General features: G+C 41.0%; 11 protein-coding genes across 21 annotated transcripts in view; 4 read left to right on the top strand and 7 right to left on the bottom strand.

The window, feature by feature from the left end:
• Positions 1–36,046: 36,046 nt before the first annotated feature.
• prox2 (prospero homeobox 2) lies at positions 36,047–45,106 on the bottom strand. The gene is made up of 5 exons (XM_028566572.1): positions 45,074–45,106; positions 42,017–43,639; positions 40,105–40,212; positions 38,426–38,620; positions 36,047–36,816 (listed from the first exon to the last, which is right to left on the bottom strand). The coding sequence occupies exons 2-5, from the start codon at positions 43,568–43,570 to the stop codon at positions 36,649–36,651; spliced, it is 2,025 nt and encodes a 674-aa protein (XP_028422373.1). The 5' UTR covers positions 43,571–43,639; positions 45,074–45,106; the 3' UTR covers positions 36,047–36,648.
• A 451-nt stretch (positions 45,107–45,557) lies between these two features.
• dlst (dihydrolipoamide S-succinyltransferase) lies at positions 45,558–52,963 on the top strand. The gene is made up of 15 exons (XM_028566795.1): positions 45,558–45,716; positions 46,680–46,713; positions 46,823–46,862; positions 47,206–47,267; positions 47,375–47,449; positions 47,616–47,671; positions 48,104–48,212; positions 48,308–48,481; positions 48,983–49,068; positions 49,207–49,304; positions 50,913–51,043; positions 51,450–51,523; positions 51,628–51,711; positions 51,866–52,033; positions 52,302–52,963. The coding sequence occupies exons 1-15, from the start codon at positions 45,654–45,656 to the stop codon at positions 52,434–52,436; spliced, it is 1,389 nt and encodes a 462-aa protein (XP_028422596.1). The 5' UTR covers positions 45,558–45,653; the 3' UTR covers positions 52,437–52,963.
• Positions 52,964–53,487: 524 nt separating this feature from the next.
• Positions 53,488–59,186, bottom strand: rps6kl1 (ribosomal protein S6 kinase-like 1). 3 transcript variants are annotated; one of them, XM_028566113.1, is made up of 12 exons: positions 59,144–59,186; positions 58,237–58,353; positions 57,883–58,058; positions 57,433–57,557; positions 57,007–57,099; positions 56,868–56,915; positions 56,302–56,434; positions 54,736–56,193; positions 54,563–54,652; positions 54,276–54,358; positions 54,044–54,139; positions 53,488–53,938 (listed from the first exon to the last, which is right to left on the bottom strand). In XM_028566113.1, the coding sequence occupies exons 2-12, from the start codon at positions 58,269–58,271 to the stop codon at positions 53,828–53,830; spliced, it is 2,448 nt and encodes an 815-aa protein (XP_028421914.1). In that variant the 5' UTR covers positions 58,272–58,353; positions 59,144–59,186; the 3' UTR covers positions 53,488–53,827. The 3 variants fall into 3 exon arrangements, with proteins under 3 accessions (XP_028421914.1, XP_028421915.1, XP_028421916.1); XM_028566114.1 differs by lacking the exon at positions 59,144–59,186 and having other exon boundaries at positions 58,237–58,502; XM_028566115.1 differs by lacking the exons at positions 57,883–58,058; positions 58,237–58,353; positions 59,144–59,186 and adding an exon at positions 57,724–57,749.
• Positions 59,187–62,290: 3,104 nt separating this feature from the next.
• On the bottom strand, positions 62,291–64,035 carry olfm4.2 (olfactomedin 4, tandem duplicate 2). The gene is made up of 5 exons (XM_028566339.1): positions 63,982–64,035; positions 63,717–63,884; positions 63,389–63,601; positions 63,165–63,306; positions 62,291–63,084 (listed from the first exon to the last, which is right to left on the bottom strand). The coding sequence occupies exons 1-5, from the start codon at positions 64,033–64,035 to the stop codon at positions 62,291–62,293; spliced, it is 1,371 nt and encodes a 456-aa protein (XP_028422140.1).
• A 2,918-nt stretch (positions 64,036–66,953) lies between these two features.
• olfm4.1 (olfactomedin 4, tandem duplicate 1) lies at positions 66,954–68,449 on the bottom strand. Its single transcript, XM_028566338.1, is given in 5 exon segments — positions 66,954–67,658; positions 67,661–67,788; positions 67,921–68,068; positions 68,140–68,352; positions 68,441–68,449. Coding segments are annotated over 5 exon segments (1,203 nt in total).
• Positions 68,450–69,201: 752 nt separating this feature from the next.
• lrrc74a (leucine rich repeat containing 74A) lies at positions 69,202–73,073 on the bottom strand. Its single transcript, XM_028566337.1, has 12 exons — positions 72,965–73,073; positions 72,530–72,705; positions 72,340–72,447; positions 72,178–72,228; positions 71,688–71,769; positions 71,483–71,568; positions 71,216–71,410; positions 71,039–71,134; positions 70,716–70,859; positions 70,400–70,504; positions 70,070–70,155; positions 69,202–69,805 (listed from the first exon to the last, which is right to left on the bottom strand). Exons 1-12 carry the CDS (start codon positions 73,071–73,073, stop codon positions 69,202–69,204), a joined length of 1,842 nt encoding a protein of 613 aa, XP_028422138.1.
• Positions 73,074–73,527: 454 nt separating this feature from the next.
• On the top strand, positions 73,528–79,098 carry angel1 (angel homolog 1 (Drosophila)). Its single transcript, XM_028565893.1, has 10 exons — positions 73,528–73,642; positions 74,152–75,096; positions 75,259–75,482; positions 75,617–75,686; positions 75,781–76,223; positions 76,368–76,509; positions 77,677–77,787; positions 77,878–77,911; positions 78,288–78,451; positions 78,539–79,098. Exons 1-10 carry the CDS (start codon positions 73,576–73,578, stop codon positions 78,694–78,696), a joined length of 2,358 nt encoding a protein of 785 aa, XP_028421694.1. The 5' UTR covers positions 73,528–73,575; the 3' UTR covers positions 78,697–79,098.
• Positions 79,099–80,733: 1,635 nt separating this feature from the next.
• vash1 (vasohibin 1) lies at positions 80,734–86,138 on the bottom strand. Its single transcript, XM_028566208.1, has 7 exons — positions 85,201–86,138; positions 84,674–84,762; positions 84,210–84,266; positions 83,920–83,994; positions 82,955–83,336; positions 82,294–82,403; positions 80,734–82,086 (listed from the first exon to the last, which is right to left on the bottom strand). Exons 1-7 carry the CDS (start codon positions 85,420–85,422, stop codon positions 82,014–82,016), a joined length of 1,008 nt encoding a protein of 335 aa, XP_028422009.1. The 5' UTR covers positions 85,423–86,138; the 3' UTR covers positions 80,734–82,013.
• A 623-nt stretch (positions 86,139–86,761) lies between these two features.
• On the bottom strand, positions 86,762–89,699 carry fcf1 (FCF1 rRNA-processing protein). Its single transcript, XM_028565819.1, has 8 exons — positions 89,517–89,699; positions 88,816–88,880; positions 88,594–88,665; positions 88,355–88,503; positions 87,724–87,796; positions 87,531–87,618; positions 87,177–87,271; positions 86,762–87,011 (listed from the first exon to the last, which is right to left on the bottom strand). Exons 1-8 carry the CDS (start codon positions 89,517–89,519, stop codon positions 86,963–86,965), a joined length of 594 nt encoding a protein of 197 aa, XP_028421620.1. The 5' UTR covers positions 89,520–89,699; the 3' UTR covers positions 86,762–86,962.
• arel1 (apoptosis resistant E3 ubiquitin protein ligase 1) lies at positions 89,358–103,156 on the top strand. 8 transcript variants are annotated; one of them, XM_028565814.1, is made up of 22 exons: positions 89,358–90,012; positions 90,526–90,753; positions 91,408–91,576; positions 93,483–93,703; positions 93,984–94,055; positions 94,254–94,480; positions 94,670–94,907; positions 94,998–95,167; positions 96,317–96,497; positions 96,604–96,845; positions 97,660–97,737; positions 97,828–97,969; positions 98,095–98,216; positions 98,328–98,403; positions 99,057–99,166; positions 99,281–99,460; positions 99,801–99,926; positions 100,524–100,653; positions 100,762–100,820; positions 100,911–101,000; positions 101,094–101,269; positions 102,943–103,156. In XM_028565814.1, the coding sequence occupies exons 2-22, from the start codon at positions 90,606–90,608 to the stop codon at positions 103,043–103,045; spliced, it is 3,060 nt and encodes a 1,019-aa protein (XP_028421615.1). In that variant the 5' UTR covers positions 89,358–90,012; positions 90,526–90,605; the 3' UTR covers positions 103,046–103,156. The 8 variants fall into 8 exon arrangements, with proteins under 8 accessions (XP_028421615.1, XP_028421616.1, XP_028421612.1 ...); XM_028565815.1 differs by having other exon boundaries at positions 89,358–90,032; positions 93,534–93,703; XM_028565811.1 differs by having other exon boundaries at positions 89,358–90,032.
• Positions 103,157–122,679: 19,523 nt separating this feature from the next.
• Positions 122,680–142,498, top strand: part of LOC114546651 (latent-transforming growth factor beta-binding protein 2) — a 95,836-nt gene continuing 76,017 nt past the window's right edge. For both annotated transcript variants that reach the window (XM_028565599.1, XM_028565598.1), the window contains exons 1-3: positions 122,680–123,630; positions 126,369–126,442; positions 140,762–141,023. In XM_028565599.1, coding sequence (XP_028421400.1) covers positions 123,161–123,630; positions 126,369–126,442; positions 140,762–141,023 — 806 coding nt within the window. In that variant the 5' untranslated portion in view covers positions 122,680–123,160. The remainder of the gene's footprint in view (positions 123,631–126,368; positions 126,443–140,761; positions 141,024–142,498) is intronic.

Genomic DNA, 142,498 nt, shown 5'->3' with positions numbered 1-142,498 from the left:
CGTTCTTATGGGCTTTTCCAATTTAACCACTGGTTTGGAAATAATGAAGGGAGATAAGGAACATTGATAAGCATGGATACGTCCATCAAATAGAGAAAAACTCACACAGGGTTTTGTATGTGCTCACTTCACAGGCGTTTAACACAATTACCCTGTTAATACTGAGGGTCAGGCCTGCATTTTGAATTAAATGAAGACATTTGTTTCATATGAGTGTACAGGTGTGGTTATTCAAATATTCTGGACATGTTTGGAAATATTAAAACTGAAAATAAATATTAGAATTGTTTATATTCATAGGTTCATTTTCCTTTTTTTCTACCAAATATACATATTGGTTTTAGTTTTCTTATTAATCCTACATTTATTACATGGCAGAATATCCCAACCATGACTTCAAAATTAGTGAGCTGTGATTTAGGCAAAAAGACACATTTTGTCATACGTCATTTGCCAATCTGTGCTATCTTGTTGGTACCGTGGATCCCAGGATTTCCTGGGAGTCCAAGGGAGCAGCAAGGAAATGGTCAGGCGCAACTCCTGAGGGAAGCCACGGATGGGCCTGACCTTTTCGGCATGTCAAGCAAAGGTTAGAAATCTCCACTGGCCTTAAAGCAAATGCACTTGTTTGCCATAATGGAGGAGGCCCCTGCCTTTTTCAGCCAGAGACCAGGTCTGGTCCCGAGAGAGTTCCCTTTGATGGAATTCTCTCTGCACACACACACACACACACACACACACACACACACACACACACACACACGCAGACACACGCAGACACACATGCGCGCGCGCACACACACACACATACTGTCTCTATCGCTGCCTGCTTGGCTGTATAATTAAGTTCAAGTAGGTGTCAGGCTTTCTTGTATCAAAACAACCAAACTCCAACATGTTTATAACAATAAATTACATGAAGAATTTCAGGTCATAAAATGCACTGCATCATCTTCTTTATTGTGATCATCCTTGTTTCTATTTTCATGCTATTTGCATTTCAGAAAAAATAAAGGAGTTCAGTCAAGAGCATGACAAGACCGCACGTGACGTGAAAAATAGATCCGTGATCAACCACCTAAGACCCCAGCAAGGAAATCGCCCATCTCTTATCCTCTTACGAGATAGACTGTAGAAATCTCATAAATATTGGCAAGACACTCTGTCTGGGGCCTATAGACATATTGTACATCGTATAACACATATGACTGCTCGTAATTCACACATTTATATTCATAAACGTGATTTTGTATTTAAAATATTACTCATAAAGCATGATATATGGAAATTGACAGATCATATGTGATTCCTGAATTAAATATCATATAGATCACATGTTTTATGTCCTTTTCTCTCCTCTCTCCTCGCCTGAGAAAGGAGCCTTGACCATGCAGGTAATTTACAATGTTATGGGATGAGTGCAAAACATGCTGTAAATAAATAAGAGTCGACCCATTTAATTTTAGGACGGGGGGTTGTTATACCCCACCCCGCTACCCCTTTGAAACGGTGATGTCCCATCACTGGGTGCATCTGTATATCACCCTGAGAAGAGGGGAAAGCAAATGGGGCAGCAAGCGACACTATGCAGTCCATTTGCTAATTTCAATATGGTGTCCGTCTGTGTGGGTATGGCCTTGGGCACAGTAGCAACCCCCCTCTTAGTTCACCACCGCTCCCCCCCCTTGTCTCTCTCCTGTGTGTCCTTTTGACCTTGCACTCAATCACAAACACACATACACACGTATTGACTCCATAAGAAACTATACACAAATCACATCTGCTTTCCAGCCCTTGATATGCCTCTGTTTTTAGCCCACACACAGAGAACTCTTAGATAAATTTGATCTCACACAATCGTACAAATGTATTCATTTCAGTGTCCAGTCATCTTCCTTTGTAGTGTCACTCGTGCAAAATGCAGTCACCCAAAGTGCCTCTCACATTGTCAGTCCACACCAGACACAAAGGTTGCCTCTGTCAATGCCTGACAAGCATCAATACCTTCAGTGTACAGCTGCAGACCTCTTCCTATTGTCTTTGTGCAGTAAAAGCTCACATATCGGCAGGCATTTTAGGACACTTTTCAGTGGAATTAACACTGTCAATAAGCACAGTCAGAGGATGGATTATTTTAGAAATCCCAATAACGACACCCAAGGTGTGTGTGTGTGTGTGTGTGTGTGTGCGTGCGTGCGTGCGTGCGTGCGTGCGTGCGTGCGTGCGTGCGTGTGTGTGAGTGAGTGAGTGTGTGTGTTCCATTGCTTGTCTCTTGGCCCCAGCAGCACTGAGATACACTGCATATGACCACGTTTGTATATATTATCCTTTGAAAAAAACAAAGAAGCAAGCAACTTTATTTCCTCCCCATGCTGCACTCTTTGATCATATAACGCTGTCATTGTTTTGTCCTCACTGCCCAGCAGGTCTGACTGGCTGCTGTTTAAAGGTTTACTGGCCCATGAATCGTGATTAAAACATCTCTCGTGAAAATGTTTTACGGATGCCTATCCCCAACCCTCTAACACGTGTGTGTATGTCTCATCTCACCCTCCCGACTCATTTAATCTGTGTGTGTGTGTGTGTGTGTGTGTGTGTGTGTGTGTGTGTGTGTGTGTGTGTGGGCGTGCCTGCGTGCGTGTGTGTGAGAGAGAGAGGGATAGGTGTTAGAGCAGAAACAGAGGGAATATTACACAATCCTCTGTGCATTATTGTAATTAGATTTCCCAGGATAGCTCAATTAAGTCATACTGCTCCGGGGACCCGTGGTTTGTGGTTTGACATTCACTCACAAGGGGTCCAGTGTGTTAAGTAAGGCAGAGAAACACAACTGTTAAAATGGTCACTTTATCTTTTGAAGACACAGTTAGATATATTTCAACATTTCTTCCTCAACAAGGCAGCATGTTTGTTTTCCAGCAGCCTTGTTTTCTGCTTACACAGAGGGCAGGTAAAGGTAAAGCCCTTACTGCAGCTCAGCTCTGTTGCTGTAGAAGAATGAAGGACAGCTCACAGTTACCCGAGGACAGCCTTGTAATGTAATGTATATTCTAATGAGAAGAGCTCCATCTATGGACCACCTGTTGAACTGCATTCATGATTAAAAAAAAAGCTTTAAATCCAGCTGAGAAGAAGATTTCCAGTATGTTAAAGATAATGCTTGTGGGTGGTAAATAATATCTATTTTTAGTAGCAACAGGATAAATCTGATGGACACTCAGTATTACTGTAGAGGTCAGCTTTAAAAGACTGTCCTGGCTTCCTGTGATTATTTATTTGTATGAATGGCAACAAAATGTGAATATGTTTGGAGGAATTGCATGTCATGTGTGGTGACAAAGGGAGATTCAGCACTTTTGATGATATGTGGTCACATTACTGGTCTCAAGGCTGGCACCGAGTTTGAATGCTCCAGTAACATTTCCTTTTATTTATATCCGCAGACCTTGGCTGAAATAAATGAGTTGAGACAAGTGTGAGGGGCCGATGTTACGAACAATTTCTTCCTGACGTCGGGAAACGAGTATGCGCAAGACATTCAACTCTTTCACTGCCAGTGGCTGACAGGCCGTCCCGGCACGGCAGCAGGAGGCCTCTTAAAAAGATTCAATGTCGGCATCAACGTGAAAGTCGTTGTGTCATTATCTTAAATCTTAACTATCCAGCAGAATGAAAGTGTGAGAGACAACCATATCTGTCAAGGGTCGGCAGGGGATGTTTTATTCTCTGTGTACAGTGAGTGCCCCTCTCATACGCTGAGATTGGAAGTCCCAACCGAGGAAGTCACTCTACAAGGGTCATTCTGCAGCCTGCCTTCAATTTACTGCCAGTTTTAATATTCTGTCATAGTTAAACATTTTATTGCCTTCTTTTATGACCATATCCTTATGTCCCGTGCTTATGAACTTTTCTATGCAAATCACTCACTTGAATCAAAAATGGAGTCCTGTTCTCTTTGTTTTCAGGCAGCTGAGACGTCAAGAAAATCAGCTGCCTGCTTCTGCATTTCTTGTCATCAAACACTTCTGCTGCATTGTTGCTACTGCAAAGTGTGTGTGTGTGTGTGTGTGTGTGTGTGTGCGTGCGTGCGTGTGTGCGTGTATGTGTGTGTGTGGTCCGGTGGATGGAAGGGCACAGCTGTCCAGAAAAAACAAGTCTCAGATATTTGGAATTCAAAATGACGTCAACTTACCACTGTGAGAATTCACCAAAAATATTCAGAACAGACAAAGTTTCTTAATGTATGTTAGAAAAGTGGGTGAGTCTGCTGTGAGAACAAACAGTAAATCCTGAGCTGAATGTAATGATTCTGTCTCGTTTCTTTCTTCTTTTTTGTAGTGCTGCACATGGACTCACAGGGGACTAGTTTCTCTGAGCTTAACATTACTTGCTTCACCCCTCGCTGTATTTTCACACTCTTTCTCCTCCCTGACGACTGCCCCGTTCTTGTTTTCTCTTCCTCTGAGGCTTGACAGGCCAGCGGGCGTTGGCGGGGAAGGAAAGAGAGGAGCGGAGGATGAGCTGGAGATTTACGACTGTATGGACCTGCCACTTTGAGGATGAAGTTTATGAATACATTTAGATTTTGTCCTCTGACGCTGCTGTCCTGTGCGCTATAGGTTACAGAGCTCTATGCAAAGACAGAGAGAGAGCCATGCCTTTTTATCTGCTGCAGTATGGATCATCCAGCCAGCCAAGTGGGGGAGGTGAAGCTGCTGGGAGACTGACCAGTGGCCAGCAGGACTGGACTATTGTCCTGGTGCCATGGTGACTGGGACCAATCAATATTACATTAGTATGATTGCAGTATATACAACTGGCTAGGTGACTGTGTCTCTGCCACACACACAGACAAATGTGCTTTTAATGATAGTTATTTGATTGGGAAAGGTGCATCGAAGAGAGGGCAGACCTGACCGGGGTGATGTGTGGATGTGCAGGGGGCCTCTAAGTGCTCATGAATGGCCCTAATGAGGGTAGAAAATGGAGACATAAAGAGGGAATGGGTACACTTTTCACTTTAGTCTGACATACCGTTGCTGCCCCCCTGAGCCCTTGAGGGGGCATTTGGAGAGGGTGCGACCATGCTTCAAATCCTCCTCCTCTTCGGACTAATTGTTCAGGATATTGACCTTGGGAAGGAGGAAAGAACGATGGAGGTTGGGTGAGGGGTTGAGGTGGCTCACAGTTCATGCTGGTTGTTTGACCTACAGTACTTCCTCAAAGCGACACACACACACACACACACACACACACACACACACACACATTACCATACCTTATGCTGGATGTTGTGGCCATTTTGGAAGTAAGAAGGATCGAAAGGAGAGTGGTGCAAATCAAAAGGCATCAATGAACGTGGCATCATAACTGCTGGAATCAATCACTCCAATTTCAGGCCTAGTTTTCACCCCATGTCATTGATTTGGAGCACACGCAGCAGTATTGGATCCATGTGGGAGAAAGCGGGGGTCTCACACATACACTCACACACACATACACACACACACACACACACACACACACACACACACACACACACACACACACACACACACACACAAAAACAAACACCCCCATCCCCTCTCCCTTGCCCTGACCCTGATCTGTGTTAGACAAGTTCACCATCCTGTTCTTCCTCAAGTCCCAGTCAATTGGTGTCAATATGCTGGACGACAGGGGCTAGAAGGGGAGTCGATGAGGGGCTGATAAGCAGCGAGAGGCTGCTTTGTTTTCGTAATGACGGCTTAAACGAACGCCCACCGGCCCTTCCGTTAACCCACAGCATCACCTCAAACAACAAGCTTTCATCAATAAAGCGACAGGCACAAACTATGGACCCTCACTAAGCTGCATCCCCACATGTCCCACAGCTCTGAGTTTCAGGAAAACTATTTCAAATGTTTATGACGCTTGGTTTAGAATGCATGGAATTTGTTTTATGCACTTTGAGTATTTGCTCTGGCTGTTGTCAACAACTTCATAAGATCCTTACAGAAAAATCTGCATGGTTTTGTTGTCAGTATTGCGAAGAAATTAGAAATCTATAGGTTTTTGGAGCAGTAAAACTTCCTTTTTTATTTTTCAAGCTGATTAATTGCCAGTTTAATGGCATTTTATAATGTTACATTAACACTTTAACGATGTAATACTCTTGGTTCTGCGATGTAATATCCCAAAGTTCATTAGAAGTAAATCATATCATTACTGATGGCGCTGTGGTTATTGAAATTGTAATTCTGATTTATATCTCATCAAGATATGTAGTATCGTGGAAAATCAGGGATGCACCAAATGTTTTATCTGAGGCAAGAACCCATGAGGCTTTGGTGTCCAAAGTCATTGATTCAGTCTCACTGCTCTGCATGCTTTCTTTTCTTTAACCAATAGTTTACAGGTTTCTCAGTCTGAGATCTCTGCTATAATACATCTGGTTTCATCTTACGCCACTCTCCTATAACTGCAGTTGATTCTTCAAATGTTAATGTTAAGACATTACTGGCACTCCAATGTCATATCACAGGACCTGCATTGTCATTTTACTCATTTAATTGACTCATATACTCCTGCTCACAGTGTTAATTTTACAATATGTAGACAGGGTTTACAGACATAACAAAACACTAAGATAATGTAAATCACCACAGTATAAAATGATGATGTGATGTATTTATTACAGTATGTGAGGTGGTAGAAAATAAAAGAGTCATGTTTTCAATGGATCATTGCCCCTGTTAACATTTAGCATAAAGGCTGTTCCACCATTGCTGACCACTTGCTGTAGTGTATGACTGCAAACAATAGCCTTTTTTACTAGAAAGCCCTCCTCCTCTCCTATGACAGGCTTTTATGGCGTGACAGTTGCACTATACCTCCACAATTACTTTTCAATTAGTGCGATGAACATTTCCAACACTGCGGCGCAATTATTTTATAGCCCAGTGTCTTAGCCCATTAATGGTGCTACCAACAGCACGGGAAGTGATAAACCATCTGGCCAGGCTCCCAAAGAGATAGAGCACACTTAATGGAGTGAAAAAGTAAAAGCAATTAATGTCACATTAATATAATGATAATAATGCCTTCCCTTACAGCTCTGGAAGGCAGAGCAGGGGACTGGGACTGGGCTTTCATAAGCACAGCTAAGCTGAGAAGAGGAAGTCTGCTGGGACTCTGCACAGGCCTCCAAATAGCCTGCAGGATGCGGAAAACAAGCTCCCTGCTCCTGCAGCTGTAATGTGAATGGAAACATTATTCCAGCAGGGAGAAAAAGTCTGAATGAGTCGGATATGGGAGCATGTAATCGATACTGTCAGACAACTACTGTGTGTGCATCTGGATTCTGGGTGGTGGGTTTAAATACTGATTCATAACAGCTTTTTAAGCTCTCTTTGAATATTCCTGCTATCAATTTTACTGTTTATATCTGTCAAAGATAGCATTACCTTGTAGTTTACTGTAATTCTGACATATGACAAATACTCAGAAACATTGTTGTGTGTTTCATTTTATTTGAGCCTGTGTGTGTGTGTGTGTGTGTGTGTGTGTGTGTGTGTGTGTGTGTGTGTGTGTGTGTGTGTGTGGCAGCGCCTGTCTCAGGAGTAGCTCCCCTGTCCTATCTCCTGACCCCTCTGTGTTCCCGCCGCCCTGCTCTGTTTGTGTTAATTCCTCTACATCTCCAGGGTGGCTTACATTAGAATATCTTAACCACTGGGTTGCATTAGCATAGCGTGATGGATGCCGCTGAATCTCCATGCCAGATAATGTCCACATTTTGCATTTTAAACTAAGCTACGCTATGGACGTGCTATCCATTTTCACAGGGGGAAATTAGGTCCTGGTGGGAGAGCGCCTGGCACTCTGTCATCGCAAGCAAAGCTCCCTGCCCAGGTTTTATGACACCTCTGGGGCACCATACAGAGACAGGTTGAGGGTCATTGCCTAGCACTGGTCAGCTGTGATGTCACAGACACTTAGTAAACTTGGGTGTCAGTTTACTTGTTTGTTAAAAGCTTGCCAAAGTTGGGGATGGAATGCTCGTGCACTTTCCTCTTGCAATATTCATGCCTTTCTGTATGTCCACCTGTCTGTCTTTCTGCAATACACCTTGTATTTCTTCTCATGGAGTTACTTTCAAGTGAAGCGTGATAAATCGTGCATAATTTCCATTTTAATCTGTATAGTCCAGCAGACGACTTGTGTGCATATGTCTCAGTGCAGCCAGACTGCCTTGGCTGTGAGGGAGTGTTGATCTCCGTTACAAGGCTGTCGTGGCCCCCAGCAGTTGATCAATAGGAATAAATCAGTGGCCTTCTTTATGTGACATGAGATAGTTGTACATTTATAAGCCTCTTTATGAGATAAGATCTCACACACACTTACATGCAGAGAGCCAGGTCCTGGATGCTTATTAAGCAACAGAATTACAGCATGTCTGTATACTTAGCCTGAGGTGAGATGTTCCTCAATAAATATCCACATACAGGTTATTGTGTGAAAGCATTCACAGTATTGTTATCTGATTCTTCCGTACTATTTTCGGTCGCCTACTACTTCTATATACTTTCAGCTACAAAAACCATTCAAATATCAAAAATGTTCAGCTATTTAGGGACATTTGTGCTTGTATTAAATTTTTATTAAAGTTTCTCCAATATAAGCTTTTTTCTTTTTACATTGTAAGTAAACAATATTTACATCCTCTTCAGGCTTCTTCCACTTCTAAATGCTACTCCTCACACCTACTTTCACCTACAGATGTAATTCAAACTTTAAACTATTCACAAAACCTTCAGCTATTAGAAAATGTTTCAGCTCACAAATATGACTTTTTTAGACAAACTATACCATGTCTTTTTCATCACTTTTCCAACATACTATACTATGACTACTTTAGACGTACTATACTATGTATTTTTTTTTCTCACTTTTTTCGACATACTATACACCATCACTTTTTTGATACACTATACTATAACTATTTTTGACATATTCTATGACTTTTTTCAATATACTATGACTTTTTTATCACATTTTTCGACATACTATACTATGACTTTTTTCAACATAATATACTATGACTTTTGGATCACTTTTTTCAACATACTGTACTATGACTATTTTTGACATACTATTCTATGACTTTTTTTTATCACTTTTTCCGACATACTTTACCATGGCCTTTTTATCACTTTTTCGACATACCATTCCATGACTTTTTCATGACCCTTTCAACATAGTATACTATGACTATTTTTGACATAGTATACTATGACTTTTTAATTTCTTTTTTCAACATACTATTCTATGACTGTTTTCAACATACTTGATTTGGTGGCACAGTGGCTTAGAGGTTTTCACTGCTCCAACAAGTAAACACTGCAGACCCTGACCCAGGTTTGAGTCCCAGTCTGTGCTGGCCCTTTATTTGTGGAATTTGCATGTTCTTCCAGACTTTCTTTGATATACTATACTATGACTTTTTCATCACTTTTTTGAAATACTGTACTATGTCGTTTTATCACTTTTTTCAACATACTATACCATCACTATTTCGACATACTATACTGTGATTTTTTTCGACATGCAATACTATGACTTTTTGACTTTTTTCAACATACTATGTATTTTTCATAATTTTTGACATACACTTTTCAACACTTTTTTGATTTACACACCATGACTTTTTTATCACTTTTTTTGACATACTATAGCATTACCTTTTCATTGCTTTTTCGACATACTATACTATGATTTTTTTCACTTTTTTCAACATACTATACAATGATTTTTTTCGACATACTAAAAATGTGACTGTTTTATGGCTTTTTTGACGCACTACTATGACTTTTTCATCACTTTTTTGAAATACTATACTATGTTGTTTTTATTACTTTTTTCAACATACTATACATCACTATTTCGAAATACTATACTGTGATTTTTTTCGACATGCAATACTATGACTTTTTGACTCTTTTCAACATACGAGACTATGTATTTTTCATAATTTTTGACATACTATGACTTTTTCAACAGTTTTTTGACTTACTAGACCATCACTTTTTTATCACTTTTTTGCATGACCTTTTCATCGCTTTTTCGACATACTATACTGTGATCTTTTTCGACATACTAAAAATTGAGTTTTATGGCTTTTTTGACACACTACTATGACTTTTTATCACTTTTTTTGCAATAATATGCTATGACTTTTTTCTAATTTTTTTCGACATACTATACTATGACTTTTTTATCACTTTTTTTGACATACTTTACAACGACTTTTTTATCACTTTTTTCAACATACTATACTAGGACCAGGAACGGGCACAGACATTTGGAGGGGCTATTGCTCTGATCTGAAAAAAAAAGGCAAACAGTACAGTACAGCTCAAAGTGTCAAAGCCTCCTGTTGTAGGACCATATCAAACGTGTATGGTATCTTTCTCCTCATTTACTCTCTCTGACTCCTCAATTCCTGTCTCTATGTCCTCATTTCTTGATTCTGTCCGTGTCCTTTCTTCTTTCTCAGAATCTGCATTGCTGTGGGGCACACAATTAAGATAATGTCTAAGAGCTCTTTTAAGGCATTGTTAAGTGGTCAAATAATGAAAGCATTGTTATTGTTATGATCAAGGTACAATCTTTCACCTTATCACACTATAAAGGTATGTGCAAGCTTAGCAGAGACTTCGAAGATAGAGCTGTTTCCAAATGAAACATTATAATATAATTCTGAATAAGTTCAATAACCTTTTAATTAAGAATACTGTCCACAGCATCTGTCTTTCTCCTTAACACACTTTTACTGACTTTGGACCTTTTAAAGTAACTCTCTAACACTCACCACCCTCATTATGTACCTGTCTAATTTGTTGCGTGATGCTCCACATACTGTCCCTAACTCTCTGGTCTAAAGCGTTGTGGTAGAACATCACTTAAATAGAATTATTTGAATCAGAATTAAGTAACTTTTACAGTATACTGTATTTTTCACTGCTAAACAACACACTAACACAATTGAACACTGTATTGCAGCCAGATCGTTACCTTACCTCCTGCTTTGCTTCTGTCATAACTACTCTGCCACTAGAGGAGCCACCACAAACGTTAATATAGGTTGTAATTGCTGATTGAACGACCTCTGGGAGTGTTTCTTGGTCTCTTTAATAAGCACCTCTCTTTCTGTTTTGAAGGTCACATGACACAAAGTGTGGTTACATGTGATGTTCTTTTATATATGTTAAGGGGTTTTACTCTTTAAATACTTTAATAATTTCAGCTTAACAGCCTAGAGACAAAAAAAAAAGTAAGTTGAATTTTATGTTGGAGATTTGGAAATTTGTAAGTTGAAATTGTTGTTGGAAATTCATAAGTTGAAATCAACACAAATGAAACCACATCCATTCTTCACCAACACTCTTGTGTGGGATAACTGAGGAAGGGTTTGAACCCACGTCTCCTAATTGTTGGTCTGTGTCCTTCCCCACTGGACCATCTCCAGGGATGATAAACACAAAGATCCAAAGAGAAAGAAACTGAATTTTCACCTTTATCAATCTTGTCTTTTTTACTTTTATTGCCCCTTAAAAATTCTTAAACATGCAGATAATCCATTAAAACATCTTAAATGGGCAAATAATCCTTGAAAAAACCCTTGATACTTTCCAAGATATAAGTGATAACCAATCAAACCCTTTTATATAGTATAATGCATTTATCTATCCATGAAATAACCTAAAACCTGCTTCACAGAAGTGAAGCAACTCTGTGAAGTTGAAGCTTAGTTGAAATATTGAGATGACTTTGCAGAGTCTTCAGAGCTCAACCACTAAAGAAACTGCTCTACAGTTGGAAGGTCGTGAGTTCAAATCCCACCTTTGCCGTTAGTGGTTGTCTGTTTCATAAAGGAGTGTCTTATGGATAACAGTCTGTACCTGAACTAGCATCTCTCCAGTACATTTGTCCATAAGGTGACTTGAACCAAAAGTTCCAAAATCAATTCCCTATGGACTGAGCTACTGCCACCCTAACTTTTTTTAATGAAATGCATACTAATTTAAACTTCACCTTCTTCTTACACAGTTATGCCAGCAATCCAGTTTAACTTTATCAATTAAGTTTTTCAGCATTCACTAGCATTTTCTACAGGGAATTCATTTTCTAGTTTTTTTTAAACCTTAATGGCAGTACAAGCAGAACTCAGATTGGGTATTACCAAGTGCAAACCTTTAAATCTGATTGTATACTAAAGAAACAAATGAAAATGACAATGATATTGTATATGTAAGCACTATATTGTGTTACACTAAAATAACTGGAAGGTTTGCAGTGTATAAACACTATCCTTATCCTTCAAATTTTTAGCTCATTGATTTGTCTTCTCCTTGCTTTCTCTTCATACAAGCATGAAAGGCATTGCTGTGCAGCCTAGTAATTCTGTAATGTTCTGCTAATTACGTTTGACTAATTATGATTCTTTTATGTGGCAATATAAGCTGGGAGTTTCCCCCCTTATTACAATATAGGTCCTCGCTCTGCTTCATTGATCATGATTTGATACTGAGGCCTCCGTTTTGTGTTTATTTTCTAATTAAATATTAGCTTTAACCACTTTGGGTGGAGATAATTAAACTATAACACCCCCCCACACACACACACACACACACACAAAAACACACACCCCATTGACCGCTCCAGAATGTGATCAAGTGAGACTCAAGCTTTAATTAGATGCTTGGACATTAGTGGGCTTTTTTTCAGGTTAGGAAAACCAGGCAGGATGCTTTCAACACCAAGCACATTGACTGAGCTCAAATTACATCCGCCTTTAAGTAGCGGATTGATTGGTGAAGGGAAGGCTGTATTTACGAGCTAAGTGTTTCTGAATAGAGCTGCAGCACATACCTCCTCTTCTGTCCTTTCACGTGCCCCATAAAAAGAGCTCCCTTGGAATGGAGTGTGGAGTATGTGAAAAACAGGAGGGATAATTTAACAACACACGTGTAGATGAAAAGGAGGGGGCCGGGCGCACTGTGGCAAAGACAGGATGTCTCAACAGAGAGAAAAAGAGAGGAGTGTGCAGGGAAAGGTGTGTGTGTGCGAGGGGGTTGGGGGTGGAGGTAGAAAGCAGTGCCACTGCGCTCTCTTTCTCCACACATGATGGATAGCAACAGTGGGGAGAACAAAACCAAGCATTCCTCATGCTGTCACCACAATGAAACAGGGACATAACAGGATTTGGTCACAATGCGAGCGGAGCACTTCAGAGAGATGCCAGGCCATCATGCCACTTCTACTGGAAGTCAAAGACTCCATCCATCACGTATAACGTCCCCTTAGCATTTGACTGGGGCTAGCGATGCTGTCTTCCCTGGGACTTCCCGGTCTAACACACAAGTCTGTGTGATGAATTCATTGCACTGGCCATTGTTTTGCTGTTGTTATTCCGTTGAGGAGAGGGTTGGGAGTGGTGGTGTGGATCATTTAAAATCATGTCTGTATTTAGAAAGAAAGCCTATTTGTTTTTTTTCCTTAAGATTGTTTTAAGAAATAGTTTGACATTTTGGAAAATACGTTTATTCGCTTTCTGGCTGAGAGTCAATACCACACTACTACTCGTCATATTTGTCCGTTAAATATGTAGATTGAGCCAGGAGCCGGTTAGTTTAGCATAAAAATGTAAACAGGGATCGCGAAACAGCTTGCCCAGCTCTGTCCAAAGGTAAAAACAAATTCACCTACCAGCACCTCTAAAGCTCACTAATTAAAAGGAAAGTTATGCATTTTTCAACCAGGACCCTGTTTCCCCATGTTTTTGTATCTAAGTGACTAATGGGGACAACCTTTTTTTGAATTGGTCCAGTATTGGGCACTGCAGCCGTCTGCAATGTAATCCTACAAGACAATTATGCACTGTTAATGTCCACTAAACAAGTCCACTAAAAGTGCTTGTTTATGCCAATGAGATTGTTGATATTGTTACAATAAGTGACAATAAGTGTCTGACAACATTATGGAAAGGACCCTACAAAAAAATAAAATATTTTTCTTTACCTTTCGCTTGATCCAGTTTGCCAATTGCCTCAAAGGGTTACATCGCATCCGGCTGCAAGGCTTAATACAGGACCAATTTAAAAGATTGTTGTCCCCATTAGTCACTTGGACACAAGAACATGGGACAATTGGGTCATGGTTGAAAAAGAAAAAGTTTCCCATTGTTGTATCCTGTTTGTTTAATCTTTACAAAAACCGAAGTGTGGAAAAGTAAATTTGCTGTTTTACAGGGGATTATGTGTCTTCTTGGCTAATAGCAGTGACAAGAAAAAGTCATATTGTAATGTTTTGGCCCTACTTGTCAGTTTTTGCACAAAACAAGATTTAGTAACACATACAGTACCAGTCAAAAGTGTCCCTATTTTTGACTGGTACTGTATGAATTTGTGACCTTTAGGCTACGGTCAGACTGCAGGCAAAAGCGGCCCAAATCTAGCCCAGATCTGATTTTTTCAAATGAGATTCAGGCCACTTCCATATGTGGTCCTGAATCAGACCCAGGTCTGTGAACAACCAAGGCGGATTTAATGCGACTTTTACGTCAATAACCCTCGCGCATTACTAATCCCACTATGGCCACGCCAAGACCCGCCCTACGAAGCAGCTTGATTGGTTGGGGTTAGGCATTTGACCTTGAGTGGTTAAGGTTAGGATAGCTGATTGGTCAGGGGATAGGACCTGAACAAAAGTGCTTATGTTACCTTGCGTAAGCATGGACGCTAAATGCTATTGAAGGGCGGGTCTTGGCGTGGCTATAGTGGGATTCGTAATATCGCTGGAGCCCCTCTGCTTCTGGTGCAGCTGTCAACCTGTACTGACTGTCCTCAGTGCAGCCCAACCGCGTTGCGTCGCCAAGATCCGCCCTACGAAGCAGCTTGATTGGTTGGGGTTAGGCATTTGACCTCGAGTGGTTAGGGGATTGGTCAGGGGATAGGACCTGTACATGTAAGCATGGACATTTGGCCAATAGTAGTGTGTGAATGCTATTGAAGGGCGGGTCTTGGCTTGGCCATAGTGGGAAAACAAATATCGCCGCAATGGCAGGGATCGGCTCACGTAAAAGGCGTCAGGGGTCTGCGGCAATGTCAGCAACCCACCCGACCCATCTTGAAACACGAACCAAGAAGTCTACGCGTGTGCGAGTCAAAGGGTCGCCCCGTGGCGCAATGAAAGTGAGGGCCGGCGTGCGCCTGCTGAGGTGGGATCCTGGTCCCTCGTCAGGGAGGTAGCATGAGCGAGTGCGTCAGACAGAGCCAGGCTAGCTGTTTCCCTCTGTTTCCAGTCTTTAAGCTAAGCTAAGCTAAGCTATCAGGCTGCTCAGGATAGCTAGAGTGGAATTGACCTTCTCATCTTAATCTCCGCCATAAAGCAAAAAAACATATTTCCCTAAATGTCAAAATCAGACATCAGACAACAAAAAGTTGCACATTTATTTAGAATTTTGTAAGTGTATAAAATTCGGTGAATTCTTCCTTAATACTTTTTTATTGATCTTCAAAAAAAAAAACTGTGATGTTAAAAACAGCCCCTCGCTGTTCAGTACATCTTATTTTATTTGTTTTATCAGTCCCTTCTATTGATGGGTCTAGTCTACATTCAGGGAGTGCAGTGCTAGCAGGTGTCCCCCCTGTGTCCAGAGCTAAAAGATCAGCTCTATCTATAGTGGTGGGCTGTGCTCCTGTCTGTAACGTGAAGCCCCCCAGTCACACCACACAAAACGGACTAAGGGGGAGGACAGCATTTACAATCAGGCTCTTGAATGGCTGAACCAGGTGATAAACATGATTGTGTCATGCTCCTATATGTGATAATGTGAATGTGAGGAGCTGCAGGAGTCGGGTGGCTGGGGGAGGGGGGTGGGGGGTGGGGGTTTACTAGAAAATGAGGGATTGGTGGAGGGGGGTGTTGAAGGGGGAGTTGCATTCTCAAAATTAAAAGTTGTAGCCTATTAGTCTGTGTTTGGTAGCTGAGCACGCGCCCATGCCTAACACGGCTGCTAATAGGAAAAGATGTGTGGAAGTGTATGATTTATGGTTGCACGCAGGCAGGGGTGGAATAATTTGGTGCAGAACGGGTACTTACTGAATGGCAACAACTCGGCTACTTATCTGTACTTTCTGGTGATAAATTAGCTCTTGTTTAAAGTAGCCCGAGACCCATTTTTCATTTTGATTACTACACTTGATATCTCTTTCTTTCTTACTCTCTCTTTGTCAGCAGTGGTTCTTAGCATTTTTTGTGTATGGTTTGGTATATGTGTTTGTGTGTAATTCAGCCCTGCTGCTGGTCCAGCCTTAACCCCTCAGTGACTGGACACTACAGCACCCTTCCATGTAAAACAAGGTAACGTTGTTAATTGTGAGGAGACCCAATATGGCCAGAGTGACATGGCTTTTCTCATTGACCGTGAGCTGTCCTGCTGCCAGCTGGATGCAGGGCTCCTGTCAATCAGTGGCCGACCCCTGCCAGGACCTTCCACTGCTCAGACAAGGTTCCCATTGATCCCTCCGTCGCCCCTCTGACAGGAAGCAGCCTCAGTGGGGGAAATAAGCAGGTGAAATATTAAGTTATAAGTCAGCTTCCAATCAATAAACAGAGCCAGGAGCGGGAAGGGGCAGGGCCAAGTCCCCACAGCGGGAGCCCCACAAGCCGGGGGGTAATGCGATTGAGGTCTGTGAATCACCCCAAAGACCTGCAGGCAGAGCAGAAACCATCTCTCCGATCCCTGACTGGGACCATTGCACCGATTCCACTGCCAAGTCTTGCAGCGCTAACTGGCACCCGCTCTTATTGTCCTCTGTTTGGCACTGGCATCCATGCCAGTGCCCAGGCAGACCTGGACACTCTACAGACGGCATAAATAAAACATATGAGAGCTGTAATGAGAAAAGAGCTGCAGGGCCAACAGAGCCAGAGAGCAGCTCTCATTGATGTACACAGGCAGCTCCAAAAGGAGTCCAGTACATTTACAGTTGTAACAGAGGGGTGTAGAGCCAACAGCTCCACCCTTAGTTCTCACCGAGAGCTGCAGTGTGACATTGATCACACGTCTGCATGTGTCTCAAGTCCATTGTCCTGAGTAGATTGTTTGAATCGGTGCGTCTCTGGCCCTGGGGTTGGATAGCTTGGCAGGTGTCAGCAGTTATCTTGGCCTGTCTTCTGTGGACAGGACAACTGAGGAGGGGGTGCCGAGCCCCTGTCAGCCCCCTCCCTGTTAGGCCTGGAGGGGGCAGGGGCATGGGGGCAGCAGGGCAACTGGGAGAAAGCCCTTTTTCCTGCAGGGCTGCATCTCCGGAGCCTGCTCCTCCAGCCCCCTCTCTACTCCCCTCAATGCTCGTGCTGCTGACTGACAGCTATCTTCCAGCTGCGGGACATGCACACCACCAACCCACCGCTGATAAAATGTTAATGTAATTAACAGATAATGGCTGTTGTTTTTAGCTGTCAATACTCGGACTGGAAAGGGATAAAGGATTGGAGCTGCACAAAGTCACATTCAGATATCTGCCAGCCATTGTAGAATTCAATTATTTCGGCAACACTACCCCCACCTGTCTTCAGCTACTAACCTCCACGCCACCATCACAGGCCCCATCTACCTGCCTTTATTGCATAGAAGCACACATATGATTGTCTTCATGGGATATTGACAGCATTTCCTCTGGCCCCACTGTTCGAGCCGGCTGTGGAGGGAAGGCAGGCTTGCTCTTTGGCCAGCCATGGTGAACTTTTTCATATTCAGCCATGTCTTCCTGCTTGCTACTTTAAGATCATAAATCATGTGACTGAGGCAGGCAGCCACAGGGCTCCTCTCACCTCAGACAGCACGTCGGACACAGACGCACCCAGCCATCCAGCCAGCCCGCCACAAGACAAATGTATTTATATTTGGTCAGAGCTGCTTTTGGACATCGACTGCCTTACTATTCTGGTATTTTAATAAGTATCAAGCCCAAACAAGATTAGGCGCTTCCAGTTTACAAAATGTCAGTGAAGGCAGCGCTATCACTCATAATAAATGGGCTTATGCAAACACTGGGGTTTTTGCCATGCATAAGAGCTTGTTTGGTGTGCACCACGGTGATGCTGTATGCTGATATGCAATTATTCTAAAGAGTATCAAAGTTCAGGTGTGAGTCTACCATCTTGTTGTAGCAGTAGGGGGATGCTCTGAGCAGCTACAGATTACCACAGGAATATGCCATGAATAAAGAGGAAAAAACTTGGTATGATAAGGGGGAGCCTGAGAGTATGATAAAATACATTCCATAATGGATGGTTCTCTGTGTATTCATATTTTGTTTTGGGTCTGGCTCTGTAGCTGATATAAGTGATTATTCTGCGGCCCTACCCTCAGCTGGATTTAGGCTGACAGACTGGAACTTTGATCAGTCCATTTCAAGTGTTTGTGCTCCTGCTCCCTAATTAACCCAGTTTGTATGTGCTAATGACACCTAATTATCATTTGTGTAACAAGATTGCTCTCATTGCCATAATGAGAAAAACTCCTTCAAATGTTGCACCGCTTACAAGCAGGTTTCTGCTGTTATTAGCAGAGTGTTTATGCAATCACATCTAATTGAAGTGTTAATTAAATCAGGAATACCATTTTGCTAAACAAAGACGCTAAGTAGTGGGAGTTGTGCTAAAAGCTTAAACACCCCTTTCCCCACCAACCATCACTGTAGGTACCCTTCAAACCACAATGCCCTCACCCCACCTGCCCCCCACCTGCCCCCAGCAGCATCCACACCAGAGGAAGAAGAGCCAATCAGAGTTGATTGGCGCTTTGACTGGCTGGTGAAATCAGGCCCCTCCCTCCCACTGCTTCAATGTTAATTGCCATGTACGAGAAGGTGGGAGGGCTGCTGGCTCTTGACCTTGTCCACCCGTCAATATTCAACTCTGTACAAGGGTGATCTCAAGTGACCAGATAAACACAGGACAAAGGGAATTATCAGTAGTCAGCAGGCAGAGAGACAAAACACATTATAAGATGTTTAGTTTGTGTGTGGTTGATTGACAGATTTGGATTTTTTTCTTGGATTATGATATATATTATGTCTTCCTTGCTCTGAAAAGGCGTGACACACCTGTTTTTGTAAGCTGAGCGGGAACTTTACTCTCCCTTTATTTTCAGTGTTGGGATCCTCAGGTTAGAACACTGATGCCTGCTTTTTTTCTATAATTGCTTAAGTCAGACTTAGGCAGAGTATGGGTTAAGAATTTATGTTATATATTATCATAATATAAATAATATGAGTCATTGTAAAAGCCTTTTCTTACTGAATAGCGGCTAAAGATAAAATTATCTGTGTTTTTAAAACACTGACTATTTGCAACCTTCATCCAAAGGAAGAATTTAAGTATTTGTAGCATAAGAGAGACATAGTATGTCAGTATGTAAGTAGAGGGATTGCAGTAATTGCAAAAAAACTATTATCAGCTAAATGTCAGTAGCACTAAAACACAAACAGAAATCATACATATACAGATTTGTCAATAACATATTTAAAGAGCAAAAGTGCAAACTTTGTTTCAATTCAATTGTCTTTTCAAATAACAGCTCAGTCTTGGGTTAAAGGAAAAAACTACTGTATGTAAATCTTAATTTTGTTTACAAAATATTAACCCAAAATGAACACTGTCATGTCAGCTGAATTATTAAATTAGCAGTTTGACTGGTGTGCTCAGTGGGTACACACAGTACATTTAACACACAAATGCTGGTGCTCTGAGAGGAAAAAAGGTTGAAACATATGCAACAGAGCAAACTTCCCACAACTTCAGGCACCTATACATAGAGAAGTCCATAGTGCATAGGCAGTACAGTAGTAGTACTGTATATATTATTTATGGTTATGTTTCTGTAGCCTATTGTATAATGTAGTAGTAGTAATAGTAGTATATTCAAGACACTATATGTGTTGGCTTTCTCTATACTGTACTGGGGGGCAGAATCTGAACCAAAAAAATTATAGAATAGTAAATTGTATTTCAACTTTTTGATAAGTGTGCCCAACTAAATGACCTAATCACATCTGAAATGTTGTTGAAAATGGGCATGATTAACAAAACTGGTTAAATGCAAAAGAAATCTATCCGAATAAACCTAAAAAATTAAGTTTTTAAATTAAATACTGACATTATTGATGAATGCCTTTTTTTCAAATATAAACATATAAACATCAGATAATTCTCCCTTTCCTACACGTGTCTCTCTTTTTACAGAAAATTGATGTGTGTTTTATCTGCATTATTTGTTTTTTGTTCCTGCAAAAAACATAAAAAATTAAATGAATAGGTCATATGTTCCCTATATCATCACTCTGTATGTCCAGACAATATTTTAAAGCAGAATGAACCGAGTAATTCAGTAAGTGTTGGAGCTACATCCATCGCCCAGGTTGCATACTCATTCCCGGCTCTGCTCTCACCTTTCTCTGCCTCAGTAGGATGATCCATTTCTCTCCTCTGTCTTTGCGTTCCTTTCCTCCTTCTCTCAATCTCATTTCATACCCCAGTCATTATGTCTCTCCCCCTTCTCCCATCCTGCTCCTGAACAGGACCCATTGGCCCTGATTAATCTGCTGCATTTGACTTAATGAGAGGTCATTCACATACCTGATCACAATGGCTACAGGAATCAATGATAGATGGCCACTTGGCAGAAATACTGAGGTGCTGAAAAAAAACCAACTGAATCTGTTAGGACCTTATTAGATAGTCCTCCTCTGCACTGTGTACCTGGATGTGTTGTATTACCGTGTGTAAAATATTTCTTTCCAACCTTCAAAAAGCACTGTGATTGCTTCTTTTCATTTCTGTGGTATTATAGTCACTGCCTGCAACTCAACTGTGCTATTTGGATTCTCAGTTCAACACACCGGAGTTGGATAAGGTGAGTGTTGTGACTAAAATGTATGTTTGTGTGTGTTAAGACGGGATACACGATAGGTCATTCAATAAGATAGCATTGTGATACACACATCTAGAAAGAGAGAGATATAGCAGATGTGCACGCACACAGAAAAACCTTCAGTTAGGAGATTATGAATTGATTTCTTCCGCCCTATAAAGCCCATGTCTTCCTCACTGAATGCAGTAATGTGTCCACTTGACCTTTCTTGGGCTCCTTTCTGGTGAATTGACTTCTAAGTGTTTGGCCCTGGCCTTTTCAGCACCATGGGTGTCCTCCATCTGCAGTGTGGCCCGGCTGGCAGACATCAGCAGCCTGTCAGCACATCACACTCACTGTACAAATGCGAATGCACTCTCTATCTTGCACGCAAACACAAGTGAGCTGAACTGCTGAGACTTGACAGAGAAGTCCTCAATGCAGAACAGTGTGTCCATCTATCGCTATGACAATGCATGCAGCGGCATTTTGTTCAGCCTTGCAGGGTAGGCAGATGGAATACAAGATGTTGCATGAGAGCACCTCATGACATTTTACTTTGTTGACCTACAGCATCAATGTTACTCTATTAAACTCTACTGTAGATATAGTTCTACACAGCAGACTAGGCTGTCAGTGATCCATTCCACTACATTATGCAGAGTAAGACACGTGTATAGAGTATTTGCTGCCATTGAATATCCTGGTCTTTGTCCAAGTGCCATCTCAGGTCCATGGAGTGTGGTGGCAATGAGACTGGTCAGTGACACAGAGGTCCCGGGCATCTGAACTAGCATCTGTTGCAGACGGGAGCAGCACAGCGGCCGCCCTGTCCTCGCTGTTGGCCCGACACCATCCTGCACTATCCACTGACTGTCACACCCGGCGCCCTGCAAAGTTAATTGTGAACTGGCGCGTTGGGGCCCTCTCGCTAAGCAGCCCCTAATGACAGGCAGAGAGACAGCTACACATGTTCACTGGCTCTCCCTCTGGAGGAGGCTACAGATAGCGCTCCGGCACAGACACTGACCTGTCACAAAGCTGTCAGCAGCCAGCCTGTCAGCCATGCAGCCCAGCACGCAGCCCAGCTATCCCAGGTGCTCGGCTGACAATCTCCACACCCTGTTCTGTCGGCTGCTCTGCCAAGCCTGCTGCCGCTAAGATTCATTAAGGCTTTATTCAAAGCAGCCTTGGGCACTTCATTAAGAAAACACCTAAGAGTGTGTGGGACACAAATAAACAGCACTTTTCATGCTTTGAATTGCTGTCCAGAGTCTTCCAGAGTCGATGTTGTTCAGTCATCTTGTACTTTGGCGTAACATTTCCAGAAAACTCTCACTACCCTGTTTCAATGGGTCTCCCTTGTTAAGATGACTCCTGAGGTGTGTGTTTTGTGTTTATGAAGGATTCTCCTGGTAGTGTAATGGAGCTCAGCACAGACGTATGGAACACATGTGCTAATATCTCCTCATAGGAGCCCAAATGAGCCATTACAGGAGCTAATCTGACAGGCATACTGCATATAGTTCCCCATCTGCCAGCCGCGGTGCTGAGAGCCAGAGTGTGTTCCTCCTGAGTGCAGAGCTGGGATGGATGGGCCAGATGGAAAATACCCTACTTTAGAAGCAAGCCACTGACCATGGATGCAGAGAGAAGCAGGGAGGAAGAGGACAACTGAGAGCATGGCCACACCAATGATGAATCTCCCAGTGAGAGCATGAAGTTTGGGAGAATCAACATCCAATTCAGCATTTTAGTTGTTATATTAAATCCTTTTTCAGAAAGCTGTGGTACCGTATATCCTTGGGTATGTTGGCCCTGCGCCTCTTCCCCTTCCATACAGTTTCTCGGTTTCTTCCACACTCTTAACCCATGGAGAGCAAGAGGGGAAATGTGGAGGGAACAAAGGGGCAATATAGGCTGCCGCCTACCTCTTGGGGAAGAAGACATATAACATTAATGGTATCCGTTAACATCTCCTTAACCCCAATCCCCCTTGCTTGCCGAGCACCTCCCATCCCCTTCTTTTCCCCCTGCAGCCAACCGCAACTCACTCACAACCCCACCACGATCCCCTCTACCTCCACCCCCCTCAGGCTCTGCTCCCTGGGGGCCTGTTTGTGTCCCTGCCAGGGGCACAGGCGGCGGAGCACTGATGAGGTGCTCAGGCCACCGTGAAATGCGCCATAACCTGCCAGCACAGGGGCCTGGTGAGATTGCCGTATTTACTTTTTAATCTGGCCGCCTTAATACATGCGATAAAAACTTTGTCACATTAGATGGTGACAGATGGGCCTGGAGATGTTATTACTGGTCGGGGAGGCAGAGGGGAGAGGGTGTTGGGAGGAGTGGGTGTGGGCTGGGGAGCACAGGGCGGCGAGGTGGATGAGAGGGAGAGAGGCAATGCCCCCAATCACGATAATTTTTCATCACCCCAATTACATTGTTGAGTGCGTCTCGGCGGTGGCATGTGCACACCCAGTCCTGCTGCTGGGTAAAGAGCGAGGCAGAGAGACATAAATAAAGATAAAATGAGGTGCCCCTAGGTCTTCTATCCCGGTGACTACTCCTCTGCCATCCCTCCAAACTGATGGAGGCCCCGTTTAAATGAAGGGTAAATCTTATTTAGATAAGAGAACTGAACTGCTGCCCGGGAACAAGAGCATCATTGTTTGTTACTGATGGCTGGAGAGGTGGAGAGGAGGATGAGGAGGAGGAGGAGGGGGGATGAGGGGAAAGCGGCTGGTCTTTGCATGTTCTTATGCTATAAGAGAGATTGAATGTTGTTTTTGTGTTTGTAGGAGCGCAGGTGTATAGACCACATGCAGAGAATATCTGTCAATATACAGATAGACAGGTATGGTTTGTGTTTTCTAAGTGTGCATTTGTGAACTGAGTCCCCTGGTAATAAAATCTCATTGTAGTATATCCATCCTAATGTTGTTTCCTATCTCGGAGCTCTTTGGATGTGTATCGCATGGAATACAATATCAAAATATAGCTTTTCTTTATGGCTTTGCTTTATAGCTGTATTTATGTGTGTGCGTGCATGTGTGCGTGTGTGTGTGTGTGTGTATGTGTGTTTGTTGCACAAAAATTTTGTTTGAGCCATTGAACACAGCACCCAGATGCATCAGGCAGCACAAGTTTAGCAATTGTTTTCCTTTTTTAATTGTTGTGAAATTAAATAAGAGTGTTTGTGACATGAGTGTTGCAGGTAATGAGAGCCTGAGAGCAGCTGGGAGGCTATGGGCCTGCGTGCGCATCATTAGGAGCTCAGAGGCTCCCAGGCTCCACGCTAGCGTAAGCCACTAATGAAAAGAATGTAGTCACAGATCTCATTTTTCAGGCAATTCTTGTGTAAACTGGAGATTTTCCAGTGTATGCACAGTGGAACAGGGGCCCCACATAAATCACACAGGCTGACTGCCTCCAGTGAAAGAAAGAGGGGGTTTTGAGCACATGCTAACCACACAGACATATGCTGCAGGAAACTGGAAATCTGCAGTGGCACAGCTAGGGAGAAAGCCACTCACAGCACCTACACCTGTCTACACCCCCACCCACTTCTCCCCATTTCTTCTAGCTCTCTATCCATCTCCAATGTGGTGTCCAACAGCCCAACCCCCATCCTCCCCCCTCTCTAACATCCCCTCCTACCCGCAGGCAAACCAACCAGCAACGCCTGCATGCAAGCCATTGAAATGGGTCATTTTTTAATTAAATACAATATTAATTACTGCGAGCATCATTACCGATATGTGAGATTTGACTAATTAGTGTAATAGTTTTGGAGTCACGCTCATTAAATATGAAAATTACAGCAGTAGAAAAGATTGGTTCCGTGATCAATCTTGTATGGACAGAGAGGAAATGATTTAGAGAATAGCTTTTATTGTACAATTAACTCCATTACGACCTGCCAGACAAGAATAAAGAGAGCAGGGAATTTGGTCGGTGTTAAGACTTTCACACAAGTGCTGCCTTCGGCTGCTGGCTCTCCCTCACTTCAAATGCAATCTTTTGCCTGTAACTAGATGAGACACTTGCCAAAGCATACAATACCCTCCAGAGGAGCTGTAGCCTCATCACCCACTCAATTAGGACAGCTGCTAAATGGAAGACTTGTTGATCTCTTCTATTTGACACCCTCAGAGTTCATTGTACTTGAGTTCAAAACTCAGATAAAAAAGTAGGTCATTGTGAGTTGATGGGGCAAAATTGTTCTAGCAAGCTGCAACTAGAGCTTCATCTGAGCATCTTGACCCTCTAAGCACTAATCTTTTACCCTATCAAACATCATAAGAGAAGAGCACTGACATGAGAAAGAGGATTTAGTTCTCACATTGAGTTTGGAAAAGGCAAACGGGGGAATTTAATTATTCAAACAGACATTATTGTACAAAATGAAAATGTCCTCATGCTAGAAATAGAGTATGGATGGTCTCCAAGGTGGCCAGTGGGCACTGAGCTTCACTATTGTTTGTGTGTACTAGGGTCTCTCTCCACTGCTCTGGTAAACACATTGCATAGGACCACAGCCAGTGCATAAGAGCTGAACAGAGCTCCTCTATGTCCTCACCATGTGTATGACTAAACACTGAGCAACAGAAATTGGCCCCTTTGCTGGAGTGGATTGTGTGTGTTTAGCATATCAAAGCTGTGAAAATAACCATGTTTGCATTGCCTCTTCTCTTTCCAGGTGGTCTATCATATCTGGGCCCTCAGACCGGATGGCACGCATTGTGTGTGTTGATCACTATGGCATCTGGGTAAGGGGAACACCCCTGGCTGGCACTGCAAGTGTGTTCGTTTCAATACAAGTGATGGCAGCAATGGCAAAGCAAACAAGATGCAAACCTCATTCAAATGAGGCTCCTTTTTACACAAATGTGAAAATGGGGATAGACAAATGCCATCAGGTACAGCGCTGAGCATGCCCTTGTAATTATTATTTCATAAATGATTAATAAACCAGATTAATTACTATTTCTATTAATTATTCAAATGATTTATGTAATGTATTGATCTCTCTTCACTGATGCCACTTAAATTGTAAATGGATCATCATTTATAATCACCCTTTACAGGAATGTAAATATTCATATTGTCAAGTGTTTAAACATTTGTAACAGTTTTGCTCTTTATTTGCATCACTTCATATCCACCCTGCAGTGAATCTCTCCATTGCTTATGACCTTGTGCCTTGAATGTCTTTGTGAACCTCTGCTTGTATACGTATGTACCATAAACATTTTCCCCTCTTTGAATATATGCAATAATCCTATCTCCAGCCACATGAATACTGGCCCTCCATATTATTGTAATGTTAACCTCCAGACTGCATGCCTGATAGCCAATACTTTATCACAGCTTTGCCTTTTTTATGGGTCTGGTGTCTCTTTAAAATGATTGCCCCTGTTTTGATCTGATTAATTTTGTGTGAGCACAAACAATTACTTTTCATCTTTATCTGCTCAAGGAATCACCCCTTTTTATGGGTATCATTTATTACAGGTGGACAGCTACTTGTTTATTAGAATTTCAAGCAGCCTATCGCAGCTGAGATCTCCTGTGGTCTATATTTACATTTCAACTTCAGCTAAACAGACATGACAAACACATAGCAAAGGCCCAGCCATGGCCACACTTCATTTTCATATTGCCTCCTCGCAGGCCAGACGGACTGGACTTAATGCAAAAGTTCCTGACATGGTGGCAGAAGGTGCTGAGCAGGAGGGAGAAGAGAAACAGAGAGATGCAGGGAAACTGAAAGAGAGAGACAGACAGAGAGAGAAGTGGAAGGTGGTGGGATGGTGAGAGAGCAGGTTGACTAAGTATGTATTTGAGCTTTCAGGTGAGTGTCTATCATTCAGGGAAAGAGGATGGGTTCATGGCCTCTGAAATCCATCCATGGCAAGGGGGTCTTCACAGTGAATATAAATATATGTGTGTGTGCCATGGCCAGGGCCACTCTTGACAAGCCAACAGCTGTTAATTATGAATTGGCCTGCAGAGAGGGAGACAGGCTGGTGAATATGCAGAGCTGAAGAAGCGCGCAGAGCCCGTGCAACACAAGTGTCAGACCCCCACTGCATCCGGAGTGGCAGGGGTTGACCTGGGTGTCAATCAATAGTACCGGCCAAGCAACAGGACAGGGATTGCTTGGAATTGACCCAAAAAACTGCAGTTTGACTCACATTAAAATTTACTTTTTTATTTGATGGTAGCACAAGAAAGTTAGGTATCATCTCCTCCTGACAAATAAAGGCTCAAAAGTTTGTTACAAGGCAAGATAGGAACCACTTTACAATCTCCAATGTCCTACATTTTCAAGGTAATTTAGAGGGTTTAGTTTTTTATTACCCTTGGTTACTTGATGCGGTAACCTGACAATCACAATGTATGACTACCTGAAGGGAGGTTAATCATGGCACACATGGTACACAAGTGTACTTGGGCACACCGGTACTTTGAGCTAAATGCTGACGTCAGTGTGCTAACATTCTAACATTCTGCTGTTTAGCAGGTCTAATGTTTACCATGTTCACAATCTTAATTTAGTTTGTTAAGCATGCTAACTTATCCTTATCAGAACTTAACACTAAGTACAGCTGAGGCGGATGTGAATGTCATTAGTTTTGCAGGTATTTAGTCATAAACCAAATTACTGGACATATTTACATCTTGACTTAATGATAGCGCTAGTTGAACATGTTAAGGGATCACTTAAGTTATTACAATTCTTCCTGAGACGGACACCAACATTTCATGAAAATCCATCCAATAGTTGTGGAGACATTTCATTCACTATACAGTATGCTTTACCAATATAGGCTGATATATGATATACCTATTACATTAAAATAGACATTTAAGCAACAAAATAACATTTCAAAGTATACACATCACACCACAGAGCCCTTATGTCCAAACCAATATGTTTATTTTATTTTCCCTGCTGTCTTTGCAGTTGCCTTTCCCAGTGTAGCCTTACTAGAAAGGAGACAAAACTCACACAATTAAACAAAACTGACCGAAAATAAATAAATAGCCTATGGACACTGTGGCGGGTGCAACAAGCAATTAAGCCATATAAATAAAATAACTGGACACCTCTTATAGAATACACAGTAGAATAAAACATTACAGAGGCAGATAACACAGAGATGTATAAACAAAATAAACTCCACAGCATCTGCAGCCAGAAACACACATATTATGCAAAGGAGGGAATGCACAGACTTTACATACTGCTTAGCAACATTGACATTGTCCTCTGCAGATAATTACTACCATAGAAATAGGTTGTCTATAACTATCACAGTGCACTTTTTGCACTCACCTGTCATCTGTGAGTCTTGTGCACCTTGTGTCCTTCTCAATCTGCTTCAGGTTCTCTGCTTGTTTGTTTTCAAAGCACGATATATCCAGTTAACTCAGCCTCTCCGTCCCACTATAACCAGTCTCAGCCTCTCTGTCCCACTTTTTTCAAACATTTTCAATGAGTCTCTGCAGTAACAACTGTGGGAGAGCAGGCACAAACCACAGAAAGGCCTCATTAGCAATTAGCATGTTAGCCAGACCAAGCACGCACCTGTTGGGTGTGTTTGATTTGGATAACTTAGCCTGCTGGGCGCTAAATGGGTGATTAATTAAGGTATACGCAACCTTTTTTTCACCACCTATGCCAAGGTACAATAGGCCTAATGTTAACCTTAAGCCATAATGACATAGATATTTATTATATTCCATCTTTTTACTGTACTTTTCACAAACTGCTAGCCCCAGCCAAGGTGCGACCAAACCCCCCACACCCACTGACACTTCCAGCAAGGGTATACATTAAACATGCATCTTTTCCAGAGTGTCACCAGAGCTCTGCCCTCCTGCGGCTGTCGACACACCAGCAGTTTAATCTCTGCTGCAGCTGCTGATTTTCATCTGTTCCATTTTGACACGTTTATCACTTTTTTTTATGTAGCTTTTGTTTTTACTCTGAACTCATTAATAGCCTATTTAAAAAGCCTATTGATATGATAAATATGATATGATATGACATGATATGATTTGAGACGATATGATTTGAGACAATATGATATGATTGTTCTCTAATGCAGGCATGTGCTGAATTGTATTCTAAATGTGATTGGGATCTATAGTGTAAAGAAATAATGTAAGGGAAAACCTGAACAAATACAAAGAGTTCCAGCACTGAACCCCTAATAACCTCAGTTAAGGGAAGCTTATCTGTCATCCCTAAAAACCCATATATCGCCCTCCAGTCACTGTGGAGAGCCCCTGTGTGTACACACTAGCCATTCACAGTAGGATCAGGGTTAACAGGGCCTGTGCCTTTAATGATAGGAATATCTCCAGGAATTGTAATTAATTTTCCACTCTTAGCAGCTGAATCTGCGTTAATTTCCCCGTCAAGGACTTTTATAAATTTCATCATTAATAAAATCAGACATTCAATTAGTCCCAAAATCCAGATTGCCAACTGTTTCATAACAGTCCTGGTCTGATTTTCCCTTTTTTATTAGGTTGGGTAAAAAAAAGTTAAAACTAATTTCATTAATCTAATTGTCATAACTTCAAACCATCTCTTAATTAGTTCAAATTAATATGATTAATCACAATAATGACAAAAACTCATTCAATTACAGGTTTTCAATGGCAAGTGGATGTGTTGGGGGTGATAGGGGCATAAAGGATGAGGGCGGGAAGCAGAGCTGGCTGCGAGAGACGGGATTGGTCGTGATTATTCCGATGACTGACAGGTTATCAATCATGCCACACTTTTAATAAAGGCTGCTTGAACTTCAGTGGAAGGCCTGGCTCAGTTGTCTTCTTTCTTGTTTTATTTCTTCAAAATCCTTTGGAACTCTCCTTATTCCTCTATGAAATATGATCCTCCTTTGAATGACTTGAGCTGCACATTTTAATGAAGAGAGTGGTGTGCATAAAAACTAAAATGGACTCATCCATATGTAAATAAAATGATGGCAGTGCACATGCTCATCTCCAATACCCCATTATTGCAGAAAATTGCATACGTTTATGCGCTGGAATGATATCACTTTATTTTCATTTGTCTGAGCATTCGCTAAAGCTGCAGATGAGTCTGCCCCCTCTGTCGTTCCTTTCCCTCTGTCTTTTTGCAGACATATGGATCTGAGAGATGCCTGCTGCCTTGCTTTCAATCAGGGCCACCGATCTAACAAAGCAGGGGAGCAGAAGCATGTCACCATTTGTCACATGCCACTGGGGCACAAGCTGAGCAGCAGGCACACCCTTGGGTGTGTTAGGCCAGGAGGGAGTGCTGCAGCTGCCAGTCTCCGGCAGGTTCCCTCTTGTCCCATGCTGTCCCCCTGGGACCAGCCACCCAAATGTCCCCAGTCAGTTGTCTGGGACGATTCGACCTGTGATCCACCCATCTGGATGGATGGCTGCATGCAATGACAGGGCTGCTTAGCTTCCATCGCCCTGAGGAAGGAGTCTGATTATGAGGAGGCCCATCTGGGGATAGAGATCCCCCCCTTGTGAGTCCGAACCTTGGAGTCCTAAATACGCCCCTTTACTGTACCACTCTTGGCTTTTCATACCTGCTCATTCTCTACACTACTTCAAACACTGCTGCTTTGATCCTCTCACTCCTGAGCTATGGCAATGGGCAGGGGAATTCACCTGCCACCCCAGGTAAAGTCAACCAAAGCCTGCTGGAGCGTTAAGCAAAGCATAGCATAGATACATATGTTATGTCTCTGTGACAGTGCTTATCATGCAGCTCAAGGGCTGCCATCCTTTACCCAATGGTTATATCTCACACAGCATTGGATCCATGTCCGATGCATATCTTGGCTGACAGCATAGTTGAAAGCCTGGAGCATGACAGACATGTAAAAGTATACATTGTATACCCAAGTGTGCTGAGCATTGTATGCTGCAGCCTTTAAAGTTCCTGTACTCTGCTGTGGCATGTGTTCACCAGTGCATTGTTTGTAGAGCCCGGTGATTAGAGGCTATTGGAAGTGATGCAGAACCAGACAGTGAGCAGTGCCATACTTTCAGGATGCTGTGACCACATGGGGCAGCATATGGAGCTATTTCCTCTTCTCTCTCCAGGACTTTTTAGACATGTCAGTTGGGCCTTAATCATGCATTTTTCTGCATGAGGGGAGAACTGGAGTATCTGTGCCGAGCTGGCTTCTGTGCCCTGTGGTTCTCCACAAACACAGTCAATCAATAGTGCCCAGCACCACTGTACACAACACACATGCATACAAACATGCACACAATGGCAGATATACACAAAGAGTTTACCTCAGTTCCATTTAGGAGCCTGTGCTTATTCTGTCCATTATTCAGGCCAACATGCTTTAGACCATTTCCTTATTGTCATCATGCTTTTTAATTAGAGGAGAGTGGGAACTGGTGGATGGGGGACCATACCTCAATAGTTCAGCCTTCCAGAGACTCAGGGACAAAAGAGGCATTTTTCAAGGTCTAAACCCACCCCCCCTCATATACACAGCCATCTCTAAGTCCCCAGCCACCCTTGAGAGGGAAGCACAGCCTTCCATGTGCATAAAGTTGAAATAAACTGCAGTCTGTATTTTCATTGGGGAAAGTGAACCCAATTTACACGCTGCTCCATTGGAGATGAGCACTCTAGCGTACCCTAGCTGGTAATCTTGCCCAGATTCCCCCTTTGTGTCCTGCATTATTGTTGAAATAAATAACCTTTCACTGCAATCAGTGTGGGGATCTTCACTTAAATTATCGCCCCACAGATAGCTCACTCATGATCTGCTTCTATATCCATTAACTATCCAGGAAAGTGATTTATTGGTGAAGGGTAAGAAAAAAGGAATGAGGAGGAAGGCGAAGGAATCAGTTTGGTTAGACAATAGTGCCCTCTACTGTTTGCAAAGTGGATCGCTTCGACGGAGTGGAAACTGGCACTGATAACATCTTCAACGCTAATGTGCTGATGAAGTTTTGTGGCAGTTTATGTGAGCCTTTAAATATGGTCGTCTTTAATTACAATGACTAAACTAAATATGGGACTTTTCAGACACATGCAGTTTAAAAGAATTAAAGGGGCAATTCAAGAAATAATAAAAAAAAACAAATCCAGACAGAATAAAGCATCAGAAATATACAACCACAAAAGTCACCAAAAACACAGAGCTTCAACACAGTTCCAATGGAAGTATATGGGCATGGACATTATGCCCCCTCTTAGTAGCAATTCAAGCCAGGGCTCCAGTACCTAACCCCTCTCTTCATCCCTCCATCCCTCCAACCCCTTCTCTGCAGTCCCTCTTTCCCCACACTCCTTTGATGTGTCGTTACACGCTCGGCTGGCTCCTCTTCCATGACAGACTGTTACTTCCTGGAGCGGAAACACATTTGATTGTTAACATCTGGGCCATTACAATTGCAAACTAGGGCTCTGTACATCAATCAGGAAGTGATTTCAAAACAAAGAGACCGTCCTCCAATCAATCTATTGGGAAGCGGGGGCATTACATGCTCCTGTAATCCCGGCTAATTAGCGGGATAATGGGAATGAGATTTATGAATCTGCTGAGGAGAGTGGAGGTGCGAGGGCACACTCAAATTAGCAGGGATGCACGCCAGCCAGAACTGAAATAAGGAGGATGTGCTGTTGGTTTTTATCAACTTCTTGCTGCTGGGCCACCTTTAGCTCAGTGTCACTGTGTAGGGAGCATCACGGGCTAGTGTGCGGGCACTATGCGAGGCACTGTTACTGTGCAGCAAATCTTTTTAAAAAAGGAGTTCAACTATGTGTTAACATCCACCAGAGGAGCATTTTCAGTTAATCAATGCTTCGTTTAAACATCTGGTATTTCACAAAAAAAAAATTGTAAATCATTACAAAATAAAAGTAGAGCATTAGACCCATTAAATATATTTTGTATTTGTGGATGTTCAACTTTGGCTGGTTTGCTTAACAACAGTGGCTCCCAATCTTTTTCAAACCATGGAACCCCTTCATAGGAATTTCTTTTTTATGGCACCTCCTTTTTCCCACCACACCCACCAACACATGCACCCTTTACACCTAAAATGACAAAGCATCTGTTGTAGAAATTATTTTAACAAACTAATAAAACTAATTGATTCCTTGTCTTGTATTTCAGCTCACACAGATATGAGGACGGGAACAGCAACAGATTGTGAAAGTTGTATATGGATATGTGTCCCACAAGTGGCCAAAATCTATGATATTAAAATGTGAAACAAATGAAAATTAAAAAAAATCTTTCGGCACCCTTGGCACTACTGCTATAGCTGTCAGTCAGTGTTGAGCTGCAGATATGATATCTGGCGTGCAGCATCCTGCTGACTTGGTTGTCTGCAGAGCAATTTGTGTGATTGAACCATATTGAGAGTCTGAGTTACTTCATCCTCATCTGTTTCCCCTAAACTTTCCCATCTTTATCCAAAATAGACAAGGCAAAAGAGCAAAAACAGAGGACACTTCTGCATTCTTCACAATCCCAGAATTATTTATTAGAGTGAATGAGGGAGAGTGTATGTACAACACTGACTGTGTGGCAGTGTGTGTGAGGCAGTGTTTCCCTGGAGGTGGCTGCCTCGGTGCCACCCTGAAGCCTCTTCCTCCCCAGCGGCCCCAGGCCTGACCTTGCCCGCTGGCGGGGGACATCTCCCATTAAAGCAGCGCATTGTGATAAGCCCATTTCTTTTCCTTCAGCATCCCTTTAATGTCATCCCTGAAATATGAAGTCATTAAGCGATATTAAAACAGTGCTGACAAACTAATTAACAGAAGACATTATACGGGATGGGCTCGATTAATCCGCTTTAATTGCTCTTTTAAATGGGGGCTCCAATTAAAATTAATAAAGATTTACTGGTGATCACACCAAACTACACCAAGAAGTGGTTGTCTGAAGGGCAGCCTAAAGTCAGCGGCCTCCATTCTCAAGTTGCACTCGCTATTGCTCCCTGCACCCTGAGCCTGCCATAAAGCCTGTATCTATGAGCAGGAGATTAAACAGAGGGACTGTCCCAATGCCCCCGGTCCCACAGCTGCTTTTGTCTCCAGCTCAGGGGTGTTTGATCCTGCCTTTGTCTTTCCAGGACCCTGCTGAGGAGACACTGGCTCATTTTCCCATTAATATCACACCACACACATACATTGACTTTTGCTTTTTTAACCCACAAATGTATAATACAATGTTGACAATTATAAAAGATTTCACAGTGTCCGCTTCCCTGAAGTCCTTGCTGGTTGAAACAATTGATCAGTGTTGAAGAATCCCAGCAGTTCATTTTCTACACAGTGACAAGTGCACCCCTGTGTGGAGACTTTTGTACACAGCAGAATCCGATGCTGCATATTCAACGGATTAAAACTGATTCATAGAGTAGATTTAATTTTAAAAGAATACTAGTGATCGGCTAAAATGTAAAAAGCTATTCATATACGCTAAAGATTATCCTACTTGCACTGCAATCAATTGCAGTCAATTGAGTTTGAGGCGAGCTCAGCTGCGTGTACTACAGCAGAGATTCACTAGATGATGCTGTTACTCTTTTCTGTTCATCTCTAAGAACTAAGCGATTAATTCAAATTTGGTCTTCATTTTTTCTCTTTCAGTGTGCGATTGAGAAAACTACAGCTTCATTAAAATCCTTATTTGTTTTTTTCTTTCATAAATGTACCTTTCTATGAGGTTAAAAGCATAACACAAATCAGAACGGATTTGTTTTTGTTTACATTTTATGACGGCCTGTTGCCTTTTACTTTTCATTTCATCTTCATTACAAAGCATGCTATGTTTTATCTGAGACTCTCTAATACAGAACATAATTTCCTATCGCGCTGCCGCTGTTCAAGTTGAAGCCTTGTCAGCCAGAGGCAGTCAAACAAACTGAAGGCATTTTCTTTGTTTTCTTTCATTATATCAGAGGTTACCAAGTCTTGTTCAGAAAATGTTACACAACAAATTAATTTGAGCAAAGCACTTTGGTTCGACCAGAGGCATTTAATTGAGCTGAGAATGTAAATCAATTTACTGAAGAAGACAGATCTAATTGAAAAGAAATATCTATTAAAAGATTAGTGAGGTTTATTGTCTCCAGTCTTTGTCATCATCCAATTCAACTAATGTTTTAATTTCCTTAATGTTATCATTTCTGATGTAATTGGTGCTTTGGTGCCTAATTGGTTTTCCTATTAAATGTTTGGTTTTGCGCATAGACAATGTAATCTCACACAGTGATAAGAAACAGTTTATAAAAGTGGTCCATGATGTTGTGCACTCCTGTCTTTATTCTCTTATTTTAAAGGCACCTTGTTGCCTTTTTGTTCAAGTTTAAGGGATACAATTACCTGTGGACATACAAGTATTGCTGTGCTAAATACAACAGAGTGAAATAAACAATTGGCGCTGCTGTGATTTTCTGGTTTATATTAAGCCCAAGGCATCCAACAAAGCTCATCTGTGATTTTTGTGACATCACTATACTTGCGTGTGCATGTGCTTGTGTGTTTGTGATCAGCGTGCTTTGAGTGGGTGCCTGGAAGAAAGAGTCAACGGGTTTGTGGAATTTTGCTTTGGTGGCACAACTGTGATATGAGGTCACCTCGGGCATTAGTCATTTGGAGGGAATGCATTGTGGCTGTTTTTAAGACATGGCAGTTGTCCGCATCCGCACCGGCCACACAATGAATGCAGGCCTTAGAAAGTTGACTTGAATTGGCTTCGGTGAACAATGTGAACGGCATAGTTTGGGGGACATTTAACAGCTGGCTGGTGCACGTGGATTAGAGGCACCTTAGGGGCTCGGCAGTGGCTCACAGTATTTTCATAGGGAGAGTAAAACATTTACAACCAAATACAAAGCATATACCTGGTGTGTGTCTTCTTCAAATTTTAAAATATGTTCATGTATTGCCAAAGAACAGCATAACACACAAGTTATATAGTATATTATAATTTAGTGCATCTTTAATTTTAATAATCATCCAGTACAATTTCTGTGAATGAAATATCGGAAAATGATTGTACTTTACATGACCTTTATACATGATAATAAAACCCATAACAGTCACTTGCATTATTTTCACATGCATATTCTGTCAAGCTAAAAGTTTACAACATAATTAAAGAACATTATGCAATATACAACAACAGCGTATGTACGTTTACACAACACACAGCTATCAAATTGAATTAAAAGCATACTAATACTGACGGTAATTGCCAAAAAAAAACTCTTCCAGTTCAGCTAAATCAGGCTACACTATAGTTTCACAATATCAAAAAGAATGATTACACTTTGTAAACATTTTGACACACCTACAAACTCAGTAACTCTCTAAATGTGTTGAGGCAGATTATACAAGTAAACACTAAACAATAGAATAAACCACAAGAGCATGAATACTTATGAATGATTGCTTGTTTGTAAAAGTAGAACATACAGCATTTTAGACTATAGATAGCTTATCAATATTTAAAAGAATATGTCTGTGTGTGATTTCACAGATCTACAACATGATTAATTATCCAACATCTACATTTCACCTCACTAAAATGCACTACAAGAAAGGATGAAATAATACTGTCAAGTGACTAATTCACTAGTTATACACAAGTTCCTTCACGGTTATAATTCCCCAGTTCAGTCTATAAATAGGAAGATGTCTTGAACTCATCTGGAACGTCGCTGTCCAGTTTACAGATCACCTTGTATATGGCCTTTTTCCAAGAGGGGTCTGAATCTTTGGCTGCAGAAATGGCACTGTAAAACTCGTGCAAGGTGATCTCAGAAACCTCCAGGAATCTGTCTGGCACCTGTAAAAGAGAACAAGTGGAAACGTATAACATGAATCAATAAATCATATTCTAATAATGAAAAAGTACTTCATGTTATGCTGTGTTACAAGCATACTAAACAATCTGTCTTCAGTTTTCTCAAAGTCAAAAACATATGAAATGAAGACCTGTAGCGCAATTCTTCAAACACTCAAACTGATGAAAGGGAGCTCATCTCTTTGTTCTCTGCACACATACAATGAATGCTATGCTGTGATCATTAGCTTTCATTTAGAGGCCTCTTTGATTAGCTAGTCTTGTTTTCTTGAACGTTAACTAACTACTGGTGAGCTTTCTTCCCACGGATTCCACCCAGCGCTGACAGGGCCAGTCAACAAAGCACGGTTCTTAATACCACAAGGAATATGGCAAGAAGATTAAAATTATTTGATATAGGTTAGGTTTAGGTATGAACTTAGAAATAATTGTGGTTAAGTAAGGATTTGATGCGGTTAATGTTGGGCTAAGTATCCCATAACTACAGCAGGATTAAAACGCATCAACAAATGAAGTCTTGATGCAAGGGATACTGGTAGAAACCCGCCCTGCAGCCCTTGTTTCCCATCCACTGACCAGTTAATACAACAGTTGTTGGCATACGTTATTTTTCTTTCCCCTCATCTCCTGACACAAAAGCATCCCTGGGAAAGGAATGTCTTGGTCCCAAGGTAAAGAAAACGGTCCCGTCCCTTTCCCACCAAACGGCCTTCTCCCTCGGAATCCACAGCGTCTTTCTCAGCATTCCGCATCAGTAGCAATCTCAGTCTCGCTCAGGCGTACTGGTCCTCTAATCCTGAGTTGTTTTAGTAGGATTTTGCGGCTTCCTCTTCCCACAGTTTGATAAAGCATCACTCTGGAGTTTAGATAATGGCTGTAAAGGCTGGCCAGCCACAGGTGCAGTGTGACACACAGGTCATAGCACGACATACGTGGCCATGGCTACATGCTGACAGGAGGGCATACTTCAGCAGGTTAGTAACTGCTGTGATGAATGTGTCAACTCCAATGCTTTAAAGGAATAGTTTGGCATTTTGGGAAATATGCTTATTCACTATCTGGCAGACATAGATCCAAAGATTGATACCACTCTCATGTCTGTCTGTTAAATATCAAGCAACAGCCAGCAGCCAGTTATCTTAGCTTAGCATAATAAAAACAAGATGAAACAGCTAGTCTGGCTCTGTCCTAAGGTAACAAAATCCACCTGCCAGCACCTCCAGAGCCCGCTAATTAAAAACAAAGAGGAAAAAAAAGAATTCAACAATTTATGGTTGCTGGGCAACTGCTGATAATTAAAAAAACAAGATATTACATGTTAATTAGTGAGCTTTAGAGGTGCTGGTTGGTGGATTCTGTTACCTTCAGAGAGAGCCAGGCTACCTGTTTCCCCGTTTCCAGTCTTTATGCTAAGCTAAGCTAAACGGCTGCCATTAAACAAATAACCTTGTTCATCTGTCACACAGTGTACAGAATGAGAGCAGTACCTCTTTAGGCAAAACCTCATGAGCAAAAATTCTGATAGAATCATCTCTACACAAACAGTACAAATGGCAACATAAAAGAGGAATGACTAATGAGTGACACTTACGTGGAAGTCATTGGCTTTATTGTAGTGCATGTTCAGTGCCCGGAACAGCTCTGAGTCCCTGCTAACTGTCATGTCTTTGACATCACTGATGCCGTCAACGATAGCCTGGCGGGCAAACTTCTCCATCTGGATGTAGTAGAACTCCCTGAAGTTACTGAACCACTTGATCAGCTGAGAGGTGATGCAGCGGTTGAACTGGAAATGGAAAAGAAAACTTCACTTTATACCATTCATAAGCTTACAGCCGAGGATTCAAGGGTCATGCATTGACAATAATCTGTCCAGCTAAGTGTCCTTGAGCAAAACAATGAATCCCTAGCAGCTCCAGAAGTGCTTTTTGAACCTTTGATCTCTGAGTGAAGAAGGCAAAGGAAAGCAGAGACCATCCTTTTCAGGATTAATGAACTATGTCATTTCAGAATTTATTTTAGACTTCAATGAGAGCATACAAAAATTAAAAAGAATATTAATCTCCCTGCTTTTCAATTAAAAATCGAATGGCCGACTGATGCTTTGGTATTAGTCACCCTTTCCATAATTGACTGAAAGCCTGCATTTGGTACCTGTAAGGCAAAATGCCACCAAATAGTCTGTCACTCTACGCGACATTAATTGCTCTGAGCTTTTCCCACCAATGTCCGGGGTGAAAAAACATCTGTCAGGGCTCTGTATTTCTAAACTCAGTCTTGACATTAGTCTTGTTATTCTATCTCCTCATCCAGAAAGACAGAAAAAAATGCCTAAGGGCTGGGCAGGCATCAAAGACGCTTCTTCTCTCTGGTGTGGTGGGTGAGAAAGCGGCAGCATAAGGACAGAAGGAAGCTTCCCTCTCATTGACTCGGGCTGATAGGATGGAATCAGACACTGGGATTAGGTGCTCTTTTGTTCAGTGCCACTTCCCACCACAGAATTGTAAGCAAGGAGGAGACGTTCGCAGGGCTGCAGCAACAGCATCCTCCCCCCTGACCCCAGGGGTCAGAGCAGATTGAGAGGCAGGGGCCCGCACTGGCTCAAAGATCCAGGGCCACGGTGGAAGGAGAAAAGATAGGAGAGGAGATGGAAGAGAAACTCGAGAGAAAATTAGAAGGTAGGCAAGAGAGCAGGTAAAAGTGGGAGCTCATAAGCGGGAAGCATGTACTGTTCCTACTGGAAAAAAGATAAAAGAGAAGAAAGCAGAGATAAATAGGATGAATGGGAAGAACAAACAACACCAGACAGATAAGGAGACAAGAGAGAAGACAAAAGAAGGAGATAGAAGAGGAGGCATGACACGAGCCCAAGGCCAAAATACACAGGATGTTGTGTTTAGGGCCAGCTCATCGCCGCCTGGTTGCTGCCGCACAAGTCTCTAATACCAACTCTCTGTTGACACTCAATAGCAATGCCTTGCCTACAGAGTCCTTTGTCACTCCATTTGCTGACTGGAGTGGCTTTTTTAAAGAGAGAATGCCCCTGTATCTCCCTCTGCCCCCAGGACATACTAGCAGCTCAGTGGCTTTGTTATTTAAACCCTCTGCGTTTTTGTTTCTCTCCTCCGACACACTGCTGATTTTTTTGTCCCAAACACACACTGACAAGTAAATACCCGGGAGTTAAACGCAGGGCAAACAATCCTGTTGGTTGTTTGCGACTTTAAATTTAAAAAGAGATTTATTTTATACAAAAAAAATAATAATTACCTTGACATCAGGGAAGAAGGTTTTCAGCACATTGGAGCTGGGGTAGCGGGTGTAGAAGAACATTAGCTTTGCCTTCTTCAGATGGCTCGGGGTGAGACCCTCCTGGATGTTCACATTTATGTTAAGGCAGAAAAAACTGGCAATTAAATACAACACACAGCATACAGTCCTTTGCAAAGTGATAGCAGACCAGAGTATTGTGTTGCCTCAATCTTCAGCTAAATTGAATTTCCCTAAAGAACAGCTCGGCATTAACCAGGGAGTCAATAATGTGCTTATTGGCAAAACAGAATTACGAATTAGATTAGAGATTTTTAATTAGAAAGCGAAGCACTTCATGCCTGGATGTTATGACAGCTTGTTTAAAAATGTTTAGAAAAAATGATGATTTTCTGATATAATTAAGTTGATTTAAAGACAACATATGTTGCTATGTATTTTTCCCTTGGCAAAAAAACTTTGTAAAAACTGAACATTTTGTAAAATGTTACAAAAAAGTAAAAAGTTACACATAATATATTTTCTAAATTGTTTCTTAGGTTATGTGGTAAAAAAAAAAAATGGTATAACATTCAACGTATATTTACTTTATTGCCAATATTAATAAATGCAATACCTCCTCAAGCGTTCCCCCTATGGCAATGAAGATACTCAGAAGTATTTCCTCTGTAGTCCACCACCACCACGCCTTAGGTCATAATATTTCCTTATCAGGTCACCATACATTTATTAGGGAATCCTACCTTTGAAATATGGAAGTTTGGATGAAAGATTTATGTGGTATTGTTCAAAGAGAAGCAGAGCTCTTTGCTCCATAAAGATAAAGTGAATCCTGGGAGGCACCACATAATATTCTTTTATAACACTTTTGTGACTATTTTAGGATAATTTACTTCATAAAGAGTGATAGTAAACAAATAATTTATTTTAATTAACTCGGGCAAATAAATATGAAATGTAGCTATTATTCAAATCATATTGATTGTGGATGTTAGCAAACAAAAATATATATATAAAAAAAAAAAACATTTTTCCCTGAATAGAACAACTTATCCCATGGGGACTTTCTTTGAGTTCCTATGAGGCAAAACAACTGTTATTTTGCACTCTATTTCAATCATGTACATTCTGACAAAGGTATCCAACAACAAATGCTCAAGACAAGAGCTCAAGTGTTATGGTTGGGAGGCACTTTTGGTTTCCACCAGCACTCAGATGTGACCTTTTAGATGCACCCCTATCACTCTGATGATGGAGAAATAGATCCTGCACCTTTTCAAGTCTGAAAAAATGATGCTTCCTGAAACAGAAACTGATGCTTTTTCAGCCTTTGAAAAATTGGCTTTTGTTCCTGGCAATTCTTATCAAAGCCTTGTATTCCTTTTTATTTGTCTTTTTCTAAACTTAAAGTCATTACTCTGCTCAGATTAAAGAAGATGCTATAATTTTCTATGGGGTTAGCAAGATCAAAGAAAAAATTCTCCTTGAAGTTTGTTACTGGAACTGCCCATGCTGCAATGAGCTTCAACCAGCCATTGTTGAAATGGAAGAGCTATATGATGAAGCAATATAGGGGTGGGGGGGGGGTTCTATAAAATAAAAAAGATAAATACAGTATATATGAGATATTATCAAATATATTCTGCTCTAGCGGGAATAGTACAGAATATGATGTGACATCAAGATTTTCACTGCAAATTTGTGCAAGTAGATTGTTTTTGAAGTCTTAAAAAATAAATGTATTAGAAACTGTAGTCATTCTGTAATATGTGTTTTGTATTTACATAGTAAAGTCACTGTTTTTTCATTTGTTATCATCATTATTAAACAATATAGTTCTAAATCCTGCATCAAGAAAGGCAAAAAGCAAAGCCACTCTGGCTCGAAATATTTCTTTTAAGTGAAAGGATATGTTTAGTGACATGTAGGGGTTTCGCTCAGCCATGCTCTGCAGTTCACCACACTCGATCTTGACATGAGGGAGACACAGATTGTCGACCGTCACTGCCCCCAGGGCGGAGGGACGAGGGTGGTGGCCGAGGTGGCTGGATGTCACCTTGGACCTCATTGCGATGGTGTCCCACGGCAGGTCCACTGAGTCGGGGGAGGTCCTGTCCATTGATGGGGGCATGCAAGGGAGACCCGCGAAGTTGGAATGGGGCCCATACTTAAGAAGATGCTCTAGGATCTGACTGTCATGCAGAGGGGTGCTGTAATTGAACTGAAATGGTGTCTGGTGCACAGGATAGGGCCTCTTCACTGTTGGGGTGACTGAGCTCATAGGGGTCACTGCCGGCTTGCGCACCACCAGTGACAGCGCCTCCGTCTGGTCCTGTGGGCTTTGAGCCTCAGATCGTTCATAGTACTCCAAAGAGCGGGGTTTCACTGCAGCCTCCTCAGCATGGGGCTGTTCCTGGGTGGAGCCCACCTGCTGGCTCTTCCTGTCTGCACCCATGCTGAGCTGCATCTCTGGAGATGAGCACATGTGCTGCTGAGGGGACCGATCCAGCCCAGTGGAGGACACCTTCTTGAACACTTTGTCCACACAGTCATTCACAGCCCTGGAGAGCTCATGCTTCAGGGTTTCCTGCAGGTTCTGACTTTCTCTCTGGTGTACCAGGTAACCAACTACTTTCATTCGGTCCTTACACTCTGCAGTCATTCTGCTATTCTTCCTTTCAAAATCATCTTCAGTGCTTACGTAGCGTGGCTCTGTGCTTTCTTCCATGGTGTCGTGCTCAACAGCGACTTCTGTCTCATCTCTGTCATTCTGTTCAGGGTCCTCCTGGTTGTAAACTTGAAGGAACTTTTCCTGGAGCTGACGCAACAGCCTCTGCATGCTGTGGAGCTGCTCTTTCAGCTTGTGACACTCCTCATCCTTGGTGTTGCAGTTATCACTACTGCTGCTTCCAGGTCTTCTGTTTGCCGGTCCTCCTACACTGTTTTCTTGATGTTGAGGCAACCGCTGCTTACGTTTGTTCTCTCTGTATGCTTCTCTGGCCTCTCTGGTGTCTCTGGCATCTGTGTCAGACCTCTCACTGTCTCCATGTTGCCTGCTGTTGGGAGAGCCCGCCATGACTCTGATAATGTTCTCCACTCTGGCTCTCTTTGCCTGCAGGTGGTCAGTCATGGGATGCTCCCCCTCCAGGCTGGCTCCTGTCGAAACATGACCGCTGGGGGAGGCAGCTTCCACCGTGCTGTCCTTTGAGGAGACGCTGCACTGGTCCTCCTGGCCGGAGTCAGCGGCAGTGGAGCTGGAAAGGTAGAAATGACTTTCATCTAGTGCCCTCTTGTTGTGGATTGTCTTGCGGAGGAGTTGAGAGATGATGGATCCGCTGGAGTACGAGGCCAGAGGCTCGTCATACATGTTTCTGCGGAAGCAAGGCAACATGACATCAGGTTTGTCGTCCTCTAGGCAGCATTCACTGGAGTTGTGCATGTTCTGGTCGGTAAGACTGAGGTTCATGCTCACTGAGAAAACTGGCTGCTTCGGCTACACACGTTGCGCAATCAGAGTTATGTGAAATGCAAGAATCTGAAAGGACAGAAAAGTGAAACACAGTTATGATAATAAATAATGAAAAAACACATTTTAAAATAAGACAAAAATGTGCTATAGCCCTTTATTTATCTTAAATCCTGACATTCAAATCAAACTGTTATGACAAAACAATGCAATGTCTCTTTATGCTTTGGTTAGATAGCAAAGATAAAGTATATTAATTTGTAAAATGATTACCAGTACATTAATTAAATACATACAACATTCACAGGTAATTCTGTCATTTTGTTTAAAAAACCTGAAATTACACTTATGATTTTAAAATTCCTACATTAACAAGCAAATGTAGAATTACTGTGTTATAGAAAATCAAAGAACCCTACATTATTTGCGAGATCCTCAGTTCTGTTAAAAAAAAATCCTTGATCAATAAGGGAGTGTGTTCTTTTGTATTATTTCATCTTGAGGTAGTAGTAATGGATAACACAAAGGATAAAAAGAACAACTGTAATATTCATTAAAGGTAAATTCCAGCTTCTGAAAGCCACAGACCACGCACAAGAAACGGCTCTGTGTATATATTATATACAAGAGAAAGTATTATAAAAACATCTGTTTTCTTTGGTTGTCATCTTAAGGTATGATCAAGAGATGATCTTCATTGGTAAAAAAAAAAATTCTATGATCACTGGCCATAAAAAGTTTATTTTATAATATGTTTTGTGCTGTAACACATTAACTCACAACATGGACTGAAAGTGCATTGTTAAACTAATTAAAAAATACTTCTGAATGAAACGATGCACTTGAAAAGTACAGATTCTACTATTTATTTCTAGACATTGGATTCTATATCAGTCTCACTTACATTTCTATTTCTTACTTTTAATATAATTAAACATTCTATCAGAAAGACCAAACTCCTTTAGGAAAACATTTGTAAAAACATTTCAGTTATTTCACAGAGCAAAGTTTGAAACAATTTAATTCTCTCATAAATTGTTTCCTTTACTCTTTACATTTTGAAAATGTCATGCAGTATACTGTAACAGGCTGTAGACCCACTGTTTGTTAATAAATTGTGAATTAGCTGATGCCCACCTGAAGAACATAAAATGTAGCTACAATTATTTTTTTTAAATGTGAAACTAATTTGTATATGAAACTATAATCTCAATAATCAAACCAAATATTTTGTTTAGTTATACAAACTGAAACATTCACTTAATAGTCAATAAACACGTGATAACCTAATTAAAAACTCACCAAACGTAATTATAGTTGTCAACTGTACTGTAAAAGCATGCTTCAGAGTGTCAAAAGCACCTCTCGTGAAAAACCACTAAACTCCAGTGATGAGTTTTTAAGCGGTGTGAGCTGCAGGCATGCACTTTGCCCCACTACAGGGCTGCAGTTTAACCACGATCACAGAGAGAGACAGAGTGAGCGGCTGTGATGGGACCTTACCTGTTGCGCTGGGAAGTGCTGCCGAGCTGATGGCCTGCGCACACTGTGAGATGGGCAGTAGCAGTGCAGGAGAGTCGAGGCGTCAGACGGAGCTGGGGCGTGGCCATGTGTATGAAATTATTAATCAAAAATATCAAATATATATATATATATATATATATATATATATATATATATATATATATATATATATATATATAGATAGAGAATATATATATTCTCTATCCTCTGCAGCATATTTTAAGGTACTGGCTTACTCAAAGATTAGCTTTGTCTGTTGAAAAAAATCATCTGAATTTAGGCCTATATGTTAGCTATTCCAATATTATATGTTTTGTTACCTACAACGTTACGCATTCATCTTATCTTAGGCTACCTTATCTTTATTTCTCAGTGACCATGTAGTGACAATAGTGTAGAGGGGTAGAGGGGACCACAGTGAGGATTCCCCCCTCCTCCCCCTTCCACTCGGAGCACTTGGTTTATCCCATACTACTTCCTCGCATCTTGCGCGTCAGGGTTGTCGGTGCGACCGGAGTTCCCTTCCGTTCCGCTGACAGGCTGCTGTCACACAGCCACCATGTTATCCCATTCCCGGTGTCTCACCAGGAATTTTGGCCGTTCCCTCTCTGCCATCCGCCAGGTAGGCAACAAGCAAATACAATGTTGTCGTGGCCATTCGCTAGATGACTCCTCTCTGGATGCGGGCGAAGGCGCAGCTTCTGTGTGTTCAGCTCTGCCAGAGCTACCATTAGCATTAGCATTAGCTGTAGGCCACGATCAGGCCGTAACATTGTAAGCCAAGGACAGTATGACACTTTCCTTCACAAGTCTTTGCTTAAGACAGTATTACATCAGTGCTCTCTGTGTTGAGTTGGTCTCTCGTTTTGACATGAACGTTAAAGTTGTTTGATCTACGCAGAAAATATCTTGTCGCAAACTTATCAAATACTAACGTTAGCCACACTAAGCTAAATTAACTGGAAGGTTAGCTAGCTAAGTGCTTTTAGCTGTCATGCTGAGGTCATATTGTGGTTTATGAGAGAAAACAACGCCCAGTTTAACTAACTTAATGGAATTATAATGTCAATGTTTTTTTTTCTCGTCTAGTGTCATCTTACATTTCTGTCGCTGCATTAGAAGCTAAAGTTAAGTAAGCAAAGTCAAATGTCAGCAAAGTCCTAGCCTGTCAGTGAAATTAGTAGTTGATAATTAAGCTTTAATGCAGCTGTTCAAGTAACGTTAGCTGCTTAAATAAAAAAAATATATATTATGCATTTTCTGATGCAGTTCTAATCCCAAACCACAGAAGCCACTTTTGCCAAATAATGCATTGATTAGCCAATGTCAAAGGTCGTCGTCTAGCGGGTAGAAGTGACCTTTGACCGACAGCACTTACTTATCTCCCTGTTGATGACACCATTGCCGTTTATGCACAATCCCAACTGTTATTTATGTTCGCTGTTAGACATAGTTATATTGACCTTGATGTCAATTTTTCAATGTTGTCAAATTTTCCAGACATTGTTGAGTCGTTTTTCTGCAAAATACTTAACATTAAAAAAGTTACAGACGTTTAGTAATGCCTAACTTTATCTTGTCACAGGGGAATAATGCATTAGCTCGTCGGGCCACGGCAGGTATGTCTTGTTACTGTTGAAGCGTGAAGTCTGAAATCCCAATTTTTGCTTTCGTATAGTCCTGCTGCAAGAAGTTATTAACACTTTTCCCTTTTCAATTTTCTTACAGCTCTATCAGCTAGCCATTCTGTTATTTTGAACAGCAATGTGTAAGTACATTTACTCATAAAAACATTTAACTATTTGAAGAGACAAGCTACTTTACTGTGAGAATGTAAGTACACCATTCACACCGTAGATATGATGAATGACTTGACATGGACAGTCTTCAGTCCCTCAGTCGTCAACGCTGGTTCACAAAGTGTCATACCTGTGCCAGCCATGCACGTCATGCCGTCATGAATCTATTTTCCAATTATGTGTATAGCATGTGCTGTTTCATACACACAAGCCAAATCAATTTTTTTGCACTCTTGGATGATACATTTAAGTGGTTTGGGGGATATGTATTACTTGTCTGAATTTATAAAAAATTGTGTGTTTTATTTTTAGAAAATCTGATCCCCGGTCCAGCGTCTTCCAAATCCAATACTTCAGGACGTCTGTAGCCTACAGTATGTTTGAGCCTGCATGCCTTTTCATTTCTGCACTTACCTGAAGCTCGACCACTGATGTGTGGTGTGAAGAAATTAATCTCCTTTGACTTGTCTTTGTTCTCCAGGAGATGAAGTTGTCACAGTCAAGACCCCTGCGTTTGCAGAATCTGTCACAGAGGGGGACGTGAGGTGGGAGAAAGGTAACTCCTTTTATTAATTAGCATACATTAGTTGCTTCTGGCCCTGTAAAGGATAAGAGGTTACAGATGATGGATGGATGGATGCTTCTGATACAGATAACAACCAAATTAAACAAAAGGTAGTCAGTTTTCTCTCGGATGCCAAAATAAAGCTTTCTCCCTACAGCTGTTGGAGACACCGTCGCTGAGGATGAGGTGGTGTGCGAAATTGAGACTGATAAGGTAAAACTAAGTAAATGCCACAATGTTTTTGATTGCTGTTAGTTGTTGGGCCTTGCCTGCAAAAGTAAAAGCCTTCAGAGTGTGTGGCATACCATGAATCAAAGTATTGGGGCATGTTCTTTTCCTAAAATAGCACTCCATTTTAACTTTTTTAAAAATTCATATTTGTGGGGCCCGGTGCAAGAGCCAAGAATAAAGGCAAATCATTACTGAAGGGTGTCACTTTCTCCTTACGGTGAATCTTTTTAAATAATTTCTTATATGAACTTTTGGTGAGAGTTAAGTTTTTAACTTAAATAAATGCAATGCGGTTATTACTTCAGCACCAGCCAAATCACATCATGTATGCTATTTAGAAAATATCCTAGAACTATTTACATTATTTTTTTTAAACATACAATTATTTTGACTGTTTTTTTTTCCTGCCATCAGACATCAGTGCAGGTTCCCTCTCCTGCTGCTGGGGTGATTGAGGAGCTTTTGGTCCCTGATGGGGGGAAGGTCGAGGGAGGAACTGCGCTCTTTAAGCTTCGAAAAGGAGGTCGTTATTGTATTTTCATTGAACATTTTACGACTTTGACAATAGTAATAATTTAAAGTCTGCCTTATCCTAACTGTTCAGCTCTGTGTCTTTAGCTGGTGCTCCCAAAGCTGCAGAAGCTCCAAAAGCAGAGGCCCCGGTGGCTGCAGCCCCTCCGCCACCTTCTGCTACTCCCCCTCCATCTTCTCCCCCCTCAGCTGTGGGCCCCATTCCTACCACTATGCCCCCTGTGCCACCTGTGCCAGCACATGCTATGGACAGCAAACCAGGTTAGTTGTCATGAGACAGACGGTCTGTGTCATGTGAGAACTGTTTTGCTTGACATCTGTGCTCTTGACCTCTAGCTTACATGATTACTCATTGTAGGCACTGGCTTTCACCAGTTCCACTAAACTGATGTTTACAGATACTAACTGCTTCGTTATGTCTTTCTCATAGTTTTTCTTCTAGTCTTTACTAGTCTTTACTAGTGTCTATGTATAGTTAAGTAATGATTATTCTATTTTTGATATATTGTTTTGCCTGTTGTACTTGTATAGATATAGAATTTGCACTGACACTATCTTGCACTATGTAAACATGCTACAACCAAACTTTACTGTAAGGGCACACTATTGATATCTTCCTTTTGTATTTTTGTAGTATGTGTGCGTGGATGTCATATGTCTGTGTGCCTATGTGTATGTATGTATGTTCTGTATAAGCTATTGGACACCTTCATTTCCTTCAGGATAAATAAAGTATATCTATCCATCTATCCGTCTATCTAGTTTCCGCCATCAAGCCGACTCCCGCTCCAGCTGCACCAGTGGCTCAAGCTGAGGGAGGGGCTAAAGCAGCCAGGACAGAGAGCAGGGTAAAGTGCAAAAATTACCACTACACCTAAATAACATTTAGGAGTATTTGATGATTAATTACGTGTTTAATGGTCTAGTACAGTAATAGTTGGGAACGGAGTCTTAATAATTCTGATAAATCTTGTTTTTCGTTTTAGGTTAAGATGAACCGCATGAGACTGAGAATTGCCCAGAGACTGAAGGAAGCCCAAAACACCTGCGCTATGCTGACTACGTTTAATGAGGTCGACATGAGGTAGGAAATTCTAAATAAGTTGACCTATATTTCTTAGCCCTCAATGCTATTTTAGATATCAAATGTGAAATGTGCTCTGCTGCATTAACGCATATATTGAAGTGATTGAAGGAAAAAGACCTTATAAAGTGTAGGAGTCCAAATCTGTGTAAATAGCTATAAACATGTTTGTAACTGTGCAGTACGCACACTGTATACAGTACATATTGTATGTACATCCGTGTTAAAAGCCAAAACAACACTTGCACAAATGGTTATGGATTGGAATCTGCCCAATAGGAAAAGCTTTTTGAAACCCAATATCCTCTTAAACACTGGAATGTAAATATTTGGTCGTAATGCCATCTAAAACAAAGATAAGAATTGTTAAAACAGATTTTATTAATTTACAAGGAAATGTTATTGTCTGCACTTGCCCCCTGTGCTGAAGAGGACACTTTGAGGATTTCTCTTCCCCGCAAATGTGTGGTGTCAGCTTTCAGCTATTCAGGGTTTTCTATGTATCCTAATTAGATTGACATTGACGGTCTGGAGGAAGACTTCCCATGCTAGGGCTCATCTGGAGCCGAAGGAGCTAGTCAGAGCAGGAGGCTGGAGCATCTGTAGGGGCCCACAGAGACCTGCGCCCTGAGTGGAAAAGCTGCCTCAACTGATATGGGCTTTTATGACAGCCCAATAAGATTTACAGGCTCTAGAAAGTGAAGATTTTTATCGCTTCTTCTCTCCTTTCTCGGAGAGTCTGTGTCTTGGGAGGGGCTAATTATGTTAGCGGAGAAACCCTAGAGCTTCAACAGGGTTAGAGACAGGAAAACAAACAATTAAAAAGAGAGATACATGAGAAAAATGAGCAATGATGAAACGATTAGCGGGCCAATTTCAATAGCTTTAATCCACCGCGATCTGTAATAGCATTCTTTTATAGCCATAAAAGGCAGTGTTTTTTTCGTTTTTTAAGAGATTTTAGATTGTTACCTATATCTTTCATAACATAGTTACAATATTTTAAAAACTTTTTTCATGGAGTTTCTAGTATCTCTGTTTATATTTTATCTTAGAGGTTAGTATAACATTAGGCTTCTATTTAAATGTGTGATAACCTATACCGTGGATTGTTTTATTTGAGCTAATAAATACCGTTTTTTTTTTTTTATTGCACATTGTTTATAAATTACTGCTGTTTTTTGTACACTTGGCAACAAAGCAGTAACACTTAAAAACCCTTCAAGTACATTTAAAAGGATTTTAATAAGCTATGAAAAAACAGTTAATCCGTCTGTCTGTAGTGAAGCTATAGTCAGCCAAACACAATTAGCTTTTTGAATTTCAGTAATTTAGAGTCACGGGTATGACGTTTTTAAGTCATTCTTAAAGCACCTCTGTATTTTCCATGTTTTGAAATGAATGTGTATTTATATCCCCAAATATTTTAGCCCCACTGATTTTTTTTTTTTTTTTTTTTGTTTTTTTGATTTTTTTTTTTTCCTCTTAGAATTTTATCCTTTATGTTCATAACAAGCATCATATTCAGTATCCTGTAGGCTTCAACCCTGCTTCTTGCCTTAATGCCAATTGTTAGTTGATCTATGTTATGTTTCTATTTCCCTGCAGCAACATCACAGAGCTGAGGAAGACTTACAAAGATGCCTTCCTGAAAAAGCATAACATCAAGTTGGGCTTCATGTCTGCATTTGTGAAAGCTGCTGCCTACGCTCTGGTTGACCAACCTGCTGTCAACGCTGGTATAGAATCAACCTTAAAAGACTGAGAAACCTCACTTTGTGGTGTCAGTTTGATGTCTTTGCACGTATGTGTACAAGTCAATGCAAATGTGTCTGGTGAAGAAAACGATTTAAGTTTCAGTATATTTCACTGCAAACCTCAAACCTTTTTTACTGCCTTTAGACCACCCTGACCTATTTAGATAGACCACAATGAAGCAGGGGGAGGGGTCTGTATTGCTGGCTTTTACAAATCAAAAATAGCCTGTGGATTTCACCTTCCACGGCTTTTTGCTTGCATGTAACAGAAAATGGCACTCATGAAAAGGAAATCAATCTTGGTGAAAACGTAGTGAATATTTACTTACGTTTTGTCCTGTATACATTTTTCTTCTGTGTACAATGATTCAACTTTTTGTGTTTTCAGTAATTGATGACACAACCAAAGAGATTGTGTACAGGGACTACGTTGACATCAGTGTGGCTGTGGCCACGCCAAAGGTGAGACAAGCACATTATATGGTTATGCTAAGTGCAAGTGCTTGATAGTCCACTCGTCTTTAACGTGAAGGGCAGAAAATTCAGTCGTATTACTCTTCTCACAGGGTCTGGTGGTTCCTGTAATCCGAAGCGTAGAGGGAATGAATTTTACTGATATTGAGAAGGCCATCAATTTGTTGGGAGAAAAGGTAATATTTTAAATTGTATATTATGTCATATTTTGAGTCCTGTGTTTGTTTGTAGTTTATTCTTCTTCTTTTTCATACCCTTGTTGTGAAAGTTTCTTTTCTTGAGATTTTCCTCAATGTGTGATTGATCTTAATTGTGGATGCGTGTTCGTAGGCCCGTAAGAATGAGCTGGCTGTTGAAGACATGGACGGAGGAACCTTCACCATCAGCAACGGTGGCGTGTTTGGGTCCATGTTCGGCACACCTATAATCAATCCACCACAGTCTGCTATTTTAGGCATGCATGGCATCTTTGACAGGCCTGTAGCAGTTGGTGGCAAGGTTCGTTTCCTCAATGTAATACATCAAATACACACTGTATTTAGCAATAGAATGGTCACACATCGGGAATGAACTAAATGATCAGAGAATCAAAGGATAATTGAATTGATAAACTTGCTGTTTTTAACTTTTTTTTTTAAATGGGTTTGGTTTGTCAAATCTCTGTCATACATCACAGCTGTTTGCTAGTTATTAAACATTCACTGGTGTGAGTATTTATAATCTTATATGGATTGACTCCTTTTCTCTTGTTTTCCACTTTGTTTAGGTGGAGATCCGTCCCATGATGTATGTTGCCCTGACGTACGACCATCGTCTGATTGATGGAAGAGAGGCCGTCACTTTCCTGCGCAAGATCAAGTCAGTGGTGGAGGACCCCAGGGTGCTGCTCCTTGACATGTAAATCCTTGTGCACTCCTGGCCCAACCAAATAAACCACCCTAAAGAAACAGTGGCTGTATTCACCTGATGAAGATTACCGTAACTGCAGATGTTGTATTGGTTAACTAGAAAAAAGAATTTTTGGAGAACAGTTGAGTTGTACAATGGGCATTTGTAAGGCAGCCAGTGATAAACAGTTTGCTGCTGTTGTGGAGAAATGTCGGGGCCTGGGATTTCTGTGGTGCTGGTCTCTAGATCAAAAAAGGATATTCTATTACTTCCACGCCAAATGTCATTTTATTACTTATTGAGAGATGAATGAAAAACCTAGATAAACTCTGTAGTATCATTTCATTATTTTGGTTGAGAGAAGAAGAATAAACGCACATTGGGCCGTAAACCAAGAAACACTATGTTCTTAAATGTCCAAAGTGAAGAAATTCACTGAGAATTTATGCTGTTTCAAAAACATGAGGGAAATTCTCTCTATTATGTGTAAGAGACTATTTAAAAAAAGACTTTTAAACAATAAAAGCTGCATTACTCGACTGTTTTTTTTTTTTTTTTTTTTTTTTTAAATTTAACAGGGTAGCTAAATTTACAAGAATAAACCGCACCCATTAAAATTAAACCAACATTAAAATTAGTAGTTAACTCTTACTAAGATTATTGTTAGGTGATGTTCACTGCTTATTATGCAGTATACCTTGAATGGAAGCTTTTCCTTTAACTTGTCAGCGGTCTGTTAATGGGCTGTGGACTATTGGTCAACTAATAAGATGAAAAAGACTTAATACCTTAACCCTTGTGTTGACTTCGGGTCACATTGACCCGTTTTCAATTTTTGTTTTATATCAGAAAATATAGGACGTAGAAAGGTCGTTTTTTTTCAAGGTCGACAGGAAGACAACAAAAGGTTAAATAAAAGTCCCACCAAATAGTGATATTCTTAAAATGGTCTGGTCTTAGTCGTCTTTGGGACCATGCATAGCCTATTGAGCAACTATAACACAAAGGCCTCAACAGTTGATAAAATGCCATGGATATAGAAGAGTAACATTTATTGCCTAATATCCTTTTTTTCTACAATATTTAATGGCAGTCCAAACGTGTAAGTGTCAGAATTTAGTCTGTGTCAGTTTTCATGCGTGGTGATAATATGCAAGGATACTTTAAAATTTTAATATATACCAAAATTGCATCAAAGGTACCTTAAATTACAATATTAGAATCTCGAAAGTTACAATAACAAGTCCATTTGTTTCATCTTTTGGAAGAGATATGGTTTACTAGTTTTGTTCATGTTTCAGTTTTTAATTGTCATTTTTCTTTGGGAAGCACAAAGTGCAAAGAAAACCAGGGGTCTGGTGCTGCATCCATTTTGGCAACTCAGAGGTGAAGCAGCTGCACCTGCTAGCAGCTCAGAGCTTTCCAGGAGACACTGCTGAAGAAGGGATGACACTTGATGTCACTCACACCGCCACCTCCAGAACCCAAGCGATAGCCAGCATCAAACTGAAGCAACTGCAAAGCAGCATAATGGAGTGTTGAGATACTGCAAGATTAAATCACACAATCTATATTGTAATTTAGCAACACCGAGCATAATATTTAGAACCAAAGCCTAACCTCAGTGAGCAGAGACGCAGCTGCAGCGCCCAGGTGGTTGGGGATGAGCAGCTGGGTGTGGGAATGGATTCCTGCTGGATGGAGCTGCCACAGTGGCTGGAAGCACAGTGAGCGGAGTGTGTGAGAAACCATGACCCAATGCCACAGTTGGCAGGAATGGTGCAAAATGACAAAGTTGCAGACTTTACTCTGAAACGCTACACTGAAAATGCTTGTAGAGCCTTTCGCTTACCATTCCTGTTAGGAGTTCAAACAACAAAGCCCCAAGACTCCACCAATCACAAGCCTCTGTAACTCTGGACACACCACCAATTTCTGTAAACATACAACAAAATGAGTTAAGTTGTATTCTTGCACAAGATTCTTTAAAATTTTGTTTTGGTGTCTTCATATTGCCATACAATGTGCAGTACTTGACCTTATTCAGAGTAAAGTGGACCTGCTTAATCCTGTCACTAGGTGGCAGGTTACACCAGGGAACAACCACCGGTTTCAGCTTACAGTAATGCATATTCTCACCTGGAGCACAGTACATCTGTTCTGTAGCTTTGGAGCTGATCTCTGACTGAACCTCACTCCACTGTCCGAAAAATGTCAAACACACCTTTCCTGTGAAAACATTGTGTTTGATCAAAATCAAAAGTATGGTGGTTTTCCACATGCAGTCTTTTACATGTATTTGATGAACTCACCGTTGCTGGTGAGTAGAACATTTCTAGGGTTGAGGTCCCGACACAGAATGCCTTGCTGATGTAGACTCTCAAGGGCCAGCAGAATCTGAGCTCCCCAGACACATACCTCTGCCTCTGGAAGCCCCCAGCAGGTCTGCATGGCCTTATCTGTAGATCTGGAGTACTTCACAGGGAACCGAGGTAGATGGCACCAGCCATCCACCTCTATGATCTGGTCTTCCCCCTGCCCCTCCGATCCTTCTGAATTAAGGTAAGCATCCACATCCTCTCCTCTCCTGTGGGGCGGGGCTCCCGTAGGACTAGAGGAGAACCAGCCCACAAATGATCGCCCTTTTCCAGATGCCACCTTCTCTCCAGGCAATTCGCAAGCCTCCTCTACACCCTCTCTTTCCTCACTGGAACATGTTTCCCCTTTGTACTTCATCCCTGAGAGGGCAATGGGGGCCCCTGAAAATGTCCCCTGTTTTCCTGCAATGCTGTGGCAGAGGGACGCAGAGGAAGGCCAGTAGCTTTCTGAGGTGATCCTCGTGTCTGTGTGGTCAGAAAATACTGCTCTGTCTGTGCTCCTGATGACTACCATGCCATTTCTATCCTCAGTGGTTGGACTGCTGCTGTCCTGCTTTGAGTCTGTAACCATATCTACAGAGTTACCACTCAAAACAGATCCTTGCTGAAAGCCATTGCTATCCCATGATGCCCTGCCACGTTTCTGGGTTTGGCAATGGAGAGGAAGATGCAAGATGGCAGGGGAAGAACTCAAGCCATTATTTTCACTGTTGGGGGACCCCGCGTTTATAAATGAGGTCTGATTTGTACGAGGTGGTGTTTGTCCTAGCGTGCTATTTAAATGACTGTCAGTCACTGCATAGCGGTTTATTTGCTCACAGTTATGTGCTGGATCTGCAGCTTTCCAAGCCACTTCAAACTCAGAGCTGCACTCTGTCAGTCCCATTCCAGCTTTCTTCTTATGAAGTACTGACATGACATCGAGAGCGTGACTGACACGAGTGCAAGACAGAGGAAGAGCAGGCTGTTCCTGAGTTTCACTGGAGTTCAAACACAAGCTAGGAGCTGGTGGATGGATGTGGGTGTCGACCTGTGTCCTCGTCGGGCCTGAATTCAGAGTTAGCCGATCAAGCTTGGTATAAAATGACGCTGCAGAGCGTGTGTTCTGCAGACAACCTGTCTCCTCGATGTAGGAGTGAGTCCCGCAGCTCTCCAGTTGCTGCTGAGTCTCATCCCATGAGGTGGGGAAGTCTGCGTCTGGGCTCTCGTCGCTCAATTTTTCTGGAATCACTCCTGTGCTCCCTCTGCTGTTGTGCTGGTAGTCTGTGCTGATTGTGGGTGAGGTGTAGCTGGCCTTCAGCTTGATGCTTTGCTGGCCAGAAGTGAAGCATTCTGGGTGTTCCTTGGCCTTCTCGTTCCTCAGTTTGTGCAGCTTGGAGAAGAGCCTCCCACCTAGGACAATATGGGAAGGAAAAACTAGATCAGACATTGGAGCGAAGTGCAAGCTTCAAAATCGTGGTCCCATCAGCACTGAGAACAGAGCAGTTGTTAAAAGCTCACCTTTGACATGTTCAAGATGCAGGTACACAGCATCCTCGCTGACGTAATATCTTAGCAGCTTAACCATGTATGGCACCCCCTGAGGAATGATGGTTGGCTGGTCCCTGCTCTCCCAGCTCGACTTGACCAGACTCTGCAAGAACACATACACACATTGGGGCTGATATTTTTAGGAAATGCACGTGTTTATATGGAGAAAAAAGGGTATTAAATCAGACATGGTTTAAAAAGAAAGAAAAGACTGCTTCGATTGCCCCCTTAAAGATTAGTGTCTGTATGTTACCATGTCTCTCCGGTCATTGTAATTTGAGGTGCACTTGCCCTGGCTAAAAGGGTGAGAGCTTTCTGGCAGATCAATGCTAGATGATACTCAGGGAGACAGGAGGGAAAGAGCTCCCATCAACTGGCCAGCCACAGTATACAATAACAACCCCCAAAACATCTCCACTACCAGTGGATGTAGGCATATGGAGGCATTTTTAATTTAAATGTATTATAATATAGAGCATACTCTTCAGTGTAATACTATACCTAGAAGAAAGAAAGGAGGGAATCTGTATACTCACCTTTACAACAAATGTCTCCTTATTTACCATACTTTGGACAATCATGACCTTTGGAAAGAAAAAATAACATCAAGGAGTGTCAATACACAAAGCCAACACTGATATGGAAACACAAAGGTAGTAAGTGTTACAGTCTTACCTTATCAGTCACTCCCACAACCTTACACATCTCCAGATCCTCCACAGGCGAACTCAAGTGTCTGATTGGACGGAATCTCAGACTGCTGTAACCCTGGTGATGAAAGCCATGCATGTCACCTACAGAAGCAATCATTTTTTTTCCACAGTATTTGAGGTGAATAAGGCTTTAGTGTGAGACAGACAGTCACTAAATGTTTAGTCTCACGTAAGAAGCAATACAGGACGTGCTCTTCTATGTTATTCAACGCTCAGAGTACAAGCTAGGAATGCTGACACTTTAATGTGACTTATTCAATATTTGACTTATGAATACTTTTGTGAACACTAACAATGCCTCAACCCTACATTTCACCGTACATTTAGAGCACATGAGAGACTATAAGATGTACGTTTTGTAAGTGATAGTAAAGGAAGAATATCTTACCCCTAAATGAGAGCTTCCTTTCCCCAAGTTGTCCTGCAGATGTGTTATGAAGATTTCTTCAGCTCTCTTCAGATATTGGGTTGTCTTTCTTTTCACAGCCTCCCGACGATCCTTGTTTGGGTCCACTGTAAAACAGTAAAGCTCTATCAAATAAAGAAAATACTGTAGCTGTGTGAATAGGATCAATCTAACAGACAAAATCCTGTCCTGACTACACCTTAGACTTTATCTAGGATAAAGATTGGTTCCACACAGCTGACTATTCACACTGTGGAGGGGGAAATGTCTCACCAGTGAGTAAATCTGTTTAACCTTTGGTTTGTGACTTCCTGTTTTTTTTTTCTGGTCCACATGTTCCCATCACATGTCTTGTGCAAACACGCCCCCTAAATTCCTCATCATTACATAGCCTTAAAGACTTGTGTGAAAGACCACATGTTGTCCACTTACACTGAACCCCATTCAACAGCAAGTCCACCCCATTCTTATAGTAACTGAAAGCTGCCTCATAGTCCTCATTGACCTCACTGTCCAGTGCCATGCGGATCTGCTTGGCCGCCTCCACCAGGTAATCTCTCTTTGCCATCGCTGCCTTGTTTTGGACGTCCGTCAAGGACCAGATGGGCCTGAGCACAGCATAAATAGCATAAAAAACAATATTGTTTATTCAGCTGGACTTAATTCAGACATGGTAGAAACTCAACAAAAAAGAACAAGCTGTCTCAAAATAGAAACTGAAACTGAATCGTAAGCTGTTGTAAGCAAATCATACTGTGGCTCTTAAAGAGTCTTCTTGAGAGTTACCTTTGCTCCCTTGTCTTATCAACAGCACGACACATCTCTGTCTGTTGTCACTGGGCTCGGTGTGCGTCTGCCCCCGGTGATTCCAAGGCTCAGGTCTTTGCGGCACAGCATTGTCATCTGAGCCAGTGGAAACAAAGAGTTAACCTCCAGACCAGGAAGCGAGTACAAGCTTGACTACTATTTTTTGATGAATGGAAAGAAGCAGAGTTGCCAACGTCCAAGATGACAGGGAGATGACTCAGAGGACTGAGGCACACTGTCGTGTGTCTCAGGTAAATCACGTAGTCATGGGGATGGTGGAAACCTAAAGATGACTGGAGAGTGTGTCGACACTCGACACCCATATTTTACTATATTTTTACAATAATATATTCTACACTGATCAACATCAACCCACACGCTTACACAAATCACATGAAGTGGATTATTTCCAACGGGCAAATACAATCTCTGCTGACACAAATGTTATAAATAAAAGTCATCAAATATTATGCAATTAATCTTTGTCACATTATACAAATGTAATACCAGTCAGACAAGGAAGGCTGACGCTCACTAGAAAACCTCCCATTCATGTCAAATATCATTTATTTCCCCTGAATTTTGGCTACAGACTAAAACACAAACATCACACACACACACACACACACACACACACACACACACACACACACACACACACACACACACACACACACACACACACACACAATCACCCCATCCTGGTTACAGTCCTGGAGACGACATCATTTAAGGAGTGTTATGAAACACACAAAGCCATCTTCAGTCTCCTCCATCATCATCTTCTCAACATGCACTTCCATAACCAATGAGTTAGCAATCCACCATGGTAAATAAATGACCAAATAGCACAGAAAACAGGCACACAAATATACACACACTGTACCTGATGTGAGGCGAGCGTGCCCTGGACCCTCCACCCAGCAGCAGCATCAGCAGCGGCAGCAGCAGCAGCAGCAGCAGCAGCAGCAGCAGCCCGTGTCTTCGGCAGCCTCAACACACTCCTCTCAGGAGCAGCGGGAGGAGGAAAGGGCTCGGGAGAGGCTGCCGATTGGCTGAGCATGATGTCACTTTAGGGTACCATTTCACACAAGGCGCTCACTTCTCCCCCTCTCATCCTGACAGACGCTGGCCGATTTAAAGAGACAGTGCTGTTTTTGTCTTAGCTGACTGAAGGCCATTTTCAACCCTGATTTTTACTTCCAAAATGGATTGTGTTTAGCTTTTTGTCCCATATGAAAATTGTAATCGCAATTTATTAAATGATTATGAATGAATACGAATTTCTTCTACCGCTGCTCCATCGAGAGTGTGCTAGTGTACTGTATCACTACATGCCATCTGCTCAGCAGCAGACAGGAAAGCCCTTTAGACGGTCATAAACGCTGCCCAGAGGATCATTGGCTGCTCACTGCCTTCTTTGGAGGACATTTTCAGTGTTCACTGTCTCAGTAGAGCAGCCAGCACACTGAAAGATCCAACCTACCCTGGACACTGTCTGTTTGACCCGCTGCCCTCTGGTAGACACTTTAGTTCAATCAAGTCACAGACAAACAATACAAACAGTTTTTACTCCAGAGCCATAGGTTACAGTTACATTTCAACTTCACCTTTGTATTTATTTTGGTATTTATTTATGTGTATAACACTGCACAGATGTTCACATTCAACCGGACCTTAGCATATTCCTTGTACAAATTTATCCTAACAGTATAACCTGTATGTAAAACCACCACAACTCAGCAATGTGCAATATCCAGAAGTGCAATATCTCATCTACAGTATATTGTTTTAGTCACAGAAAATGCACATTTTCTTATCTATAACATATATTTGTATATTTTGTATTTTCTATTTCTGATTCTATTTTATATATCAGTATTGCTACGTTGTACTTCGTTGTACTTTGTTGTGCAATGACAATAAATACATTCTTTTTGTATTCTATTACAGTATTGCTTTGATGTGTCCCATCCACTATGAAAGGAAGGATCACCCTGCCCAGAATCCATAATCTGCTGGGTCTTGGTTCTCAGTACCAGATGGAGCCAGGCTCCAGTCACAGCACAAAGGAGAGTCATTACCCCCGTAAGGGAGGGCCGACTTACAGAGGGGGGTGGAAGCTCTAGCATGGAGCAGGATAGTAAGAGAGGAGGGGGGCCTGATATGCTACAACCTTATCCAAAAAGCAGAAAGGGAGGGGTCTGATTTAGCTTTATGATAACTTTACACCCTTTCTCAAATGTTCATCCAGTCATATTTTATTTTGCACAGTTTTACATAAATTAAAACAAGATACAACACAAATTTCAATGCTTAATTTTGATTTGATTCCAGACACAAAAGTGCACTTTTTAATACTCACTCAGAGAAATTCTGTTAAAATCATGTGTATCAATCATAATACAGCAGATCAAGAATAAGAGGCGTCATTCTTTGTAAAACCTCACATTGTAGGATGCATAATAGCCATTGGTGTACATGTAAAGCCTCTGGTCAGTGGGATTGTAGTGCAGGTTGACAAATTGTCCTCTGTCTTCTGATCTCCTGCCCTGATGGCATACATAACTCCCACCATAAAAGCATTCCATACTAGAGGCTAATGGTCCATTCATTCTCAATGCCCAAGGATTTCTCATCTCACTTAGCTACAACAATTTTACCCTTGATCTCCTCTGTAGCATACATTACATCAGCTGAAAAGTCCAGGTACTGGTTTATAGTCATAGTCATAGCCATCATAGTCATTGGCAAAACTTCAGGATATAAATAGTGACTGCTCTCTGTACATTCTGATATTGATTTTATTTGATTAAGTAAGAACATACTAGTGAGAACATAGTGCACTAAATATAAAACATGTTTTTTCAGAATCAGTATATTTGACAAATCCACCTTTGGCACATGTAATATAATGTTTGTATGTGAAGTTAGAAGACTTTTCCTCCTGAAGTTTATTCACACTATGATTATATACTCATGCTACAGTGTGTATCTCCTATGTGACAAAAAAAAAAAACAGGAAGAATGTCTCACCCACTTTCTTTATGTTTTTTTTTATAAGCACCAACATGTGTCCTGAAATGACACAAATATTACAAACTCACTATGACAGAGCTGTTTCCATTCAGAGTTTCCCAAATTAATATACTTTAACTCAGGAGCAAAATAGAAAAGTACCACTAACTTTTAATAGACATTAAATATTTGATTGTCAATTTCTCTTTTCAGTCAGTTTGTTTTGATTTTGATTAGCTGCGGCTGCTGGGTAATTGGTTCAATATTAATCTTAAGCGTTCATTACACCCTGGAGACAAAACTGAAAATGTAATATGAGTCAAACAAAGCAACTTATTCTTGACTCATCCTGTCCCTCGAGATTGGAAAATCTCTTCTGTTTAAGCAGCAGAGAGCAATAACTGCATGTTGACCTTGACACTCTGTTATTATTAAGAGATACAGTGACTGATACCAGTCTGCTGCAGTACTTGCACCTTTTTGTACTTGATTTTATATCTTTAACATACTGTGTATCTGTTCTTTTGATTATTCAATTTGATTTAACATCCTGTTTAACTTACAATCCAATGACAAATGTACATCTATTTTAGATTGATTAGTGTGTATTTGCCTTATGTCTTTGTCCATTTGAAATCTGATGAAGATGCCGAAACGTCATATATATATACATATGTATATATTGTAGCAACTTAATTAAAGCCATATTGAATTGAACACATTGGATCTTACTTTCAATAATTTCTACTTTTATTTAATAGTTTCAGTTGATTATCTGAAACAATCTTTACTCGTGCAGTTTTTCCCTTATTGTATCAGTAATTTTGTAATAGTTTTATTTATACGCATACAAACTTAAGGCATTTAACACAATTTGAATGCTTCAGTTTGATTTTATTCAGGAAAAGACAGTTAAAAAGTTTATCTGTTACAGCTTTATAGAGCTCCACTGACAAAGTAAGTAAATACAGATCAATCGTATCAATCACAATACGTAGATCACAAAGAGGAGGCATTATTCTTTGTTAAACCTCACATTGTAGGACACATAGTAGCCGTTGTTGTACATGTAGAGCTTCTGATCAGAGGGATTGTAGTGCAGGTTGCTGTATTTCTCCTGGAACTTCTGGAAGGGGATATTGAGGTGTTTCTCCTCATTGGTCTTTGTGTCGAAGGCATAGTAGATCTCCTCTGTGTTCAGATCCACAGACCTGGTGGCATACATGACTCCACAGGCCATGAAAGCGTTGCCAGCCAACTGCTTGAACGCACCAGTGTTCCACTCACCCTCTATGCCAAACGATTTCTCATCTATTTTAGCAATGACAATTTTCCCTCTGCTTGCTTCTGAGGCATACATTACCCACAATCCATTTTCATCAGCTGCAAAGTCCATGTTCTGATGGTCTGAGTAACTGTACGAGAAACTTTGACTAGCAGCTGGGATCACTCTGTAGTCATATTTGGAACTGGTCAGATTCAGCTTGCTCATACTGAAAGGTGTGTTGATCTGATAATAAATGGTGTTACCATGAACAATGTAATTGTTACCGGCACCTTTCCACCCGTTTGGTATGTCATGTTGTTTGAATGAGGATCTAAGAATCAGCTTTTCATAGTCCGAGTACAAATAGAAGTTATGCACAGAGGGAGTGCTGTATGCACCATAGAAGTACATTGATTCATAGCCTCGGACTGGTTTGGAGTCTTTTCCCCAGCCCCCATATTGATAACCTGCATTCAAATGAGCATTCACTTGGACCACTGTTGGCTTGCTGATGCTCATGATTCCTGTGTGATTACAGTTGCCTGGAAAGAAAAGAAAAATGTCAATTAGCCGGCAATATCAGTTTTTTTTCATCCACAATCTTTTTGATTAGTTGCCTTACCGATATCTGGCTTGATGAGATCCTGCTCCTTCTGGCACTCCTCCAGCTTCTTCTGCAGCTTAGCAAACTCAATACGGATCACCACCAGGTTGCTCTTGTCAAACGTCTCCATTTGGTTCACAATGAGGGTCATGTTGCGAATCTGGGAAAAATACATAAATCAAATGGAAATTTTATAGTTTAATAATGAAGAAAGCCACATTATTTGCAAACGGCTCTGTTACCTCAGTATAAAGACTGTCAAACATGGGCGAAGATGCGTTGAGGGAGTCTCTGAGCTGAGACACTAGAGCCTCAAACTCTCTGAGCTCAATCCTGAGCAGCTCAAAGTCCAGTTTGATGTAGTTGTCAGGACTGCTCTCCAGCATGGACATTCTCACAGTCAGGTCCAACACTTCCTTCAAATAGACCTCCAACATACCCTCATAGCTCACCATCTGAAAGAGTGAAGAAACATAAATCAGCATCATGATGTCTGTAACAAAATGTTAAAATGTATAAATGCTGTGGAACCACTCAGACCTCAGTCTATATTTATGTCTTACTGTATACCTTGTTCATCTGAATGTCCACCTCCAGGATTAGATCCTTGCTGACTTGCTGCATGTTCTGAACCCGGTCGGCAGGGAAGGTGGTTTCAGGCAGATACACGTGACAAACACACTGACCTGACTCACCCACTGATGTAGTCACATTGCCAGACTCCCAATCATGCACCGGCTGAAAATTGAAAAACAAAACAAAAAAAACATTAAAGTTGATTATTATAAATGACCGATCCACTTGCATGTTTTAATAGAACAGAAAGATCACTCACAATCCAGGCCAAAGCAGGACTGAGCAGCAGCAGCAGCAGAATTGGCAGCATCATGTCTCAGTTTTCCCTCTCAAGTATCTTGTTGGTCACCCGCTCAGAGGGTTTTTAAAGACGGCTCTTATCACATCATCACAAACACCCTTATCTCTTCCCATAGTTGTTATTTGAGCTGTCTGGATCTTCAACGCAAGAACAGATGTTCATTCACAAGCAGCTTATGAATTACGGCATTATTCTTGTTTGCTCACAATAACTTCTGATCTGAACATGGGGTGTGGATGAGAAAAATGCCATATGTACTGAATTCTGGCAGCACCTTGTAATGTTTATAATGGCCTGTTAGCTCAGTGTTGCATGTGTTATATTACATTTATTTAGCTGATTTACAATAAGTGCATTCATTATATGATGGGTCAGAGGTCATTATAACCACAGGGAGACACTGTTGTGGCAGGCTGTATAATTACATTTAATAGACCAGTTTCATTTATGATTTTTCCTGCTTAACACATTATATTAGTTTGTATAGTCATCATCCTAAAAGTAATTTCTTACTGTATTGTGAATGACAGAATCAAATTACTTCAGTCACAATGCAATCTGCATGGAGTGCTGCTCAGGTGTGTAGAAAGTGTGTCACTCCGGTGCTCTTCATTTTGGAGATCCAAGTGTGCAAGGGTTTAAGGACACTGAGGCACTCAGGAGGGTAACGTTTAAAAAGCCTTTATTATATTTCTTGACTAAATCATTAAAACTCTAAAATCAAATTTCCTCTTTATATTCTTTTCTCATCCACATGGTTAATTGGGTAATCTTATGCATGAACAGTGGGGTTCATGAGTAAGAGATACTGTGACACAGGGGACCAACTTTTGATTAAAATGCTGACTCAAACAACAAGTCTTCTCAAGCAATTTTTATTCACTTCAGTAACTTTGGCAACACCGAAAGAAAAGATACAGTTGTAAAGAGAAAGGTTTAAATGAACTATATATATTTGACTAAAAGAGTCAACTTTAGCAGGGGTTCCAATACTTATGAGCAGCACTGTATATATATATATATATATATATATATATATATATATATATATATATATATATATATATATATATATATACATTAAAATAAAATATAGAGTGGCCAGGTTCGCTCAGTTGGTAGAGCAGGTGCACATATACATGGAGGTTTGTGCCTCGACGCAGAGGTCTAGGGTTCAAGTCCAACCTGTGACAATTTCCTGCATGTCTTCCCCCCCTTTCTCACCTACCTGTCCTGTCCATTAAAGGCGGAAAAGCCCAAAAAATTATCTTAAAATAAAATATGGAATTAAAATGTGTTTAATGTTTCCATTCAAATTAGCAAAGGATTTCAATTATCATGTAAACAAAGTAGTGTCAGTTCTAAGCAAAAACCATTGTGGGCGATCCCTCTCCAAATATTGCATATACCTGCATGTCCCTCTAAATCTGCTTCTACGGACAGACAGTTGACATATTAACAGAGGAAAAGGTATATAAATGAGTGGAGACACATGATGAATGCAGATGAATCACTGAATGGTTTGATGAACTCAATAGCCCTATTTTCACGGAGCAGACATTTTGACATGTCATAGCAGGAAAAGCACTGGTGGAATTAATGAATCAATGAATTATGGGTGCACTACATTTAGGTGTGCTTGTCCCTGTTATTGTGCATGCTGGCTCACTGTGTAGCTTACTGGGACACTAACATAACATCCCAGACTACAATTGAAAGTCTTATTTTTAATGTGTCATCCTTAAGAAACTAAAGTAAATGGATGGACACCACATCACCTAAATTAACGATACCAGCTTATCTCACAAGCCATGTCTTGCTTCCCTTACTAAAAATAATTAAAAAAAAACAATATCAGTTTATTTATATCATTGCTGCTAGTTAACTGCAGTTTTCTCCCTCTGCTATTGAGTTGCCATTTCACCTATTAAGAATGAATAGTGAGATGCAAAAGATACTCATTAGGTGGGTACACACATTTAGGTTCTTTTTCTTCCAAATCTACTTGGTGAATTTGGTCATTTTAAGTTATCAAAAGCAGGCTTTTCTCACAGCAGACATGAGGACTTGTCATAGTAGGAAAAGCCCGGGTGTTACTAATAACATTAACTTAACATTAAATCTGTTCTATTCACGTGTCCCAGACAGTGTGACAGTCAACATGCACAATACCTGGACCCTGAAATTGCTACTAAAATTCAGCTATCATTAATTTTATTATTAACACCAGTGTTTTCACTGATGTGATGTGTCGAGAAATCTTCTGTGAAAAAGATTTATTGCACTTTAAAATTTATGCTATATGCATTGTGTTTCAACACCAATCTAGCCACTTTTGGGAGTCAACATGACTGCGGACATCAGGAATAACTAAGAAAGCAAAAATCAATATAGTATCTTGATTTGTCAATCCTGCAATCCAGCATTTAGAATCAAGGCTCATATATGCCTAAAATGCTCATCTAATAGTGGAAACTAATTCCTCCTTTTGTATGGATGTTTATGGAAATTACTTGTAATGTTTAGATCAAGTAAATGGGGAAACAGGCCTTTAAAGTCCAATTTTCATTATAAATCAGAATCCAGTTCTGCATGTCTACTTTCTTTCAGTGTCAAAAACTATTACAAATGCAAATAAACTAAGTATTGGGATGATTCTGCCACCATAGACAATACTACACTTGGCAAGTGTGTGAGGCACTAGAATGAGTGGGTGAAGCTAGTGAGGTGAATTAATAGTCATTAGAAAATAATGCACTCTATTCATTAGCACAAGGACACACTTGACACATTTGTAATGCTTGAAATCATTTATTAGCAATCAAGAAGAAGGATAATTGATGCACTACATGAATTACAAGGAAAAAAGAGAAAGACAATCATTGCTTCATTCACAAGATGTGATAATTCATCAAATCCCAAATAATGATTTAGGACAGGAGCAATGGTGGTGCCACAGTGGCTTTAGCAGTGTGGTTAAACCACAGATGGTAGTTCACATAGTAGCCATCATTGTACATGTAGAGCTTCTGATCAGTGGGATTGTAGTCTAGGTTGGAAAACTTAGACTGGAATCTCTCAAAGGGAACACTGATGTAGCTCTCTTGTTTGGTTTTGGTGTCATACTTGTAAAATATCTCTTCAGTTTGGATATCAACTGTTCTGACGGCATACAGAACACCACACACCATGAAGGCATTGCTCACTCCTGGTTTATAGACACTAGTCTGCCATTCCTCCTCAACCCCAAAAGAAGGCTCATTTATTTTAGCAATGACCATCCGACCACTGGACACCTCTGTGGCATAGGTAACCCACAGGCCGCTTTCATCAGCAGCAAAGTCAAAGTTCTGATTGGGAGAGTTGCTGTAGGAGAATCTAGTGCTAGCCCTAGCAATCACCCTGGACTCATATTTCATGGTGGTGAAATTCAGTTTGGCTAACCCAAATGGGTTGTTGATCTGATAATACAGAGTGTTGTCACGGATGATGAAATTGTTCCCTGTGCCAATCCAGCTGCTGTGTAAGTTGTGATGCTGGAATTGGTTTCTCAGAATGAGGTTCTTGTAGTTAGTGTAGAACCTAATGTCAACAATGGAGCTACTGGTGTACCCGGAGTACCAGTACATACTGTAGATTCTCTGTCAGGAATAGGCTTTGAATCTTTCCCCCAGCCTCCATATTTGTAGCCCGAATTAAGATGGGCATTCAGGTGGCTTACGATGGGCTTGCTGACCTTGATGATACCTGTGTGTGCACAAGAACCTGCAGAGAGAGAGAGAGAGAGAGAGAGAGAGAGAGAGAGAGAGAAAGAGAGAGAGAGAGAGCAGAAAAAAATCAAATTCAGTCCCAAGAGGACTTAGATTTATATGTGGATATTAGTGTGAATGAGCTTACCAATGTTGGGGTTAAAAAGCTCCTGGTGGCGTCTCTCACACTCCTCTAGTTGCAGCTGCACCTTGACGTACTCCCGACGCGTCACCAGAACCACATTCTTGTCGTAGGTCTTCTCCAGCCGGTTCAGGGTCCCCACCATGGCTGTGATCTAAGAGTAAACACATGGTTTGCCAGTGGATTGGCATTATATCTGTTGATACGGTCATCATCGTGACTTACCTGTACGCGCAGAGACTGGAAGACAGTGGTGGAGCCTCTGATGGAGAGCTGCAGCTCTTTAATCAGAGCCTCCACCTGTCTGATCTGCACCTTCATCTCTTCCACATCAGCATCATTGTTGGCATTGGGGTTCTTCTCCATTTTTTCTATTTCTGCCGTCAGCTTTATTATCTTTTCAGCATATGCTGTCAGCTTGGTCTCATAGTCTTCCAGCTGAAATAAAGTAAAAGCATTTTACACATTTTTGTCCGTCTCAAATACGTTATCATCTGTTGCACATGCTTCTTATATGCCTGAGCACCTTGCCCATCTCGAGCTCCAGTTTGTGTGAAATCTCCCCAGCTGTCTGCTCTACCGCTACCAGGTCTTTAATAGGAAAAGTAGAACTGGGCAAGAAGGCATTACAAGAACACCTGTCCCCACTTCCACCTCCTGTCTCATTCCTTGCACTCCCCTCGCTCCAAAGGCCTACACGCTGAAAAAGAAATGGTCACATGAACATACAGTAGATCTGCTTACCTCTTGTGTGAGAGCCTCAAAGAATAAAGATGAATCAGTTGATCTAAGTCATGCCATACATACCCCCCAGGCCATTGTGGAGCTCAGCAGTGCTACAAAGTAAAGAGTGCTGATCATTCTTGGTGCAGTCAGAGTTGTAATGAATAGGACAGCTGGATCTTCGGGGCTTATATAGCCTTGTTTCAACATCTTGCAGGATGCAGCACCTGTCTTAGTTCACAGCATTGTTAGCCAAGGCACAAGCCAGGATGTAACACTTAATGTTATCTTCAGCTAACAGAAATGAAATACTCAGATGTTTGTTTGGTATGATCAAAGGTTTGGTTGTGCATCAGAATTTGTGGGTCTACCATCTGACAGAGTTCCCATGTGTTATGAATTGTTTTGTTTCCCCAGATGGTCTGAATGGGCTGAATATACTGTGCACATTATTTAGAGATTAGAATCTCAAGACAAATAATTCAAATCTATCTTTATTTAATAATTATGTGTAACAAAGTAGCAAACAGTCAGGCAAAAATAATCACATTTAAAGTTTAACAATCACTTGACATTTTGATTCTTTGAGTCTTTATCCAGATGTTTCATGGTTTTCTTTTTCTTTACTTTCTTGGTTTTGGCTTTAACCACTGGCTGCTTGGCATCAAGAGCAGGCCTGGACCTGGTCAGGTGGTTAGCAGTAGGGCTTAGCTTGCTGTGGACCATCTCTGGATCGGAGCGTATACCCTGAGCAGAGATGGACTGGCCTGGAGCAGAGCGAGGGGAGTCATCCAGCAGGTTTGGCTGAGAGTAGGAGCGCATAGCTGGGGAACTGGTGGGACGGTAAGGCGCTATGCCTCCTAACATGGGCAGGTGGACATGCTCACTGCTCAGATTAGTGACAGAATATCGACTGCTGTTGGACATGACAATGTGGTGCCAAGAACTTAGAGGGGTGGCAGAGAAATGCTGAGGGCCACTTGAATCCTCTTTGGCACCTCCTAGAGACATGACCATGGAGCTGTGTGGTGTTACAGCCTCCACGGCGCTCTGGAAGGTTTTGAGGATGCGGTCGCTCTTCTGCTTCTCTTTCTTCTGACGGGACTCAACCTTCCTCAGCTGGCGGCGGTGATCCCTCATCATCTGTTTTCTTGTATCTGCCAGTCCCCTGCACAAAAACAACAGATAATGCATCACTCATTTAGGACGTCATTCACGGTGAAGATCTGGACGAATTCCCAGCTCATAACTAAAAGAAATTTGGTTCAACTAAACCATTGTTCAAACAATGTTAAAACTAATGATTGTACAAATTCACAGCAATGTCATCACTCAGTATTTTGCAACAATAAACCTTATCATATAACAGGCCTACACTGTAAAGCAATTTAGAAGGCCAACATGTGTGTGTGATCACAGTAGATGTGCTCACCTGTAGTCTACCATTCCTGTCCTGTCACGATCAAGTCTCTGAGCCAGCTCCTCAATCTGATATCGATCCAAAGGAATACTTGATTGCTATCATGGTTTCACAGGACAGAAGGAAAAATCTAAAAGTCAGTTTCTTTCAGTGATTCACTCATCCCTCACAGTATGCTTTTATTGATTCGCTGTGTGTTAGTCAGTGTTTAGCGTCAGAAAAGATTTGTGAGAAGGACTAGAAGAGAGCTCATCACACATGATTTCAGAGGACAAGTTCATGCTATTTTGCCCTGCAAATGTCACTGACTGCACAGTTAAAGATATCAATTTATCTGGAAACCTGCACTGCCTTCCTGAAGTCAGCAACAGGGACTCGCATGGTACCATCTTTGTCAATATTCCGAAAGAAATCCCACAGGCGTAGCTTGCGTTGATCTAAATAATCCTTCAAAGGCATTGGGAAAAGACATTTAGACAATTATGTGATACACGCAGAACCAAACAAAGAAAGAGTTGCCGTCATTTGACAGCTTTACGAAATTAATATGTGAGTAAAATACTTGAATACATAAATATAAGATTACATTTTCATATAAAATGATGGCATGTAACCAAATTTTTAGGACTACTTATTGTCATAGGTGACCAAAACACACCTGGATGACTTTCATTGGATCAACACGTTTTGGTGGCTTCTTAGCGATGAAGCCTCCGACTCCTCCGAACTGTACATCCAAACCAGGATGCTCCTGACAGGTCCGCTCCAACAGATGCACAAATGTCTCATTTACCAGCACATTCTGCTTGGTAAAAAGATATATATATATAAAAAACACACAGGATACAGGGTATTTATTGTGCTTTGTTTCATTGTGAAAGGTTTGATTTGTTTGAACAGTGATAGAAATGATATGACAGAATAGTCAGATCAGGATCCTCGCCAGACAGACAGACAGACAGTGGTGTCACAGTAACTCACACATATGTTGATCTCTTCCAAGGCAGTTCTAGGTGTGTTCTTCACCACATTAACCAGGGCCAGTGCCCCCTCTACTGTTAAAGAGTTGTAAGCCAGCTAAGGGAGTGTAAGAATTAAACATCACATTGTATGTATCTGCATCATACTGATGAGCTTAATACAACCTTGTTTACCCACCAGTAGAACTCGGAGTGTGTCATTAAACTCAAGACCCCGGCACAGCATGCCGACACCCTCATTGGTGAGGCGGTTGTTGTTGAGGTTGAGGTGCACCAGAGTGTTGTTGAATTTTAGGGCCTCTCCCATAGCCAGGGCGCCCTCATTCCCAAAACCGTTCCACGATAAGTCAAGGTGTTTTAACATTATATTCACCTAAATATGGAGAATGTGATCAGATGTTGAATACCAAGTCAGTGATCAAATTAATGTCTTATACAGCCATACCTTGAGTCCAGCACAAATAGCCACAGCCCCTTTCATTCTAAGATGGTTCCAGCTAAGATCCAACACCTCAAGACCCTCATTGTTTGCTGTAGAAACCGAAGGTAAGATCAGAGAAAAATACTTCCCATGGCCATTTCGTTTGGCATTACATTCATAAAGTTTGTCACATCTACAAGGACATTAGGATTAGTGACTTTTACCGTACCCAGCAGTTGTCCCAAATGTTCCCCTCCTTTTCCACAAAACTCATTATGGCTCAGGTCTAGTTCCTTTATTCTGGAATTGGTCTGCATGTAAAATAATAAATAAATAGCCTACCATTACTTAATTACAAACCACAACTAAAATGCAATTTGTAATCGTGAGGCTTAAAGGTCAGTGTTTGGGTAACTGATTATTAATCACTTACTGACAAGGCATCTGCAAAATATTTTGCATCATCATCATTAAATCTATTTCCTGTTGGGACAAAATAATGTTTAAATATATAAAATAAGTATTCTAATAAATACAAATAATAATCTCATGACTAAATTTAAAGATCTTGTGGGATAGTTTTCTTTTCATCTTTCCATCATTGTGTCTAGCATGGTCTCAGTACATCACACTACTGTCAGTGCAGTTATTTCTGTTTATTGTTACCTGAAATTACCTGAAAGTTTCATAGATTTCAATGAAATGTTGTCCAGCAACACTTTAGCCACATACTCAGCCCCTGCAGACTGCAGATGGTTGTTGGACAAATCCTGAAAGCAAAACACATGCTGGTACAGTACTCTGCATAATCCACTGTAAAAGTCAAATTGCACCTGAAAAGCACTTGTACCCTCTAGTGGTAGGTTTGCAGTCCGACATACCAGGTGCTGCAAGGTGAAATTAGCCCTCAGCATCTCCACAAGGTATTTGGCTCCCTCAGCTTGAATGTGATTGTCTGCCAGCTCCAGAGTGTTGATATGCATATCAGTCTAAATAAAAAGAGCTTATCAGAAACTTTCTATTAAAAAAACAAAACAAACTCACACTCAATAACATGCATTTTAAACGTACCACCAAAGCAATAGAAAGTGCCTTGCACCCCAAAGGTCCTAGCCCATGGTGGCTGAGGGATATGATTGTAGAGTCAAGGTTTCGTATAAAGTAAGAGACTGGCACCACACCCACCAGCTTGCAGGCCTGGAGGTACACTTCAGATATAGACATCTCCTTGTTGCTCTCCTCTTTTTCTGGAATTGAGAAGCCCAAACTATATGAGAACCAATGTATGGGCCCTTGTCTATACATACAGTAACAAATGCATTTTTCACAGCAACACTTTGTTAAAACAAGCTTTTTATTTGCATCGTTTTTGGAATGTTTTTTTTACCAAATGATTATAAATTAACAGTACAAATGTAAAGCTTTACAGTAAGAGCAGCAAAATGGCTTACACTGTATTTATTTACCCAAGAACTCCAAGAATAACTTCAATGTAGGCCTACTTACCATCCAACTCTAAGTCTGTGTCAAACTCATCCTCCAGGCCCTGGGGTAGAGTTGGGGATGGACAATCATCATCTTTTAAGCAGAGGGACTCAAAAGACAGCGTCGACATTGCTGTAAGCTGTCAGAACCTATGTCCTGTTTGACACCATTTCCCAGACACAAAGAGAATGCAGTCTTCGGGTTATTTGTTCATTTATTCCTGTGTGTTCTGTACGGGCTGGCACTGTGAAATGAAATAGGTCTGTGATGTCCAGCAGGTAATTCTACCCCTCAGATAAAGTTTCCTGTGTAGTGACATCAACAATTAATGCCTTAGTGTGGTTACAATGCTGTGTTTTTTTAGTAACTCCAAGCAAAGCTGTAAGTAGGCCTACAGCATGACAGTGTGAAGTATATGGCTAAATGGCATTTCATAGGATGTTGTACATTTTCACATTATCTTATTTTAGAAAAATGCTGTAATTTTAATTTAATTTTTTTTTTTACCAGATGACAAACAAATAAAAAACCATTCTTGAAGAAACCACACCAGTGACATCTTTACTGGCCCCTAAACATTTGGACCACCAACAACTTCAGAATGCGCATGCGCTAATTTCAGGACAGAAAACATGATTGTCAGCGTGTTGTATTATGCGCTCTACCCACTGTCGCGGTACCTGACCAGTCGACACTCAGGTACATCTTACAGCACGTTTTCGTCTAAATGTCCATGTTTTAAAGTGTCGGTGTCACTATGTGCGTTTCAGTTGTGTTGCTGTTAGGAGCTAACGTTTGCAAACGTTATATTTAGCTCGCTGCTGACTGAACACCTGACATTATTTTGTTGGCTTGAGCGTTAAAATCATGGGGATTTAAACAAAAACTCAGCGTGACTTGTCCTGTGGTTCATCAGTATGAGCTAATATTTACACCTTTTGCACGTAAGCCACATTATGTTATGCTATTCAGCTAATTCTAACTTTAGCCCGCGGAAACGTGTGTTAGCTTGCACTTTCTAGACTTCCCTCATTACGTCACAACACCCCCACGTGTGACTGTTTTGCTGTGTATTTATGTTCAGAAAGAAAGATACAGAATGTCGCATTTAACACTGGTTGTCAGTACAACACACAAGCAAAGGAGTTCAGTATGTTTCAGCTTTGTATGAAGGTATCAGTGTTTTTAACACGAATCTTATCTTTTAGAGGCCTCAAAGAAGGGTCTCCCTCCTGCTGTGGTTAATGGCAAGACAGTGTGGCATGGTGGTGCTGTCACAACCAGAAGCTTCACTGAGTCTCAGAAAACCCTGCTGGACCAGTGGCTCAGCCCAAGCAGTGAGACGAAGGGAGAAACGAAAGAAAGGATGAAAGAACCAAGCCCAGAAAAGGAAGACGAAATGAGGCCTGACAAAAAACAGCTGATGGCTGTCCTGCATGAACAAACAAAGAATGAGGATGCTTCAAAAATGAGTGAGGTGACATCTGCACTGAAGGAGAAAGAAGCGGAGACGAGAAATGAACAGCAACAAGACGAAGTGGAAGCTTCCACGCAAGTGGAGAGGGAAATATCCAAGAAAGAGGACAATGAAATATCCAACCAAGAGCACAGAGAAATAACTATTCACCATGAGGTGTTCCATATGAAGCAAAACACAGAGGATGGAAGTGTTTTTCCAACTGAGGACATTAGCCCCGAGCAAGCTCTTGGGGCACCATTAGAGTGCCTGCAAACAGAGGACAGCACTCAAGAAACCACCAGATCAGTGCAGGAAAAATTGAAGATACCAAGCTTGGAAGAGTCCGTAACTCCAGCTGTGCCAAGCATACAAGATATTACCCATCCAGTACAAGAACAAATACAGATACATCTGGAAGAGTCAATGGCTCCAGCTAAAACTACAGCTGAAGTAACTGAGTGCTGGGATGAATATCTGGCTCCAACTGCTGATGGTGCGGAAAGCAGTTCTTTGCTGTTACTTTCCTCCCTTCTCTCTAACACTCAAACCTTCCTACTCAGTGGGCAGCATGATACACCGACTAGCTGGCACTTTCCTGCAGGACCTGGCCTGGCAGAAGAAGTGCAGTGCCCACTGTGGCAATTTCCTTCCTTGAGCTATTACCCTCCAATAGAGCCAATAGTGCCATTTGAAGGTAAGTAATCTGATATCTCCCTTTACTGGGACCGTTTCATTTTTAGCCTTTTTAATTGTAATATTTCCACTGTAGTGAGATATGTCTAAACTCTCCAGTAGTTTAATATCCAGCTGTTAATTTGCACAGACTCATACGTGTGTGTGTTTGTTTTCCACCCAGTAATGTGGAGAGTATGGGAGGATGTGGATGAGAGTGCCACTGCCGCAGAGCCCTTCCCGTTCACGAAGGCCTCAATGGACTTCACTGTTATGTCCTACAACATCCTTGCTGAAGACCTGCTGGAGGCCAACCAGGAGCTGTACACACACTGCCCCCTGGAGGTGCTGGACTGGAGCTACCGCTGCAGCCTACTCTTAGAGGAAATCAAGAAATGGGAACCAGATGTGAGTCAAGTGCCAGCTGATTCAAAATAGATTGCACATTTGTCTTTTGTTCATTTATAAATGCAAACTTAACACATTTTAATTGTAATCTTAAGGTGTCCACTAATGAGTTGTGTGTATTCTCATGTGTGTAGATTCTGTGTCTGCAAGAAGTTCAGGAGAACCACTACCATGAACAACTGTATCCAGTCCTGTCTCAGATGGGTCAGTCATCTGAGAAAATACAGTGGAACAATTATGTTGGATGATATTATGACAAAGACGTTACATATATTGTCTCTTCATGCTGTCGCTCCAGGCTACACCTGTGTGTACAAGCGGCGTACAGGGACCAAGACAGACGGCTGTGCTACGTGCTATCGTAGCAGTTGCTTCTTTGAGGTGTCGGTCACCTCGCTGGAGTTCTTCAGGCCAGAGACGGAGCTGCTGGACCGGCACAATGTGGGCATTGTTTTGTTGCTTCGGCCAGTGGTCATCCAGGGGTCAGAGGTCAAGGCAAAGGGCCCACCCCTCTGCGTGGCCAACACCCATCTGCTCTTCAACCCTAGCAGGGGTGATGTGAAGCTGGCTCAGGTTGCCATAATGCTGGCAGAAATTGACAGTGTGGTCAAGTCCTGTAAGGCCAAAGGCAAACACTGTAACCTTATATTATGTGGGGACTTTAACTCTGTGCCCCACACGCCTCTGTACCAGCTGATCACCACCGGCGAGCTCTACTTCCAGGGTCTACCAGCATGGATGGTGAGTATTAAACACTGCAAAATACAACTGCTAGAAAATATCTAGCTTCTCCTACATTATATTAGGCTCTTTGTTTCAGGTTTTCTGCCATGATGCTTGCAAGAATTACCTCTGTACCATGTATGTATTCACCATGTCCAACAGATATCGGGTCAAGAGGATCAGTCACACAAAGCCTATTGTCACAGACTGTTTGCCCCCCTGTGGCCCAGCTCTCTGGGAATCACTGACAGCTGCCAGTACACTACTGTCAAGGAGGCATTGAAGAGCCAGAATCAGAAATCAGGTCAGTGTTTGAAAGCATAGTGTGTTTTGTGCTAGGGCTGCACAATATATCTTTTTTTTTTTTTTAATTGTCATCGCGATATCAACTGGCGCAATAATGAAATCCACAAGATTTTGAAAGAAAATCAGTAGAAAACTGCACTTTGACCCATTTATATTCAATTCTTCACTTTGTTCAATAAAATAATGTTGGAAATGATTTCTTTTCATTGTTTTAAATACAACGAGCAATTTGTTGTATTTTAGCACATTACTAAAGGCAGCAGAAATGCTGAACTGAGTACACTTTAATATCTGTTTTATTTATCTCAAGTAATATCGTTATCGCGATATTCAATAAAGGTATTGCATATTTTCCTCATATCGGGCAGCCCTATTTTGTACCTACTGTTAATTTTATTCCTCCATGGCAGTTAATCAGTTAATCCTTGAGTCTAAGTAGATGTTTGTGCCAAAGTTAAAGAAATTCAATCCAGGGGTTCCTGTCCACAAGAATGGGACGGACAGATGGACAACCCAAAAACATAGTAAATGTCTGATGGCATTTTATATTCAAGAGGTCAAAGGTAGGTTTCACTGTGACATTATAATGTTATGCTTCTCTTGCCATTATTCAATGTCATAATTTAGGAACAGATGGGGAGATTCTGACCATATTTTTACATTTGGAGTTTGGTGACACTAATCTTGGGTGCCCACCTTGAAACTTTGGTGATTGTAAATATCTTTTGGGCTGCAGGGTTGAAGATGTCTGTGAAGCAAACACTTGATGCCTTTCTTCTTTTTCTTTTTTATTCCTATAAAGTCTTCATTACATGTATCAGAATCAGAAAGGGATGTATTGCCAAGCAACACTTACAAGGAATTTGCCTTGGTGGATGGTGCATATATAAACCCAAACCTATTAAAAGCAAAACGTAAAAGAAAGGATAACATAAATAAATATCTACAATTAACTAACAAAAGAGATGAGGGCTGTATGGTTTAGTGCAAGATGTGCAAAGATGTTGAGGAATGTGCAAAAGTTCAGGATATATATAGTTTGTGCAATGTACATTGGGGGGGGAGAGAGAGCGAGAGAGAAAATCTGGATCCATGGAGTTAGTTTAAGTCTTTTGTGTTTAATTTCCTCGCACTTCTTATCCTATTATTGTTTGTCTTTGTGTAGGGAAAGGTCAGTACAGCCATGAGTTCATGCTGCAGATGCGCTTCTGTCCAGCTGCATGTGTCCGTCCTCTGGACTTGGAGCAGATCCCAGGTGTGACGGACAAAACGCCAGGTACGGGCTTGCAATACAAAAACCACAACATCACTTTTTACCGTAATGGTTTAAATATCTGTGTCTTCTGTTTTTTTTTTTAATACACAGATGCTTCAAGGGGAAGTCAGTCTCATGATAACAGGTCAGTTTACCTGTAGGGTTTTGTCATATGGCCATCATACATATATATATATATATATATATATATATATATATATATATATATATATATATATATATATATATATATATATATATATATATATATATATATATATATATATATATGGTATCAGATGGCATGTCAGTGTCACAGCAGCAAACCGAGGCAACAAAAATAAATGTAATTTATTTTTAATCAATAAATAGGAATTATTTATTCATCTCAGTTTGAACCTTTCATGTGTCACCTATCACACAGTAAATGTGTGATGTGCAAAACAAGATATAAAAATGGGGAGTAAAGGCTGGATGGGTGGAATTGAGATGCGATTTTAGTCACAAGTTTTACGTCACAGGTTCAGACACACAATCAGTCATCGGTTAGAGCTGAAGTCGGTCTACAAGCACATTCTTCCAGGCTTTGGCCATCCGGAAGTGACGACCCTGCACTCTGAAGCTGGGGCTACTGTCGACTACATCTTCTACTCCCCTAGACGCGTCTTACACCGTGATCTAAATGGTATGAGATCGTAAAAACAGAAAGGCGGTGTTGCAGCTCTGAATGAATTTGCTACTGTAGATAACTTATTTGTTTTGTTTTTCTCAGCTGGTGACCTTGTGAGTGAGGGTCTGAAGCTGATTGGTTCTCTCTCACTCCTATCAGAGGATGTCTTATGGTCAATGAAGGGCCTGCCCAATCACATATTTCCCTCCGACCATCTCAGTCTTCTGGCCAAATTCCAGCTGGAACTGAATTCTGCATGACGGAAAAAGACTGGGTGAACTAAACGATGTCAGAGAATGAGCATATTTCAGTTTAAATGATTCAGGTCTTGCTCTGTTTTTTTGTTTGTCTGACATCAAAGGATTATAGTTTTCTAACTGAATAGCAGAAGTTAAAATATTCAGGAAAAATAATGGATTTTAACATCAGTCTTGTTCCACATGGTTTATCAGATAAATGACACAGCGCTATGACTGAGTTATGACAAACCTTATTAATGATGCTGTAATAGTTCATTTAAAAAATGCAGGCAGTTATTGCTTTATTTTTTATTGGTGTGATAATACACTGACCTGTTCAGCTGCTCGGTCTCGTTTTTAATTTATTTTCAATTTCATTTTTAATTATTTTTATTTTTTTTCTTTGATTATGAGTTAGTTATATTTTTTTAGATGGTAAAAATGTTGAATAAATATTTACCATTAATTTTTGGCTCCTTCATGATTTTTGCTGTTATAGAAAACACAAAGCCTGCATTCAGGTTTAAAATAAAAATGTGTAGCTCTTTCCTGGATTTATAATGTAGCAGAGTTAAATGCATCCACCAGCATTAAATCCTCCAGTTGGGTGTCTGGCTCCCTGTGTATCCTGCCTGGTGTAGTGCTGAGATTGTGACTTGAATGTTGGCTCTGCCTCTCCCATCCCACTACACTGAGGCACTCAGTTTGTCTGCGTGCATGTGGGTGTGTATGTGTGTGTCGGGTTAATGCATGAATGAATAATTAATTAGGTAGTTGAGTGTTCATGCATGATGGGGCTCAGTAAGAGCTTTGTGTTTGTGTAGGCTATAACATGTCTGCAGAGGTGATTACCATCATTAGGACGTCTTTCACCCGCTCCTCGCTCATTCTTGTCAATGTACTATGTAGCTATATTTGCAATATAATACAATAATCCATGAGTTTACAATTTTAATTTATAGAGGAATCAGATTGGGTGTGTCTTTTTTTTCCCCCCTGCAGCATCAAATGCATGCCAGTAAACAAAGGAGGTCAATAGGTTTTTTTCTCCCCCAAATAGGTCATTATGCCTTCTGTTTCTATATCTTACAAACACTGGTGGACAGGTGTTTGACATCTGGAATCCACTGGAAGGGAGGAGAGGGATTTGTTTATCTTTATCATGACTTCTATCTAATAATTTACCAAGGCAAGTGCCACAACAATGACAAACGCTTTTTTTAAGGAGCTCACTTGAACACATCTCGCAACTCTCAGATATGACGTTTCACAGTAGTACATTGTAACATGACAATATTTTTGCCTTACATGCAGCCCTTTCAGTGTTGCATCATTGGCCCATGCATGAAAGTGGTGCATTGCTGACTAGGTTTCATTGAATGCAGCTGCCATTAGGACGTATTAGCTGATTGTTGTGCTGAGGTGGACTTACATTCATCCACTTGGAGATCCATTAAACTGCAGGGATCCCTGAACATGAGCGCAGCACACATGCTGCCAGCATACCATAGCTATTATTTATATGACCGCAGCAAACACTGGCAGCACCTAAAACAATATGACAAATGGAATGACTTAACTTTTGTCTACACAGTTTTTCCTCCAGATATTCTGAGATCTGAAAGGTGAACCTCCTACTTGGCCTGACTGTGTTTTAATTCAGTGTTTTGCTGCACACAGGCTCATGCTTCACTTTATGGAGTTGTTGGCGTTAAGTTTCCTTTGTATAAGCCTTACAGGAAGTGTTAAGAGATCTCCCAAGCTTGCTCTCGTCATCATTTGCCTTGGTGCCAAAAGCTGCCCTTGAACTGAGGACACCCTGTGCTCAGTTTGAACTATTAACTGTCAGAAAACTGGTGTCATTCCCTGCCTCAAACCCGACCTGCCTGACAACTAATTACAGCATACTTACTGATTAACCGCTGACTTTTTGGACCAACGCTGTTTAAATACGGACAAGGTAATTAAATAAATAACCAGGAATTTATTTCAAAAAATCCCTATTATCACAAAACTGAATCAGACAACCAGAATTGTGTAGCCACTGTGACCCTTTATTGTGATCCTGTAAATCAACAGTCTTTTGGTAAAAAAAAAACAATTGTGTTATAGAGCACTGAAATGAAAATGGACAACAGCTACTATACACATTAAAATGTTGGCTGTGGCAACACTTTCAAAACAGTGTGTGGTAAATATTGGTCTACTGGTGATCACCAACACTGAATGGAGTATAAAATGACAGTATTTCCAATTAAAAAAATACAAAATGCAGATAAAAGTACTGTAAACAAACTTCTTTACACATTAGCTGAACTGGAAGTTGTACCACTTTAGGCAAGTGAAATATCGGATGAAGTTGCTACTAATAAAAGTTAGAAACAATATATATAAAGCAGCTATACAGTACATATAAACAGACTTCTCGTTACTTTACATCTACATTAAGTCCAGATGAGGTGAGTCAGATGCATTGCCAGGAGTCACCTTGATAATTGTTCTGGTTCATATATTCAGCAGCCAAATTAACTCATGTTTATCATATCCCTCATAATCTTAAATATACTTTTGTATACTTAATATTCAATCCCATATTCAGTCTTGATAAGGTAAATAGAATGCTAAACATGCTAGCATCTGGATATTAGACGTCTCACACAATTTACTTCATTCACTTTCAGTATTTTGAAAGAGCAGAGATTACACTGCTTTGTATTTAGTTAGACAATGAGAATAATGGGGTGGATATAAAAAGTATTTTTCTTCTCTTTGAGTTTTCATACAAGGCACAAGGGTAGTGGTTTGCAAACTAGTCACTACGCAAGCGATTACTGCCCAGCAGAGCCTAAGTGAATTTAAAATTACATTACATGTGCACACTTACAGTACGACAATACAGCCTCCAGACGAGTCTTAAGAGCTTTTGTTGAACATAATAATAACACCACAGAGACCTATGATATGTCCAGTAGCACATTTACACTGAGTGGTAGTCTCGCCCAGCCTCGGTGAGGAGTCATATTTCTCGTTGTGTTGAGTTTGTAAAACTCCAGTTGTATAAAAATGTTAACAAAGTACTGCACTTTTTATAATTTGGGAACGTTGCCAGCACCAATTACTATGCACAGTAACTGCTCCAGAAATAGCCTCGAACAACACAGACATAGGGAAGCTGAATGAGGCATTTGTTTTGAAAAAGAAAAGTTGCTGGTGACCTATTCGACAGTGCATCCCGTTAATAGGCCAATGTGTACAAAGAATTAAGCCTCAGAGTAAATCAGTGGCTCTGTGAAACAAGTGTTTGGTACCTTGTAACTCGACAAGCAAGCTAAAATTCCTCAGACTCGAATCTGGTATCCATTCATGTCTGCAGCCGATTTTTGCTCCAAAACCTTCTTCTCTCCGGAAGGACTGCAACAAAACAGACACAAATATATGAGACAATGAGTTTTATTCACACAAAAAGGAAACTGTGACTAATTCACAAACAACTTATCCTTTGCTGTAGATCACGAGACATCTGTAGTCCAAATATTTTCCACTGATTCACATTAATGGCTATAGTGCCTGTATTTTTAGTGAAGAACCAAGTTATCTAAAGCACACGATTAATCATACCGTCTCTCAACGCGGCTGATCCTACGTATGGGGCTGCTTGGTCCTCTGAGGGGTGAACCCATGCTGTTTCTCCTGTCTTTGGTGGGAGAGGGTGGTGCAGGCTTTCCTATCTGCAAAAACAGATCACACATAAGAACATCTTAATCAGAATCACTTTAAAACGCCACATGCGGGTAAGTCAACTGTGCCTATGTCCTCGCTGTACAGGGCGAGGCCCAGTATCAGTGGCTGAAGTCTGCCTGAATTGTTAATGTGATTGTGCAGAGCACTCGCTGTAAAAGATCATCTATTGATGGATTGAGCCGGCCATGCATGGAGCACAGCAGGGCAGAGTCAAGCCATCACATTAGTTTTATTATACACACAGCTCAGCATCGAGGCTGCCTTCATCATGTGAGCATGAGAAGTGATGAGAGAGCATCGTTTGAAAGAAAGCGCTCCTCAAACAGCCAGGTCAACTCGGTGTCACTGTGCATGAAGAGGCAGCATGTCAAAAGGAATCTAATAAGCAGTTAAGAAGGACAGCCTTTCTGCTGAGGACAAATTACATTTATCATCATTGTCTTTCGTCCTGCAAGAGCTCCATCAACTTGTACTGGTGTCTGCAGCAAAATGAGACTTTCACAATGCTATTATTGTCCCAGACACCACTGTGCCGTACCTTCAGCCTCATGTCTCGAGTGTGTCTCTCCAGCTCCTTCCGTAGCTCCTCCTTGGTCAGCTTGTCTACATCTAGTATTGAATGTTTCCATTCTATCTGCTCCACGCTGTGAGGGTCGTGGGACACGTACTGGCCAATCCTGACCTTGCGCAGGGTGTGCCAGTAGCCCCTGTAGGCTCCTTCGAATTCTTGCACCAAGTCCATCAGTGTCCGGAACTCCAAGGGCTTGAACATGAGGTCCTCCCTACGGCTGATGCCCAGCGCGCCGAAGCGCCCCCCGATGTGAACTCCCAGCACAATGTGGTGGAAGTTGTTCCCTGAGAACTGAGACTGAAAGCTGAGGGGGAAGCGCTCCACACCGGGCATGTTGTTGGTGAGGTAACTGTAAGAATGTAGGTCAAGGAAACTGACATTTGATCTCTGGCTTTAAAGCAGGGGTCTTCAATGTTTTTTGGGCCAAGGGCCGCTTAGCTGAAAGAAAGAGGGCGCAGGGACCCCCTACTACATATTTTGTGTAAAATGTAGTTGTATTAAACTGGGCTGGATGGATGAAAATTAATGGATATTGCCTTCATTTATACATCATGTTTTAGTGTTAACTGTGGAAGGCACAGTGTATCCTCAACCTTAAATGTATCTGTGAATGGCTACCATAGGGGGTACTTTACCTATAGTAGGCCTATCATCAATATTGTGTAAATTAAATGTTTGTTTTTTTCACAAATAGGCCAGTTTATCTTTGCTGATAATATGTTGGATTCATGTTAATGCATATTTCCACACAATTTTTTAAAAACAACTTTCAACGAAAACAAAGTGATCAAATAATTTGGTGGCCCCCCTGCAGTAACTCTGAGGACTCCCTGTTGAAGCTCTGCTTTAAAATATCGAGTCTTGAGCAACATTTAAAAAAATATCATAGCATATAAAGCACTATGCAACATGATCTGTTGCTGTAAAGATACATCCCCAGGATCACCGCCTCCAGGCATTTGATTGGCAGAGCCTCCCGCGTCATCTCTTTAGCAATGTCCATCAACCTGTGCAGAAGAATGGAACAAGAGAGTAACACTTGTAATGGTCATCTGTGTCACGACTGAGTGCACTACAGATTACATGCACACAATGTTTGTTGAACAAAAACATTTTCCATGAGCCAGGGTAATACAATTTGCGCCGCTAAATCTAATAAAGCAAGGTCTCCTGTTTCTTGACGTTATGATCAGTCTTGAATAAAAGACAAAAACTTGCTTACGCTGTAAGAGGCCGGCTCTTCTTAATTTCAAAAAACTGTGTTCCCGTGTGATTGTACCTGTAGGACACAGTTAAGTCATACCATAACAGAGCAAACTGCTTTGGGAGACTACTCTGCTGCATGCAGTGGGGGGAAGAAACAACCACTTATAGGGCTTTGTGATATTCATAGGTTGTTGGTTAATTATGGATGGATTTAGTCTCTGACTGGAAAACAAGCTTAATATAGAAAAGAGTATCTACACTGGCCTACTTTCTAATGTTTGGCCCATATTTCTTAAGAGTGCCAAAAAAGTGGGTCAGTGGGATTAATAAAAGGTAATTTGTGCACTATGGACATCCACTTGAGTAAAATCATAATTTATCTTTCCAACTATAAATGACGTGTTGTCAAAAAAAATAAAATACACTCAATAATTACTGTGGTACTAACCAGCCAGTTATACCAACTTAGTCAAAGGATACTGCAATTCCCTGATGTATTTCTGTATGGCTTCCAGGCGCTGTGGGATCGTGTTGGTAGGTTGGTATGTAGGCACACTCGGTATTGGAATCTGTGGGACAGAGCATCCAAACAACTGCCTTACCATCGTACAATCCCAATATTCATTGCAGCTGGAGAATGTAGTCTTGTGTGCTCTTCTCTATTCAGCTAACTAATGGCAAAAGCATCATAATTGCTATTTAACCACTTATGTGAAATGAATGACCATTCTCCTGTGTCTAAAGCATCCTTAGCTTGCAAATGTACTGTGGACTGGACACATGCATTGTATTTTACTACTGTGATGAAAAAATAATCATTTACAGTGGAGTAATTCCAGTTGATTTAGTGGGGACTGCATCGTAACACTGTAACTCAACATTTTCCCACAACACACAGATGTAAATTGTTTCTCCACAATGTGTATGTTTACCCTGCATAGTGTGAAGTGCAACTATTACTCCTTCCATGTATAACCAGCTGCAGCTTTATATATCAAACACTTTACCTTGGGCAGGTCAGAGGCAACCCGGATCTCCTTCCCCAACGCTTCACCGTTGGGGTGTATTCGAGCCACATGGCGCCACATCCTCTCCCAAGTCTCCTCATCCACCGGTAGGCCTCCTCTGTTCACATAGAAAGGCACCCCTCCATCCCTTAACTCTTCTTCACCTTCATCCTCCTGCTCCTCATCTCTCTGCTCCACTGAGCCCATGGTGACCCTCAGCATCCCTCAACCAGGAAGCCAACCGAGTCCAGGCACAGAAATGTCCAGACTGATGCCTTGGACCTCTCACTGGTTAATCTGCTTGCAGGTTTAAGTAGGTTTCCACAACAGATGGCCAACTCATGACACCAAGCAGCTTGTGCCACAAATATCTCAAAATGTCAATGCAGGATTTAATGGGGTTAAATCTAAAGGTGATCTGCTAACAAATTGGAGCACCAATTTGCCCAGTGAAGTACAAAAAAAAATCTTTATGGAATAAGGAATGACTTTGCTGTAACTATTCAGCTCTTTGGTCAGATCTAGTATACTGTAGGCCATTCAATAATCACATATCCATGTAAATAAATAAATTAAGACACTATAAGGTAAAGACGTGTAGCCTATTTTAATGACGATACTGTGAAAGTTCATCAACAAGCAAATGCAAGTCCGCCAATGTAACGCTCTATCAGAGTCTGTAAGAGGATTGGCTTTGCAGACAACAAAGTATTAGAAATGACTAATTCCTTGTACCGTTAGAGGTCATTTACACCACAGCTATCCAGCTAAATCAGTGCCGTTGTACAATCCCATCATCTCGACACTCCTCAAACGTCCTCTTCATCTCCGCGTTCACCAAATCATTTCCTTCCAAGTCAGCCGGTTCATTGTTCATACAGATGCTCCTGGGTTCAGTGACTGCGGGTTGGATTCGCGTCTACGAGCCGCTCAGACACTCCCAGTCCAACGTCTATTGCGCATGCTCCATATTTAGTGGATGATCTCAGCCGTGACAAATGCTGCATTCAGGTGCTGCCTGAAAGGTGTCAATCGCCGATCCGGTTGCCATGTATACTTACCTAATTTATCATATTTCTTTTTTTTTTTGTTTATGTTTAAGATTTAAATATTTGGAAATGAAGAAAAAGGTCCCTATAAAAAGATAAAAAATGAAACCTGTCATGGAAATAAGACATCCTACAATTGTGCATATTTAGACAAGATGCCAAAAAGTATTGTTTTTTACAATTTAAATTCCTATGTCCTCTGGTCATAATTTCACAGTCGACTTAATTAGTGATTCATTTGTCATTTATTTGTTAAATTATACTTGTGTAACATTTACATTGACCTCATCTCTGTTCATTATACAGTACATCTCAATTAGCAGCATTAAAGAAAAAAGCAATCAATCGCTTCAATTAGAGAACTCACAACAAGATAACTAGGAAGACAGACAAAACTGTTAAATATGAACCTAATGTTGCTCTAGGTTATCTTTCCCATAGTAAATTAGCATATTTGCTCATATAGAAAGATGTTGTGGTGTTGGAAAAATTGGAGACTGAAGACATGGACAGTGATTGCAACGATTAATTTATTCTTGTAACAAAATGTTTGAGAATAGAATGTCTGCAATAATTTGCAGTAAGATCAAACCCACCCCATCCTCACCAAATCAAAACTACAAAGGCTCACAATATTTTTGATATGCATAAAAGGAAATAATATTAAACAGGAAACTTAATCTATTTACAGGTCTAGCTTTATTGTAAAAATATTAAAACCTTGGAGCTCCGTAGTCATCAGGCATCCGTTCAATATTGTACCTGTATGAAAAAACAAAACAAAAAAAACAGAATATCAGTCAGGCTGTGTTTTTGATGACGCTGGTAGATAAGCGGAGTCCAGAATAATTTCCTGTATTTTATGCAAAAATCGCACAAACATAAAAAGCTGCCATATATTGAAAGCAAAGGTTGGAATAGTGTTACCTGTGGTTTGAGATGTACATGATGGGTACCCCAGGAATCTTCCTGATTCTTCTCTTTAAATCTCTGTCCACGGTAGCCAGGATGTAACACTTGTGCTGTGGAAATATATTTAAGTTATTGATATCTACCCGTGCCAAAACTACACAGCATAACATCACATACATTTACCCACTATAATGATACAATATCTCGTTTTAAATGTTATTAATTACACCTGTGCTTTTCCTGCTATGACAAGCCAAAGATGTCTGCTGTGAAAAAGGCCTGTTACTCATCATATTGTGGTGTTCACCATGAAGTGAACACTGACATTCTATTACATGTATGCTACAACTATATATTAAAGCACATTACCTGCGTTACCCTTTGGACTAAACAGTCATCGGCATATGTTCCCTTGTGTGTGCATGGCAGGCGCTCAAACCTCGGATCCTTGGCTATCCTTCAAAAACAAAACGAGCACAAAAATGTGATTACATGAAATAACTTGTGGATAAACAGAATGAGATCACGGCCGCCGTGCCGTTTTATGTTCAGCAGCTTGTACCTGAGTGCGACTCTGTACTTCATTCCGAGCTTTTCAATCTCAGCCATCACACAGTCTGTGATACATGGGATACCTGGAAGAAGAAAAATAAATTATGAATCATTATATATAGGGATGGGTCTCGAGACCCCGTTCTATTAAGGACCCGGTTCCAAATTTCTCAAAAACCCAAAAATCAATATGGTCCGAGCTTATCAATACTGCTATCAAAACTAGTGAATGAAATGTTATGTCTAAAAATAGATACATGTGCGCACCGGAAAAATGATTTACGACCACAGTATGCGTAAAGACCATAGGTAAAGACTAGCCTCCCCACCGCAAATCATTTAAAACATAGTCGCACTGGCTACAGAGAGCACTGCTCTGTGGGCCGCTTAATTAGCTCGATAAAACAAAAACAGCGAAAGAAGAAATCAAACAGTCACTGACTCACCGTTTTTGCAATAAAAGCAATAATAGTTCTGTTAAGATTAAGATTAATTTGTTGTCTCTAGAAAAGTATCGATAAAAACTCGGATCGTTAAGCAGTCTAGAAAATTGTATAAATATCAATAAAAATGTACGATCCCCACTTCTGGTTGAGAAAAAGGTTACTAATTAATATTTACCACTTGGCAATAGTACTTACATTTTGCATACAGACAATCCATCATAGATTGAACAATGTCCAGTTTGGCCTTGATGGAGAAGTTGATGAAATTTGTGTCGACTAGAACGTGGTATGGTGGACCAAGCTGAGTATTGTACTGGAAGAACAGGCATGACGGGTACTTTGTCCTGCACAAAAAGTTAAAAGAAATTCAGTTGAGAAGCCATTCAACACACATTCTTTATCAACTAATTCAAGTTTTTGTGTGGTCAACTTACACTTCTCTCTCCTTAAGCTCTGAGGGATCTTTCTTCTTTTTCTCTTTTGCTTTGGCCCGGTCTTTCTCTTTTCTACAAAACAAAGAAGGAGTTATTGGACAGAGCTGATGAATATGATGGCTAAACCAAGGGTCACTTTGGCTATAAAAAACAGAAAGCAATATGATGGCTAAACCAAGGGTCACTTTGGCTAGAAAACAGAAAGCAATTATTAAAACTCACATTCTGTGATCTTTCAGATTGATCATTCTCTTCATTGCAGCAAACTTCTTTGTTTTCTGCTTCCCCTAGATTGAACACAATTGAAGTTGAAACACAGATCGATTAAAACCAAGAGTATCTATCTTGTTATAGCAGGAGTGTTGAAACTGTGTGAGAGAAGAGTTTGAGTCCACCTCACAACACAAGGTCTTCACTGATTTAACAAAATATCAACTACCGTCTCTCACAGCTTCACGTTTAAGCATAGAGAAAAACTAAACTTGAATGGGATTATTGAAGCTGTTCTTTAGATAAGGACTTATATATAACTACAGAAGTTACTAAACACACACTGAAATAATTAGTTAAACACTGAAACTTAACTCAAGCTACATTCATCATGTTCGCAACTTTTAAGGGAGACCGAGATCTTTGCATTGATGAAAATGGAAATGATACATTTAGAGGAATATTCCTTTAAGCAACTAACTTTGTACGTTACGTGCAGGTAAATAATGTTATAACCACAGACCGTAACGTTATATGACGTTAGCTTACTTTACGTTAGGCGCTAACCTTAGGATGGCTAATTTAGCTCAGTGGCTTGTATGCTAAAACGCTTTAACGCCGAATGAATCATATACAAAATAGCATACTTTGGCGGATAATAATTATCGAGACGGCCGTGGTGTAACTGTAAAACACATTAAGAGACTACATACCATGGTTTAAATTTGAGACCACCGATTTGTGTGGAACTTTCTCCCGTTCCCCTCGTGTAGCGATGTGATTACTGGTGACGTAATCAAAACTCGACACGTTTTCTGCGTATTTTCCGGTATGCTAATGCTTAACAGACTAAGGTACAAGGTAGATGCAGTGTTCAATAGCATAGATTCATGACATTTCTACATCTGTAGTCTTGCTTTGTGTAGCTGTGCTATTGCAAGCGGTGTCTTATGAACGTGTTGTGACGTGCATCTCGATAACCGCCATGGGTCGGCGTTGAGCTTTCTGAAATTACGCTGACATTGTTGGCTAACTGGGCTAGCTGTTAGCATTGTGCAGTCGTTCGCTGGGCAAATTATTGCTACTGTAGCAGTTTATCGACACGATGCTAACAGTTGTTAACATTAGCCTCCAGCTTTACCTTGGGCTCCAGGTGACAATAGACCAGAGAGAAGATTGATGATCCAGGTGTTTTCTGGCGTTTGAAACGTAATTCAAGCAACAGTTCGGTAAATTTAACTAAAGCTGACCCGTTTGGATATGTTATTTAGTTAGCTATGTTGTTGTTTATAACAGTGGCAGCGGATTACATTGTCTAACGTCAGTAACGTCACCATCATCTAGACTGATGTTGTTGGATGGGATTTAGAGTAACTAGACTTTAATTGACCTGGTTTATTTTGACTTTGACAGTTTGTCAGGGCAAAACGGACGCTTGTGAAAGTTGTATGACCATTTCTTAGACAAGTCGTTCATGCATATTTCAGTGCTGTGGATTACATGTAGTTCTTCCATCAGCCAACACTTCTCCAAGGTGATACTTAAATATTCATTGTTTTCTTGGCAGGGCAGTTTATTGTGAAGCTGCTAGGCTTAATCATTTCCAGTCTGTTTGACCCATGTTCCTCATTAGAATCCATTTGTTGAAAACTTAAGCTTTTTTGTTCTATATTTTTGGTACAGCTTTTTTTTTGAGCCTAAGCAGTTTCTCTCCAATTGTAGGAAACTTGACTAGTACCCTGGTGAGTGGCAGTTTTCCTTTGAGCACGGAGGGGTCTGAGTGAAGGCTGAAAGATGGTCTGATGGACCGCCGCTTCTTCCTGACCTTCCTCGTCTGCTCAGTGTCGTGGATCTTCTTCTGGGAAGTACGCTGGAAGAAAGGAAAAGAGAGTCAGATTGAGGAATGGCTCCAAGGACATAGCCTCTCTCAATACAGGCACTTGTTTGAAGGTCAGTGGCTTACAGTCATCTTCTTTTGAGATTCACATGACCATTAGAGTTCAGACATTTAGTTGATGGTCTAATCCAGGGTGAAGTTAACAAGGTCACTTCTTCAAGACAGGTTATTATCACTTGAAACTTTCTGGTTAGGATGGTTTCTCTAACCATGAGCTTATCCAGCCCCTTTCTCAGCTTTTGCAGGAATACCAAGGATAACTGTCATTTTTAAGACTGAGAAAAATAGTCTGCACACTAGATATTGCTCACATGAAACATATATTTATTAAATTACCACATCATGGGACCATTATCTAGTGTGCAGACTATTTCTCTGTCTTATACATGTTCTTCTGTCCTGCACCTAGTATTTATCATCTGGATATGCATGCTTTTGTGTCATGTTTTTTAACTGGACTTAAACTTGGTTTATTGCAAGGAGATTGTGTTGCTTATCGCTTTGACCCCGGTAATTTATTGGTTTTGAACTCTAAATATTCAGGCTTATGAGATGCATGTGGCATGCATGGGCAATCAGCACAGGCTTAAATACTCATTATAATAGACATCAATGATTGTTCAAGCTTGTGCCGGGGCATTACTGATGCTGATTTGTTGGCCGGTATGTGATTGGGGATTTTTATGTGCTGTTCATGTGTCATCCAGATGTACAGACACTGGAGGAACTGAGTCTGAGTGTACTGAGTCGTCTGGAAGAGGTGGTAAAGGAACAGCAGCGCTGGAGGGAAATTGCAGAGGCCCATATCCTGCTGTTTAGAGACTTTGCCTTCCAGGAGTGGCTTTGCTCCCAGAACCTGGAGCACTATTACCATACGTAAGCAATGAAAGGTCTTAACTTTAACGTTTACAACCAATCTGGCAAACAGTCGTGAGCAGCTGTCCTTTTTCGGAAACAATTACATGTTGGCATGCCAGAAATGTAGATTTTTTTTCCAGCAGCAAAGTTTGAGTTTTTTTAATGTCTTGTATTGGTTATGTGCTCATGGTCATGTTTTAGGCTGAGTATCACGGGTTATATTTATTAATGTCCACTTGAGGGCAGCCTCTCCATTCTGGCTGCCTTAGTTTGCTGACATGGAGCTGTGCAGGCTGCAGTGTTTCAGAGGGTCACTGCAGTAAAAAAGTATTCGTTAGAGACGGTTTGTGTGAGACCCTGCAGCAATGCAGGTGTTAGTGTATGTGTTGCATACTCTCTATTGATGCAGTCAGAACCGGCTGTGATAAGTAGCTAGTGCGTTATGAAAATGTTGCCTCAGTCGGTTTATGGAAAGTCAATTGCAATGTTTCTAAAGGTCAGCTGTGTTTCTAACACATAGTCATGTCATAGGCATCGTGTTTTTAAGGAAAACTCAGATATTTCTGAAGGAACACAGTGTCACATTTCTGAAGGTCATGACTGCCACGCTATCGCTACCTCCACTGCCAATTCAATTGACTGGACTTTAAACCCTCATTCATAACATAATTCTGGCAGAGCTACACTTCAGTGACTAACCGTGTAGTAACAGAAGATGATCTTTGCACTCTTTTGTTGGCTAAAAATATTAAACTGTAAATAAGGAAGTTGCAGAGTCACATAAGCCTCTCATTACTTCTCAGATAAATAGTCTATTTCGGAGTCTTATAAGAAAGATACAATTAAATACTTTAAAATTTGTAATCATTATCACAGTAATTAATCACAAACACAAGGTAGATCATCAACCACGCCACACACTGTGGCCGCAACATGCTACTAGTAAATTCACATAAAATAAAGAAAGCTATGTCACATACATTAGCTTTGTTCAAAAAAAATTGTTGCCGGCGAAAATCGATCATTTAAAGAAGTCCCGTTTATGTTTCTGTACAAACTTACAACTTTTATGGTAAAAAGGAGAGCTCTCTGCGCTTCTGCAGACCACAACAATCTGGTGCAGCCAAGGCAGGACACAACAGTATAAAATAACGAAAAATTGCCAGTGCTACACAGATGTCTTCTTACTTGATGGTTTTATTTCTTAAGGTGCATAACAGTGACTAACGTTTTGATGTAAGATTACATCTTCATCAGAGACTCTTAGTCACTGTTATGCACCTTAAGTAATAGAAATAAAACCATCAAGTAAGAAGACATCTGTGTTGCACCGGCAAGATTATCATATCATATTTCAGTAATTATTTAGATAATATTGTGTGCTACCATAACTTTGGCCATGATAATGACACTGTAAAAGTTGAATTACAGCACCAGTATGTTCCTAGCGTTGACAGGCAAAGACGCAATGTTGTGGTGGGTGTTAATAGCTTTACAATGGGAGGTTATGTATCTGTTTTTATGGTTATAAATTGTCTGCTAAATTTCTCTGCTGTGCTTATCTAGACAATTCCATGTAATAAAAGCTTTACAGCTTTATCTCAAGTTATTTGGCAAGGCCAGTTGCAACATGCCACACCGTCTCACTACTCCCTGTTGACATACTGTAACTAACAAGTTAAGCTGATAAGATTGCGCTTACTCTTGTGCAGAGTTTTGCAAAAACTAGTGTTTGTTTTGTGTGCGGGACAATCTGTTGTGTGCAGTCAAGCAGCTGCCTTGGTCAATAGACATGGAGTTAGCAGTCATGGTAGGGTTGTTTTTTATTTTATTTTTTTAAAGGCTGTACTAAAGTAATTTAGCTTTGCTACCATTCCTGTCAAAAATCGACTTCATATACTTTTACTCTTGCTTTCCACTGCAGACTGAAGACCTTGCGTTGTATGAATCTGGATGATCTATCCCATTTTGACAGTCAGCTGCAGCTGTCTCTAGCTGCTTGGGGATACTACTACGAAGACTACATAAAGTTGTCTAAAGGCATCAGGATCCTCCAGAACTCCAGGGGGAGTCGTGACCAAGACTACGAGATCCGGCTGGTGCACAGCCTTGCTGTGAGGCGTCTGAATGAGAAGTGGACGATTGGTGAGTTCCTGATCTTTTTCTGCTTTAGACTGCTTTTAGTTTGGGTTGCTTTCCACAGCTGCAGAGTATTAAACAACATTTAGATATAGGATAAGATGGATTTTACTGTTGCTAAGTGTTGCTAAGTGTTGTTACGGCAACAGTCGCATTTTAATGTTGGCTCAAGTGTTGTAATGGAGTAGTGCAATGTTGCTTCATCTCTACATTTTCCTGCAGGCTCAGACCAGGAAGTGTGTTTTGTCTTAATTTGAATTATTCACTGGTACAATTGTCTTTTCAGCGGGAGCTCTCATATTTGGCTGTACTGTGGCGCTGTGCTTCTTGATAAGGGACCTCATGTTTTACGTGATTGGTGAGTCCTTTATCAACTGTTTGGATTGGGGTTTGTGCTGATATGGCTGGTCCTGGAATTGCTGCTACATGACTCACATCCTTTATCTTCCTGCAAGCACCGTGAAGTGGTACCACCGGTTTTACATATATATAGTATCTGAATATAACCAAATGTTCCAACAACTTGTCTCCTGTGCTTCTTCCCTTCTTGCGACAGGTGGAATTACTGTTTCCATCATAGCGTTTGTCTTCACCATCAAGTTCCTCTGTGAGCTTGCAGCGCGGGTGGTCAGCTTCCTGCAGAATGAGGATCCAGGGCGACGCGGTGACCGCAGCATCTACGACTATGTCCGGGGCAACTACCTTGACCCACGTTCCTGCAAGGTGTCATGGGATTGGAAGGAACCGCAGGAAGTGGGGCAGACTATGAGCTTCAGAGTCCAGGTGATGTTTGATTCCTAATGTGCCAAGCTAAAGATGTACTGTACCTCTTGTTTCTAGTCTAATTGACTTTCTTGCAAGTGCAGCAGTGTCAAGAATATTTGTTCAGCATAACCATGTTAAGAAATGTAAAATTGACTCGTGTGGTCTCTGTATTAAATTATCCACCGTTTGTACTTGTTTTCTTCTCAGCTGTTCTATAAGAATGGGCAGCCTTTTCCGGCCCACCGGCCTGTGGGGCTGAGGGTCAACATCACCCACATCGAATTGGCTCTGGACATCCCTGTTACACAGGAGGTTCTGCAAGAACCAGAGTCTAATGTAGTCAAAGTGGCCTTCACAGTGCGCAAGGCTGGACGCTATGAGGTTGCTGTCAAGCTCGGGGGCCTCAATGTGGCCTACAGCCCTTATTACAAGATATTTCAGCCAGGTATTACTTCTCTGTGTATTTTAGATCCAATGCAATTATTGATTAGACAAGTTTTTTTAATTGAGTATTGGTCTGTTTTGTTATATTCAGGTACAGTTGTCCCATCCAAAACCAAGATAGCCTACCATTTCTCCACCCTGGTGCTAACAAATGGCCAGCAGCACACTTTGCAGATTGAACCCAGGGACGAGTATGGCAACCCCACCAGTAACTCCACATCTCTCACAGATGAAGCCAACTACAGCGTCCACGTGCACTCTGTAAGGAAACAAACCCCTTTTTCTCTTATCCTAATTTGAAGATTTACTTCTTGATTATGAAAGCCAGCATTTCTTTTCACCCTTTCGTTCCAAATTGCACAGTCAACTAGCTTTACAGCATAGAAGTGTCTAGGAAAATGCACAAAATACAAACAATTTCTCAACTTGAACATACTAAGTTAAACGAGCATCAAATGAAATACATAAAGAAAAAATGTGCAATACTTTTTTTTTAATAACTTAATATTTTACCAAATTAAATAACAAAAACAATCTTTTCAAAATAGACATTTTTTCAACAGTACAAATGAAATAAATAGAACAATAAATAAAAAATATATTTTGTGGGGTGTAATACAGTATATAATCAACTAGTGATTAAGTTACAAAATATAATTTGTACAACCTTTTACTTAAAGGTACTACTGCATGCTCTGAAACCCTCTACACTTCTTATACTCACGTGACCATACATAACACACTCGCTGCTGCCTAAACAGACTGACTGACTGATCACTGGTCATCTCTTTTGTGGACGTTGTTATGAGGGTATGGCACTTAATACATTCATGGGGTAGTGTAATGTATAGGGCAGATTTAATGTAGATTCAACACAGAGCCATAAATCAGGCATTAGTGAGAGCGAGAATAGCGGGTGCTGACGAGTGACGTCAGTGACTTGAGTGGTGAAGCAAAAGAAGAGAGTGATCACCGGGCAGCGGTGTCGGATTTAACGTAGCGGCTGTGTGAGGGAAAAGCGAGAGGAAAAAGAGACCGCAAAGACGATGTAAAGTGAGTTAACCGTGAACAATAAAAACGCCAAGCTTCTTAAGGGGCTTCATCTGTTGTTAATACTGTTGGTAAAGGGAAGGTGTGTAACAACAGTGCAGTGCACACAGAGACGAGTGTCACACACACACAGCACACCTTATTTGTTTAGTCCCTACGGCAGCGGCCCAGGGTTTTGAATCCGACCTGTGGCCCTTTGCTGCATGTCTTACCCCTCTCGCTCCCCACTTTTCCTGTCTGCAAATTTTGCGGTTATGTAATCGCACATAGTGAAATTGAGATGAGATTAATCGTGCAGCCCTACAGCATACTAGAACCGGTTCTGAGCTGGTATTCATTTGCGCTTTCCTGTTCTTGCAGCTGGGCACGGTGGATGATGACGGTGTGGAGGAGTACTACAGTAAGTCAGTGTCGCTCAACAAGCAGCAGTGCCAGGTTCTGCTGCGACTGGTTCTGAGGAAGACCGGCTGTTTCAGGGCCCGCATCTCCTACAAGGACCAGCCGCTCAGCAACGGGGAATTTGACATTATTGTTCTCAGTGGTGAGCAGCCTTAAGACACAGAAGAAAAATAGACCGAGTGTGCTTTTCCACCTTGTTAGCCTGTGTTTTCAGAGCCTACTACTCATACTGTCATTGCATATTACAGAGAATGAGAAGACCTGTGTGGAGAAGAATGTGTCCACTCCAGGCATAAGTATCTACTTTGAGGCATACCTTTACAGCAATGGGAACTACAGTTCCTCGTGGCAGTTACCAGCCTCCTCTTTCCTGGCTCCTCAGAGGAGGCCCTCCATGGGAGAAGAGGAGGATGAGCATGACTCTCCTGTGGAGGGACAACCTGAGAAGGTCAAGAAACCAAAAAAGGTCTACTGTTACATATCGCCAAAGGTAAGTGGCCAGCATTTAATCGTTAATTAGTACGATCTTTCTTCAACTTTTGCGTTTGTGAATATATATATATATATATATATATATATATATATATATATATATATATATATATATATATATATATATATATATATATATATATATATATATATATATATATATATATATATATTACATTACACACACACACAGTACAGGCCAAAAGTTTGGACACACCTTCTCATTCAATGCGTTTCCTTTTTATTTTCATGACTATTTACATTGTAGATTCTCACTGAAGGCATCAAAACTATGAATGAACACATATGGAATTATGTACTTAACAAAAAAGTGTGAAATAACTGAAAACATGTCTTATATTTTAGATTCTTTAAAGTAGCCGCCCTTTGCTTTTTTATTAATAAGGGGAATAATTCCACTAATTAACCCTGACAAAGCACACCTGTGAAGTGAAAACCATTTCAGGTGACTACATCATGAAGCTCATTGAGAGAACACCAAGGGTTTGCAGAGTTATCAAAAAAGCAAAGGGTGGCTACTTTGAAGAATCTAAAATATAAGACATGTTTTCAGTTATTTCACACTTTTTTGTTAAGTACATAATTCCATATGTGTTCATTCATAGTTTTGATGCCTTCAGTGAGAATCTACAATGTAAATAGTCATGAAAATAAAGAAAATACATTGAATGACAAGGTGTGTCCAAACTTTTGGCCTGTACTGTATACGAAGATATGTGGTATTAGAGGGGGTAGAACTCAACGCACGTTAATGTAAGATGACGCTGACTTTGAGTTTTAATGCCAAACAGCAACTATCCGTGAAGGAGTTCTACCTGAAAATTATTCCGTGGCGCCTTTTCACCTTTCGAGTATGTCCAGGAACGAAGGTAAGCAAAAGTGATGCCAGAAACCCCTGGAGAGCAGGCCACTTTGATTCGGTTTGACAAGCTAACCATAATCTTCTGCTCTCTTTCCAGTTTACCTATTATGGTCCTGACCCGGTTCACAAGAACCTAACCCTAGTGGTGGATGATGGGATACAGCCTCCTGTGGAGCTCAGCTGCAAAGACAGAAACATCATGGCTGCCACCTTCATTCGCTTCCTGCACAAGAACATTGGTTTGTTTCAGTCTAATGTGATTACGTTTGCCTTAAGCTGCACTTAAAATACTAACAACAACAACCTACTAAAGAAAAATAATTTTGTGGCGACTGCAGCAGTAATTTGATGGTATTGTCCACAGGTGGCTCTGAAACCTTTCAAGACAAGGTGAACTTCTTCCAACGTGAGCTCAGGCACATCCACTCCAAGAGACCTCGCACCAAGACCTGCCTAAAAATCACTCGGCACTCCCTTCTGGACTCAGTGAGTGCTGCATTACTGCATTATAAAGCGGTGCATTATGAAAACAGGCATGTAATCGTGACAATCATGTGGTAATTTTGACTCTCATCTGTCCCTCTTGCTGTTGCTCAGTCCCTGAAGGCTACCAGGAACTTCTCTGTGTCAGACTGGAGTAAGAACTTTGAGGTTGTGTTTCAGGATGAGGAAGGTAAACAAAACATATGTGTGTTAGGTTGAGTTCTAATTCAGAATAGAACATTTTTGCTGTCGCAGCAAGCACATAAACAGGGTTTCCTCGGGGTCTTAAAAAATCAAAAAAACGTCACAAATTTCTAAATGAAAATTTTAGGCCTTAAAAAGTCTTAAATTTGCTAAAGCATTGTGTTCTAGGCCTAAAATAATTTTAAACCGTTAATTTTCCGACATCAATGTAACACTACCTCTAATGTTCATTGAAATGCTCTCGCAGCGCTTTAATTATTCTGTGGTGTTGTAGTTCTTTCTGTCGCTAGTCCAAATATAATTTGCTGTATTACGACTACAAACGAGACCAACATGCAACTTATATTGCAGCCAATCTAGACACCAGTTCTATAATGCCAATGAGGGAATCGGGGAATTGTTTCAGACGATGTTTCCGGACTCTGACGTCTGACTTTTTTTTTATGTTGTGATATAGGTCTTACATTTTTATTCATAATGGTCTTAAAAAAGGTCTTAAAAAGTCTTAAATGTGATTTGGTGAAACCTGTAGAAACCCCTGTAAAAACCAAAAAGGCCAATGAGATTGGAATGAAAGTTACGGACACAGTAATTCATTAAGGCGGCCACACTGCTAAACACTTTGACATTTCTTTGTAGCTCTGGACTGGGGAGGGCCTCGCAGGGAGTGGTTTGAGCTGGTGTGTAAGACCCTCTTCGACACCTCCAACCAGCTGTTCACGCGCTTCAGTGACAACAACCAGGGCCTGGTAAGTTAGTCCTTCTAACCACTTCCACATTCAAAACCACGTACAGATGCTCGGTGTCCTCCTAAACAACATACATTTTAGAAAAATAAGAGCACATTCATTTTCTTTTTCCAGGTGCACCCAAACGCTGACCGGCAACCCCAACTGCGTCTTAAGATGTATGAGTTTGCAGGTCGCATCGTAGGGAAGTGTCTGTATGAGTCTGCCCTGGGTGGGGCCTACAAACAGCTGGTCCGTGCTCGCTTTACACGGTCCTTCTTGGCCCAAATCATTGGCCTCCGGATGAACTACAAGGTATGGAACACAGAGCATTCCCAAAGAAAATAAGTTTTCCTCAGACGTTGGAAGGTCATGTTTTCATTGTTTACCCTCTGGTGTTAGCTGGTCTGTCTCATCACTTTGACATTCTTTACAAAGCCAAGAAACCTGATTTGTTTCTTGGCGCCATTTACTGTATTTCATGGAGAACAAGCCTGCGTGTTTTGCTGTTTATCCAACTTCCTAAGATTTCAGAGCTTAAGAGAACTTAAGCTGACCCAATCATCTTTTTATCCGTCCACAGAAAAGATGAAATGCCATGTTTATTTAAATAAACGTCATTTCTCTGTGTTTTCGTTTTATTTTCCACACGCAGTACTTTGAGACGGATGACCAGGAGTTCTACAAAACTAAAGTCTGCTTCATCCTAAACAATGACGTGAGTGAAATGGACTTGGTGTTTGCCGAGGAGAAGTACAGCAAGTCAGGACAGCTGGAAAAGGTGAGGCAACACTTTGAAAAGGAACTTCCTCCCCCCTTTGTCCCTGATGTAATTTCACAGAAGATAGAAGCAATAAACCAAACAAAACAAACCATATTGCATGTTTGGCAAGCCTTTTTCTTAAAGAGGGGGGAGTGGTGAGTTTACATAAAGGTGGTTGAGTGAAGTTTGGCATCCATAGTCCATTATAAAACACCACACAATAACTGTGTAACTCTCTGTAGTCAGATCAACCTACTTCTTTTTAATTAGATATGTATGTTGCTCCAAACTGTTTTTTTTTTTTTGTTTTTTTTTGGTTTTGTTTTCCTTTTAGATTAATTGCCTATTTATAGTAATGCTGACAAGTTTGTGTAAGCCAAACACACAAGTGTTAGACATGTATCAAACACACAAGTGTTAGACCTGTATAAATAGATTTGACCAGTCAACAAAGTTTCTGAATTTACATATTCTAATCCTGTCTTTGCCATCTCGCCTTTACTGGGCATTTCTTCGAGACCCACACAATAATTGTGAACTGTTTAATGTCTTACACTGTTCTGTCTTTTATGTATTTTGTCTGACATTTATGTCCTGCCACATGTTCCCTTGCAGGTGGTGGAGCTGATATCAGGGGGTTCTCAAATCTCTGTTAACAATGAAAACAAGATGCATTATCTCAACCTGCTGGCCCAGTACAGACTAGCTAGCCAGGTGAGAGAGGAGGTGGAACACTTCCTGAAAGGTGAGGAAACTAGCACAGCTGCAGTCTGCCATTTCTTTTGCCAATTCTTCTCATTCGAGATCTCCGGTAATGTGCACGTAATTAGTGTAATTTCATGATCAATTGCAGGTTTGAACGAACTGGTTCCAGAAAACCTGCTAGCCATATTTGATGAGAATGAGTTGGAGGTACGTGTGGTGTTTACAATAAAATCCTGTTGATCTTGAAAAAACACTGCTGGGCAATTATAATTTGTTTTTCCTTTTGAATCTCTTCAGCTGTTGATGTGCGGCACCGGTGATATAAACGTGCAGGACTTCAAGGCCCATGCTGTGATTGTCGGAGGATCGTGGCACTTCAGAGAGAAAGTATGTCATGGAAATTCTCTGTCTACGTTTTCTTTCAACAGCAGGTCACTGATCCAAATATCTGAGCCTGTTGATTTTTGTCTGTTACCACAGGTGATGAAGTGGTTCTGGGCCGTGGTGTCCAGCTTCACCCAGGAGGAGTTGGCTCGTCTGCTGCAGTTCACCACCGGCTCCTCTCAGCTCCCCCCTGGAGGATTCAACACCCTTTGCCCCTCCTTCCAGATAATTGCTGCGCCCACACACAGCACCTTGCCCACTGCACACACGTGGTGAGTTCGAAAACACAGGCAGATTTACTTAAAGGCTTGAGGCTTTAGGGATGGCCATACCGGTCTGTTAATCGTTTGCTCGCTCCATTACTTTGGTCCAGACTGAAACTATTTGATGAACTGCCATGAAAGTGTGTACAGAAATCATAGTCCCATAGTGATTTTGGTAATTCCTGATGTATTATTATATTTGCCCCAGTTAGAGTCCGGCCAGAGACCTTTATTGTGTCTCTCACTCGATCGATTGGCAATAATCATTTATTTGTTAAATACTTTAGTTTATAACCAAAGTTTTAATTGAATGGCCATCACCCTCTGCTGTACTTTGTGTTTAGTGCTCATTAGCTAATTTTAGCATACACTTAATTAAGATTGTGAACACGCTATTACCTGATACACATCAGCAAGCTAACATGGTCATTATGAACTGGTTAGCATTCTGATGTTAGCATTTAGATTAAAGCATCACTGTGCCTAAGTGCAGCCTCACAGAGCACGGCTGTAGACATGTCTTCACTCTCCTTTTTAAAAAAATAAAAAAATAAAAATAAAAAGGCTTATTCATTTCCTAAAACAGTGGGGCGGTGTTGTTTTTAGTAAACATTACTCAAAAAGGAGTAAATAGTACATTTCTTGGGGTCTATTTTCAGTGGCGGATTAATACACATGCTGCTCTAGTAAGCATTTACGGCAGCAGGATGGTCTATTTGGGATTACTCTGACTCACAGGATGTAGACTGTGCGTATAAGCCTCCCACTGACAGCCTATTTCAGACAGAATTTTCCTTCCCTTCCACTATCTAAATGTTACAGTTTTTTTTCAAAATCCCCGTCAGTACATGAAACAACAACAACAACCTTCGAGCCGACCTACAAGTTAAGTTCAGTGAGCTCCTCCAGGGCTAAAGTATAGGCAGGCTTCAACTCTAGGGCACCGTTGATCAAATTATATTTGTCTTTTTGTTGAGCAAAAGTTGTATCACAGTCGACATACGTCTTTTTTATGTTTTTATGTGGCGTTTTCTTTAGCGGGGATTTAGCTATTTTTATTTGAATGGGCTTGCCTCCCACATGCAAATCTTCCACCATATCAAGTTCCCTCCCGACAATATTTTGTAAGGGCCTTGTCGCTGCATCCTGGGTTTAGCGCCACCCAAGACAATTGTGATTGGTTTAAAGAAATACAAACTACCCAGAGCGTTTTTTCCCCTTAGTGCAGAATAATGCTCGATTCAAGCAGACCTTCTTCCAGCGCTGGCACAGCGCTAAAACGAAGTGTGGAGATAGGTCTGGCTATGCGAGACTAATGTGGGATTAACTCAAAATAAACTACATTTGCTGTGTTTATGTTAACAACAGAACATGTCACCCAGCGCAACAGTGTGGCTCATTGATGTGTTTTTAATAGTTCTTGGACAACAATGGATCTCTATGGCAAAGAGGAATACGCTTTATCAAGTTAGGAAATACGATAAAGTAATTGTTGGTTTTGGTCTTTTTATTATTATTATTAATAATAATAATAAGAAATTTATAGAATATCAGCACATTTTTAATGATAAGATTTGCACGTTTCGATTACACAGCTATTACATTGTTTAAATGTTATATAAATACCTTATCAGGATCTAAAATTTAGTTTGGCTCTCTGTGGTCTCCTCTTGTCTGTCTAGTTTTAACCAGCTGTGCCTCCCTACGTATGACTCCTATGAGGAGCTGCACAAGATGTTGAAGCTGGCCATCAGTGAGGGCAGTGAAGGCTTCGGTATGCTCTGACTCTCCCATCACTGGCACTGTGGTTCCACTTGTACAAGAGGAGACCAGCACTGCCCACTCCAATGCACCAGTTTCCTGCATTCATCTGCATTTAACAGTGGGCTTCTTGGGAGAGACCCCCCGCCCCCCTAGACTCTCTAAAATACACTCTCTGGATGAGAGGGCGTTCCAGGAAGTCCCAGAAGGCTCAAGGCTTTTCCTGAAACTGGAACTCAATCATTTGAACTCTAGTGCTACTGTATGTATATAAAATATCTCGCTTTTGTAAAAAAAAAAAAAAAAAAAAAAAAAGAAACCAGGAACTGCTGAAAAAGGTGAGGTTTGGTCTAGTTGTATTTCTTAATGCTAAAGTTTCCTTAGTTTTATATGTTTGAAAGACAAATGATTCTAGAGCAAAGGCCTGGAGTATTACTTTATAACTGCTTCTTTTGCATTTTGCAAACTGAGGAACACTTAAGTGCAACAGCGGCCTACAAGTGATGTGCACTTTGGCCTTAATTGATCAGGGACTGATATGTGTTTGTAAATATATAATATCACTCTTTTATTCAAATAATTGTACATACAAGTGTGTATACATAGGTTTTCATCTCATTACCTTTTTGGTTTGACATTTAAGGAGAAGGGATTTCTTCATTGTTGCACGTTTGATGGGTTAAGAGTTTGTATATTTTTTGAATTCTTTTTCTTTTTCTTTTTTTTTCATCTCCAAAATGAATGGGTTTTAAAAGAAGCCAAGTAATTTCTATTGTTTATGAATGTTTTTAACGTATTGTTTCTTGAAACAAATATTTGTGTTGATCCATACTGATGAAAATATGTTTTTCTGGAGTGGAAAACGTTTTTGTTATGTTTTATAACCTGCCTTATTTATGCCCTTTGCCTCTGATTGTATCCAGAGAGGTGCGTAGGTGAGCGAAGCATAGTCGACCGTAGTAAGTAATACAGTAGGTATATTATGGCATTTCTGCTAGTACATGCAGGGGTCACTGTGGATGTTGGCGAGAGGATATATATAACAAACATTTTGTTATATATGCTGTATCCTTTTATACTTTTTCATTCACAGCCTTTTATGGGTTTACCTCAGAATCTCCTATGCCACCTATTCATCCTCTGACAAAGGTGCATATGTGCTCAAGCACACATATGGTAAAGCATACACATCCAGTTTGTTCATAGCTGCCTCCTTCCAGTCCTGTAACCACTAGCCATATGATCCCACTGGTCAGTAAACTGAAGCGTTATATTTCTTTTTTTTTTTTTTTTTTTTTTTTGTAAATCTATTTATTTTTAATCCTTAATTAGTATTGTCAATATCCTGAGCCAATAGAGTTGTTCCCCCTTGTTTTCCTGTTCATAATTTGCTGTTCCAGTTAACATGTTTAGTAGCCATTTTGTAATAGAGTGTTTGTAAAGCATTTAAGACAATTCATGTTTAGACTCCGAAGCAAAAAGAAAACATTAATGGATGGTTCTTCTCAGTAGTGTTTGGATTTGAATATGTTCACGTTCCCCACAGAGAACTCTGGGTCCAGTTTCACTTCTCACATTATCCTCACAGTTGGCGGTAAAATCACTAGAGATTTAACTTCATTATTGTTGTTGAAGGGCCCATTTTGACTGTAGTTGCAGCAGGTAGGGATTAACTGTGGCTAACACAGTGTCCGCTTGAGTTTTGATGAGCATTTGCTTGTGCTTTAGCTGACCTTTTACAATGTTAAAAGGTTTAAAAGAAGGTTTATGGATTTGTGTTTGTTTGGGTTGTGCAATGTTGACCTGACGTACTGAGAACCGTGGAAAAAAAGTGCTTATGAAATGTTTAATTAAGGGTGTGTTTTCAGCACCAGTACCAATGGCTGATATATTTACAAGAAGTAAAAGTAGTTTACATGTGTTAGTTTTCATTAGATATGACCATTATAAACAAATATGAAGGAGGTCTGTCCCGTAGTTTTATGTTCTTATTTAATGTTTTGCTTTTCATGAGCATCTACTACTCTTGTTTTATATTTGGATTGTTTCTGGGTTAGATGGCCTGAGCGCAACTTTTAGCAATGTAGATATTGTGAAAGATATTTTTTTTTTCTTCTTTTTTTAATGGCAAGCATCTGCTGACGAGTGTTTGAGATTCTCCTCACTGCAGTTCCTTTTGTTTATGGGAATAAAAATGATGGACTAAATTCTTATCACCGTATCTCACTTTTGTGCATCCTATTTGTATTGTGCTAAGCAGTGGTATTTGAAACCCTTTTTACACTTTCAAACCTGGATTTGCTCTTGGATATGGCTTGTAGTGCTAAACATGCAAACCATTGTGGTTCCAAAACAGGGGCCCAAAAAATAGAGTACTTTGAAAACATCTCAACGTACTGAAAATAAGGTTTACAATGTTTTTGCCTTTACTCAACGTTCAGAACAGAAGATGTATGGCTTGTAATGACTTATCACTGGTAGCACTATTTTCTTAATGCATGTCGAAAAATCTTTAAAAGAGGGCTTGCATTTTTTTTTAATCTATTTTATAACCATATGAATACATATAAAGACGTCTGCTAAACTCATTTGTATATATTTGTTTTTAAAGGTACCACTTCCTTGGCCAGCAGCAGAGTGCATGTGTCAGACACAAGGGGGCAGTGGCTCTACGTGTGACATTAACGGAGGATACATGCTTCTTCTGCTGTCATCCCTCGGGACAGCTTAGCAGCAGTAAATTATGAAGCACTTTCCTGTCTTCAGCTGGCTCTCCACACTTCCAGTCTTCAACCCAGAGAGTATCCCCTCCATTATAGACATATCTCATTTCCCCACACATACAATACATACCTCACGAACGCATGAAAATAAACAAAGTTCATTCAAACTTGCTGGTTTCACGCCAGCTTAATGGAATCCGTCTTTTGAGAGTTCTGCTGTGTATGAAATGTGATAACGCCTAACTCAAAAACATGTGCTCCTTTTCTTTTCAGCATATGGAGATGGTGGCATAACTGACAGCCGTATCAGCACAAGATGTGATAGGCATACACTCATTGTATTGATTGAATGTTTGCTCCCTGAGTCATACCGTGTCAGATAATGACATGAATTTTTTTTATTGCTTTGCTTGAAGGCTGTGGACATGCAGGCCCCATGGCCCTCCATGCTACACCCTGTGTCTCCTCACACTGTGGTAAGAACACTATCAGGAGCAGGCTCAAAGGCATCTTGAAGTACTTGGAGGCAGGAGTCCAGTTATTTGGTCTTGGCATGCACCTGTGGATTTGCATAATTGTCTCGCTCAAATTTCCCCCAGGAATGCTTGCTAAAGAGGGACCACAATTTAGAAAGTCATCCTCTGGCGCTCACTAAGAGTAATGTGCCATGTTGGAACGCTTGTCCTTCCCCAGAGAACCTTCGGGAGATCGCACAACAACAATACTGTGCATTTTTGTAAATTCATCTGATGATACTAATTCCCAGGGAAAACATGTTTCTCTGACAAATCTTCCATGTACTATTCCATAAACCTCTCCAGACCTGACTGCAGCTCGGTTTTGGGGTTTGGGGTTGCCAAGGCCCTGGGGGAGCCAATTTATGGGTGGTTCTGCTCAACCAAAGAATTTACATGATCGAAAATACAGTGCCTCATTTCCCATCTCTGAGTTAGACACCCTGCCTCTGAGAAGATCCATCAGCTACTCTGATCAAAGATAACTGTCCGCAGACAGGGCAGAAAACACAAATGTGGCACGCCTTATGAATCTTTAGATCTTGACCGCTCTCCCTCCTTCCTGCTAAACAGCCATGGGGTTTTCTGCTTCCCATTCCAACATGCAGGTCCTCATTACCTGATTGGACACCACTGATTAACTGCCAACTGGATTGGCTGCAGGTATTCATCATCTGTGATGATTGGGCCGATTTAGGCCAATCTTAATCAGGGCTGTTGAAGGACAGGAGAGCATCGCTCCAGCAGCAGGCCTGGACTGAAGTTCACCCTTCACCGTGTAGTGTTCTGACTTCATGTTACATGCGAAAGGTCCTTTAGGCCTCAGTCCAAACACTGGCAAACATCAGGTATCCGTTTGCGTGCATGCTCTGCTCTGAGTACTAAAGAGAAGTTCTCGTGCTCTTTTTACTGAAATGACTTTGACTGTATGGTTTTATGGGGGGATTTCTGCCTCAGCCGTTTCTTCTGCAGTTTCCCTATCAGGGTCTTAACTGGCTCCCTTAATAACTGGTGACAGTGTGTTTCTGCAGTCGACATTGTTGAGGCTCATAGGGAAAACGGCTGTGAGAAACGTGCATCACAGTGATGACAATGGTCTGGCAACTAAGTGCAGCAAAGGAATGTATGGATGAGATACTGCTGCTGATTAAAGAGAATTCCCCCCCCATGTCTTGATATTTCACAGATTCTCTGTTGCTCCTATCAATCCTGTCTGTGATTTAATTGCTGACACCTGGCTCTCAACACCCAAGCCGGGATGCTGCAAGTCCACGTTGAACAACATGTACAAGCAGCCACACGTGGATGAAAAGGCCTCATTAAAATACATTCCTCTATCATGAACAGGACTGCCAACACATGTTTTTTCTTTTGAAAATGATATAAACGTCCATGCATACAGCTGGGGTCAGAGACTAGCAGAAGCTTACAGCCACAAGCGGTCTTGAAAAACTGCAAGCATGGAGATTAAGTGTCCCCTAGATGATGGCTGTCCACGTTTTATATGATGTTGGAGAGAGGCTATTGATTCATGGGGTTAGTTGTCCTACTGGGAAGTGCAGCTGTTATATATTTGGTGTGTCGGGAAACATTTCAGTCATTATATTTCCTTTGTAAAGATCGGTCCTCTAATGTAGACTGTCCCGCTGTTTGACAAACAACTCCATGCCGCTCCACTCTTGTTGTCAGTATGGTTGTCACTATAGCAGGTATTGATAGGCTGTGAAGTGAGATTCTGGATTCAACTAAATGTATTTAGCCATGCAACGGCATGGCAATGTCAAGTCTGTTGTTTGGTCAACCATTTTCATCCAGACTAAAATATCTCTATATAACTATTTCATAGTTAACTATCATATTTTGTACATATTCATGGTCCCCAGAGGATAAATCTTACTGACTTTGGTGATCCCCTGACCTTTTCTGTAGCACTACCAGCAGGTCAAGGTTTTCATTTATCCTCTGAAATATATCAACATCAATCAGATGGACTGTACAGACATTCATTTTTCCCAGAGGATAAAGTTGAATCTCCTTGGTGATTCCTTGACTTTTCCTGTAGCCCCACTATACGTTTTTCTGGGAAATGTGTCAGCAACTATTGGAAGGATTGCCATGAAATTTGTTAAAGACATTAATATCCCTTAACGTTTGCCTATCTAGTGCCATCAACACGTCAACATTTTAATTTGTCCAACTCTGGTTTATGATCAAATACCTGCAATAACAATCCCATTGGCCACCCATATCATTTAGCTCAAAGCACCGCTGTGCTTAAGTACAGCTTCACAGAGTTGCTAGCCTGGCTGTATGTCTGCCTGTCTCCTCATAAACTTCACCATGTCAAATTGTCCCTTTAACGGTACATGCATGTAAAATGCTTCATACAGTTCCTGAACCATGGAGAAGAATAGCGTGGTTTACAACATGTTCTTCTGATGTGATGGAAAGCTGCATAGGTATGTCTTAGGGTCTCAAGAGCAGCCCCAAAGTCACTGTCATTAATCTTGACTCCTGCAGTTACTGTATATGAATTGAAAAATAAGCAAGACTTGATGGGATGCTTGCCACCCTGAAAGTCTTAATATGTGCCAAAGCCTGGTTGGCGCTGGCCAGTAATTAGCCTGGCATTGGCCTTCTTTCCAACCACAGCCACTGGAAGCCAGTAAAGCGCTCCAGGCCACTGGGTTGATCCTGTGCACTGTAAGTCTTCAACAGGTCAGGCTCTGTCTCCAAGCAAATCCTGATCAACAGAGTGGTCACATTTGGCCATACATCTACATGGGCTGAGAGTCACGATGCTGTGTTTGTGGCACTGTCCAGCCTCAAGTAATCTTAAATGTATAAAGATTCAAAGAGAGTGAAAAATGCTTTGTGCTTGTATTAGATTTTGAATGTCTATGATAAAGTGCTATATAAATGTAATTTATTATTATTATTATAATTATTATTAATAAAATAGTTACCTTCCTGCTGTGCCTGAACCTAATAAAGTAGCTCCACCTGGAGTACCCCAGTGCACCACACCACAATACCTAAAGCTCAGTATTTGTGAATAAACCACTGTGTTTGGTCTGTGGTTTGTGCCACGTCACAACAATGTGGAAGTTCTACAGCTTTTAGTCATCTTTTGAGCTAAAAGTAATCGCAGAACTTGTAAACATAGAGGGGAATTCATTCATTCATACTTTGTCCAGTTAGAGGATGAGGTTTTAAATGAGTTTCACTGACCACAGCCGTGAAACTACAACAATAGTAGCCACATCTGGCCAGCACATTTGCCATCTCCTTTTGTGTACAAATCAAGCAATGGCCAGCTTACAGTGTATTTACAGTGCAGAGCCACATATCACCTCAGCCTTCACTGTGCTGTGAAGTCCAATCTGTTGAGAGAAAGCTTCAAAGACAGGATGTTACTAGGTTTTTCTGCATTTGCGTACGTTTAGCTTGGCTCACAAATACTGGTGTGTGAGACTCTAGGCTGGCACTACACGCCACACTAGCCTACATACTGTTACATTTACTTAAGTGGGGGAACTGCCAGGAACCAGTGAGTTAGTGGTGTGAATGAGAGAAAAGAGAGGTACAGCACACCTGCTGGAAACTGCTGACTGAGGGGAAGCATGTTCCTGTCTGCTGCGGCGATCTCTGCCAAGTCATCCCGAATAGAGATGGTCGGTGTAGTAGGGACCACCCCGGTGAGAGAGGGAACAGGGTGAGGCTCTGTTCGGACTGACTGACAGATTGACCACATCCTATCAGCCGCTGATTCCAAAACGTGCTCAGCTCTCAGTGTAGATGATGGCAGGCTGCCGCCTAAAGCCTTTGAAAAATAGACTGCATGTTTTCAGCCTGATTTCATTTCAGCTATGTTCTCATGAACAACAGATTCACATGACTCCTCTGGACTGTCATTGCTGCATGTAAAAGTCGGACTCAGTGAATGTAATTATGAGGAACAAGCTACACAACATGATATTTTTCACAAATCGTTTCTCCTGCAGGTCCCCTTTCTCATAAAGTTATCAGGTTCCAGGTGCAAGACAGCCTAAAGACGACATGATGTAACTCATCCAGGCTCCTCTCTGCTTTCTGTTAGCATTGTGGGTCATGGCAGGAATCCCCTTCCTGTTTAAAGGGATGATGAGGATACCATCCAGGACCCTCTGGGGAGGATGTTAAAGGCCCCGAGACAAGTGAGGACATGGGAGAGGCCACGGACATGGCAGAGAGTGTTTGCTTAGCTCCGGGTGTGAGCTATGAGAGGATCTGCCTGTATATTTTTCTTTTTATGGTGGCTGGTTGAAACACGGCTCCGTAGAGGAACCCCCCATCAAGGGTCATCACACTGCTACTCCAGGAATATCATGGAGAAAGGATATATTTTTAACTACACTTTAAGGCATGTGACTTTAAAGACCTTTTGCTTCTTCTTAATTTCGGAACACATGACTTCACACATTTGTTTACATGATGTGAGCTATGATTCATTCTCTTTGAGTAATTTCAAAGAAATGGGGGTCTTTGTGAGCAATTACCCAAAGATAAGAGTCATGTGGCGGCCACAAAACAAAGAGTGCCTTTATGCTTTACAGTTTTCAAAAGACACATCAAAGTAAAACCGAACAGAACGCAACAGACTACGATTGAGATCCAAAAGGGAAAAGGTCAGTCAAAGAAAATACATATTCCTGCTCTGGACTGATAGACAGAGGAGAGACATGCTGACATGCCTCTGATTTCTTTGCTTCATTTGGACAAACCTGGAGAACAGGAAAGAAGGCCCACCAGTGACACTGCCCAGGCTGTGAAACCCTGTGAACACACCCAGCAACCCTTGATATCCAATGTGTCCTCTGCCATCACATTGTCATCATAATCAATCAGATTGGCTGTTAAGACACACACACACACACACTCCCACCGCTCTTTGTTTCTTTCCCAGCATTACTCCTGCTAATCAGCCAACATACTTCACGGATCTGATGGAATCCCATAACTTTTTGAAGTCGTCCATTCCAGACCACTCTCATCATTTTAAAGTCTGGACCCCTTTGCATAACAGGCCAACTGCTCCACAAGAACTACAAATTTCGTCGAATACCCAACATTGTCCATGAATTGCGGTTGAGATAGTTTCCATCCACTGAATTAATCTGTGATCTTGTTGCAGTCATTAGAGAATGCAACAGCAAGATTTTTGTGGCAAAATAAACATTACATCAGCAAAGAATATGCCCAGAAAGACCTCTCCAAGGAGGTTTTGAATGGAAATAAACTTCCAAGTAAATACATTATGTAACACTTAAGTTTCCAGTCAAAATTCACAGACACCCTGTTTTTATTACCACATGAATATGAAAACCTTCCATTTTCTGTCTTTTGCTAAGTATGAAAATGACATAACAAAGGCTTTTATGCAACTAAAGTAGTTCCTGGGTGTTTGCGACAAAGAGATTGAGCTATTTTCTGTTCAAATTTGTGATTTACAGCCTACAGGTTTCCTCCAGATGTGGCTTGGCCTCAGATACTCACTGAGTAGATTTTTTGATCAATTCCCCAATAAAAGAATGACCCTACACAACACTATCCATCATCATCATGAGTGGTGACGCAGTGATCTAATAAGTAGATCCGACTCCTTGCTGCAAACATGGAATCATTCTTTATGCTAAATGGCGGACAGATGGTTGGGCCCTCTGCAAGCAATCACAGCCAATGATTACCAAACTTCTCATCACACACTATCAACTGGTGAGACGAAAACAATAAGGTGGTGGGAAACAGTAGTAAGACTAACAGGAATTCAACCAACACAGCATCTAATATTAGCCAGGCCTTTTTTGTGGGTAATATCAACCTCTGCATCTTTCTTTGTTGTTTTGTTAGAACGCCACGGAATCTGCTTATTTTCAAAGGGAGGCTTAAAATATTCTGGATCAATCTACAAACAACAAACAGAGACTGGGATGTTTACAAGCATCAACTACCCCCTTCCATTCCATTCTCCATTTGCCCATTATGAAATCCCCTGCAGCTTTAGGCAATTTCCAAACACAAAACCTGGTACAGAACAAAATGTGCACATTTTTAAACATTTGCTCTGAAATCTATTTAACCATCCCACGCAGAACTTATATTAATGTCTGTCATGCAAGTCTTATTTAACAAGCCCTGTGATTTATTCCTCTGGGTTTTCTTATCTCAGGGCCTATGCAGTAAAGTAGAAACAGTTGAAGGACAATTTTATGACGTTATCGTTTCGTTAACAGCTCTTGATAATTGTCATGTCTGTCATCATGTATTTTCTTACCTACCTGTGATACTGTTTTTATTCTTTTAGTCATTTACCTCTTCCTTAGATAAACATGTGTCTGAACTGTGCCAAGACTGTCCATGAAGAATGAAGGCTGGATCCTTGTTCTGCATCGGAGAGCACTTTGAGATTACAGAAACAACACTGGATCAGTTATCATACTCAAATCACTCCATAATGACAGAGTGATAAAGTACAACCTTGATATGCTCTTGTGTTTTCATGTTCCATTACATTTTATATTACTGAACAAACCAAAGCTGCCACTGTGGAAACACTGTTCTTATTTTTGGATTGTAGAGTTAGTTTAATTTAAATAAAAAAGATATTCTTGTAGTTGGTTGATATATATATATATATATATATATATATATATATATATATATATACAGTTGCATTTCAGTTTGAATATGACAAACAGTTGTGGAAGTAATATACTCCACTACATTTATCTTACAGCTATAGCTGCTAGTTACTTTGCAGATTAAAGGAGCAAGGAAATATGCTTATTGCCTTTCTTGCTAAGAGCTAGATGAGAACAGGATACGACTCTCATGTCTGTCTGTTAAAATGAAGCTACAGCTAGCAGCCAGTTAGCTTAATTGAATGTCAGTTTTGTCCATAATGGGCATTCTGCTTGGTACTTTTATTTTTGATAATTTTGTACATTTTGCTGATATACTTTCATAATTTAAAAAAACACTGATTTACTTTTACTTGTAATGGAGTATTTTTTAATTATTATTTTGCTACTTTTCCCTAAGTAGCAGACCAAAATTTGTGATGATCATCTAGTTGCCGGGAAAATAACGTTGGGCAAGTGACACCTTTTACTTTTTTAGATGCCCTTGTGCAAGGCATTTAGTCCTAACCCACACTGTAGTTGCACTGGGCTTGTGTGAACAGCTGTGTGAGTGTGAAGGGCATATACTGCACGTGTTCAACTTTTCACTGGATAAAATAAGGTTGAAATTAAATATACGTTGCTTGACCCAGTGACAATTCAAATGCATCTGTCCAACACCAATTCCACAAACTGTGCATTTCACTGAGGCTACTTCACTCCCCGACCTGATGGTAAATGATGTGCACTGGATGACCATTGGGTCATGTACGTAGATGCGTTGCTCATCATGCCATGTGAAATCACGAGGATCAGCAGGATAAGTAAACTCACCTCTTCTGGCACTTGAGGCTGTTTAGCAGCATGTCTGTCTGCGGGCTTATTAAACCTTGGCTCCCTAATGAACATTCGCCCTTGAAGCCTGCTGAGTGCTTAGTGCTGCTCAGGAGACGGGGCTCTGGACACACGGGGCCTCTCTTCCTGCTCCCTACGGAGCGCTCAAGTATAAAACTCAGCTGTACCGGCAGGCTGGGGTAGAGTCATATAAACACTTTTACATTACAGTGAACTGGAATGTTAACAAAAGACAGTCCACAGAATAAATTCTTCTTCCTCCGTGTTTTATTTTTGCAAAAATGTATTTTGCGAGCTGATGGCGAGAGCAGTTTTATTGGCTCTGCGACTGTTTTTTGTTTGGCGACTGTTTTTCTGTTTTTGCCTTTGGTGATTCAAACACCACTGCTGCAGGCCCATGAGAGAGTGGGAGGAAAAGGCAGTTCCATTGAGACCCCACAACCATGCCATGACTTCACACTCCATTGTGGACATGCCAATTTATGTGTGTTTGTGTGAACACTGGACAAAATTGAGTGTGGTGTAGACTTGTAGTGAGTGTTGCACAACAACACATCCAGCCCAACAGCTCCCTCAGGGGTGAGATTTATGTGCTGAGCAGTGACAGACATCCAGGAACTAAGGCCTACTTAACAGACATGGAAATCCCATTCTGAATATTCTATTCATCTATCTATTTATGACTCGAGAATCATTCCGTTCAATTTAACTTCTGTGGTGCTGGGAAAGACGAGTTCGACATAAAATTAAAAAAAAATAAAAAAGCAGTTCAAAGAGATTCCACGAAAGTGCCATGATGAATGGGCCACTTTTCACCAAACATCTGTTGGAGGCCTTGGTATCTGTCTGCCCAGAGGGCTCTTGCAGACAGGTCAGCGCAGTCAGAGAGGCTTCCTCCCTGAGCCTCACACGTCTATTCTTCCCCTCAGTCCTGTCCCATGGATCCCATGGTCATAACAAGGTTTCATTGATGGCCGTCGTACCGGCTGGACTGAAGTTTGGTCTTTGTTATATGCTGCTGTTGGTGTTAACCCGTTGACCCTCGCACTGGAGGGATCCCCACCCAACACTGGTGACTGATAATTAGCGAAAGCCTGTGGCAGAAAACACTTTTGAAGTCATCTCGGCTAATTGTTGTGTCATCCCATTTTTCCTTGAAGTTTGCTCACGGTCAACAGAACGTAGGTTACGGCAGGCCAGTGGTTTGTTCTGACTAAATGGACTATGGGGAAAAGGTTTAATGGATTGAAAAATAACAAATTTATCATGCTTAATAGGAAGCTATTCAGGTCAAATTGACCTCATGCAGGGGGTTAAATCGCATCATAACTTTCTGGCACTCGACCTTCACTCTTAATTGGGGGCAGTGAAGAAGATTTTTCATTTACCTAACTGTTGCTGAAGAGAGCACATGATTCTCTGCTCACAGCTAACCAAGCATGAGGCCCGTCCAGCAGGACCAGCAGCCATCAAACATGAACATTACATGAAGCTGAACGCTATATGGGAGAAGAACACCACTTGAAAACACAGCTAGCAATTAGTTTGGCCCAAACTACAGCACCATACCAAATTGATGTGCTATTGTGTCAGAAGCTGGAAGGCACGTGTCATCAGTGAGTCAACCAGCAAATGGGGTTTATGCATCATCCATACCCAGCAGCAAAGGTAAACAGAACATAACCTGTATTACTGAACAGGCTGCAGTTTAATATCAAAACATCTGACAATTTGGGTAAATCTTTCCTTTATCCTGCGTGCGGGCGGACTGTTGAGTGGGCAGCTTAGTGGTGAAATAAAAAAAAATTTCAGATGTGTCAGACAATCACAGTTTCTGTTTGTTCTAGAAACCCTCATATCATTTTGTGTAACCAAGCAAGAAGATTCAAAACTTCCACGAGTGAATTATAGCAGACAGTGTTGCAAATATAAACATTTCAATGCAAATGTTTGGGGCATTTTAAATATATGTTTTACTTTCAACATGATCAACATTATAGGCTGTTCTGTTGTTAGTTATTTGGTTGAAAATGTTTTTAAGGAGTGACACTCTGGAGGCAATTAAGTAGTCAAGTGAGTAGAATATAGCGCTTTCTGTGTAAGTGTGAACAGTATTTTTACAGGCCCTGGTTCAAAAATAAAACCACATTTACAAGATCTGCATAACACTCAATAAATGTAGATATAAAAAGAGGAAATAGAGTCAATCTTAACTTGGTAAAAGGCTTCAGTAAATCCTCTCGCTCTTTACCGCACCAGTTGCATGTCTGCAAATTGCACACACCGGATTTAGATGGTTAACTACTGGAAAGTCATTGGCAGTTTGGTGCCACACTGTTGGCATGAACTCACAGGTGCCTGTCTCACCTTTGCCCCAATTTCTAAAATATCCCACCTAATATTGTCTCTGCATCCTTCATGTTGACCGTTATGAAACTGTGTTGAATAGAGCCATCAGTTAGTACTTTTGGGAGATAAGCGTGTGGAGCATTTTTTTTCCTCCTGTGGTGGGTGGGGGGATGTCGGGTAATTGGAGCAGATATCCATTTCTATCCTCCTGGTAAAGCTGCTAATGTGGAAAATGCTTGACCTTGATTTTCCATGGTCGGTTGGTGGAGACACTGTGAACGGGGACTGACGCTGCATGGCACGCAGCCATCTATCACCCCTTCAGGACAAATAGCAGCTGAGCCGGTCCAGCGGGCCTTGTGGCCCGGTCACAGCTAGGATGACCAGAATGAGGTGAGCTCACGGGGCCCGGGCCAACAGCTAGAGAGGCACGTTAAATCGAGGGTGAGGGGCCAGGAAAATTGTAAGGGAGGGGAGAGAAAAATGGGGAGAAGGAGGAAGAAAGGTCCGAGTGAGAAGCCAAGATATCTATCACACACATTAACCCCTCCCTCTACTTTTTCTTTTGTCAATTCTTCTAAGAGCCAAAGAAAACATGACGACTGCATACTCAGAACTTACAAGAATGCATGTCACAGAGGGCATAATCTCCATCACACACTTATTTAGACATTACTGCCAGTATTGATTTATGTTGTGATTGATTTCATGAGATTTTGAATGTTTTAGGTTACATCTGGCTAATTACTGAAAGGGCCCCACATCTTTGGAAAATGTATGTTTTCTGAAAAGTTATGGCCAGTTCTTATTTGACCTAATTGGCTGCCAACATGATCCACCCTTTGAATTCCCTCCAGTGGCATTTATCATGCAGTAGCGTGACATCATTCTGTGTATTGTTCATAAGAGACATTTTTAAATCCATCTTCAAGAGACAGAAGGACTACACCACAAAATTCAAGGCTGAAGTGGTGGATTTAGAAAACATTTACAGAACTGAGGAGTATATTTTCTAACTGACCAGAGTTGAAAACATTAGCCAGTGCATATTTCAACAGCCCACCAAGGCTGCCATTGATAAACCTATTTTAATGTGATAAACTAGAACCATAAATTCTAATAAATCCACGGGAAACTTCTCTTTCTGTATTTCCATGAGAAACTAACTCCCTTGGACCAACTAATTTTACTTTCAGTTAACTGAGGGAGAGAAATGGACAGTCGTGATCAGATTTCTTGGAGACAATGTGATGCAGCTTCCTGGATCACATTTCAAATAACAGAGATGGTTTACTTGTTGCATATCTAGCCCATAGATGGAAGCAGGAGGGCAGCATCTTCCCTTCGGTCTGTCCTTTTTTAAATTCCTATCTCAGGAACCAACGTCCACTCAAATATTCAGGGAGCAGTGCTATTCAGAGCACCTGCTGCCTGGGGGTTCATGTGCCAGTGGATAACTAAAGTTGCCTTGCCCTTGTCCACTATATATTTTATTACATCAGCAGAAAACACACAAATCCGTCCTTTTGAGCCCTGGCTGACTAACCCTTAACATCAGGAACAAGACAATTTAGCCATCAATAAGTCAGGCAGAAAAAGGTCCTTTTGACCTCGTCTTATACCTCACAGAACCATGCTGGCAATATCACAGACTCATTCAGTAAATCAACAAAACCCAAAATATAGGAAGATGAATTTAGTCTTTTTTGTTTCTCCAGGATAACCTCTGACATGAGGCTTGACTTCATGTGATGCAGTTGGCACCAAGTTGGTCATTCTACTGCTAGGAGTCCATCTATATCCCAGACTGTGTTAATAATATATTAATAATATAATATATAATGATTTCTGTACAAAAGCAAAAACTGCTTGTCCTCTGGTGAAGCTTTTTTTTTTTTTTGGGGCAAAAGGGCAATTTGTAAAATGGAAGTACTTAATCTAATCTTTGTTACAGTTTTCCTGCTGATTTCTGTTAGCGCTGACATCCCAGGCAGCTTAAAGCCTTTGTTAACTTAACAACTCACACCCATAAATGAAAGAGCCAATCATTCAGCCGTGAAGTAAAGCAGGGTGGATGTATTGCCAGTGCTATGACATGCATCAGAAACATAGCCAATGGTGCTAAAGTCTGTCTGACTTTAACATGTTTCTGGATCGCTTCACTATTTGAAAGCGTAGATGGAGTCAATATATTTTCCCTTTGTCTACTGTAATGTAAAACAATGCCGTGCAAGGCTTGCATGTACAGTGTAGGTTTGAAGTACACGTATACAGTTCTCAGTTTTTTTAAAGCCAGCCCTCGCAATACCCATATAAAAAAATAAGTATGAATATCATGAAAGGCAAAGTGGAAGTGCCTGACTGTCTTAAATAACACCCATGTGACCTGCTTCTTTTACCCAGCTGACAGCACCTCATTCATACATGCTGGGAAAGACCCTGTAGTCCTTGGACTAAGCACATTACATTTATCCTACTCTATCTTCAACTGTTTCCTCTTGTTGCTTGAAGGCCTGTTTAATGTACACTGCTCGATCTGCTACGATGGAGGTCTCCTGTAATATGTCTTCTAAGGAAAAGCTGTCATATTCAATGAAAAAAACAAAAATATTAATAAAGTACATAATTCCAGCTTTTATAAAGTGGTTCTCTGCCAAATGAACCTCCCTTTTCCACGTTTTCCCCCAGGTCCTCACTGCTGCCCAGTCTGAACAATGTCAGTATTATGTTAGCTGCTGGGCAAAGAGGAAGGAGAGCTGCGGGCTTTGGTACAAAATGGCAAAAGGTAACTAACAAAGAGATTGACGTTCATTGTTGGTTCTCTATTGAAAGTCATCACAGAGACTGATTCACATAGATCACTTAAAATTCTGGAGGCTAGGCTCAGAATACTCTGTTGATACTTTCATATAATGAGATCCCTACATTCTGGGTGTAATGATACTGTTTGGCTTTCTAATGGGTACACTTGAACTTTGACCCTTCACTCAATGGTGACAAGGCATTCACTTTCAAGGGAATTGATGCAAATGTGTCTCTCCTGGGATGTTCATGCTGACAGGTAAACGTGTCAAGTTTGTTCCCATTTATAGAATTCATTAGACGCCATCAAATGTGTGTTCAGTAGCTTCAAAAAATGTGCCTGCCAGTTATATACCGAAAACCATTGAGGAAATGGAGCAATTAAAAGCACTAAAAGAATCTGGAGACAAATCCACCTTGGGTTTTCTTCATCAAACATGCACATACATGCAAGTTGTTTGCACCAGTGTGATTACAAGACTTGGCTATTGTTATTGTTACTATGACTCTGTGCTTTGTATGAAACTGTGCAGAGTAATGCAGTTATATTTCTGCTCTGCATTTGAAAGATGATAGGAGTGGCTTGGTTGTAATGCCAGAGTTTTCAAAGAACTCTTTGTGTAGAAGCATCGGTCATAGCCAGAGACATCCTCTTGGTATTTATTCTAGAGTTCCTCCAGATGCTGCAAATTGTATCAAATTGGGCCACGTTAAGGCCCACTTTCATAAAACAAACTGCTCCACAGATCTTCAGTGATTCCCAACCAGGGGTACTGATGCCCCAGGGGGTACTTCTGCAGTCGCCAGGGGTACCAGTATAGAGGGGGTGCATGAATGTTGAGTAGCTCAACTAATTAAGAAAAATATAGATTACAATTTGAGTTAAAATTATATCTGCGTATTGAAATAAATTATTTCTATGTATCTGCTATTAAGTCAGCTGTAGTCTCCATTGCCAGACCTATCTCCGCGCTGGAGCATGGTCTGCCTTACTGCTTACTACAACTTTTATCTATTCGGATAGGGGAAAAAACGCTCTGGCTTGTTTGTATTTCTATAAAGCATTCACAAACGCCAAGACCCGCCCTACGAAAAAGCTCGATTGGTTGGGGTTAGGCATTTCACCTCGAGTGGTTAAGGTTAGGGTTAGGGGATTGGTCAGGGGATAGGACCTGTACATGTAAGCATGGACGCCTGGCCAATAGTAGTGTGTGAATGCTATTGAAGGGCGGGTCTTGGTTTAGCGGAAGGGAAGACACGCCGGATTCCCAGCATTCTATTTCCGGTGAGCCAGAAGAAGTCAAGAGTCGGTTCTCTTAATAAATCCATGGTTTGAGTCTGTGAAAACTAATTAGCAAGCGAGCAGAGAGGTCCAAACGGCTAGCTAGTAAACGTAATAAATAGTTTGCTAAAAGTATTAAACAGTACTACTTAACTTTAGCTAACAGTAATGGATAATTAAAATAGCTAAGCATAATTGGATAAATGGCTGAAATAGATAGCTAGGTTTGCTTGTAAAATACAGAGACATTTATGAAATATCTAGTAACTTTGCTAGAGGTAACGGTAGCTAGATAATTAGCTAATGCTAGCTAGCTAAAGGTAATAGATAATAAACACTTGAAATAAACAGCTAGCTAAAGGTAATGGATTGAAATAGCTAACGTTAACGTAACAGGTAACGATAATGAAGTAGTTAGCTATCTAAAAGTAATGGATGAATGGTCAAATATATATATATATATATATATATATATATATATATACAATGTGTATATATATATATATATATATATATATATATATATATATATATATATATATATATATATATATATATACACACACACACACACAACGTTATAGCTAACGTGGATTAGCTAACAGTTGAACAGTTGCAACGTTACCCAGTAAAATTAAAGGATAGTTGGTTGATAGATGGTTCAAATACCTAGCTAACTAAAACTACATTACAGAAGTCCTGCAATACATTCCACCTGAAGGTTATAACATTAATGTTCAGTTAAAGCTGTTTTAGAGATATGTTTATTCAACTGCATGATCATTTTGGAGGCTGCAGTTTGTGATGCTATTGAACTCTATTACATAGCTCGCTACGTTACACAGAGAGGCGTTCCCATTAACGTAGCTACCCTCATTGCTAGAAATGGGGTGGACAAAATAATAGAAACACCTGTCAGTGTTATGTATTATTTTTTGCCTGGTGCACCTAATTAACTTGCAACTTGGTGTAATGTTAGCTAGTTAAAGTAATAATAACTGAGATGTTCAGTTTCTGCCATTCCATATAATAGGAGCCAAATGCAAACTTGACTAAATTGACAACATTGTGTGAAACTATTATTGCCAGTGTTAAATAACATCCAGTTAAAAAAAATGAACACATTTGGACCATGACAGGTGGTGTCGATGAAGGGGTAGGCCTACTCCAGTTGTATGTGCAGGTACATATCTGCCAAAAAAGGTTGAAAGCTACTGCTCTACACACTTTCAACACTTACAATATGATACAGAAACAGATTAAGACACTAATTGAGGCTATAGTACAGCAACAGCTGCAGCCAGCTGCTCACTGACACAGGCTGATAGAAGCACATGGATTTTTCTGTACTTGCTCTGGTCACCTTCTAGGATGTTGGGGTCAACTGCCCATGATCTTTTCAGTGGGGCCATCGACACCAGCAAGGCAACATGCCTGGGGTATGGAGTGAGACTGTTGGACAGTCATAAGACAAATGCAGCCTCCTCCTCTAATTAGATTTCTCATGGGTTGCAAGATGAGCTGTAATCAGCTCTGGCGCTCAGCCCAAGTCTTCACACAGTCATGATGTTTCCTTGGAGATCTGACAGAAAACGATGAAACCTCTGTTCTAAGTGTTCATTCAGTAACCTTTTTTTTTTAAGTTTCAGTGTTAGAAAAAAAGTCTTTTCTGAGAGGTTTGTATAGCTCAGCTGTTGTGGAAAGGAGAATGAATGGGCAGACTACTAGTCTTCCTCTCTGCTGCTGTGTGTTTTGGATGGCAGTCCTGTGAGTGGTAATGGTGCTCGGGGACCACTCATGAGAGAGACAGACATGTATCTTGGTGGGTTGAATGAGAGGAGGGAGCCAACTCTCTTTTGGTTGTTTAAGATCTTTTGGGAGAAGAGAAATGTGTTGTTTCCAGACCGTCAGAAAGAAAGTGATGATGCAGCATGGATGAGAGGGGGAGATGAATGGGATCTGTTACATAACCTGTTTTTCCAAGATTTTAGATTGAGTTTGAACTGTGAGCCTCCTATACCTTTTACTGCTGGATCAAAAACATGGCTGTAAACCTGCAAATTGCCACGATGCACTTCACATGCTGTACCATTACTTGCAGCATTGTGCATTTAACTCAAAGTGCTTCACACTCTGTTGTGGCACTGTAAGAAGATAAACTAATTAGTCTACACTTATTGAATTCAAATCATAAAAAAGACTGCATTAACTCAAATAATCCGGCAATCAGTGCTGTACATTCTTAAAGAAAAAACATCTGGTTTCCGAAGTTTTATAGTATAGTAGCCTGCCAATTCAAATTTAAATGGAAGGTAACGAATAACGCAGCTGCATTCATGATAATTCCAATAGTCGTGTTCAAAGGAATCCCAGAAAAAGACACACAGTAACATGATGTAACTTGGCAGAGAAAGTGCGCGTGGGCATATGGACCGAGCGGTGCCGTGAGTGAAGCAACAATACAGCCGACAAAGGGGAGTTTCTTACAAAGCGCATGCAATCCCCACAAAAATTCCCGGTGACTTCAGATCCAAGGAGGTGGTGATATTCATGGGAGCACGATTCAAACTCTCACTTGGAGTAGGAGTACAGCTTCAGCAGCCCTGGAGCCAATGCGCTGCTCTCTTTGCGCCTATTTTTGTTGTTTAACTTAAACTAAAACAGATGGAATAATGTTTGCTTAAAACAACAGTTTTTCAGAGCTGGAAGGTGAAAGGCTCAGAGTTTCTAACTTTGGACTGTAGTTAGGTGCTGATTTGACAACCTGTATAGACATTCTGCGCAAAGTCTTACCTGGGCATTATGAAGAGGTATCCAGGCTTTTTGCATTCTTGGGAGAGGATGCCGTCTTGCTGAACTCGTGTAGCTTAATCGAATATTTGATTCTATTTTAGTCACTCTCCATAATACTGTAACGCGATCTGCCCTTTTACGCGGTACTTTCGAAACTTTACATGATCAAAATGGACCGTGCGGGATTTGCTGTTTTGATGGTTTTGACTGTTGCACTGGGTCGAATTGGTGACTGTCACAAGGACACAACAGGTGGGAGGAAAGAAGGTGCAGGGGCAGGCCGGACGGTCTGGAACCAGCAGCAGTCCCGGGTGAGGAGTCAGGGCCACTCGCCAAGGGGTCCAGAGGACGCTGCTTCCTCCAAACCATCCGATGAAACTTCTCCCGGGACCAGCCAATCTAGGACTCTGGTCCGCCTGGCCAGGGGCACACCATCCCAAGGGGATGACAGGCACATATCCAAAACAGAACCACATCATGCTGCAGGCGCCTCCCGGGAAGACCTCGTCTCTGCGCCGCTGGATGGTGCGCTGCGCACCGCAAGACACCCGGGCAGCCAGCAGCACAGAATCAGAGTGAACCGCAGGCAGAGCAGCAAGCCCAGCTCTGCCAGCACAAGGAGATTTGTTGGGTAAGACTGACAGCCAAGTGCACTACAGTCTACTATAAAAAATGTTTTAATTTGCTTTATCAAGCTGTTTTCAAGCCATTCAGTTAAATGTACTGTATGATCAGTAGCCTACTTTCCAAGGAATTTGTGTGACCTATTCCAGTCCATGTGGTTTACTGTAAAGTGGTGCTGGCCCACTTAAGCAAAATCTCCCTTCCTGTAAGGCAAACCAAGTAATTATGTAATATAAATACCAGCAGAAAATGGCTACAAAGTGTTGCTCAATATCAATACAAAGCTGTGTGGATATAGTGCATTAAAATCATTCAGTAGGTGAAAGAGCTGTATATATTATATGTATTTTGTCATCAGGGTCAGGGCAGGACATGACATGATAGCTGAGGTTAAACACTGTACTGATTACTGGGCTGATAGTGGAGGTATACTGTATAATGAACAGCAAATGTATATGAATGGGTGAACTGTCTTTGAACAGTTTTGAGACTAATGCAACACTGCATTATCACCATTTCCTCCCATTACTACACATTACAGTATATTTAAATCCTAGTAGGAGAGTGGCTGCAGACGACTTAAATGTGTGCGCCCCAGTTTTCATGCTCTTGCCTGTGGCCATGTATTTTAGTGGTTTAACCGGTGCCTTGGCTGGTGAACATTTGCAAATTTGCTTAGTGATCAGAAACACCTGTTTCTCTGATGGCCCTCTCTCAATGCTGCAAATCCCTATTTTTTTGTCTCTGTTAAACTCCAAACAGGACGATGGGTTGTTTCCATATTAAAGCCCTTTTCTTTTTGTTAAATGAACCCTCTTGCATCCAGTTCTGTTTGTTCCATAGGGACAAAGCATGATACACACTGGAGGCTGGAGGGGAGAGTGTTTACATAATAATCAGAGGGGGATTTGAATGGCTCACCTTGGGTCGCAGACACTAAAATATAAATTAAACGTCTTTTTTGTCTGTCATAAAAAAGGGCTCTTGACTTTTGGAAATGGATTATTTATGTATTGTCAATTTATGGGAAACCCTTTACAAGCAATAGGAGGATTCAGCCAACTGGTTCGCCATCTGTAGGCATACATATAGTGTGCACCCACTGGCCTTAAGCCTAAACCATGATAACACCCAAGAGAAACAATGGACATGGATGTTGTCCAGTACTTGTATCTGCATTTTACTGCCTGCAGAATAAATGTGTTATATTGTGCACCATCAATATGCCCTGATCCATCACACCTTGAAAACAACATTTGTCATCGTATCCGTCAGACAGACAGTTGCACTCATGCATGGTTGAATTGAGGTGCTGTCTATTTAAAGCAGTGCATAAAGAAAATAGCTGCCCGTAGTATTAGATCCAACATGCTTTATAGCCTTGCTTGACATTGCCAAAAAAACATAGTCCAGTGTTAGTCCCAATGAATGAGGTCCTTTGAGTTTTAAAGAAGCATAAAGGTGGCGTTACATAACTCTGCGGGAACATTACCTTATAGTAGTCTGCACAGCAATTTTAACACTCTGATTCATTAGCTTCAGACGAATCATCCGCCGCTTGTCAGAGAAAGTGTTTTCATGACACATTTCCTCTTAGAATTCCCACTCAGCTTGCTCATGTAGTGTACCCAGAGGCCCTAGCAGCGTTGGGTTCACTTAACTCTCCTTTACATTCATGTTGACTCAGTATGACTCCCCTTCTGTTTTCAGTGCACCTGTCAGACGTTTGAATGATAAAGATAGCTCAGTGGTGAAATTATACTCCACCACCTCATGTTCGTGTTTTAAATAAAAATATAACTAGGTGTGAACATTGTGTTATCTATATTTTAACCTGGGGCATGATCCCAATTATGTTGTATAACGTTCTCCATTACATACATATATCCCTTGATGGAATTTGAATGTGATGACTGATGTCTTTGGCACGGGCCTGGACTGATGTGTTTGATTCATGACAAAGCTAAGCCTGCCAGAGGGCCCAAACAATTGCATGTTATCCCTGTGACGCCTCAGTAAGACTCGCAGTATCTAATGAGTGCAATCCAACTGAGGTCAATGAGTCAATTCCTGTTATCTTCTCAAATCACCATGAGTCAGACATCCACTTACTTTAATATCTTGTGATAAAATGATAGGGGACAGATCCATGCCAAAGCATTGACTGCTGCCTTGAAGTTGCTCTTGCAGTCTGGTGCCTTTTCATCTATCTCACTGCAAAAAAATTGGCCTGCACTGCAAGTGCGGATAAAGAGTGCAAAGAACCCAGTAATAACTGTTTAAAACTTGTCATCTCTCATTTGCTCAGTGATTTATAGAAGATGCATGGTGCTTTTCATGTCCCGTGTGTCTCTCATAATCCCTTCAAGGCTCAGATAACTCTGTATTTGTTTTCACCATGGACTCTCACATAACAGAAAGAGGGACTTGTGGGTCCACATTCAGATAGAGTTTCGTGACTTGCCCTGACATTTTCATCAAATAAAATGTGTTAATAATAGTTAATAGTTAAAAATTAATTATAGTGTAATCTCTTAAGTGTTCATATCAATAGGCCAGCCACATCAGAATGATCTGAAACTATGACAACCTTCACAATCAGATCAGTTTTTCATGCAAAGGTTCGAGGCCTTCCACAATCACTGTTATTGCTCTATGGATTATGGCCCTCGATACTAATGAATTCTTGAAACCGTACTGTCATCGTCTTAGTTTACCCTGTTTTTTTGAATGTCTTCCTTCCAGGCCTAATGTCTGTGGAGGTCAGCAGTGCTGCTCAGGCTGGGCTTTGGCACCAGGAACCAATCGCTGTATAAAACGTAAGTACAAAAAAAAACCTGTCCTATTTCCTGTGCACATTTTAAATGTATTTAATTTGCCTCAATACTCTTTTATTCAGCTACCAAAGACAAACATTTGCAAACTAAGGACATACATGATTCTGAAGTCTTGAAGTGGCACACAAGCACACTGACAAGCATTATTATAGCTTTTTGAACTAATAAACTTCTCAGACAGAGAGACTTTACACTCCTATACACAGAGACTGAAAAATAACATTAAATGGCTACTAATGCCTATCCTGTCAAGTGGAATTGCCCAATGAAAGTTTTTCCAGGGTGTTAATGCCCCCATGCCTTTCTTTTCATGGAAGATCCTCGCGTGGAAATTATCATCACTTAGCACTTGGCTCACAATTTGACCCAAGCCCTTAATTACGGGTGGAACTGCCTCTTCTTGTATTTGACCACAGCAGTACTGGATATCCTGACTGCCAAATAATTCAAAGTGAAATAGAAGACACCGGCTGTGAATGAATAATCATCGGTAACTTCTTTAAATGCAAAATTGTCTTTAACTTGTATGCAGACTTTGAAGAGAGACTGTGCTGGTATGTCTTATCATTGACCTATTCTTAATAAGGGGCACAATTCCATACAGAAATGGCTACAGCCTACACCAGATTTACTCTCTGCATGTCATGTTTCAATTTCACGATTATGACCACCGTTGTTTGCTGCCGACTTAAATAATAGGTTGTAATTGGAGCTTTTTTTAGTGAGAGTTATCTTTAAACTTTTACGAGTGAAGTCAAACCCACACGGCAGCTGGCATCTATCTATCTGTCTATCTAGCATCTAGCTAGCTATACTTCTTTCTGACTTGTTTACTGTTGTCTTTGTCTTCTCTGCTAATTATCTCCCTCTCTCTCTCTCACACACACACACACACACACACACACACACACACACAGAAAAATGCGCACACAGGTAACACATTTCAGCCAGTCGATTACACAACAAGCTTATTGGCCCCAGCAGCCTCATAATTAGATCTCCTTCCCTCCTGCCAGTGCAAAGCCTCCTTCCATTTTTTCTCAAGTCCCAGCTAAAGGCACACTTACCAAGGTGTAAATTACATCTAACGTGGAGCTGCAGTTACCCAAATTAAAAGGGTAAATACTTTTAATCTGCCAGAAAGTAACAGGTCCAGTCTAACGCGCTTATGTTAAACGAGGCAGTGCATCTGAACAGGCCAAGGGTCTCTCCAACCATCTGGACCCTCTTACGGCTTGGCCCTCACCCAGGTCTGACTGGAGGCTATGCTATCATCAGCTGAGTGAAGCCCCACGGCCGGCAAGGTGCCAACACAAAGGCCCCAGACTGGAGCTGGGTCTGTAAGCCCCCACGTAGAAGACCTCCGTGGAGGAAAACAAGCTCAGGCTATCTTTATTCTGTCCTCCCCTGAGAGCCAGGCTGTTTTATTAGGAGATGGCAGCATGAGAAAACATGTTCACAGCGGGGGAAAGAAAAGGAGCAAACCTGTCGACTGGAAGCATAAGTAAAAAGCACATCGTGGCTGAGCTACATCTAGGCAATTCTCGCTGAAGGGATTGAAGTAATTTCTAATATTAAAAGTGTCAGCTGCAGGCTTCACCTGCGAGGCTGGATTGGGTGTCTACAGTCATGGCTTCCCAACAATACCTCCTTGTTCAATTGGGCTGAGCTCAGAGCAAATATGTGACAAGAATTGGATCACTAGTTGTCCAGAGAGTGCGCCTACATGTCTTTAGAAATGTGTTTATAAAACGGTCTACGTCTGGGTCTCCGTGGGTCTGGTTGGAGATTGTTGTCTGGCTCTCTAAAGCCTCCGTTGTGCCCATGTCCTGGCAGGTTTGGAGCTGACTGTCTCTGTTTTTGGCTTCAGGATGGATGGTTAGCAGACTTGTTTGTTTATTAAAGTAAATTCCATGTGCTGAAAATAGCCAGTGTTGTGCGATAAAACGCTTTGATCCCCTAAGATGAACGGAACATTGCATTTCCGCTGCTGATGTTTATTTCTCTTCTAGTTAAGTTAATTAAGTAGATTCATAGGCTTTTTCACTGAGGTTTTACCCAACCAATATTGATTTTATTAATAGTGGCTGAGAACCAAAGCTTGGCTGTACTTCCATCTGTTTGCTTGCAAGCAGGATTGAAGCTCCCATTGAGATCAATGGAGCATCTTGTTTTTGGGTCAGCAGTTATTCCCTACCCAACTGAGATTAACATCTGTTCATCAGAAAGTATTGTTGCTGAGATGAAGAGCAGACGGAGGCCAAATTGTAGCCTCGCCTAGCCAAAGCCCACCAGTAGTCTTGACTTGAGTTATATGAAGAGAGTGTCTGTCAGCTGCATTACTGCAACTGTTAACACTGTCTTGACACTAACACTGATGAAATGTTTGTGCTGACACTGCAGGTGGTCAGTTAAATGTCTAAAATGTCTCTGTCTGTTCTGTAGAAAATCTACTGGTTTTCATGGAATCTAATACCACTTTAAAAGGCTTGATCAAGACATCAACATCATTCATAAAATTTGCCAGTAATAGTAAGCCGTGGGAATCTTGTACACCTGACAGTAATTACCAAAAAGAGAAAACAGCAAGTTGTTTCAGTAAAATGTAAACCCATCAGTTTGTTTTGGGAAATCACTACAGAAATCTGTTTACAAAATAGTAAGCTACTAAACTGTGGAATTAGGATGGAAGCTGGAAAGTTTAAGAGTATATACAATAACCATTAGGTGTCTGGTACATCAGTGTAGAATTACTATTTTGAAGTTTTGGTTTACAACATTTCTTGGGGAAAAAAAACAATTAAAGTAAGACCTGTTAAAGTCGGAGAATTGATTTGAATTGTATCTGTTCTCCTTTGTATCTGCTTTCAGAGGCTTCACCCATCTTTGCACATTTGAATGTGGCTTTCACTCATACCTAGCTGTAAATGGATTCTTGGATAGGCTACCAGGAGGCAAACCACCTCACAATGACAATGTTAACATGCTGATGTTAAGCAGATATAATGTTTACCAAGTTTACCATCTTAGCTTAGCGTGTTAGCATGCTAACATTTGGTAATTAACAAAACATAAACAAAGTATTGGACAAATTGATATTCATCCTGAGGGTTACATGACGGTCTGTATCAAATTTCATGGAAATCCATCCAGTAGTTACGCCACTAAAAACCACATGCCGTTAGGATGGCTAAAAAGGAATGCTAGGTGTTGGCGTAGTTCATACTGGCAGGGTCACTATACATCAGAGTTATGTTGTGTTGCTCTGGCTTCTCCAGTTGACATGGCTGTTTTAGTAATTGGATTAATGGCGTGGTGTACCACACACAGAGTGAATGTATGGGTCAATATAATACTTTAGACCGGGGACTTCAGACTCCCTGCAGCACAGACAACAACTGGCTTTACATTTAACCTGAGCTCATAGTGCTCCCTAAAGTGCAGGTTTTTAGATTCTGCAGTGGAATTCATTTGACCACACTATACATCACAATATGTTGGCGAAAGCATGCGATACATATGGCAACTTGCTGCAAGTATAGCCAGCAGTGAGAGCATGACCATGTAAAAAAAAAGCACACAGATGGCCTTTGATTTAAACCCCTTGCTGTCTTAGAGAGTGCACATGAAAGGTGCATCATTCACGTGGAGGAATAAAGTTGTTTTCAGTCTCTTAAGCAGTTGGTGATTGACAGAGTGAAACGCGGTAGAAAGGAGTTTCTTTTTGATTGCCTTCCAGCTTTCTTTGGCCTGCTGTGCCGCTCAAGGCCCCATCCCAACCCCAATATAACTCCTCATGCAGAAAGTCTCTCTCTCTTGCTTACCTCTCCCATCACAAGGTAACTTTCCCTCCCTTTACAAAGAAATATTGCATTTCCGTAATTCCACCATGTCCCCAGTGTTGAGAGAGCATGTAAGTCAAGGGCTTGACTCAGCAGTTCACCATGACATTTTCACACATATCAAAGCCATCACAATGTGGGTTTTATGTGAATGAATTAATGAAATATTAGTATATTCATAGCAAAAAAATAAAATTCACTCTTTTTTTGTTGAATCATTTATCACAGTTGCTCTTGAGATCTTGTGTGTAAAAAGCATTTATACTCTCCGTTTGCTACAACATGTGGGAAGCAGCTGGTAAAGTATCAAGGACATACACGTGTGAACGTTTTCTGACCTCCAAAACAATACCCAAAAATGTAGGTTCACCATCTTCACCTAATAGATACAATCCGTCTCAGTTTGCTTTTTGTTAACCTCCCTGACACACAGCAGAATATCCACATGTATTGGACCCGATCGAGTAAGATTTCTCCACTGCATTCTGAAGAAAACTCAGCAGTTGCACATGCATAGCACTGTGATATTGTCTCTTATCTACACTAGTCACGTGTGTTTTTAATGGTAGAAAAGAGATTGGTTGTGCATAAGAAATGAAAGAATGAACTGTACTGTTTAGGTTTTGTCGCATGCACATGTCGTAGGATAGTACGTGACGTGCAGCTAGAGGTCATGAGCCATAGTCAAGCACATGATGCAGTGTGCCTCAGGACACCCATAGCGCTGCTAAATGAATTAGTTTTTCCAGCAGTTACTGTAGATATGATGAGTCAATATCCTGTGGAGAATGTGCAGGATTTAATCTACAACATCCCATAGGCAGCAGAGTTGAGAGTTTACTTCTTAGTTTAATTGATGCAGATGAATTTGACGATGAACAAGGCAAGGCAAGGCAAGGCAAGGCATCTTTATTTGTATAGCACATTTCAGCAACAAGGCAATTTAAAGTGCTTTACATGAAACATGAAACATTAAAAACAGTCAGAAAACAATTAAAAACAATTTCAAAGCATTAAAACAATTAACAACAATTTAAGATCATTAAAAGACAAGAATAAAATGTACAGTGCAGTATAAGAATTTTAAAGAAAGAGCAGTTAAAAATAGGTTATTTAAAGAAAGGCAACATTAAAAAGATATGTCTTCAGCCTGGATTTAAAAGAACTGAGAGTTGCAGCGGACCTGCAGTTTTCTGGGAGTTTGTTCCAGATATGTGGAGCATAAAAACTGAACGCTGCTTCCCCCTGTTTAGTTCTGACTCAGGGAACAACAAGTAGACCTGTCCCAGACGACCTGAGAGGTCTGGGTGGGTCATAGTGTAGTAGCAGATCAGAAATGTATTTTGGCCCTAAACCATTTAGTGATTTGTAAACCAGCAAAAGTATTTTAAAATCAATTATTTGAGGCACTGGAAGCCAGTGTAAAGACTTCAGTACTGGAGTGATGTGATCCACTTTCTTGGTTTTAGTGAGGACTCGAGCAGCAGCGTTCTGAATCAGCTGCAGTTGTCTGATTGATTTTTTAGGGAGATTTGTAAAGACACCGTTACACTAGTCAAGTCTACTGAAGATAAAAGCATGGACAAGTTTTTCCAAATCCTGCTGAGACATAAGTCCTTTAACCCTTGATATATTTTTAAGGTGATAATAGGCTGATTTTGTAATTGTCTTAATGTGACTTTTAAAATTCAGGTCTGAGTCCATGACTACACCAAGATTTCTGGCTTTGTCTGTTGTTTTTAACATTGTCGTTTGAAGCTGAGTGCTGACCTTTAATCGTTCCTCTTTTGCTCCAAAAACAACCACCTCAGTTTTTTCTTCATTTAATTTAAGAAAGTTATGGCACATCCAGTCGTTGATTTGTTCAATGCACATATTCAGTTGTTGTATTGGGCTATAATTCCCTGGCGATAAGGTTATGTAAACTTATTTTGTTGTTTTCCATAATCTGAGCCAGTAGAAGCATGTAGATGTTGAACAGAAGAGGCCCCAGAACTGAGCCTTGGGGAATTCCGCATGTCATATTTGTATGCTCAGATGTATAATTACCTATAGACACAAAGTAGTCCCTATTCTTTAAATAGGATTCAAACCACTTTAGTACTGAGCCAGAAAGACCAACCCAGTTTTCCAATCGGTCAAATAATATGTTGTGGTCGACTGTATCAAATGCAGCACTGAGATCAAGTAATACTAAGACTGAAATTTTGCCACTATCTGTGTTTAAGTGGATGTCATTAAAGACTTTGACAAGAGCCGTCTCGGTGCTGTGGTGTGGTCAAAAACCTGACTGGAAGGCATCAAAACTATTGTTGAGTGATAAGAAAAGGTTGAGTTGTTGAAAAAACGCTTTTTCTATGATTTTGCTTAAAAATGGAAGGTTTGATATCAGCCTATAGTTGCTCATTAGTGACGTGTCTAGATTGTTCTTTTTTAGGAGTGGCTTGATGACTGCAGTTTTTAGGGCCGGTGGAAAGATACCTGAGAGCAGAGATGTATTTACAATATTTAGAAGATCAGAAGCCAAACAATTCAAAACACTTTTGAAAACACCCGTTGGTAGAATATCAAGGCAACAGGAGGAGGTTTTCAGATGTTGTATAATGTCTTCCAGGTTGTTATGGCTGATCGCATGAAATTGTGTCATATTTGATTTTGTTTTGTGTGAACACTGTGACAACACATATCCTGTACTTGATATGGAAGTACTGACTGTTTGTCTAATTTTCTGAATTTTGTCTGTGAAGAAGGTGGCAAAGTCATTGCAAGCCTTGGTAGACAACAGTTCAGATGCTACTGGTACTGGAGGGTTGGTTAATCTATCGACAGTAGCAAACAAAGCACGTGAATTATTATTGTTTCTGGCAATAATGTCAGAGAAAAAGAAAAAGGCCTTGCTTTCCTTAGTTCCAAATTATAACTGCGAAGTCTCTCTTTATAGATGTTATAGTGGACCTGGAGATTAGATTTTCGCCAACTACGTTCAGCTTTTCGACACTCTTTTTTCTGTTCTCACCACTATAAAATTTCTCCATGAAGATCTTTTCTTACCAGAGACAGCTTTGATCTTAGTGGGAGCAATAGCATCAATAAAATTCGTAATTTTACAGTTGAAATTATCTACAAGCTCAGTGACTGAGACCCCTGAGAGGGTGAGTGTAGAGGAGAAAAGCTGAATGAATGATTCACTGGTGTTTTCAGTGATATACCGTTTTCTGATTAACTTTGTTTGAACACTTTTGGGCACCGAGATAGTGCCGTTAAAGAAAACACAGGAATGATCAGAGAGAGCAACATCAGCCACCACAACCTTGGAAATGTTTAGACCCTTGGAGATAATCAAGTCCAGAGTGTGCCCCTTATTGTGCGTGGGCTGTGTCACATGCTGAGTCAGTCAGAATTTTTTAACTACAGAATCAAAATCACCAGCAATAATTACACGGTCAAAGTTAATACAGATTATAGACAGCAGTTCATTAAAATTGTCAAAGAAGTTTGCACAGTATTTAGGTGGCCTGTAGATATTTATAAGTGTAGCTTGAGGGGAGGATCTTAGCTGAAGAGCCACATATTCAAAAGAAGCAAAATTTCCATAAGATAATTGCGTACATTGGAATGAGTCATTAAACAAAATGGCGACTCCACCTCCTTTCTTATTCACTCTATTCTCACTCATACAACTGAAGTTAGGGGGGGCTGACTCAATGAGAACAGCAGCACTGTTATTATGGTCCAACCAGGTTTCAGTTAAAAACATAAAATCAAGATTGTGCTTAATAATAAAATCATTGATTAAAAATGATTTTCCTACCAAGGACCTGACGTTTAGTAGGGCTAGTGTTAATGTGTTTTCATTTTTTGTGACTGACTGTGGCTGACGATGAATGGATGCTGAGTTTGCAAAGTTTGCTGTTAAGTGCTTATTTGTTATTCTTTTTCTATTACCTATCACAACATAAATTGTGGAAGAATCTGATACGCAGGGCCCAACAAGAGTAATATGTCACAAATAAAATCATAGGTTGCTATTATTCTGCAGCATTGAGCCATTCAAATTACAAAAAAAGAAAGAAAAGTTGTTTTCCTAAAGGTTGAAAAAAGAGACCTGAGAACCAAGCCTCCTGCAGCAGTGTCCTCAGTTTTACAAGAACAGGAGGAGGTTTTTAAAATGCTGGAGTTTCTGGTGACTTCATTGAGCTGGGGTTGAAATTACTGCTGCGCAGACAGCCACAGAGCCCTCCTCAGCTTTACATGTTGTGTGTGGATTTGTGGGGGTTGCACAGTTCACAGTTCAGGGGTATAACACTCCCTTGGCAGCCCCGCAGAGAGTTATGGCCCATTAGACAGATCCTGTAATCAATACACACCCCATTGGCCCAAAACCCATCATTAACATAGACGCTGGACAGCTCGCTCTCAGTTTGTCTCCCCATACCAGGAGTACTGCTTTCTCCACTCCAGCTGGTGTGTCTGTTTGTAGGTTGCAATTGGGTTCTGTTTGGCCTCCTGCGCCACATGTTTTTCTAATTGCTACCATAGATGAAAGTGTGGTGAAAATTATGTACTACACAGCATCTGGACCTAGATGTCTTCCTGTAGATATCATTATTTTTTTGTCTATTTGTACGTCTTTGTTCATGAGCTGTTATATTACGGAAATAATGAACAGAGGATAGAACAAACTTGGCCACGTAAAGCTGAAAAGTATTCTTCAATAACGTTTGTTTGCTTGTCTTTTTAATGCTGTCATAATGCAAAAAAAAAGTACACATACTCGCTCAGATCTCTCAGCAGTAAACCCTAAAAAACAAGACTGGGCTTGATTGACACTTACAAAGCGACATTAACAACCAGCACCCCTCTCCTTCAGTCACACACACACACACTCGCTGAGGCCACAGTGTTGTTAGCGCAGCCCATATCCAACCATATATTTTGGCCCCCTCCTGCTTAAAGACCATATGGAAGTTGTTGAGATGTGATCCCTCAGGAGGACGGGGTTTGTGGCTTTTTGGTGAACACCACGTCTCCCGGAGTCAGCTTTACAAGTTGCGGGCGCACGCCCCCAGATCCAGATATCCTCCAAAGAGCGCCCCAGCATGTGGCTCATTAGAAGCTGAATGTGGGAGTTTGAGGGGTGCGGTGGAGGCACGATATAGCGTGGCTAAAAGTAATGTACACAGTGTCATGGGTCAGCTGTAGGTTAACAAAATCCCCCCCGACAGAGCTGAGGTGGGTTAGGAGAATAAAAGCTCCAACTACTGTATTGGACCAAAAAACCTGCACTGATTGAAAAATCTGCATCTATGACAGAGGCACCTTAATCTGGTGAAATATTACCCTTGTAAGATTTACCACAAAGAGAAAATAAAGGATCAGTCAAACAGTGTCAGGCTCCCTCCCTTCTGGTTCTGATTAGAACAATAGAGAAGTTTGATTCCAAACTTTTGAGTTACAGTAACAGCAGTGTAGTTGTAGACAGCAACGTTATCGTCTGGCTAACCTGAAATGATAGCTTTTGCACTGGCAACCATGTGGAAATCACATGTTGTAAAGAGATTAACACTCACTGGAAATGATTAGCATTGAGATGCAATTGTATTAACTGCTCAATAGACCAATTCTTACTTCTTCAGTGGATAGCAAGTCCAGATAAGAGGCAGTTTTTCAGCTTTTCTCTCTCTCCGAATCCTCCCACAATCTTAAACATTTGACTTATTTCATGGGATCTGTCAGGTTCTGTGGTGACTCCAAAAAGAGGCTGCTGCTGTCGTTGCAACGTTTACCAGACTACGTATTCAGTAACAAAAGTTTTACAGTTGTCTGTGTACAGTTTTGCGCAAATTTGCAGGAATTTTTAGAACCTATTTTAAACTAATTTGAGTCTTTCGGCTTATCACAAATCATCCACATATTAGGGGTGGCACGGTTCACAAAACCCTTGGTTCGGTTCGTATCACGTTTTTCAGGTCACGGTTTTCGGTTCTGTACGGTTCTTGTGATTTTTTCTTTTAATCTTTAACACTCCAGAAATATACTTCAGCATATGATATTTAGCTTAATTATCCACAATGTAGGATACAGTATTAGTAGTAAAATAGTTATATGATGTAATCACGCACAAACTGAAGTTGACTTGACTAAGCACATTATTGGGACCATCTCTGAGGAAAGCTAGGTGAGATTTTGATACAGCAAGAGGGAAGACATTGATGATTTCAACAAGCTTTTCATTTATTTGGCAAAAAAAGGAGAATGTCTATTGTTATCTACAGGAATTTATGTGCCTTTTTAGCACACAAAGTAATATTACAGAATATCAATTGAAATAACTTGCATTTATCAAACTGCCAACTTCAGTGTAGCTCTTACAAAAATTGTATCCTTTAAAAGAAAAAGAGGAACTCTTAAAGCTCCGTCTTTTGAATAAGTTAGAATACGTTAGACATAAAAAAAAGTTTTTTGTATAGTTCTTTAAAAATAAAAAGGAAACTTGTGGGGAGAATAAAATTACTCTGGGCTGAGTTTTCCTAGTAACCTTACCAAAAAGGCTCAGGATGCTGCAAATGTTGGTATAATATGAAAATGGCTGGTGTATTTAAGACAAAAAATAATAATTTATGAATGAATCAAATTTGAACATGTGGCATGTTGATCTTTACATTGTTAGTTAATTTCCTATCCTGGCCTAGGACACACATTCATATGGTTTGATAAAGTACTTATTGGACTTTAACTTATCATTGCACTAAAAATAACGAGCGTAGCTGTCCTCACTTTAGGTCCTCCTGTACATCTCCTCTCCGGTTTTTCCTGCATCCACCGTGTGTGTGTGTTTGTGCTTGTGTGTGTGCGGGGGGAACTGAGCAGCCCCACCCGCTGCAGAGAGCCGACAGGATTGAAACAGGAGCCGCTTCAGCGGCTTTAGAATGAAAAAACGCGGCGTACGTTGATGTTAAAATGTATACTGGTTGGCAGGACGGTCTAAAATGTTTTGCACGGTCTTTCACTGTACGTTTTGTTGGTAACTTGTCTACACCTCTTCTTTCTGACGGGCACAAGGCTACATTGCGCATGCATCGAACTGTGCGAAGCACACACGCTCCGAACCGAGAAAAGTGGACCGAACGGTTCGGATGTTTTTTCATGAACCGTGCCACCCCTACCCACATTCTACATACATTGTTAACACTATTATTATGACCTATTCTACTAGAATAGATTAAGAAATGGCCACACTGCGACAGCTAATTTTAGGTAAGTTACTGCAACCATTATTTCTAATGCCATTTTCTCTTTCATTGTTCTTTCCCAAATTCCTGTCTCTCAGTTACAGCGTTGAGAGGGCCTTTAGTCCAACTTTTAACATATTCTACTGAATTCTAATCTCCGAAGTAGCTCCCAGCCTCTAAATCTCATAATGGCGTATAATGCGCTCAGCCTGTAGAGAGTCCTAACCAAGATTATTGCCATTATGCTTTCATTATCAATATTATTTTCCAAAATGTCAAGTTACTTCTGGTAGCACTGCTGACCTGCGTTAAGTGAGGAGGTTCCTCTACATGTTTGAGTTATGTCAGATATTAGTTTCAAATTGCCCCTTGCTGAATGAAAGGACTGTAAAGATTTGATGGGTTCTGTTACTGTGAGTCAGAGAGTGGGGAAGGTAAATCTCTCTTGGATTGTAATGGACTGGAAACAAGCTCTAAATTGGAAATGAGAGTCCAGTAAAGGGGGGGACAAGAATGGCAATTTCCCAGAGATATACACTCACATGCAAGCCTAAGCTTATAACAGGTAACTGTAACCCACAAAAAAAATGATGGACAATACTTACCTCAATAAAGACCCCGGGGTTACTTTAATATACGTACAGAATTACTGTGTGATTGCCTCAAGTCCAGCCAAGAACTTTGACAATAAAAATAACTTTATATTATTACAAAAAGTAACTTTTAACACCTAAGTGAATGCTATTTGTAGCAGGATAGAAAGAGAAAAGATACACAGACCTCAGACTCACTTAAATGTGAAAAAAAAGTTAATGATATTTTAGCTAAGACTAAAAAAGTGCTGTCTCCATATTAATAACGTGTTTTATTACTGATAGGTCTGGATCAGCATGTTTGTTTGGAAGGTTCAAAGCTGCCAACTACAGTCTAATAGTCTCCTTTTTTCAGATGACTGGATTTGGATTCAATCTCCCAAAACTTGGCCATTCTGTCTTAGTCATAATTAAGGCTGAAGTAGCAATGCCAGGAATGTTTGCCATTTCTCCTCTTTTATTTCTGATGGATTCCCATTTTATTATTACTCTCGCAAAGTAATAATTGCTGCACATATTTGTAAAATGGATGGAATGTGAGCCAATTAGTTTTAATGATGTGCAAGACAAATCTGCATGACAGCAATTACTGCGACAATGTGTTCAACAGCCCAGAGGCAGGGTCCAGAGACAACATAGACAGGCAGTGGCAGTGTATGCCACGGCCACGCAACAGGCTTCATGTGGGGCAAATGCCGGGCCCAGAGTCACTGACCTGTCCACGTTATCGTCAGCACAGGCGATATGTTTGTCTGGTGTCAATTATGTGCCTCACAGCTGAAACGGGTCACATGTCACGCGATTGAACACATATCACTTCGTAAGTCAGCCATGAACCTCCATTTATTGGGTTGTTTTTTTCTGCCCCGCACTGTTTCTCATTTCAATTCAGATAGTTTATTTGAAGAATGCAGTTTCACACATTACCGACTTCTCCCCCTGCAGCGTAATGTCACTGGAATCTGTGGCCCATTTGATCAACCACTTCATCCCCAAACTTGAGGTTAAACAGACTCCGGACAAGGCGGTGGCACCCAGCCAGCCCGTACTTTAGTTAGACGATGGATTTAACTCCTTGCCAAATAGAGCTCAGGCAATTCCCATTTTATCCCATGATGGAAAATTCGGATCACATACCAAGTTATACAAATCCACAACCACATTTCTCTAAATGTGTATGCTTCATCAAAAGAAGGGACTTCATTTTCCTCAGAGTAGTTAAAACGAAATGCTTGAGTGAATTGGTTGGTCTAAATAAAATTTGCTTCACCATAAAGCAGAAGAGAGTGGTGATTGTCTGATATTTAATCCTCAATTTGTTAGTTTTTCTCACTATACCGCAGGCTGATGATGCGTAATGCAGTGGCCTTTCAATTAGTATGCATCATGATCTGAGAAAACTAAAACACAGAGCTTGATCTGGCTTTTTTGTGGGATTGTGTCTGTGGAAATGAAAGTCTGACGCTACAGTTGTTACACAGCACTGTCATGTTTCCTTCTGTCACTTGAGTTTTGAGCTCATGTCATCAGGAACAGCATTTTCAGGTTCCAGTGTGCTCTCACTCAAAAGAAACATAAAGTGGCCCCAGAGTCTGAGCAGAATGGCAATAACAGGAAGCGTACAGCAGGTAGAGCACTGTTCGCACCCAGTGGGGCCTTTTTCGACTGCCAGCACTCCTCACTGCCAAGAGCTGTGGCAGCGTTCCTGCCTGCGATATGTCAGTGTCCACAGCATCTGTGTCAATAGCATTCCATAGCACTGTTGACAGAGCGCCGCTGTTTGCTTTAGCCACCGACGACCAGTGGCCTGATTTACTGTTTGAGGACAATGTCATAAATCCTCAAAGTGCCATCCACAACATACATTTGTGTCACAAGATCGAGAGGTTGTTTACTTTAAATTATGTGCCGCAAATCTTTCAGTAACTTTAGTGTGATGCGAGGATGTGGGGGTGGACTAGTAGAGTGACACAGATTATTTTTCCATGACCATGAAATGACCTCAGCACTGTAATTGCAGACGATTGATAAATAATATGCACACATTCATCTTTTAAGTTCAGTAAGCCTGTTCAGATTTTGTTTGTTTTTCAAATAATAAATACTGGCCATTTCTTTGATGAAGTGTCAGCTATTTACAGTTGGCTTTCAGTTTTTCCCATTCGCTCATTTTTTTATGACCTCTTACTTTTATTACCCTTTTAAGCTTCCTGTGTTACAGTCGAAGCACACGCTGGATTCTAGATCAGTGACGCAAGATATTTTGAGGAAATCACTCCGTATAGAAACGCCGGCGGCACTAAACTGAGCCACGAACCTGGAGTATATGCTTTACCTCAGCGAGAAATTGGATAAGGATTTAATGTAAGTGATCATATACGTTTAGACTAAACAGGGCAGTTAAAGACTTGTGAGAAATTGAACATGACAGCCCCTCCAGGCTCTCTGCTGAATGAAAAGGACAGAGAGGGTTGAGAAGTGAAACTAATGGCCCCTTGATTGAATCAATTTAAAGTGAGCCCCGGTGTTGAGATCAGGGAAAGCCATTTCTGCTACTGCTCCTTCTTACAAGGGGGGCACATGCATTAACATGACCTGCTGAAAACGTGATCTCCATCTGTGCTCTCTCTTTAGCTGACTGCCAGCCCCCCTGCCAGAACCGTGGCTCCTGCAGTCGGCCACAGACCTGCGTGTGTCGCTCAGGCTTCCAGGGGCCCCGCTGTGAGGAGGTGGCTCCAGAGCAGGTGTACATCCGTGATGGAGGTGCCCTGAGGCGCGTTCAACCAGGGGCCAACCCTTTCCAGAAAGACCAACCACGGAGAAGGCCCTCAGAAAGGCAGGCCATCGATACTACTAAGGTCCAGACCCCACGACCTGCGACCACCAGACAGCCTGTGTAAGTGATGCAGAACTTTGTGCTTCGCTATCTTTTCCTATTATAGCCAGGAAGAGCTTTGCCAAATAAGGATGGGTTAAAAAAAAAAGTCTTCCATCAACTCTAAATCATGGCATTTGTTCTCATGATTGTACATTATTTCATTTAATGAAGACATATCGAAGAGGGTAAAAAAGCAAGGGGGGTAAGCCTCTCCCCGGAACACGTAGCTCCTATGGCGCCATTTTGATGCTACCAAGCCATCACCTCCCGTTAGCATTCCATTGACTGCCATTCATTTTGGTGCCACTTTGACAGTGAATAACTTTACATCTGAAGCATTTAAAGACTCTATTTGTCCATTGTTTATTTCTAAAGAAACACGACAATGTATAAAAGGCTCCATTACCTTGTACCTCACGTTATGGCTCCGTAGCAGGCGTTGCTGTAAAAATAGGCTAACGATTGTGTCATAACCACGCAACTTACTGTCACACATTAGAGAAATGACAGCACAGTACAGGAGAAGCTCGCAGGCAGTTTTGACTTACATTAACTGTTTAAGTTTAATTACTAATGTTAACTAGCATTTTAGTCTAGCCGTAATTAGCCTGTGCCTATGTTATCGCCTTACATATACCTACGCTCTCCGTCTCTGCAAAATTGGGAATGATTGAGATTTCTCTTGGCACAGCCACCAGAAGACTTACAACTTTCAGACAGGTTGCTCACGTCACATCTACGTCGTCTCTCTCAGTTGGAGGCTGCTCAGTAACGCTCAGCGCTCACCGGAAAAGTGCTTCTAATATCCTTCACTGGTCTCCGTCCAGAGCAACGGGATCTGTTGGTCCAGTTTATATATGTCTATGGTAAAAAGCTCTTAGAATTAGCTAGCTTGCCAGTTAACTAGTGTTAACTGTCAGCAAGAAAGTTTATTAGCTCAGTCACTAATGGGACTATAAGTTAAGTTATTCAAAAGACGTATTTGTACCATCAATACGTTTCATAGCTGTCGGCAAACCATTCCAATTTGGGGAGCAGTTATACTACAAAGGGTGTTAAATAAAAGTAGATGGAGCCACACAGCTACGATTCCTATAATCTAGACTCTCTGACTCTCTATTCCTCCGACGCTTTGCTTAAACAACAGTACTGCCAAGATGGTTCGCTATTAGTCAATGGCACAAAACTGATACTAGAACTTCTCACATGAGCAGGGTTTATATCTTCTGATCTACAATGTCACCCCTGCCGACAGAACAACCAGACAGAGATTTTGTTCTGATGCCAAGGCACGGTGATCTACTACTGTACCTTCATTTCAGCAAAACATTTTTTCGGAGTGTCTATTTGCACCCCCGGTACGAATAGCCTCGGCCACACACCTGAGCTATTTACACCCTGTGACGTAACAACAAAAAAAACGTTGCTCGCGTGCACCAAAATCCATGACCGCAGAAACTGGCATATTAGGGAAGTTTTGTCTCTAAAGTTTA

The sequence above is a fragment of the Perca flavescens genome, chromosome 20 (genome assembly GCF_004354835.1).
Source record: "Perca flavescens isolate YP-PL-M2 chromosome 20, PFLA_1.0, whole genome shotgun sequence".
NCBI lineage: Eukaryota > Metazoa > Chordata > Actinopteri > Perciformes > Percidae > Perca > Perca flavescens.
This window is presented reverse-complemented; position numbering and strand designations above follow the sequence as displayed.

Bases quoted from the DNA above. Each gene is read 5' to 3' on its own strand.
- prox2 (XM_028566572.1), bottom strand. From the start codon at position 43,570: ATGAACCTCAGTCTTACCGACCAGAACATGCACAACTCCAGTGAATGC. The intron at 40,213-42,016 runs ATATCCTTTCAC...ATAAATGTGAAC, and splicing joins ACCCCTACATGTCACTAAAC to ATCCAGGAGGGTCTCACCCC. The intron at 38,621-40,104 runs GTAATTATTATT...TTCCATTTCCAG, and splicing joins CCTTCTTCCCTGATGTCAAG to TTCAACCGCTGCATCACCTC.
- dlst (XM_028566795.1), top strand. From the start codon at position 45,654: ATGTTATCCCATTCCCGGTGTCTCACCAGGAATTTTGGCCGTTCCCTC. The intron at 51,044-51,449 runs GTATAGAATCAA...TTGTGTTTTCAG, and splicing joins CCAACCTGCTGTCAACGCTG to TAATTGATGACACAACCAAA. The intron at 51,524-51,627 runs GTGAGACAAGCA...CTCTTCTCACAG, and splicing joins TGGCTGTGGCCACGCCAAAG to GGTCTGGTGGTTCCTGTAAT.
- rps6kl1 (XM_028566113.1), bottom strand. From the start codon at position 58,271: ATGTGTCGTGCTGTTGATAAGACAAGGGAGCAAAG. The intron at 57,100-57,432 runs GTAAGATATTCT...TTTCATCACCAG, and splicing joins AAGGAAGCTCTCATTTAGGG to GGTTACAGCAGTCTGAGATT. The intron at 54,359-54,562 runs GTGAGAATATGC...GTATGTTTACAG, and splicing joins ACAGATGTACTGTGCTCCAG to AAATTGGTGGTGTGTCCAGA.
- olfm4.2 (XM_028566339.1), bottom strand. From the start codon at position 64,035: ATGATGCTGCCAATTCTGCTGCTGCTGCTGCTCAGTCCTGCTTTGGCC. The intron at 63,307-63,388 runs GTAACAGAGCCG...TATTTTTCCCAG, and splicing joins TTGACAGTCTTTATACTGAG to ATTCGCAACATGACCCTCAT. The intron at 63,085-63,164 runs GTAAGGCAACTA...TTTTCTTTCCAG, and splicing joins TCTCATCAAGCCAGATATCG to GCAACTGTAATCACACAGGA.
- lrrc74a (XM_028566337.1), bottom strand. From the start codon at position 73,073: ATGTCGACGCTGTCTTTTGAGTCCCTCTGCTTAAAAGATGATGATTGT. The intron at 71,135-71,215 runs GTGGGTAAACAA...ACACTCCCTTAG, and splicing joins ACACACTCCGAGTTCTACTG to CTGGCTTACAACTCTTTAAC. The intron at 70,505-70,715 runs GTGTGTTTTGGT...ATGCCTTTGAAG, and splicing joins ATCCAATGAAAGTCATCCAG to GATTATTTAGATCAACGCAA.
- angel1 (XM_028565893.1), top strand. From the start codon at position 73,576: ATGATTGTCAGCGTGTTGTATTATGCGCTCTACCCACTGTCGCGGTAC. The intron at 73,643-74,151 runs GTACATCTTACA...CTTATCTTTTAG, and splicing joins CCTGACCAGTCGACACTCAG to AGGCCTCAAAGAAGGGTCTC. The intron at 75,483-75,616 runs GTGAGTCAAGTG...TCATGTGTGTAG, and splicing joins TCAAGAAATGGGAACCAGAT to ATTCTGTGTCTGCAAGAAGT.
- vash1 (XM_028566208.1), bottom strand. From the start codon at position 85,422: ATGCTGAGGGTCACCATGGGCTCAGTGGAGCAGAGAGATGAGGAGCAG. The intron at 84,763-85,200 runs GTAAAGTGTTTG...TCTGTCCCACAG, and splicing joins TTGCCTCTGACCTGCCCAAG to ATTCCAATACCGAGTGTGCC. The intron at 84,267-84,673 runs GTATCCTTTGAC...TGTGTCCTACAG, and splicing joins AAATACATCAGGGAATTGCA to GTACAATCACACGGGAACAC.
- fcf1 (XM_028565819.1), bottom strand. The intron at 87,797-88,354 runs GTAAGTACTATT...TTCTTCTTCCAG, and splicing joins GGATTGTCTGTATGCAAAAT to GTATCCCATGTATCACAGAC. The intron at 87,619-87,723 runs GTACAAGCTGCT...TTGTTTTTGAAG, and splicing joins AAGTACAGAGTCGCACTCAG to GATAGCCAAGGATCCGAGGT.
- arel1 (XM_028565814.1), top strand. From the start codon at position 90,606: ATGGACCGCCGCTTCTTCCTGACCTTCCTCGTCTGCTCAGTGTCGTGG. The intron at 99,927-100,523 runs GTGAGGCAACAC...GTTCCCTTGCAG, and splicing joins AGTCAGGACAGCTGGAAAAG to GTGGTGGAGCTGATATCAGG. The intron at 100,654-100,761 runs GTGAGGAAACTA...GATCAATTGCAG, and splicing joins GGTGGAACACTTCCTGAAAG to GTTTGAACGAACTGGTTCCA.